Source organism: Mesoplodon densirostris, chromosome 1 (assembly GCF_025265405.1).
Source record: "Mesoplodon densirostris isolate mMesDen1 chromosome 1, mMesDen1 primary haplotype, whole genome shotgun sequence".
In the NCBI taxonomy this organism is placed as follows: domain Eukaryota; kingdom Metazoa; phylum Chordata; class Mammalia; order Artiodactyla; family Ziphiidae; genus Mesoplodon; species Mesoplodon densirostris.
Window position 1 is genome coordinate 65859480 of NC_082661.1, and position 144179 is coordinate 66003658.

Genomic DNA, 144179 nt, shown 5'->3' on the forward strand with positions numbered 1-144179 from the left:
CTTCCCTGATGATACATGATGACTGATCGTTCTTCCAGAATATAGCAGGAGTGCTGGCCACCTGGATGCCACCATGCATGGGAGCTTTGTGATGATGTTGCTTGACTTCCTCCTGAACACCAATTCCAGCCTTCCCCATACTCCAGTACTGGCTAGTTTCAACTTCTAAAGGCTAAAATGTAATGTTCCTTAATGACTCACTTAAAAGATAGAAGTACATGACACTAATTTTGGAAAGGAAAGGAGGGATGAGGGAAGAAAAACCTACGGAGTTTTGCATTGTCCACCAACAAGAACAGAAGAAAGGATATTCCCTGAATTTTTAAAAATCTTTCCTCCCGAAGTCTAGGGTACAATTCTGATCAAGTTTGTTTTTCTCTTCTCACTGGAGCTCGTAAACTCTCTGAGGCCATGGTCACCCCAAAAAGAGAAATTCCTTCAGGCCCTATCTTAAGGTTCTCTCATTTCTACTTTACTAACCAAGTAGCAATACATTATTAAATTCAGAGTGGAAATTCTTTAGTCACTGCCCCTGTGAGATGAAATTATCAGTAAAGCAAGACAAAAATGTGTCAAGTTTTCCCACTTTCAGCCAGATAAAGCTTGTAGCAGATACCTGCTGAGGTAATGGAAGTTCCAGTTACTACCATATCCTACCTCTGAGCAAGTTTGTGACCTGGGCAAGAAAGACATCCAGCCATTTTATTTGAAAATTCACATGGCTCTTATTATACCTTTAAAGACAGAACTTCCATGCATCTTTACTTATATCCTTATCCTATGCTCTGCTGGCCTGTTTCCCCTCTCAAGCCCTCTAATTTCCAATTTTTTAATACAAATTATGTCCCGACATAATAGGTTATACCCTTCATTTCAGCATATACCAATGTTGAATCCCATCCCAAGTCCTGGTGACTCTAAAATGTCACATCTACCACCTTTTGTCATTAGTTATTTTACTTTTCATAGTCTGCCCATTTGTATGGAGATCCTGAAACCATGATTTTCATCCTCCTTGAAAAGTGTTCCTTCCTATAAGTCCCCAGACACATTCTACACCTCCATTCTTCTCTCTGAGTCATAATTATTATCGCTCTAAGAAATTGTTTACCTGAGTGTTTCTCCCTTCCCATCTATATTAATTTCCTAAGGTTGCCTTAACAAAGTTCTACAAACCTGGTGGCTTTAAATGACAGAAATGTATTGTCTCACAGTTCTGGAGGCTAGAAGTACAAAGTCAAGATGTCCGCAAGATTGGTTCCTTCTGCAGGCTCTGAAGGACAGTCTGTCCCATGCCTCTCTCCTAGCTTCTGGCATTTGCCAGCAATCTTTGGTGTTCCTTGGCTTGCAGAAGCATGGCTCCTATTTCGGCCTCTGTGTACACATAGCTGTCTTTTCCTTCTGTATCTCTCTGTATCTTCATACAGCCTTCTTATGACACCAGTCATTGGATGTAGGGGTACCCTAACTCAGTATGGCCTCATCTTAACTAATTACATCTGCAACAATCCTATTTCCAAGTGAAGTCACATTCACAGGTGCCAGGGTTAAGACTTCAACATACCTTTTTAAGGAGACACAATTCAACCCAACACTACTGATATTTACTTCGCATCCCTGCATTTCAGTCAACTACACTTCGGAACAAATAACCTGTTCTTCATGCTCAGAATGGAGCTAGCCCAAGGAGCCATCCTCATCTCCTCCTTAGCTCAGGATGTCAAGCCCATTATTCAACCCAATCTATACAGTGGCCTTGCCTCTCCCAAATCTACCTCTCCATCCCAAGATCAAAATGTCTATCTGGAAACAATGAAAACTTACTTGCACTCTCAAGTTCTCCATCTTTCTTGAGACATTTTCCTGATGTCCTGACAATGCTGTTCTTCCACACATGATTAGGCAGAACAGATAATAAGGTGCAGCATGCTCTTGAACACACCCCAGATATACCCGTCATGGCAACAGCCCGCTTTCATGCGGCCAGACCCGGTGGTAAGAGTGAAGACGCTTCTGAGATAGACCTGGCTATGGATAAATCCTGGCTCTGCCATTTACCAGCTGTGTGACCATGAACAAGATGTTTGACATCTTTTTGCCTCAGAAACATGAAGTTACTAATAGTACTAGTCATGGGATGATTATGAACATTAAAAATAATTATGTAAAATGTTTAGCTTGATGTCTGTGATGGACTGAATCGTGTCTTTTGAAAATTCATATGTTGAAGTACTAACCTGCCCCCCAGTACTTCAGTACGTGACTGTATTTGGAAAAAGCATCTTTAAAGATTAAGTTAAAACAAGGCTGTTGGGTGGGACTTCATCCAATCTGACTAGTGTCCTTATAAAAAGAGGAAATTTGGAGGCACAGAGAGACACCAGGATGCAGGCACACAGAGAAAAGACCACATGAAAACACAGAGAGAAGACAGGCAGCTGCAAACCAGGACCAAACTGGACCACACCTTGATCTTGAATATCCAGCCTCCAGAACAGTAAGAAAATTAATTTCTATTGTTTAAGCCACTCAGTCTAAGGTATTTTGGGGCTTTTTTCCTTCCAGCTTTATTGAGGTAAAATTAACAAAAATTGTATATATTTAAAGTGTGTAATGTGATGTTTTTACATATGTATACTTTGTGAAATGATTATTACAATCAAGTTAATTAACCTCACATAGTTACCACTTTTTTGTGTGTGGTGAGAATACTTAAGATCTATTCTCTTAGCAAATTTCATGTATACAAAACAGTATCATTAATTTAATCACCATATTGTACATTAGGTTTCCAGAATTTATTCATCCTGTGTTACCAAAACTTTATACCCTTTGAGCAACATCTCCTTTTTTCCCCCATACCCCAGGCCCTGGCAACAAACCATTCTACTCTCTGCCTCTATAAATTTTACAATTTTAGACGACACGTATCTGTGAGATCGTGTGGTATGTCTTTCTGTGACTGGCTTATTTCACTTAGCATAATGCCCGCCAGGTTCATCCATATTATCACTAATGGCAAGATTTCTTTCTTTTTTAAGGCTGAATAATATTCCATTGTATATATGTACCACATTTTCTTTATCCATTCTTCCATGAATAAACACTTAGATTGCTTCCATATCTTGGCTATTGTAAATAACGTCGCGATGAACATGGAGGTACAGCTATTTCCTCAAGATCCTGATTTCATTTTCTTTGAGTATATATACCTGGAAATGATATTGCTGGATTATATATGGTGGTTCTATTTTTAATTTTTTGAGAAACCTCCATACTGTTTTCCATAGTGGCTGCACCAATATGCATCCCCACCAACATTGCATTAGGATTCCCTTTTCTCCACATCCTCACCAGCACTTGTTATCTCTTGTCTTTTTGATAATAACCATTGTAACAGGTGTGAGGTGATACCTCACTGTGGTTTTGATTTGCATTTCCCTGATGACTAGTGATGCTGATCACCTTTTCATATACATGTTGGCCATTCGTACATGTCGTCTTTGGAGAAATGTCTATTCAGATCCTTCATCCATTTATTAATCAGGTTATTTGCTTTTTTGCTATTGAATTATTGAGTTCCTTATATATTTTGGATATTAACCCCTTATCAGATGTATGCTTTGCTGCACTTGCCTTTCTCCTCCACCTATCAAAATCCAAATGTCTTTCAAAGCTTGGCTAAAATTCTACCTCTTGGATGAAAGGTTCCACTGAGAATCATTTGTCCTTTCTCTGCCACATCCCAGCAATGTGGAAACAGAACCCGAAATCCCTCTCAATTTGCTTTCTCTGTGTCACTGAGCCCAGGGCCCCACAGATAAATTATTTTTGGAATTAAACAAAGTGAATGTAAAGCTGCAGCCTGGAGCAGAGAGATTGGGGAGTGCCAAGACATTGTCTACTTAGGAAATAGCTTTATGTTTGAAAATTTGGCAAAGTATGAAACAGGAAACCCTTACAACTTGAATTCCAAGTCCAATTGCATTCATAGGGATGAGATTCTACCAACCTCTCCAAGAAATATGCATCCCTCAGGCACAATGAGGAAAAAACCTCCTCCTCCAGTACCTCGAATTCTCAGCCTCTCTTGAGTGAAGAGAAGGGCAAATGGGTTCTAGAGGGGAACCACAGAGCGGGCCACAGCCTCACTCATCTCTGCAGGGCTGAAGGCCCAAAGCCGAAATGGCTTTGAACGGTAATTCAAATGAAAAATTGAATAAACTGTAAATGTTGCCAGAGACAAGCTGCAGAAGTCTAAAATTCAGTTTGCACCGCCCACAACACACATTGAGGCACTGGGGATCCAACCGTGAGGCAGGTAGGCAGCCTGCCTCATGGATGAGAGATAAACCCCATGACCACAAGGCCTGCATTCAAACTGCAGCCCCATTGTTTACTGACAGATGGCTTGGGACAAATTACTTAATCTTTCTGGGCCTCAGTTTCCCTTTATTCAAAAATACAACCATATAAGTTAACATTAACTGAGTTCTTACCATGTGCCAGGCACTGTGCCAACTGCTCTCCGAGCAGTGTGCAACAGGATTCAAGGAGTTAATGTACACAATGCTCTTGGTTCAGAATCCAGCACAAGGTAGGCATTCCTAACAATAAATGTTGGTTATTTCTAAGCAAGGCATTATCCCTATAGCCTATAGTCAGATGGATTAACAGATTTTTCATTTATCAGAAAGTTCAAGCACTAGTTCTGTCCCCCACCAGCTGCATGACCTTGGCTAAAGTTCTGAAGTATATCAGCCTTCATTTTCTCTGATAACCCAAAAATGCATGACAATCTTTGTTCCACAAGGTTGTTGGGAGACCCAAGTGGAATCTTGGAATGAAAGGCTGTAGAACTTATTATACTATGCATGTAGATAATTTTATTCTGATTACTGCCCTGCCCCCCACCACTGGGTTATTTTCTACCCACACTCCCACAGTAAATGGCCATGACTCAATGTTTAAGGGAAGAGGAGAAATACACCCAGCCTCCCCATGAGTAAGTGCACGGTGGCAAGCTGTTACTCCCTGCTATGTCGCTTCAGAGATCTAAGCCTTATATTCTCAAATTCAGAGGACACCAATAAGCCACACCCTAGACAAGTCAACAGACCAATAAGAGGGTCAAATGTATTTAGTCCATCCGCCTGTCCCCTCCACTTGCTGTCACACCACTCTGGTTGCAAGGAGGGTAAGTCTAGTCAGTATGTAGTTGCAAGGACTACTTGAGTGACGTGGTAGGCTTTACCAAACAAATGTGGGGTGGGGCTGGGTGGCAATGAATAGAAAGGGAATCATAGATTTTAAAGATACATAGGCAATGTACACTCCTGGCCCTTGTTTAAATGTCACTTGCGAATGAGTTCTTCTTTTTTTAATTTTTATTTTATATTGGAGTATAGTTGATAAACAATGTTGTGTTAGTTTCAGGTGTACAGCAAAGTGATTCAGTTATACATATACATGTACTGCATCTATTCTTTTTCAAGTTCTTTCCCTGTTCAGGTTATTACAAAATATTGAACAGAGCTCCCTGTGCTATACAGTAGGTCCTTGTTGGTTATCTATTTTATTTTTTTTTATTAGTTTCTGCTTTATAACAAAGTGAATCAGTCATACATATACATCTATTCCCTCATCCCTTCCCTCCTGCGTCTCCCTCCCTCCCACCCTCCCCATCCCACCCCTCCAGGTGGTCACAAAGCACCGAGCTGATCTCCCTGTGCTCTGCGGCTGCTTCCCACTATCTACCTTACGTTTGGTAGTGTATATATGTCCATGCCTCTCTTTCGCTTTGTCACAGCTTACCCTTCCCCCTCCCCATATCCTCAAGTCCATTCTCAAGTAGGTCTGTGTCTTTATTCCCGTTTTACCCCTAAGTTCTTCATGACATTTTTTTTAATTCCATATATATGTGTTAGCATATGGTATTCGTCTTTCTCTTTCTGACTTACTTCACTCTGTATGACAGACTCTAGGTCTATCCACCTCATTACAAATAGCTCAGTTTTGTTTCTTTTTATGGCTGAGTAATATTCCATTGTATATATGTGCCACATCTTCTTTATCCATTCATCCGATGATGGACACTTAGGTTGTTTCCATCTCCGGGCTATTGTGAATAGAGCTGCAATGAACATTTTGGTACATGTCTCTTTTTGAATTATGGTTTTCTCAGGGTATATGCCTAGTAGTGGGATTCCTGGGTCATTTGGTAGTTCTATTTTTAGTTTTTTAAGGAACTTCCATACTGTTCTCCATAGTGGCTGTACCAATTCACATTCCCACCAGCAGTGCAAGAGTGTTCCCTTTTCTCCACACCCTCTCCAGCATTTGTTGTTTCTAGATTTCTTGATGATGGCCATTCTGACTGGTGTGAGATGATATCTCATTGTAGTTTTGATTTGCATTTATCTAATGATTAATGATGTTGAGCATTCTTTCATGTGTTTGTTGGCAGTCTGTATATCTTCTTTGGAGAAATGCCTATTTAAGTCTTCTGCCCATTTTTGGATTGGGTTGTTTGTTTTTTTGCTATTGAGCTGCATGAGCTGCTTATAAATTTTGGAGATTAATCCTTTGTCAGTTGCTTCATTTGCAAATATTTTCTCCCATTCTGAGGGTTGTCTTTTGGTCTTGTTTATGGTTTCTTTTGCTGTGCAAAAGCTTTGAAGTTTCATTAGGTCCCATTTGTTTATCTTTGTTTTTATTTCCATTTCTCTAGGAGGTGGGTCCAAAAGGATCTTGCTGTGATTTATGTTATAGAGTGTTCTGCCTATGTTTTCCTCTAAGAGTTTGATAGTTTCTGGCCTTACATTTAGGTCTTTAATCCATTTTGAGCTTATTTTTGTGTATGGTGTTAGGGAATGATCTAATCTCATACTTTTACATGTCCCTGTCCAGTTTTCCCAGCACCACTTATTGAAGAGGCTGTCCTTTCTCCACTGTACATTCCTGCCTCCTTTATCAAAGATAAGTTGACCATATGTGCGTGGGTTTATCTCTGGGCTTTCTATCCTGTTCCATTGATCTATCTTTCTGTTTTTGTGCCAGTACCATACTGTCTTGATTACTGTAGCTTTGTAGTATAGTCTGAAGTCAGGGAGCCTGATTCCTCCAGCTCCATTTTTTTGTTCTCAAGATTGCTTTGGCTATTTGGAGTCCTTTGTTTTTCCAAACAAATTTTGAAATTTTTTGTTCTAGTTCTGTGAAAAATGCCAGTGATAGTTTGATAGGGATTGCATTGAATCTGTAGATTGCTTTGGGTAGTAGAGTCATTTTCACAATATTGATTCTTCCAATCCAGGAGCATGGTATATCTCTCCGTCTATTTGTATCATCTTTAATTTCTTTCATCAGTGTCTTATAGTTTTCTGCGGTTATCTATTTTAAATATAGCCATGTGTACATGTCAGTCCCAAACTCCCAGTCTATCCCTCTGCCCACCCTTCTCCCCTGGTAACCGTAAGTTTGTTCTCTAAGTCTGTGAGAGTGTTTTTGTTTTGTAAATAATATCATATGATATTTGTCTTTCTCTGTCTGACTTACTCCAACGAAGTCTGCTGTCTAAAATATCCCACCTCTTCCCATTACTATCCAACTCTTTGCCTCAGCTTCCCTTAATAAATTGAAAGATAATCATTATACCTCTTTTAGTACAGTGGTAAGGATTAAGTGTATCATACAGGTAATTGTTTACAACAGGGGTGGCACATAGTAAGAATTTAATGTATTTAATACATTATCAATTTTATTACTATTACTCTTTAATCTAAGCACTATTTCATTCTAGCATATTTGATATTCTAGAAAACATTATTTTGGTACTCTTCTTATTTACAAAGTTGTTATCTGACTTCCTAACTAGATCTTAATCTATAAGGAGGGGCCTAGGTTATCTCCCCACTAAGTGCTTAATGAATAAATAATTTAATGAGTGAAAAGTAAACCACCACTTTCATTAGACTCATCCCTCATATCCCATCCACATACTTGTAGGACAGAGTTTTCTTATCGAAATATTAGTCATGAAATAAATAGTGACAGAGAAAAAAACTGAGTGATTTATTCACACAAGAATGTGAGTAAGCAGCGATCTGGCTCAATGCCAAACACCATGCAAAGCCTGTTGATTGATTTACCCGGCCTTCTGGTCATTCAATCTAGGAACATGTGCTAAATTCCTGCCCTGAACCATGCTGTGGGCTCCCCAGCCCCATCCACAAGGGGGAGCTGTCTTTAATCCTTGACTACATCCCACCGTTATGATCTCAGTGCCCCCAGAGGAAAGCAAGACTCACAGTGAAGAGGAGGCAGGGGACCACGACTCCCCCACCTCCCCACCCCCCAGCAGGTCCTGAGTGCCTGAGGCTCAGCTGAGTCTTCTCCCTGCGACATCTGATTTCCTCACAGATGACTGTCACAGCCAGAATTGAAGTGTCCCCAGAGCAACAAGGACATCTGGGTTCGGTTTCATCAGTCTGCAAGTGCAGCTTTGTTGGCTCGGGCGGGGTGAAGTGGGGGGAGGGTGTTGATAAGCATCTCCATAATAGGGACTTGCTATCCATGACTTACCATTCATTTCCTAATCAGTCATCACATTTTGTTCAAGCTTAGTGCTGACCTACTGCATTTAATGCCACATTCCGCAGCAAAGAGCTACTGCTGCATTTATTGGGGGGAAACCAGTCAGCTCCTGTCGCTGCTGCTGCAGCAAGCAGAAGAAACTGAGATTTTAAGGATTCTTCCCTGCTTTATCTAGGAGTTTTCATTTTGTTCAAAGATTGTCTCCCCCCTCCTCTTCCCTCTTTCCCTCCCTGGTGCCAAGATGACCTGAATTACTTCAGTCAGCCCTTTGTCTAGATTATCATCCTGCCCTGCTATCCTCACTCTGTCTCCGCAGTCAGTACACACTCCCCACGCAGATTATCAGCCAGCAGGATACTGTGTGACCTTGGGCCAGCCATGTCCCTCTAAGCCTCCTTTTCATTAACTATAAAACAAGAAGGTTGGGCTAGATTATCCCTTTCTGCTCTGAAATTGTACAATTCTAATTTTCCCATGATGCTCAAATGATGGAGTTAAAGTCACAAGTTGTCTGAGATAGAAGACACTTTAGAAATAATCTGCTACAGCAACTCCATATTTCATTTTGGAGCCATTTCATCACTTTTGCTACATGTATATACCACCTACCCTATTATTTGCTCAACTACTTTTAGGTTAACCTTTTTATCAAAATGCGTGTGTTGAAAATGACACTTTTCACTACCATGAGCAGAAAATCATAATCATTTGCCATAAATAGAATTATAACTAAAGGAAAACAACCTAAAAAAATTCTAGCTATGTGCTATTGTCCACCCAAAGATCCCGGTCTGCTGCTTGGCCCTCTCTGTTGAAATGGAAGCACAGCAAGTGTTAAAGCATGCAGTAGTCATGCTGGCCTCCAAGGAGACTTTCTCCTTGTCCTACTCAGCATTGGCAAGGGCCACAGCTCTCTCACCAGGGTGGTTGGTGTTATTCAATACAGAGGATGGACGCCACCCAAGATCACTCCCAAGGCCTTCACTTTGGGTAAAATGTCTTCACCACTGTTCTTTGTTCACTATTAAAATTAGTCCATCCAACACTCCAAATTGTCTATTTCTGCATATTCACTGTCACCTTCATATGCAGGCATTGCCATGAAGCTGGAATGAGAAAACAAGAACACTCAGAAACACAGACACACACACACACACACACACACACACACACACACACACACAAATACACAAGCAAAAAATACTCCAAAACAATTTGGAAATAGTGCAGTGCCTCCCCTGGCACTTCCCCAAGTCCACAGCTTGAGGAATGTCTGACCTTGGGCAGTTCAATGTTGCTGCCTTTTCTAAAGGAATCTCTGCCTGAGTATAACAAAGACCAGCTTCCATTGAACATTGGGGAGCTCTTGAGGCTGCTGCCTTGTCTCCATTTTCTCTCTTTACAGACACCATGTGGTGTAGGAAGGGGCTGGTGCACACTTGTGTTAGAGCAGGTACAGAGACCAGGGGAGGATGGGGGACAAGAGAGAGAGTCGAAAGGGAGACACTGCCTTCCATTTCTTTAGGATGGTGTAGGGGAAAAACACGTAAATGGTCCAGCTTTGGATGCAATCTGCCTCCCAATTCCAATTTTATCTATTTGCAGCAACATAAATTTAGGCGAGTTGTTCATTGCCTACGAGCTTCCATCTCCTCCTTCTCAAAATGGCTCTAATGACACATCCTTGTTGTAGTGAAGATGCAAAAGGAGTTATGGCAGGTGCGGTACCAGCCAGGCACGCAGATAAACACTCAGCCAAAGCTTATTCTCTTTCCCTTTTAGCTTCTTTTTTTCACATTAGCACTATTCACGGAGGTCCAAAATTCTCCCTTTTTATTTGTTTGTTTTGCCTCCCAAATCCTGAGTCTCATCTGCAAAGTAAAAGAGAGAGAGAATGAGAGAGGGGGCTGTGAATTTTCATAATTTAAGGGTCTTTTTCTTTGACTTGATCATGGAAAGTGATGTATGGGAGCTGAGTGGAATGACAAAAGGGGAGAGAGAGGAGAGAGAAGAAAGACTTCACAAGAGCAAACCCCAAAATCAGCCCCTTTTGAATAATCATTAAGCAGCCTGTTGGAAGCTTCAAGTCCTCAAAAGATTTTGGGGATGAGAGAGTAACAACATGAATCTAGAAAATGTGGTACATTTTATCAAAGATTTGAATTAGAGAAATCTTGGTTGGTTTTGCCTATTGGGTTGGGGAGATAGGGAAAGGCAAAAAGAAAAACAGAGAAACACTGCCCCCTGCTGTCTGTGTGGTAAATAGCAGCATCGATGTAAAAAATTTCCGTGATCAAATAAAAACACTCACTCCCTAAATGTTTGCAAAGGAATCACGATGTGCAGATACTTGATTTTGTGGAATGCATTTTCCCATCCAAAGCTACCTTCAAAAGTTGTAAAAATGATCAAAGAACAGAGGCATGCTCTCCAATGATTATGTTCTTCACTGGGCTTTCTTTTTTTTTTTTTTTTTTTAATTTTTGGCTGCGTTGGGTCTTCGTTGCTGCTCGCGGGCTTTCTCTAGTTGAAGCGAGTGAGGGTTACTCTTTGTTGAGGTGTGTGGGCTTCTCATTGCAGTGGCTTCTCTTGTTGCAGAGCACAGGCTCTAGGCGTGTGGGCTTCAGTAGTTGTGTCATGCAGGCTCAGTAGTTGTGGCTTGCTAACTCTAGAGCGCAGGCTCAGTAGTTGTGGCACACGGGCTTAGTTGCTCCGCGGCATGTGGGATCTTCCCAGACCAGGGCTCGAACCCGTGTCCCCTGCATTGGCAGGCGGATTCTTAACCACCGCGCCACCAGGGAAGTCCTGGTTATTTATTTCTTTATCTGAACAGGAAATACATTGATGTGATTTTAAAATCAAAATTATATAAAAGTTATAAATTGAAAAAAATCTCACCCCTTATTTTTGCCCTCCTAAACCATACCTAGATATTTTTATTAGATTTTCATGTAAATACAAGCAATCATGACTATATAATTTTTTTTCTTCTTTCTTGTACAATAGTTAGCTAGCTACTCAATATTGTTCTACATACTGCTTTTATCATGTAACACCATGTCTTGGAGCTCTTTCCATTTCAGGACAGAGTAAGCTTCCTTGCTCTCTCTTCACAGAATATTTTAAATGTGGAAAGAACACATTGCCAGTTGCAAAACGCTATAAATTGGTTACATTATTGCAAAATGTGAATGATTTAAATTTTTTAATATAAACATAACCTCCTTCAGCCCACACTTTCCCACAGACAAACACTGTCCATGGTCCTATGTAATCACCTTGTCTCCTGGCTGTATTTTTATTCTGGCACTCCTGGTGATGACAATCTCTCGCCTTGGTACTCATTGTGTTCCATGGCAGAACAGAGCTTTGTGTCACTGAACTTTAGAAGCTAATGCTCAGAATTAAAAGAGCTTAATTTCACCAAGATTTCTATTAAAACACCCAAGGTGAAGGAAAAAGGCCTCCGCTTCAGCTGAAATGTTCTTGTAAAGGGCAAAGTGGAAAATACAAACACCACTGCCTTTTTGCTGGTTGGATACCACAGCCATCGGCGCCTCCTGAAAATGGTAGGGCTGCCAGCTCTTGATGGAAACCAGGTTTGGCTTTTTGTATTCGCAATGGCTAGAAAACAGTGTCTTCTAGTACAGACAGCAAGCCAGTGAGACTGTCAAGGTCAAAGAAAAACCCAATTATCCATAGCAAACACTGACCATACAATTAAATTATACCAGTCAGGAAAACATTTGATCCTCTGCAACTGGGCTTTTCCAGAAAATTCACCCTGAATCAATCTGAGCCATTCATCAGCTTCTAGCTGACCAATTTCCTTCTGCCACCCAGCATCCTACAACATGTCTGTAGTAGATACTTCATGCTGACCCACATCCCCTTGATCCACCCTAGAGGTCACCTGCAGCATCACAGGAAATTCCCATGCACACAGATATCTTACCATCAAGGATTTGTTTCTACCTGAGTGCTTTTTCTTGCTACATCAGTATGCACTGGAAAGCCCAGGCATGCAGGGCAGGACAAAAGTACCAGGGAGTTAAAATTCCCAATCAACCCTCAATCAATGAGGGACAGGAGTTGGTAGATAAATAGCCAGCCCTCTTGCCTCTTGCTGGGGCAATGCTGAAGTGTGTGGCACCCAGACTCTCAAAGGGACACCAGTGTGATTGAGTCCCAGGTACTGACAATAGTGACCCACTCATTAGTACATTCCTTATTGGCTTTTGTCCCTTCCCACTCTTTCACCTTCTTCCTGTGATCACTTCCTATGACAGTCTGGATCCAATCAGGAGACAGAGCACACAGTAACTTAAACAGAGGAAGTGTAATACAAAGAACCACTAACTATGATAAAGAGTAACTGTAAGATACAAGTAAACTCTTTAAGGCACCCTATGGCTTAGGCTGAACACCCACGGAAGGACAAAGTTGGGAGGAATCCAGACATCTTTGGAGAAGGTGTGGCTCAGTCCACAGTGTAGTAGAGAAGTCTGCTGCTTTGGCTAGGCTAGAGCTGGTCTGGAGGTGCTGCAAGCAAGAAGCCACCCTCCAGACTGCACATGGGGGAGCAGTCAATCAGCACCTAATTATGGGGATGAGGAGCCTGGGAGTCACAGAGGATAGGAGTCCTTCAGAGCATGTAAGCTGTGCTCCTGGCTCTGGTTTCCATACCAAGGGGGTTGCATGAAGGTTATCACTACACCATGGCTCCATGACCTTCCCCCGAGTTCCAACAGGCAGGTTCAAACAGATGCTAATTAGGGAAGGAAGGGGATGCGGAGACAAGGGAGGAGCAGTCAAGAAAGGATAGTGCAGCCTTGGGGCAGGGTCGTGGTTCCCCCTCAAGGGATATAAAACAATATCTTTGAGCTGTTTTGCAGATACTGAAACCCCCACCAGGCAGAGAAATTAACGGTATGCTTTCCACAAGCACTTAGACCCCAGACAGGTTGGAACCAGAAGGTGGATGCCACTGACTCACACTTACCTCACCACCAATCAATAAGAAGAATGTACACAAGCTGATCAAGTCTTCTTTGAACCACTACTATAAAACTTCTCCCTACCCCCTCGGGGTGGGGAGGGGACACACAGTTTTGAGGGCATTAGCCCTCTGTGGCGCCCTTTGCCTGGCAAAATAAAAAAGCTATTTTTTTTCTACTTCACCCAAAACTCTGTCTCCGAGATTTAATTCAGTGTTGAGGTACAGAGCCTGGATTTGGCTTCAGGACCATATTTTGGCTTGTGAGCAGGTTCCACAGAATGTCCCCACACCCATAATTGAGCCTCATCTGGCACAGAAATGGCAGGAGACCCTCCTTCTCCAGCAATATCCCTCCAGCATCCTTTACTGAGAAAGCTTAGCATCATGCTCATGTTAAAGGAGAAATACTTAAAGGAATTCCTTTATCATACACCACATATTCAAGGGTGCATCAGGTCTAAGGGGCAATAAATTGATAACAAAAACACTCCCCAAATAAACTATTTGCACCCAAATCCTTTTCTCAGGGTCTGATTTTGAAAGAACTCCCATTAACAGAATGTCCATCAAACCTGATTTCAGTCTTGTTTCTGTGTGCCTTAAGATGAAGGGCCTTAACAGCTCAGAGTCCCCATTTTCTCATATGTAAAATGGAGGTGATAATAAACAATTCTACTTCAAAGGGTGTTGGTAGAATGAAAAATCTAGACCTTTCACCATGCATCTGGTACAAAATTTCATCCTCTTTCATCCTTATTTTCAAATCAGTTGCAGCCCCCAAATTTCTTCTTCCATCCTTTATGTAAGAGGCTAAGTGTCAGGGTGCTCTGAGCTACCTAGCTCAAGACATTTTGTCCTTGACTGTGGCTTAGGACAGCTTTGGTGGGGAGGAGGTTAGAAGGACACTTTGCCCTGGAAAGGGACTGTTTGAAACTTTGGAAACAACGGATAAAGACAAGTGCTTCTCTGTAGAGAAAACTTCAAATGGAGAAGTTCTCCCAGAAGAGGATACACCAACTTCTGTGGGCACTTAAATAAATGAGCTTTAAAGGGGTATAAGATAACAGCTACCTTGTGTTGAGATCTCACTATGTGTTAGGTATTCATAGTCATAATCCTGCTTAATTCTCAAAACAAGTCTCTAAGGGAAATGTTATTTTTAATTCCAATTTTGCAAATGACGAAACAGAGGCTCAGAAAACTGAAGCGATTTACCTAAGATCAGAGTCAGGATTTGAACCCAAATCTGACTCAAAGCCCCAGCTCCAACTGCTGTGGTGGATGGAGTCCTGATTTAGACTAAAGAGTCAGAAGATTGTAATCCATGATTAACCTCTAAGTCCCTGTGAGATCTGGGAGGAAGTTCTTCATTTTTCAAGGGAGAAATTCCCTCGTCAGTAAAATGAGGGAGTTGAGTTAGAACCGTGATTCTTGTGGGGGTGATACCATCCCAAAGGATATTTTGTAAATTTATAGGAATAGTTGGCACTATGATGAGAAGATGCTCAAAAGCATTTCATGGTTGAGTGCCAAGAAGGCTAGACACCCTATACAATGCTTAGAATAATCCTGTCCAATGAAGAATATGCTTCATGCCATGTATATCCCACAAAACATTCTTCTTGCTGAAAAGTTTATCTAAACCTAGACCCCAACATCATTTTACATAAAAAATAAAGCATTCTTATACAGTTTTAATATATAATGAATTTTTCATAGCCAAGTGGGGGAAGATTGTGCTTTTTTATTAAAAATTTTAGCAAGCATTGGTCACTATTTGGAAAATCATATCACTGACAACAATGCAACTCATGATAGGAGTTAGCAGAACACTGCCCCTCTCTCACTTTGCATTTGTACTGATCATATGTATAGTATCTGTTGCAAGTATTTGTGTATTTCCTTATGTCTTCCAATATAGAAGTCCCCAGACATTTGTATATTGAAATACTCATTACCTTACTAGAAATTACTTTCCTTTTATATTTCCTTCACAGAAGAGTTAGGACACCAAATTGATTACAAAGAAAATATATGTGTAGACAGGTTGTATTATCTGTGAACTTTGATTTGAGATATTTAAGGAGGCATTATAAAAGACTTGTTTTGAAAGGGGAACTCCGGGCACAGAGAGAGAGGTTATGACCTCTTTGTTCAGTGAAACATGGCAGCCCCCAATACAAAGCCAAGACTCAAGATGCACAATATGCATATATTTTCATTTACTCAAAAATAAATCATTAGCACCGACTCTGAGCCAGGAATTGCCGTGGGTTCTGGGATGTCGTAGAGATCAAAAAGACTCAAGCCCCTGATATTGTAGAACTCTCACTGGAAAAGGCAAAGGCTCATATCTACTAAAGCTAAATATTCTCCTAACTTATAGCCCAGTAATTCCACTACTAGGTATGTACTCAGGAGAGATAAGGGTACAAGCCCCCCCAAAGGCATTACAAGAATGTTTATAGCAGCTTTATTCATAACAACCAAAAACTGCAAACAACTCAAATGTCCCCCAAGAAGAGAATGGATAAATAAATCGTGGTGTGTTCATACAGTGGAGTAGTACACAGCGATTAAAAAAAAAGACAAACTACTAATACCACAACATAGATGAATCTCACAGACATTTTGTTGAAGAAGCAAGACACAAATGTGAAATTACTATATAATTTCATTTATATGAAGTTGAAGAACAGTCAAAATTAGTCAATGTTGATAAGTATCAGAATAGTGGTTGTCTCTTGGTGGAGAGGTTATTGACTAGGAAAGCACACAGGGAACTTTCCAGAAAGGTGAGAAAATTCTGTAACTTGATCTGCTTGATGGTTTTACAGGTGTATCTAAATTACCCAGGTGTAATCAAAAGTTCATCAAGCTGGACACTTAAGATTAGTGCACTTTGACAAACCTTAAAATATTCAAATTTCACCTCATTTTTAAAAAAAAGACTCTATTTGAACACCCCAATTAAAAAAGTTAGTAACTGCAAACAAAACGTCTCTGAGGTCAGACAGATTTGGGTTCAGATCTCATTGCCAGTACTTTCTACATTTTGAGACCTTGAGAAAATTACTTATCCTGTCTGAGCCTCCATTTCCTCATGTATAAAATGAGAATAATAATTCATCCCTTTCCAGTTGGCTGAGAGGATTCCAGACATAACATATGTAGAAGTGCTACCACTGTCCTTATGCTTCTCCAGGAATTTCACACTCCATTAGCTTTGACTTCCCAAAGCAGGGCTCATGTCAGTGATGGCAAATGTAGGACACTCGTGTCCCCCACTGCCCACTCCTGAGCCCTAGGACATGGCTGATCAACTATGACACTCTTCCCCGCTGACCCTTAAAATCCATCTCCACACAGTTCTCCCTGAAGCAGCACACTCCGTGAGAGCTGACATATGAAATAAAACCTATTTGCTATCCTGACCTACATCACATTCATCTTTGCCTTGTCAGCAGCATCTAGCACAAAGACCTGTCGAGCTTGTAAAAAAATGGAAAAAGAACTGATATTTACTTAGCATCAAAAACTCAACATACTCAAACCAGGTGTTTTTTTATGTTTTTAATGGTACCACTTAAATCCTCACAAAAATTCTATGAAAGAAGCATAATTCTTGTTGAGTAATCAGAGGAAGTAAGACCCAAGTTTATTTAAGTAACACCAGTCCACAGGTCAGAGGCGGCTAAACCAGGTTCAAATCCAGAGTCTAACGCCCAAAGTCTGTCCGCCATGGCATGCCATGCTTCATTAACTTGAACATGCAGTGCATGTCTAACATTAGAAAATAGACAATTGTGGATGAATCATCCAGAATCCAGAACAAGGAAATAGACATGCATTATACAATTAGGAGTGAGTTAAAAAGAGAATATAGAAAATGATTTAATGCCAAGAAGTAAATAAAAATAAGTGAGGTCTGATAATTTAAAGGAAGCAAGACATAATCAACAGTCTGCAAGATTAACAATTTATTGGCTGCTAATTCTGCAGATTGGCTTTTTCAAGCACGAGCCCATTGGGTATTCTGCTAATGGAGCAGAGAGCACCTTGGCTAATCCCGTGAAGTGCAGCTGCCCACACTCTGCAGAGCCCTGCATGTTTTTCTTGCTTTCAGTTTGGTCTGCTTCCCTGCCAGTTTCGTGTATCTCATCAGAGACCAGAGGTGGGAAAGCAGAGCTGCCCCCTGACAAAGCAGAAGTCTTTGCAGTGGAGGACGAAGAGGACCAGTGAGCCCAGACCCCAGGCATGTCAGGACCACTGTTTTGAGTCTGAAAATACACATTGCAATGCCTTCTCTCCTGGGGAGAGAGAGGGAACAAGAGAAAAGACTGGGAGGGAGAAGAATGCTAGAATGTCACAGCCAGGAGAGCCTGCAGAAGCCATTTTTCCTGTCTTCCCAAATGTCAACAGGTTTGCCATATGCCTATATGATCTGTACTATTATTGATGTATTCTCTTTCTTTAAATAAGTCCACTTAGTTGACTACATTTAGCCTCATCCTAAGCTATAGATCAATAAAATCATACACTTGATGTGCTGGTTATATTTCCCTTATAGATATTAAAATAAACGTAGTAACTATGATAATTTTAAATGTTTATCCAAAACCACAATGAGATACCACCTTACACCTGTCAGGATGGCTATTATCAAAAAGACAACAAATAACAAACATTGGCAAGGATGTGAAGAAATGGACCTCCCATGCACTGTTGGTAGCAATATAAACGGTGTGGCCACTATGGAAAAAAAGTATGGAGATTCCTCAAAAAATTAAAAATGGAACTACCATATGATCCAGGAACTCCACTTCTGGGTACTTATTCAAAGGAAACAAAAATACTAACTCGTAAGATATATGCACCTCCATGCTCATTGCAGCATTATTTAGGATGGCCAAGCCATGGATACGACCTAAGTGTCCCTCAATGGATGAATCGATAAAGAAAATGTGGTATATGTACACAATGGAATATTATTTAGAGAAAAAAAGAGTGAAATCCTGCCATTTGCAGGGCCTTGAGAGCATTATGCTAAGTGAAATAAGTCAGGCAAAGACAAATATCATATGATCTCACTTATAAGTGGAATCTTAAAAACAAAACAAAACAAGACACCAAGCTCATACAGAGAACAGATTAGTGGCTGCCAGAGGTAAGGTGGGGTGAGAAAAATGGGTCAAGGAAGTCAAAAGGTACAAACTTCCAGTCATAAAATAAATAAATCTTGGATATGTAATCTACAGCATGGTGACTAGAGTTAATAATACTGTATTGTATATTTGAAAGTTGCTAAGAGAGTAGATCTTAAATGTTCTCACCACAAGAAAAATTGTAACTATTTGTGGTGGTGAATGTTAACTAGACTTATTGTGGTGATCACTTTGAAATATATACATATATCAAATCATTATGTTGTAAACTTGAAACTAATATAATATTATGTCAAGCATATCTCAGTAAAAAAAAATGTTCATCCACATATCACATAAAACCAGCTTGAATCCCTCTAATGGGACAAGTACCACAGCATTGAGAAATACTGACAAAGTTCATCGGATTCTAGCCTTTTTTTTTCTTTAGCAGCAGAAATTTAGTGGTAATAGAGGATTTTGAGGAACCCCAATCTATCCAATAGAGAGCATAGAGAAGCTTTGATGAAAGCTGAGTAAGATGGCCAGGAAACCCAGCTCCTCAGCTTCCTCATTGCCTCCCATCCTGCCCCAAGGCCCCGAGTACCCTTGTAGAACACCCAAAGCTCAACAGCAGTATTTGAACACTGCCCTAGCTCCAGCCTTTTGTTGTACAGAGGAAGAAACTAAGGCACAAAAAAGAGAACTAATGACAAAATATTGCATACAAAATTATTGCAGAAATAGATCTTGAACACAGGGCCTCTGACATACCTCTGGAGATCTGTGCACTGTCCTGTGCCCTGGAAAACCTTCAACCCTGGGCCAAAGAGATGGCACATGGCCTCCCTCCACCTCTATCTCCTTCCACGCCTTCTGGTTTGAAGCAACCTTTGAGGTGAGAGAAGAGGAAATCTATGACTAGGAGCAAAGGCAGTGAGGTGGGATTTGGACCATTATGGCTATGGTGCTGCTTGGTCTGAAAGCTCTATGGACTGAGAATATAAGACTGATGCATGAGAACCTCAGGGAAACTGACACAGCTCAATATATCTGTACCATTTGGGCCCCCTTTTTCTCCCTTGAAGCACATTTCAACTCGTTGAAGCATCTAGAAGCATGCCACAAACTCAAATCCTATTCCAGAAGCACTGAAGAATAATTTGAGATAGTTTCCATACTTCTTTCTCCTTCCTCACCTGCAGCTCCTTTCTGACCCATCCCTGTCCAGCCATGTCTCTCCAGCCTCCCTTCTCTGGATCTTTCTCTCTAGAGGCATCCAGCATCTTTTCCCTTGAAGAGCACCCCAGCTTCCGCACATCTCCTCCCCAACCACTGTGCTGCTCCACACAAGACAGACAGCACAGCCCACCTTGATGACAATGGAGTCTTCCTCCTCCAAAGGCTGGAGATGGTATCATAAAATAATAAAACTTGAACAATTTTTTCTTTCTACCAGATTTAACTCAATATAAGGAATCATTTTTAACAGCCAGAACTTCCCAAAAAAGGTGAGTTGTCCCCTTCAGGCAATGGTGTGCCTTCACCTCCAGGGGATCACTTGAGAAGGCATCCTTGGAAGATTCTGGTCTCAGATGGGAAATTTCACTGGATATCCACTAATACTTCCTTCCAACTCTAGAGTCTTATGATTCAACAGGGGTCTGTGGCCTTTGGGTTGCAGCAAGGGGGAAATCTGAGGCAGTTTTGGGAAGCATATGTGAGAAGCATCTTTGATTCTAGCACAGAGATCATCAAAGTTTTTCTGCAAACAGCCAGATGGCACAGACTTTAGGCCTTGCACGTCATACATTGTTGTTCAGTGCAATTACTCAATTCTGCTATTGTATCATGAAAGCAGCCATAGGCAATCTGTAAACAAATAAGTGTGGTAATGTTCCATTAAAACTTTATTTACAAAATAGGTGGCAAATGAGTCTTAACTTATTTCAAAATAAAAAGGTAAAAACAAAAATTGGCAGCAGGCTAGATTTGACCTGCTGGTTATAGTTGGCCAATGCTTGCTCTAGAGGAAATGTATCCACCTGAATACCTCCCTCTCTCTTCCTGCTTCATCTACTCAACCACTGAGCGAAGTCAGCACTACCTCCAAAATATGTCTCATGGCCATCCATAAGAGAGACAAGCCGGCACCTTAAGTAATCAAACCCACATATTCCATAGTTAGCAACTGCAGGAAGACCCTCAAATTGACCTGCCTTTGAGAGACATGCATGCATTTCTTAAAATGTCAGTGGTCACTAAAACCCCAGGGTAGAAGTGTTTAGCCCTTCAACCAGGAGAACTGTTGTAGGTTTAGGGGTGCTAATTATAAGCTCCTCCCTTCTAGATTCCTGAGAAATAGACAGCAGACCCAAGGAACCACATGAGAATCAAGATCCAGCACTGCACTTTCCTAAAAGGCCAGGCAAGTACCAATAGCTTCAATATTTAGGGCCTTGGGTTTACCATGTTGGAGAACATAGCTCAAACCAGACCTTCCCCAATTTTACTCCTAACCCCTTGAAGACATTTGGGTCTATTCAGAGGAGAACCAACGTTCCAGAACCAACTCAAACCATCTGTCCAAAAGTTGCTTTCTCAAACTGTTATAACTAGAGCAGGAGGAAAGACAGCAAGTAATACTTGGGACCACAGCTCTGCATTTAAGTGAAGAGGTTCCATTACTCTAATTAATGTGACTACCCTTATTGGTGACAGGGTAAGAACCTGGGACCCCTGAGTTGTATTGGTCAGGGGTCTGTATCCCTATACTGACTACCGTACAGAGGCAGGAAGAGGAGGGGAGATAACTTGGTCCTGAGGTACCTACTTTTCAAGGGGACAACTCTGATTAGATGCTGATGAGCATTTATGATTAGTAACAGTGACAATAAGACATTACAAATTGCTCTTTCTGCATCTTTTCTCACTTATTTTCAGCCACTCTGTGAGGTTGCCATTCATATCAATCCCCTTTACATATAATGGGCTGCCCAGAGGAGTTTAAATCCTAGAATTAATTGAAACTAAGAACACTGCCATCTTGGCTATTTTATGTGATTTCTGTGCTCAGGGTAAAAACCTGAACTTACTTTTGGGGCAAGTTGTCTTTTATCTTGGAAACAATCATTTCAGCAGTCCCTTTGAGTTACAGGTGTGCAAAGTAAGTGCATTCCTACCCATTGATTTTGGGAAAGGGACTTCTTCGGTGGAGATGGGGCTTGGAAAGGGCTTGGGTTTAGAAGAGGCTGATATGTAAATTCAGAATGAATCCTCTCCCATACATCAGTTTACATATGTGAAACTACATGGTGGGTCAAGGAGCCTTCTGCGAGAAAATAGTTTGGTATTTATCTACTTATTATATTCTTTAGAACACATCTGACAGGGGTGGGCCTACTTGAGGCCAGATTATGGGAAGAAAAAGAAGGGTCTCCAAGAGGAAATTCATCAAGAGGGAGGAGTGTGGACTGGGCAACCCAGGCAAAGGCTGTTGAAGCAGCTGGTTCTGGGCAGTGAGTGCTTTAGCTCACGATACTGCTCTCTGGGTGATGGGCTGTGCCTTAGGGAATATGGTTGCTTCTGTGTGAAATGAAAGAGCTGACTTCCGATGGGCCACATCCCTGGCAACCCAGGCCAATTGGAGAGAAGAGTATCCTTGACCAAGGGTAACCCAGGAGAAGAAGCATTGTCCGCTGTTCTCTGTGGAACCGCAGCTAGAGCTGACATTTCTCCTGACCACAGGGACTGCCCAGCTTCAGCAAGGGCCAGGCTTCCCAGGTTTAGTTCTTCTCACCTGCAGAGCAACAATAGGGGTTCTTGGGCTTCCCAGGAAAGGTCTCTGAAGACAAGGTGTGGGTGTGGGAGAGACTGCACTGCCTGATAATCCAAACAGGTAAAGGATTGCAGTCACAAAGTGGCTGTTAGCAAAAGAGATTCATTTTGCATTTGTATGAGATGTTGAGGTCTAGGGACTTACAGCTTCTGAGCATGTGAGCCAACTGAGGCTTAGAGAGGCTCAATAATAGGATCTCAGCCATTCTTAACTCTCATTGCACACAGAATTACTGGGGAAGTCCTAAAACAGACTGATACTCGGGCTGAACCCAGCCGAATTGAATCAGTCTTTTGGACTAGAGCCAAGGAATCAACTATATTTGAAAAGTTCCATAGGTTAATCTAATGTGTAGGAGGTTGTGAAGTACAGGACTAACCTAAGGCAGATAGATAGATAGATAGATATAGATAGCCCCAGTTTATGGAAGCTGAAGGTTAGAAAGTCAAATAAGTAGCCCAAGGTAATTCAGCTGATAAGCTTCAGAATCATATGTCAAATCTAGGTCTGACTGATTGCTGACCCCATATTGATTTTACTCTATCATGTTGCCTTGAAGATTCTGGAGAATGAGGAAAAAGGAACCAAGATAGAAGAGAACAGAAAGAACCCCTCAAAGACTTCAGCTTCCTATCAGTTAAAAACATCCTTGCAGCGAATAAAAGGAAGATGTTGCACAGAGACACAAAAATCTTCCTTCTTCATGTCATGTCAGTGAAAAGTCATCCAGGCCAAATCAACATACTTCAAGAAAGGTTTCTTGGGCTTCCCTGGTGGTGCAGTGGTTGAGAGTCCGCCTGCCGATGCAGGGGACACGGGTTCATGCCCTGGTTCGGGAGGATCCCACATGCCGCGGAGCGGCTAGGCCCGTGAGCCATGGCCGCTGAGCCTGCGCGTCCGGAGCCTGTGCTCCGCAACGGGAGAGGCCACAACAGTGAGAGGCCCGCATACCGCAAAAAAAAAAAAAAAAAAAAAAAAAAAAAAAAAAGAAAGGTTTCTTTCTCCCACTTCTTTCTAGCCAAAAAAAGCTTGTCAAGCTTCATGCACTTGTAGTTACGTCACTGGGAGGCAGGCATTGAATGAAAGGGAGAAAGTGTGGTTGGTGTGGCTTGGATTACAAAGGAATCCCACCTGGGCCAGGGCTCCCAGCCTCACTGAGCACAGGCAGAAACAGAGCGCCATCTTGTGGGGAAATGGTGCAAGGCAGGCTGGTTCAGGGCTTTGTACCAGAAATGTGAGGCCTCTAGACACTAGCACATTACAAGTGCCTCAAGGGCAGGAGTCCTCTGAGGGTCTGTGAACACCTAGTAAATAATAATACCATTTTAATTAGAGCCATCGCTTATTGAAAGCTTACAATGCACCAAGTTCTAAGCAAAGCCTTTCCTGAGCACCCTCCGCATCCCATATACACTTGCAAACTCCGATGTTGGCAATATTATCCTCACTAGAGTGATACGGGTCTAGAGATGTGGATAACTGACCAGCTCAAGTCACAGAGCTAGTAATGGATCTGGGATTCAACTGAGGGGAAAATAATAGTGAACTTCATTTCCGCTAGGAATGTGGGGTCTGTTTGCCTACAGAAATCTTGGCAGTGTATGTGACACGGGAAAAATGCAGGCAGGAAACCAGATGCCAGCAAAAACCTGCCCTGGAAACCATCCCACTGTTTTTTTATGTCCTCTTGTTCTATAACTAGGCAAAAAAACATGAGCCAGAAGGGTACTTGCAGTTGTGTACTGCTGAGTGTTTAAAAACTGGCTCTATGGGGTATGAAAGCCCTGATTTGTGGCATTTGCCAATTTCTGTGGTATAAATACTCCCACGGTGGCCAGTTTCAAGCTACCAACTTGGCATCAACTACTTCACAAATTTCCTGAAAATTTAACATGAGCTTATTTAAACTGGTTCCAGTACATCCATGAAATCAATTTCATTCTAAGAGAATGATGCTTGTGTTAGAAGTAGGGACTTCCCCCATCCTCCAGTCCAAAATAACCCAGAGTATTTTGTTGTTGTTGTTGTTGTTGTTTGGTTGTGTTGGGTCTTCATTGCTGTACACTGGCTTTCTCTAGTTGCAATGAGCGGGGGTTACTCTTCGTTGCGGTACGTGGGCTTCTCACTGCAGTGGCTTCTCCTGTTGTGGAGCACAGGCTCTAGGCGCGGGCTTAGTTTCTCCGCGGCATGTGGGATCTTCTCGGACCAGGGATCGAACCTGTGTGCCCTGCACTGGCAGGCGGATTCTTAACCACTGTGCCACCAGGGAAGTCCCAATCCAGAGTGTTTTGCTTCTTCTTCTTTTTTTTTTTTTTTTTAATTTAAAAATATTTATTGATTCATGCTTTCCAGAACTTTTTTTTCAACCCAAAGGCCAATACTCCCCTCTGCTCTCAATCTAAGCAATTTCTTTCCACCCAAAATGATATTATGTATATTTTTATACCTAATCAGTTTGTGACAGCTGTGATTCTCAAACACTTTTGAAAAATAGAAGTAAGATCAAAGTTGCAAACAGACCATATGTAGTGATTTTAAAAACTGAATAGGCAAAGCCTGACTCTAACTGACCAAATGACCCATCAGCTGGATTCGGCCTTTTCAGGCTACACGAGGACTTTGCTCAAGAGACCTGCACGGGGCTTCCCTGGTGGCGCAGAGGCCGAGAGTCCGTCCGCCGATGCAGGGGACACGGGCCCGCGCCCCGGTCCGGGAAGACCCCACACGCCACGGAGCGGCTGGGCCCGCGAGCCACGGCCGCCGAGCCTGCGCGTCCGGAGCAAAAAGAGACCTGCACGTTATCAGACGGGTTCCCATGGATGTCCTTAACACCACAAGCGCGGCTTCTGATACCCAATGCTGCCAACAACATCAGGGGAACAGAGAGGAGACCCTGCCGACTGATTCAGTTTTATTCTTCAACACAATGATCTTATTCAGGACTTTTCTCACAAGGGCTAATACATTGTTTACTTCAGCTTGGTAGACTCATACAATCTGGTTGTATGTTTGGCATTAATCATAGACACTAATGATTTAAATCTCTGGGCTTGGATGCACAGAAGATTCAAGTAAGTGATGTCCTAGACCAGAAGAAAAGATTTTGTGAATCTTGACAAATAGGAGAAAAGGTCCATTCTAGTTAGGATTGGGTTCAATTAGTGAAAGAACAAATTAAAACCCTTAAAAATCAGAAAGCAGAGTAAAGTGGAGGTGAACTACACATACATCTTGGGTGGAATAAAGCGAGGTTACAATGAATTATATAATACCAGCCTTTAAACATCAATATAAAATAAAACAGATAGGGCTTCCCTGGTGGCACAGTGGTTGAGCGTCCGCCTGCCGATGCAGGGGACACAGGTTTGTGCCCCGCTGTGGGAAGATCCCACATGCCGCGAGTGGCTGGGCCCGTGAGCCATGGCCGCTGAGCCTGCGCATCTGAAGCCTGTGCTCCGCAACGGGAGAGACCACAACAGCGAGAGGTCCACGTACCGCAAAAACAAAAAACAAACAAACAAAAAAAAACAGATAACAATGGAATTGCAATAAAAGAACGTATGCTTACTGGGGACTGTGCCATCTCTCAGGTTCAGAATTGCTTTGCTTCTTCTTGGAAAACTAGCTTAAGTTGCGTTTGGTCTTCCCGGGGGGACCACAGTGGAGTGCTTAAATTCATAGGCTTTGGGTGGAAATCTGTGGCACTGACCAAGTTACTTAACATTTCTAAGGCTCAGTCTCCTTGTCTGTAGAATGGTGATATTAATGATTTATAAATATTTATCCACATTTCATTTCAAGCTTGTTGGCAAAGGGAAAGACTTTAAAAAAAAAAAAGCTAGTTCAAATATTTTCTTTGGGGAAGACACCAAAAGTGACTTAAACACCACTCAACTAAAGTTTTAAAAGAGAAATGTCTGGTTTGAAGGTTATTAGGAAAGCATGTGGCTTAAAGAGTGTTGTACCTTTGAATATCTGGTTAAGGGTTACTGGGCACATCTAAACAAGAGCAGAGTGAAGTCAATCTAACTTCCCAGAAGGAATCTAAATTGCTTTAAAGTCCATCAGAAAAATACTCCGGAGCTTTATTAGGAATACTAGATCCTTCCCAAAGAGGCTGAAAATCACATCAACCCACAAAGTTGTGCACCAGATCAGGTTTGGAATGATTTTCTTTCACAGTAACCATCACATAGGGCTGGTGTGAGGATTATATGAAATGGTAACAGCAGCTAACACATACAGAGTGTTTTTCCTGTGCCACAACCAGTGGTGAACACGTTCCATCCATTATGAAATCATGTCATTCGCCAGTTCACAATTCTCTAGGAGCTTTTCATTGCACTTAAGACAAAACATGTTTCCTATCCTTGTGGTCAAAGCCCTTCGTAATCTGATTCCACCTGCTACTATTCTACCCCAATATCCTCCAGCTGCAATGACCATATTTCTGCTCCTCAAACACATCAAGCTGATTCCTGCCCCAGGACCTTAGCATTAGCAGTTCTTCCTGCACCAGCTACTCCTCATTTCCTCATGGCTGACTTCACTGCGACATTCAGATCTGAGAATGACCTTCCCTAACCTGTGAGTTGCTGTCCAGTCAACCTCCGCTGTATCTCTCTACTTCATCTTAGGCAGAGTACTTATCTCTTCTTGATATTTTATTCATGCATTTGTTTGTTGACCAGCTAATTCCACTAGAATGGAAGCACTGGTAGGGCAAGCATTTGTCTGCCTAGATTACCTGCTTTCTCTCCCATGACTAGAATATTTCCTGGCACATAGAAGGACCCCAAACATATTTGCAGAATGAATGAATGATCTCAATCTTCCCCAAACTCTATGGTAGGTCCATTTGTGTATTTCACAAATAAGAAAACAAGACACGGAGAGGTTGAGTGATTTGCCCACAGTTGTAAAGCTAGAAAACAGCAAAGCAAACCCAGTTGTGGCTCCAAAGGCCTCAGGCTCCACCTCTTCCATCATCATGCTTGTAAAAAGAAGCTTCCTCACTCACCGTTCCTGTTTTATATATTACACATTTAGTCTAAGAAATGGAAGTAAATCTGCCTTTGCTTTAGACTTACTTTAAATTAGCTCCTCTGCCATTCGTTAGTCAAAATGCTATCTACTGTTTTATGTAAATCTAAATTAAGGAAAATGCCCACTTCAGGAGTGAATATGCCTTTAATTGTATGAATATATATTTTCTAGTACTGTCCTTGAAGATTAAGGTACTTAACTTGTTCAGGCCCTCCATCCCCTCTGCCCATCCAGCATCCATCATTTCTTTCAAAACCAAGTTACAGGCTGCCTTCCTGTAGATGGGTTCATTGATTAATTCAGTCCATTCCAGACACCCTCCTACAAATGTACACATTCATTTTCTTCCACTTTGCCCTCATTTTGTTACCAAATGCGAGTTCGTGTACCGGACGTACAGTGAGGCTGAACAAACAGAAACGTCGGAGTTTGGAGCAGAGAAAGGTTTATTCCAGGGCCAAGCAAGGAAAATGGGTGGACTGTGCTCAAAAACCTGAACTCCCCAGTAGTTTTCAGGGCAAGTTTTTATAGGCAAAAGTTGGGGTGAGGGCTTCAGGGTGTGTGACTTTCTTCTGATTGGTTGGTGGTGAGGTAAGTGGGGGATTCCAGGATTGTGAATCATCGGCCTCCTGATTTCAACCAGTCTGGGGTTTCAGCATGTAGTTACCATCTTCTGAAACATGAGGGGAGGGGGCAGGGCACAACTTTTAAAAGAATGACATAGCCATAGGACATAACAAAAACTGGTTAGAACTAACTAGATCCAAGATGGTGGAAGATTTGACTTCCAGTAGACCTTAAGCCTCATTATATGCTCATTGTAATACATTAGCTAAATGACACAACCATCAGCAGCATGACAGTTCAGAGCTAATCATAAAAGGCCAAAAAGTGGGTGGTGGCCCAATTCCTGGAAATCCCCACTCTTTCCCCTGAAGTAGTTGGAATAATCCTCCCACTCATTAGCCTATGAAATTACCCAGCCCATAAATAATAACCACGCCATATTTGGGGGCCTCTAGCCTTCCCAGATGGCCCACACTGTGTTTGTGAGTGTGTTTCTCTCTAAATAAATCTACTTCTTACCTATCACTTTGTCTCTCACTGAATTTTTTCTGCGATGAGACATCAAGAACCTGAGTTTCATTAAGTCCTGAGACCAGCTGTGTGATCTCAATTAAAAGACCGTGGGTTCAAGTCCCAATCTTACTTGCACGGTTTCACTTCTACCTGGGTGGGGGCCTTAGTTTCTGTAGAAGAACTCAAAGATATTGTTATATATCTCCCTTGAGGAGGAACCAGGATCCTGCTTCAACAGCCGCATTATCCTTTTTTGATTGCTCCTCCTTCGTTTCTTCATTCCCTTACTTCCCTGATTAACAACACTTTGAATCTGCTCTTTGGTATTCAGGAAAGTCTAGGAGGCTGAAGCCTTTTTATCCTGAGAAACTGGGGACATGAGAAGGCTTTTGTACCTGGGAGGGCCCTACGGGGTCCTGCTTAATTTCAACTTCTGCATTACCAACTCCTCTTATTTTATTTCATACATGTATTGTGTGTGCATAACAAGCATGTTTTGTCTTTATAATCAGCGTGTTAGCTCCCTGAGACTATGGCCCATGCCCATTAGGCTTTCTATTTTAGGGAAATCTACTTAGAACCAACAAGATGGTATAGAATTCCTATACAGTTGCCTAATAACAGAAAACATGAGCATATAAATGAAAATACACTTTCTTCCTTCTTCTTCCTTGTTCTGAAAGTTCTGAATTTTGGGAACAACACAAATGCTTTCTTTATTGCAAAACTCACTGTTTAACCACCATTGTAACTTGTTCAACATATTTACTACACCAAAGTATGTGTTTCTAATAACCTAAAATAGTAAAAATTCAAATTTATGTTTAATCTAAAAGAATCTTAGCATTACTCAGCCTTTTATTATGTTTTTAATGATTACCTGAATCTCACCTGTTAATTATGGTCTCTTCTTATCACAGAAAGAGTGGTGCAAAACATTTCAACACAAACTCCTTACTTATATCCAGAAGAGTACAATTGTCAGTTTAGTATTCATTGTCTAAAAGAATTACTTGATGAGTATATTTATTCAATTTTCTTTCAAGAAGTAAGCATAATTTCTCTTTTTCTAAGTAACTCATATCTCTTGAGACACATGATTTAACTCTATGAAAATCATTCCTGAGTCAAATCTTTCTAGCAAGAAAGTTCTTGCTTTTGAAATGAAGGAGGACCCTGCGAGGCTCTCCCAGTTACAAACGTCTTTCCATGACCCCTGTTTCTTGTTTGTAGGGAAAAGGTGTCAGCCTCCTAGACATTCCCTGAGTTCCAAAGGGCAGATTCAAACAGATACTAATAAGAGAAGGGAGGGAACGCAGAAACAAATGAGGAGCAGCCAAGAAACAATGGTGAAGCAATAAAGCAGCATTCTGGTTCCTCCCCAAGGAATATACAAAACAATATTATCTTTGACTTCTTTTGCAGGAACTAAGGCCCCCACCCAGGGGGAGGATGGTGACTTCAGGCTGAGCACAAGATTCCCAGAACACCACCCTGTTACCTCACCACCAACCAGTCAGAAGAAAGTCACACACTCTGCAGCCCTCACCCCAAATTTTGCCTATAAAAACTCTTCTGTCAAAACCATCAAGGAGTTTGTTTTTTTTGAGCACAAGCCACTCATTCTCCTTGCTTGGCCCTTGCAATAAACCTTTCTCAGCTCCAAACTCCAATGTTTCAGTTTGTTTGGCCTCACTGTGCATGGGGCACATGAACTTGCATTTGGCAACACTTTTAAAGAGTTGTCCCCACCCAATCCATGGCCTCACTGGAGTAACAGGCTCTAGTATTAAAAAATAAGCCATGTGGCTTAAAGAATATCAGATTTGTATTGATGTTTTGAAGTATGCCAGCATGGATTAGTAGGAAGTGTCAAGCCAAGGCTCAGTTTACAAAGGGGGCAAACCGTGACAAATGCTGATATTCACTAGGTTCCTGTGCACATGACACCATTTTTCAAAATCCCTTCCCTTTTGGGTCCCTCCCCATCACCTTAACAAGGCATCTTCCATATTAAGCAATAGAATCTTTATTAGTTTGAATGTTTTTCGGTATTTGTTTTACATAATCAAACGATGGGTAAGAACAAATATAACTAGGCCTCAGAAACAAGTGGAGGACAGGCAGGGCCTTCACTGTCCATCCCTTATCTGTGCTTCACTCTGCCGGTTGTCAGATGCTTTTTCTTCTGCAGGCTGGCTCTATCCATATGGCAAAGGACCTGGTGGTTGACTACTCCAGACATCTGCTTACAGTGTGGCCACCAGAGAGGGATATCAATTATCTTCAAAAACCCCAAGGATAGTTTTAATTGATATAGCTTGTATGGAGGCTTATCTCTAAATGATTAGCTGTTGTCAATAAACTTCTGTGTTTTCCTCATTTTCCACAAGGAACTTGTGGAATTTAAATTTAAATTTAAAACATGGCCAAGAAAATTTGATGTTACCTGAGATAGACTATCCGGAATGGTCCCACAGCAATATCTCAATTTGTTCACCACAGTGTGGGGCCCAGCCTTCCGTTTTGCAAGGTCAGAGGGTGAATATCAGTACACAAAGAATGGATCTGAATCCCACATGGTTTCACCATTAACCAAGTTCTTACAGCCTTATGCATAAAAATCATCCACGGGGAAAGATATAACCACCAAGTGGAGAGCTTCCTATATTTGCTGAACAGCACTTTTTCTTCCTAGATGCGAAGCCAAATGTGAAGCCAAATATGAACCAAAAGTTGTCCAATGATCACAGAGTCAGAAGAGGAATGAATTAGATGATCTTAATGGCTGGCACCTATTAGCAAATGCATGCTTTCTGTAGAAACAACACCAGTTCTGGACACTTTGGATCCCTGCCTTTCATAGATGCTATGCCAGCCATTTCCCCTCTGAAGAGATTCTTCATTCAGAGGTAGAATACTTTCATTACTTAGGTATAAAATTTCTTGGTTATAATCTACCTTCTCATCCCTTTCAGAATTTCTACACAGATGACCTGGATTAGATTTGGGTGATTCAGATAATATTACATCATTTCTACAAATCTTGCTTTCATTTCTGCTTTTCCTAATTTCATTCCTGGAGATGTGGCTTTCAGTTTGCAGGGAATGATCTATCATCTAGAATATTCAGGAAACACACACACACACACACACACACACATGCTATTTTTAAAATAAAAACAATCTTCTTAAAGACTAACTCTTCTAAATGCAAAATTCCTTTCCATTTTTATAGGCATATTAAAGAATATCTTTTATTTCAAGCCATCTGATATACTGCCATCCCAATTGTCAAAATAGCCAGCAACTCAGTAACATTGACACTGGCTGCTTAACTTCATAATAAATCTTACTTCTTTAAACCTTATTGTTATCACTACCAGAAGTTTAAATCTTAAAGGCAAAGAAATATGAAAAAAGTAATGTTACCTGCATAAAAGGAGTATCCTCTTCTGAAAACAAAAACATGTTGAAACTAGGAAGCGTGGAATAAAAACCTGACTAAAAGGCAACCAATCACTTAAGGGAACCACGAATGGCCATCAGAGTTCCCCAAACATTGATGAGAAAATTCATATTTTAGAATTCTGTCTCAGCATACCCACTATACCTCCCCCAATGCCAAAAGCAATTTCTTCACAAAGTAGCACATCTGCATGTGTATTAATGGACAGTTTAATTAACTGATGGACTACATCACAGAACATTTCTAACAGAAATGAAATAAATATATACTACTAAATGAGCATTTATTGAACATGTCGTGTGCATCCAGTACCCATACCAGAGACCCAGTGTCCTGCCTTGATTCTATTCTCATTCACGGTACCATTAGAAACTATAATAAAGGAAAACTTGGACCCTTTTCCTGTAATCTGCTCTTTCCTCTCTCTCTTTGTCCAAATTCCACCCATTCTTAATAATTCATTTCATATAACAAATTGTCATGTGACAAAATGATATATGTCACATTGTCATTTATGTGAGCTGGCTTGGTCGTTACAACAACCCTGTGAATTAGGCATTATCTTCACTGTTCAGAGAAGCAACTTCTTATCTAGTGAAATGCAGACATTCTTGAATACAGGCTTCTCACCTCCAAAGTCCCACAACCACACCTTTGCTGCCTCCTTTTAGTCCAGGCTTTATAAAGGCCCAAGTGGTAAATCTCAGTTCTGTAAGCCATGAAGTCTCTGTCTCAACTCTGGCCTTGCAGCAAGAGCAGCCTTAGACAATGCAAACAAAGCAAACCCAATGGATTTGGCTATCTTCCAATAAAACTTTATTTACAAATATACATCAACCAGATTAGGCCTGTGAGGCATAGTTAGTCTAGTCCAATGTTTTTCAAATGGTGAACCATCAGCGTTTGTTAAAAATTTCAACTCTCAGGCCCTGACCCAGGGCTACCAAAAGTGAGATTCTGAGGATGGGGCCAGCACTGTTTTAACAAGTCTTACAGGAGACTCTAATGCACACTAAAGTTTGAGAGCCACTGCTAATCTTCTTTATTACCCACACAGGACCCTCCCACATAAAGTATGAATAACTAAGGTGATGGCTATGCCCCACTTCACCAGAAAGCCTCTCTCCACCTCCTTCCTCTCACATCTTCTGCTCCAAATCGTGATTTTTCTCCTCCTCTGGAGTTCCTGCCCCAATATCCCAGGGGCTTATGCAATCCAATCCTAGTATTCTGTTGTCATTATTGCCATCTTGCTGTCCCAGACCCATCTTCCGTCTCTCACCTGCTAGAACTCAGCTGCCTTCTTTAATTCTGCAGCTTGTCCAGGGAGCATATGCTCACACAGCCACAATTCCCAAAACACCCCTACTCTTGGGCACTCCCAGCCTTGTAGGGAATGAGGAGGTTTCCCATCTCTGCCAGAACTGACCCTCCTCCTCTCCACCTGACCATCCCCTTGTGCCACCCTCACCTCCAAGTCCTGACAAGCCCTTCAACTTGTTTCAGGAGAAAAAGCAATTCCCCTTCTCACATTAACACTTTATAAAATGTTCTGCCCAACTACCATCTCCACCTTCATTGACTATTGTACACTGCAGCAGAAATATAGAAATTAGCTGTGACTACAGAGTTTGCTTTGGAAAGACAAATAATACATCTTATCCTCTTCCCCGCCTCTTACAAAAACTGTTAATGGGGGTGTTTTGAACCCCACCTTAAAATGTGTTCTGTTATCACTGAAAAAGTGAACGTTCAAGATTTCATCTGAACTTTGAGTTGATGGAGAGTCGTTTAGGAAATAACATTCATCAGCCTTTTGATTATGAAAGGCAAGGCCTGGGGCCTGGTTTGGAATGGGGCTGCCCTGCGGATATGAGGGAAAGGGAACAAATGACTCTGCCTAATAAGCAGATGGGCTTCCTGGGGTTAGGAGATCATCACTGTAAACTGATGTTTGACTTTCACAGGACTAGCCCCCAGAAACAAGGTTTGGAGGATTGGGTAGGTGTGGCGAGGGGGCAGGCTGGGCTGTAGAAAAGAGAGGAAATCACAGGGGTCAGATATTTGGCAGGTATCTGGTGCCCAAGGACACAAATGGCTACCAGTAATGGCTGCCATAATAACCCACCATTGTTTCCCTCCTTCCCAAAGTGTTTGTAAAGTTTGTTTAAAGTCACCGGAGCATCAAACTTGGGAAACCAAATGAAAGCTCGATCATATTCAAGGAGAAAGTATTTGATTCTTGTTGAGATGCTCTGAATTCAGACATACATACAGTGGGGTAGGGGAGCAATTGCAAATTTTTTGAAGACCTCACCAAGAGGTCCCCCACTATTATCAAAAATTATATTACTTATTCTAAAGGAACTGTAAGAGAACAAAGCAACAAGGCCATTGGTAAGAAATGATGACTGCTTAAAACAGCTTTTTTTCCCTCTTTTTTTAGATTTAAATGTACACCATTTTACCCCTAGGTATTCACGATACTCATCCCTAGGACCTGCCTTCAAGTGGAAAGAAAAGCACCTTGGAACAGACAAAGCAGTACAGATCAGTGACCCTGATTCTTTTCAATGTAACTAGAATGCTTTCCAAGGCTAAAAAATTGTTCAAAGTTACACTGTACCCAGTACGTGTGTAACCAGTGTAACAAACCCATGGATACAAATATTCTCGTTTCTTTTAGATTAACTGTGTGTTACTCAATAAGACAGTTAACATACATTTTATAAAATCAATTGTGAATTATCTATTTAAATTATAATTTTCTACTTTTTCTGCCAAAAGGAACAGAATTTAAAATGCCTTCTCCAATCCCTATAGACATCTAAATTAGAGCACTCAGAGCAAGTTTAAGGGAACCATGAAAGGTAAAACTTTTCTTTGTGTAACTACTAGAGACATTTTATAGAGCATATTGTAGAAGTACATTTTCTTAGAAATACTGTTTATAAAAACTCAATACTTCAAGTGAATTTGGAACATACACAGAGACTGATAATTCTTCAAAATAATAGGCAAAGAATAGGATTAATAGAAGTGGGACAAACTAAAAGAAAAATAAACCATATTGGACTAGAAAAGGGACCCATCATCTTAAACCAACCATGATTTATAATTTTCACCAATAAATACTATAAAGAGAAATTTAAAACATGTGTGTGTGTGTGTGTGTGTGTGTGTGTGTGTGTGTGTAACATCTCTGGAAGATTATACCAGACACTGGTAATAGAGGTTGCTTCTGGGTAAGGAAACTGGGGCACAGAGGAGAGACTTAACATTCTACTGTGTTCCATTTGAATGTATTACCTAGTTTTTTAAAAAATTAAATAATTGTATATGCATATATATCAATATAATATCCAAAAGGATTCATACCAACACGTTAATAGTGGTTATCTGAAAAAGAGACGATTGTCTTTCTTTTCTCTTTTGTATTTTATAGTTCTCAAATTTTCTACAATGAGTATTAACCTTATAACCACAAAAATATGTACTTGTAAATGCCTCTAAAAATATGGAATACTGGGGACTTCCCTGATGGCGCAGTGGTTAAGAATCTACCTGCCAATGCAGGGGACACGGGTTCAAGCCCTGGTCCGGGAAGATCCCACATGCCGCAGAGCAATTAAGCCCGTGCACCACAACTACTGAGCCTGTGCTCTAGAACCTGCAATGAACACCCAACGCAGCCAAAAAAAAAAAAAAAAAATTTCAATACTGAGTAACCAATGAATCAAAATAAATAAAATTAATAATATCAATAAAAAAGGAAAAGCAGAATATAGTTAATTCTCACCTTATGATGTTTTAGAAAATATTTAGGATTTTCCATATGTTGTTTACAAAACAAAAAATTATTTACTAGACACTGAACCAATTCATTTTTAGCAGCAAATATCTTATTGTTTCATTATTTTTTTAAGTTTGATCATTTGCCTAATTAAATTTATGGAATTTTGCTGAATTCTTATGGATGACTCTTTAGTTATTCCCAAATAGTTGAGTAAATTTGATACACACATCTATATACACCAAAGAAATACAATGCCTTTTACCCTACTACACACAATAAGTACTATATACATTTAACAGTATATTGTATTGCATTGTTGGTAATTAACTAAAGGGCAACATGTCATATTCTCATCTTGTTTTCATAACTAATTTTGAAAATAGATAAAACAATATCTTATACCATTTTGATCTTGATTTGCTTTTAGCGATAAAGCTTTTATTGGGGGCTTCCCTGGTGGCACAGTGGTTGAGAGTCCGCCTGCCGATGCAGGGGACACGGGTTCGTGCCCCGGTCCGGGAAGATCCCACATGCCGCGGAGCGGCTGGGCCCGTGAGCCATGGCTCCGGAGCCTGTGCTCCGCAATGGGAGAGGCCACAGCAGTGAGAGGCCCGCGTACCGCAAAAAAAAAAAAAAAAAAAAGCTTTTATTGCACGATTTCTGTTCTCTGCAGTCTTCATTATACTCCTCAAAATACAGGACACTTTATTTGAATTGAAACAATGAAGTCAAACTGTTTCTGATAGAAAGTAAATCCAATCAGGCTGATCTGGTTAGTCTGACAATGAAAATGGCTGTTAATTAGGTTATATGACAAATATTTCCTATATTTGACAGTTTTAACTTTAATGAGCTGTTTCATTAGCTGCAAAGTTTTGACAAAAACAAAACTGAATCACCTGTAACAAAAAAAAATGCATTTTATCCAAAACTATTTATGCAAATGAACAATGTTTTTCCCAAACTTTGAGTATATCGGGTTAAACAAGGTACATCTCATTTTTTAAAAAGTCTAAATCATATTCACTTGATGCCTTCTTTTTTTTTTTTTTCTTTTTTAACACCCTACTCTAATCATTTGATGTCTTGATAAAACCTATCTGGTATATTTTCTAGAAACCGAAAAAGTGGAAGAATAAGGACTAGGTAAACAAATCCTTTGGCAAGTCAGGTGGTTTTCAATTCTTTGCTTTCAAGAAAATTGAAGAGGACTAATTGAACAGCCAGCTCAAAGATCATCAAATCTAATTTTTTGAGATCAAGAATTGAGTATTGCTACAATAAAACTCCGTTCCCAGGTATAGTACTTGTTTATATGAACACAATTTCTCAGGTCATACAGTTATAAAAACTAGAAATACGAATAGAATTGTTGCTCAATCCTTCCCGTTCTAGCAATAAGACATATTCATCCACAGATCTATGAATTTTAAAAAGCAACAAAATCCATTTCACCCAGATGTATTTTCCCATAACTTTTACATTCTATTGAATAATTATGAAAATTTGTAATATTTATTTTGCTTTGATTGTGTACTAAGAATAATTTTAAAGATAACTCAGTCAAGAATCAGGCGGTTTGCTCTCTGTGTAACCTTGGACAATTAATCTCTCTCGGATCTCAGTTTCCTGATTTGCAAATTAGTGATAGTAAGACCTAGTTAAGCGCTGTTCCAAAGACTGGGTGAATTAATGCACATAGAAAGCTCTAAACGCCACGCCTGGCTCCTAGTGCGTGCTATATAAGTATTACCTATTGATCAAACTAATCAATAGCAACACCCTAAAAACTAAAAGCCTGGCGGTTTGTCTTCACGGGTAGGAAGGAGGTGCTGGAGGGATCGGATTCTAGACCACAGGCACACTCGGAGAGTAACGGGACGCTCAAGAGAAAACGGGATGGGGCGGGGAGGAGAGAGACAGGAGGCCCCTGGAGCTACCTGCCTGGAAGAAAAATGGGCAGGATCACAGACTGAGAACGAAGAGGGCTGGGAGAGTTTAGACTAAGCAGTTCTATCAACGGTTCGCATGTCTACGGATGCGAACGTCTATGGCTCTCGACTGCTCCGTGAATCAGGAGCAACAGCATCAGGCCTAAACGCCACCGCGGTTGGAACCAACCAACGGTCAACGTTTCGCTCCCCCGCCCCGGCCAGGTGCGAGCCGGCGCCCAGTCGGCCCTCAGGCCCTGGGGGTCGCGTGAGTCAAACGCCCGACTGCCCTGGACTCCAGACCCAAGACCCGCTCGCAGAGCCCACCGCCCGCCATCGCTTCCCACACAGCCCAGCCTTGTGAGGGCGCCCGCAGTTGGAGGCTGCTGGAACTGGCCCCTCGCGGCCCCCGTAGCCTGACCTTCGTTGCTATTGTCACCGCCTTTTCCTCCCTTCCCCTGGTTCCCTTTCACTTCCGGGGTTGCCCTGGATCCGCTGGTTCCGTAACAACATCCCGTTGGTTTACCTCAGGCGGCGGGACCGGTGCAGCCGCCGCCTCCCAGGAGCGCCGCCCACCCGGGCCCGCGCCCTCCCCGGCCCAGGCCGCCATGGCCACCAACCCGCAGCCTCAGCCGCCTCCTCCCGCGCCGCCGCCTCCCCCGCCGCAGCCGCAGCCGCCGCCGCCGCCGCCCGGCCCCGGGGCTGGCCCGGGCACGGTCGGGGCGGGCGGCGCGGGGGCCGGCGCCGGGGACCCGCAGCTCGTGGCCATGATCGTGAACCACCTCAAAAGTCAAGGGCTCTTCGACCAGTTCCGCAGGGACTGCCTGGCCGACGTGGACACCAAGGTTCGGGGCGCGAGGAGCTGCGGGAGTGCGGGGACAGGGGAGGACCCGCGGGCCACCTTGATGGGCAGTCTCCCACATCCGTCGATGGGCCGGCGGCGCCTTGGCTTCCCCTGCCTGGGCCCCTCTGAGGCGCGTCTCCCGCCGAGCTCCCTGTGCAGCCGCTTCCTCTCTGGGCTGCTGCTTCGTGCCCGGCACTGTGCAAGGCACGCTGTGTTCATTCATTCGCTTAGCCTTTCGTTCGTTTAACAGACTAGCGTTAAGCACCTCCAACGTGCCAGGCACTGCTTAGGTGCTGGGAATGTAGAGGTGAGCAAGACGGAGTCACTGTTCTTTTGGAGACTCTTTTGGAAACATTAACGTTAACTGTGCTTTCATCTCTGATTCCCCCCCACACACACACACGTTTACTTTGTATCCAAGTTATTTTTGCCTTCTCTCGAAGATTTCTGGCAAGGATCATATCTTTGTCCTTTGCAGAAATTATTAAGTGGTAATGAGTCAAATTATTTGCAGTGTGCTGGACTTTGTGAGGGGTGCAGGGGTGAAGAGGCCGAGCTGGGGAGATCAGGACTTTTGTTTCTACCGATGACTGATTTAGGTAGCTTAGGCCAAGTCACTTCTCTAAAATGAGAAGGGAGATGGGGTGAGGGGTGAGGAGCAGAGAAAACTGAGGAAAGGATGGAGGAGAGGGGGCAGCAGATACTGAAGTGGAAGAAGGACTGGACAAAAGAGTGAGTTCCGAAGAGTAAGTGGTAGAGGGGAAAGGTCAGCACGGTGGTTCCCTGTACAGAAAGAGTTAGGGGCTAGAAAGGGGAAGGGATTTTGTACCAAATGGCAAAGTGAAAGGAGCATTAGCAGGAACAGGTAAACTTAGCTGGTTCTGCAAGGGATGAGTAGAGGACACCAGGAAGGAGCACTCGGTGCGATGGATGGAAACCCAGTAGGGTCTGGAAGCAAGTGAAGCAGGAAGCTTCTGTTGGAAACAATTGTTTTCTTTCTTTCTTTTTTTTTTTTTTTTCCTTAGGTCTGGTTTGGTTCACTGGTTTTAGAGTTTTGATGGAGTGAGGGTTTTCTCACAGTGTGTTAAGCTGTTCTAAAGAACCTCGTTTCTTTGAGAAAAGTGCTTTGTGGTGAACTGCGCACAATTCCTTTATCTTCTCTGGGAAAACCTTCCTGACATGTGGGAACATCTTCCCTTTTTTTAAAAACTCTGGCCCACCTTGTAGACCAGAAATAGAATGTGCCTTTTTTGAGTTGTCAGAGTTTCGGCACCACAGAAAATTCAGTTTACTTGGGGATATTTATCTATGTGGGAAGTATTGATATATAGTTTTCTCACTTTTAGAGAATATGCACAACCACCTTTTTGAAAATAATGCCTATTGCCTCTTCCTCCCTCCCTCCCTCCCTTCTTCCCTTCCTTCCTTTCAAAGGACATGGCCAAGTAAATGTTACCCAACTAAATAAAGCTGGTTATTTGTATCCGGCAAGTAGAAATTTCACTTTGCTGTTCTCAGAAACCTACAAATCTGTGTGTTATTGTGTATGCAGATTGAAAATGTAATATGCTGATGGTGGGGGCGAGGGGGCTGCAATGTCTAAGGCTCAACGTTTTCTTCATCCCCATCCCCACTGAGTGTTATTGCTGTATCTGTAATATCCCTGCCAGATCCTCTCAAAGTGGAGTCTTAAAGCATATCTTGGGTGGGAAGGAGGGAAACTCAGGGCTTTGACAATCTAATGAAAACTAGGGAAAATGCACATATTCACATTAACATGCAGCCATAAGATCCAGCAGATGCTGAGGCTCCTCTGCTGTAGACCACCAGTTCCCAGACCCCTGGAGCAAGCTGAGAGGTTGCAAAGCCATTCTGACCCCTTTGCGCTGAGTAGAGTATGTGAGTAGGGTATGAGGAGGGAAAATCAAGAGAGGCCCATCTTTCTGTCCCAGGCAGGGAGCTCACTGACCAAGTAAATATGGCATCTTTCACCCCAGGTGGTAAAGGCCAATTTTTGGATATTTTCTCAGTTATAAATGGCTCCTGGTCACTATGATTATTGTCTGTTTCTTTTTAGGTTCAAAAGGAAAATAGAAGACAGAAGTATATAAGTTTATTCACCCAACAAATACTTATTATGTACCAGGCATTGTTTTAGGTGCCAGGGATATAGTAGTGAACACAAAGTCCCTGCTTACATGGAGCTTGAATCCCGGCAGAGAGAAACAGACAATAAATAATATGTGAGAGGTTCTATGGAAGAAAGAAAGCAGGATGAGGGTGGAAAGGATTGCTGATGCGTTTTGAGTAAGTTGTTCAGGGAAGATTTCAATGAGATGACATTTGAGCCATAACTGAAGGAGCTGTCCAGCTATCAGGGCTGAGGGTTCCAGGTGGAGACCACAGCAAGTGCGGAAGGCCTGAGGCAGAACCTACTGAGGGAGAAAGTGACGGGAGGTGAGGTAGAATTGCCCCTCCCTCCCTCGCTCCCTTCACAGATCTGTTGGGTCTTGGAAGCCTTTGTAAGAGTTTGGCTCTTACTGGAGCTGAGAAGCCACTGGCAGGAGTTGAGCAGAAGAAGGACGTGATCTGACTTTCATTTTAGATAGTGTGACCTCGTATAATTATTAACAGTGTCCCCTTTGCACCCAGTCATGATCTGGTTTGGACAATCAATTAATATGGTTACCCTCATTTTAGAAGATTGGCACTAGCTGCACTGTGGAAAACAGACTTCAGACGAGCAAGGGTAACGCAGGGAGGTCAGCAACAATAATCTAGAAAGGAGATGAGAATGCTCTGGACCAGAGTGGTAGCAGTGAAGCAGGAGGGAAGTGGCCAGGTTCTGGCTGTTTTTTGATGCTAATGCTGACAGGATTTGCTGATGGTTTTGGAAGAGGGGCGGAAGAGAAAGGGAGGAAGCAAGGAGGACATCAAGGCTTTTGACCCGGAGCGCTGGCGAAGGAAGAAGAGATAGATAGCTATTCCCAGAAGAGTAATGGAATCTAAAATATTTCTCTAGTCACTAGGCTTTTTACCTAAAGTAGAACTTAGAAACCAGGAGAATTACCTGTTGTAGTTCAGATTGAAGTTTGTTTTATGGGGCAACTAGAGTGCTAAATTTGTTGTGATATTTGAGCCTAACTGTTTCTGAGATTTGGGAATACTGCAAAGAAGAATTATGTTTTAGAATCATTGGGGAGAAAATTAATTTTCATTCACATTGGTTTTGGATAAATGGAGAAGAAGATGAAAAATGATCATGAGACCGTTTTTGGTAGGGTTGAACATAGGTATTAGCAAAAGTCTGGAAATTGGAAGAGATGAAGGGGTGTCACAAAGGGATAAAATCTTTATCATCTGTGTTACCTAGATAGTTACCCAGTCATCTCATCTGACAACTACTTTTTTCAGTTGCTTATCTGCCTAGCAGTGTGGAAAGGTGTGTGGAAACAAAGATGGAAAGAGTGGGAGGAGCAGGCTTACATTTCAGTAGGGAGATAAATAGTCCTCCTCTCCCCAAAATACAGTACAGCACAAGAATTACTTGAATGACAGTATGTATAGGAGATAGTTGGTACGTGGGAGAAGGGCCACAGAAGCCTACCTTGGATGTCAGGATGACTTCACAGATTTGGGTCAACTCCAAAAGTGAGAAGTTTGCCAAATGGACAGGGAGAAAGAATGGTAGGTGCACAAGATTGAAGGCATGAGAACTTATCACTAGAGAATTAGCTTTGAAGCGTAAGGGAGCAAATAGCAGAAGACGAGGCTGTACAGTTTTGCTTAAAATCATTCGGAACACTCAAACTCATCTATGTTAAGAGCTACATAAAAGAAAGATATAAACAGCATGACATGTGGGGGACAGCTTAGAGGAACGAAGCATGCAGTCCTGACTGGTCAGACATTCCTTCTAGGCAGCATCCTTTTAAGATGAGATGACATAGTATGTGTCCTCTCTCCTGCTTCCCTTATGTCAGGAGTACTCAGCTCTAGCACAGCTGATATTTTGGGCTGGATAGTTCTTTGTTGGGGGGGTCTGTCCTATGCACTGTAGGATATTCAGCAGCATTCCTGCCCTCGACACACTGGGTGCCAGAAGCAACTCTCCTCAGCTGTGAGAACCAAAAATGTCTCCAGACGTTTCCTGATGCCCCCCACCGACCCCGGTGGGGAGGGGGGCAACAATTGCTTCCAGTTACGAACTGGTGACCTACATCAAATTTAATGCCTAGCTCCAGTGGTTGCGACTTCATAATTTCTCTTGAATCCATGTCTTTCAGCCCGTTTTTGCCACCCCACTACAGACCTTTATTATTCTAGTCATTGCATCCTTTCCTGAGTATATTTTGTGTCTGTTTACTCTTTCACCATAGGAAGATTAAAAGCTTTATCAGAAAGCTTTTAATTTATCAGAAAGTTTTCATCAGAAAGCTCAGCTATCACATATCACTCTCCTTATATGTGTTGTGGGTTCCCGTTCTCTATCCCATAATTCCAGACTTCGTATACAGGTCCCCAGATCCTTCCAGGCCCTGGCCCCAAGCTCTGTCTCCAACTTTATTTCTCTGCTTTTTTATAGTCTCTTCTCCATCCAAATTGGATTTAACAATGTGGGGGTCTCCCTAATGCTCCTGACCCCACGTTTTCTCATCCACTTGCTCTTATATTGTTGGGTGTACCTGCAAGGCCTGCCTTTCCTAGTCCCAGCTGCGTTGTGAAACTCAGGTGCCACGTTCTCAGTGAAGGCTTACTTTCTCTGCTCCTCTCCCTTTCTTTGCTCCAAATCATCTAACAGTAACACTTATTGGTATCTTATTTTCTAGTCCCTTGTCTGTAAATAGGAGGTATGTCTGTCTGCTTTGTATTCCTCATCTCCAAACATATTGTCTTAGACAAAATAAATGGTATTTGAATGACTCTGAAATTATCCTGAAGCAGGATTGTCATAAACTGTGAAACTTTGTTGCCATATTGACACTGTAATCTAAGAAATGTTTAACACTGTTAAAGATACTCAAATTCCTGAGACTATCAATATTGTGTAACAGTGGAGATTTTTAACATTTATGTCTTTTTTCTTCTTTCTTTCTAGCCTGCCTATCAGAATCTGAGACAACGTGTTGACAACTTTGTTGCAAACCACTTAGCAACTCATACGTGGAGTCCGCACCTCAATAAGAACCAGCTAAGAAACAATATTCGACAGCAAGTGCTCAAGTAAGCCTCAGAATTGCAGAGTTTCTACAAGGGCTTGAGAATGTCACCATATACTTTGCCTGAAAGCAGAGACATTGTGCAGAAGTTGGTTCACCTGGTGATAATTTTGTCAAGTTTGGTGTGGCTACTTTATATTATGATACAGTGTGATTTTAGAGTAGGTTCTAATCACTTCACATTTCCCCCATAAATTTAACAGTCTGATTTCTCCTGTAGACCTTTGGAAATATTGAGGGAAGGGAATGACAACGTGACTTCAAAAAAAAAAAAAAAAAACCCTCTAGATATGATATGAATAGATGGTTAATGCCAGATAGGTAAATATATCCTATACAGTTACATTCACAATTATTCTCTTGGCCCTAAAAGAGCAGGCTTTATTATTCCTGATTTACAAATAAAGACATTAAAGGTCACTGAAATTAAAACATTTTTCCCTGATTTGTGGCTGTGTCTTCTGTGTTCTAATATTGCCCCTCGCTTTTTCTTTTCTCTTTTTTCTTGCATTTTACTGTGATTTTACCTGTGCTTTTTAACGATGACATATCCAAAAAAGGTGGGAGGAGTGCATTTAGACATGTTGGAGTCATTTTTTGGTAAAGATAAAGAGAGTGAAAAGCTGGAATGTTTAGAGGGACCTAAAAAAATCATATTTATTCCCCCAAAAGCAGATTAACAATATTATCTCGTTCTTGAATATAAGTATTTGCCAAGACAAGAAGACTTGGACCCTCTATCCCTGCTTCACACCCCAAAAAAGTGACGACATTGTTTAAAAACTGCCTTAGTCTCCCTGCCTTGACAAATATTTACGAAATGTGGCTTTTAAACAGTTAAACAAATGTTTTTACAGCTGTTGCCTCTTTTATTTATTTATTTATTTATTTAATTTTTTTTTTTGGCTGTGTTGGGTCTTCGTTGCTGCGCACGGGCTTTCTGTAGTTGTGGCGAGCGGGGGTTACTTGTCCTTGCGATGTGCGGGCTTCTCATTGCGATGGCTTCTCTTGCAGAGCACGGGCTCTAGGTGCATGGACTTCAGTAGTTGTGGCACACGTGCTCAGCTGCTTCACAGCATGTGAGATCCTCCCAGACCAGGGATCAAATCCATGTCCCCTGCATTGGCAGGTGGACTCTTAACCACTGCTCCACCAGGGAAGTCCCTACAGCTGTTACCTCTTAATTCCCTCTTGTCCCTCAGGAACCTTGCACACCTACCTAGTGTGCTACTCCATTGATAGTTCCACCCACATGAAGCCCCACAAATAAAACTTTACACTCTGACTCAAAGACCCATTTAGCCACAGGTAATACTAGATACTAGGAGCCTGAGGGCTCAGACTCTGTGTCCTAGTAAATAAGAGAAGAGGGAAATTTGACAATAGCTTTGTTGTCTGCATTTTAAAGGATGTTCAGGAACCTGTAAAAGAGTCCAGGTGAGATGAAAGATGCCATTAGAGGGCTGCATAATAATACCTTCTGGGAAAAAGTCAAAGCCTTTCCTGTTGGGTGGCAGGCCTGGGGGTGGGGGCGGTTACTCATTTCCAGACCTTCAGGAGAACAATAACCAAAATAGTGGGATGGGAGGCTAAGGGTGGGATGGGGAAGGGAAGCTTACTGACACTGTCCATACTTGCAGAGCACTGTCAGGCAACAATTTGCATATCTGCTTCCCTCTCACGATGGATAACATTGCTTTAAAAGCGGAAGGGGAGAGTCTTGGATTCTTTTTTTTTTTTTTTTTTCCATATATTGAGAGACTAAATGGAAGGCAAATTTCCTGGAATTTACTCCTTAGCATACAGAACCTATAAAGTAGGGAAACAGTCATTTATTCTGTTCTTCAAAGGGAACTAAACTCAATCGTGCCCATGTAAAATCAAGCACTTAACATTGTTCTTGTACCAATATAAGGCATTGTTTTCACAGAATCTTGTTTGGTGAGGGATTGCTGGACACCTCAGTAGAGGGTTCTTGTGACTGTCAACAATTAACACTAGAGCAGTCCACCTATGGGTGATGAGGACTCTCCTCTAGAGACGTTTCAGAACAGGGGAAATAGCTGTCTCTTGAGTAATATAGGCATTGCTCTTACTGGGATATCTGTATATTTTCTTCTAGCTCTGTTATTTATTTTTAATAGAACTGTTCTCTTATTTAAATTCCATTAATAAATTTATGTTTCTTAAATAACATGGTAAAGTTTCTTAAAAGACTGGTTGTGTCTAACTAATGGTATAGGGATGGACTATCAGCTATAAATACAATTTCAGACAGTTTTTCTTACATATACTTTGAGAAATACTCAGTTGACTCTGTTAGATTGAACCGTCTACAATTGCCATTTTTGTAGGACAAAATAGTCTAATATCAGCAGTTTTGGATGGTTCAGTTTAATAGCCACTCTGCCAACTCAATAGATGGAAAAAAGTTTTATTTTATTCTATTTATGCATTCGTTTATACAACAAAACCTAAAAATGCTAGGGAGCTCAGAAATAATGACCTTAACTGTACAGTGTTTAAAAGGAAAACAAGGAAGTAGCTTTAACCAAGACAGTGCCAGCTGCTGGCATTTTGGCTTTGCCCCTGAAGCTAGAAGTGTGGCTTCTCCTCCCTCTGGTGAGGCAGCTCTGGCCACACCTCAGTGAAGTGAGCCCACGAAGAGCAATGTGCTCTCTAGCACTGGCTTCCGTTTTTGTTTTTGTTTTTCCTTTAACATCTTCATGGGAGTACAATTGCTTTACAATGTTGTGTTAGTTTCTGCTTTATAACAAAGTGAATCAGCTATATGCGTACGTTTTTAAGATCAGAGCTGACCTTTCAGTGAGAGTAGACTAAAGTACACAAGGGCCCAGAACATAGGCATCAGGGAAAGAGACTAAAGCAGTAATTTGGAGGTGTTTGGCTTTTATTTTTTATTTTGTGCCTTTGTGCTTGTGCCTTAAATCAAAACATTTTTCAGATTGCTTGTCATTGCTTCTTTTCCACCTGCTACATTTTAAAGACACCTCTAAGATGTAACAACAATGTTTTCAGGATTTGCTTTTTTTGTTTGTTTTTTGTATTATATCTTAGAACTTTAGAAAGCAAGTTACCTACTTTGGGCAGTGTTGACTCATTTTTCGCTATGGCCCACATAAGTGGAATTATAGTATCCCAGGGCTGCGAGGTGCCTCAGGAAATGAAAATCACATCCATCCTGCACTCCAGACAGTGCTGCACTCAGAATTAGCATTGCAAAGTATAAGGAGAGACACCTCACCCACTATGCAGGGAGAGCCTGAGGCCTCGGAGCTGCAGAAGACCAGCACCCCACTCTCCCAACTCTATCCAGGGAACTGTGACTCCTCAAGTTCTTTGTTACAAAGGAACAAGGTGGAAGTGTGTTTCTTCAGATAAATTCAGGTCATCTTATTTTGCTCAGACACCTTTGTGATTTTCTTCACGTTTCAGACTTTACTGTCCCTTTTGCTCCTCTGTCTCATATGCATGATATTTCTTTGTGCGCTTTCTTCCCCTTCTCTTCTCTGAAAATCAAGCTTTCCTTAGGAAAGCTTTTGCAAATAATCTCAGACATAGCTAATAATAATAATATCCTACTCTTTTCCTACAGTGTATGGTGTGTTCTAGTGCCTATCGTGTTGTATTTTGTTTGTGTCTCTCTCTCCCACCAGAACAGGGACCAGGTCTGATTTGTAGTGGCCCAGTGGCTAACATGGTGCCTGTTGTGTAGATGACACTCGTAACATAATTGTTGAATGAATACATCATTTAGTTTTTAGAGCAAGAAGATAATAAAATGGCCAGAAGTCTTACGTTTTATTTTTGTTCTTCTAAAGTTTTCTTTCTTTTTCTTTTTTTTTAAATTTCCTTTTTGTAAGTTTGGTAAAATTATACTTTGTGTATATTCTTCAGTTTTCCTGGAGGCTCTAATACTTACAAGAGGCTTACACTTTTCTGGTAAAAAAAAAAAAAAAGAGGTTGCAGAATCCATAGATTTATTTTATACCCAGAGCTCAGCTTTAATGACCATTTATTCCTATCACTAAATGATCACTAAGGTCATTTAGTGGGATAAGCCATGGGCAGGATTGAGGTAAGATAAGAATCATCTACAAGCCTGGTCTTTAGGTAATGTGCTGTGTCTAGTTCTAAGGGTATTTTGTTTTGCTTTTGCTCTGTCTGCCTTAGTATTTCCACTGATGACACAGTGGTGGGAAGTTTACATATTTTTTTGTAGTATGGTGTGTTAAATGCCACTGTATTGTGAAACGTATTTTCTTTTGTGTATTCTTTCTGTATATTCCAAGTGAATGGATTGGAGGCAATTTAAGGTTGAACATATATGTAATAGATATGGCTTTACTTAAAAGTACTTAATGCAAATAATGTAGTATTATCTTTTTCACCTTTCTGTAAATTACCCTGTGTTTCAGATCAGGAATGTTGGAGTCTGGTATTGACAGAATTATTTCTCAGGTTGTGGATCCAAAGATTAACCACACGTTCAGACCTCAGGTGGAGAAAGCTGTGCATGAGTTTTTGGCCACGCTAAATCACAAAGAGGAAACAGGTGGCAGCACAGCCCCCGATGATGAGAAACCAGACTCTTCCATCATTACACAAGGTGCTTTGCTTTTACTCTTGGTCAGTTCCATTGCTTTCCTTCTTGAACTGAGTATCAAGTTAGGGGTATTTAGTTCTTTAAAACACTTATCTATTTGGCTACTCTAGTGAAATTATATTTATTTTAATTATCACCGAGATTCTTCAACTGGCATAACATTTTTTTTAATGATAAGCATTTTAGTAATTGTGTGTGTGTGTGTGTGTGTGTGTGTGTGTGTTTCAATAGAGGGTATAATTAAAATAATTAGAAAACACATCCTTTTCCTGAGAACTAGACTAGTCTCACATTTGCTGGTGCCTTTCCTAATATACTGTATTACAGAGGTAGAGAATTTAGAATGTGTTAAGTACTAGCACCAGTACCTGAAAGTCTAAAGGTTATGTGTCATATGAAGATGACAGTGGCAAGTGGCCTTGATTCAGCAGAGGGGTTTACCTTCTGCATAAATTTATTCTAAAACATGTCTTTCCCTGTAAGGTGTCCCTGCCCCTGGGGCCAGTGCGAATGTGGCCAGTGATGCCATGTCAATCTTGGAAACCATCACTTCTCTTAACCAAGAAGCTAGTGCTGCCAGGGCTTCGACAGAAACGTCAAATGCAAAGACCAGTGAGAAAATATCCAAAAAACTCCCGTCTCAGCCAAGCACTGAGGCTACTGCTGAGAAAGAGAGAACTTCAGAGGACACGGCTGATAAAGAAAAATCTACACCTGACTCTGCAGGGGAAGGACAGGAAACAATCCCTAAGTCTGAAGAATTTAGTGATCTCCCTTGTCCAGTTGAAGAAATTAAAAATCACATAAAAGAAAGTAATAGTTCAGTTCTGCTAAATAAGGATGTTCAACAAGAAAGCAGTGACCAAAAAAATAAATCAACAGACAAAGGTGAAAAGAAGCCAGATAGCAATGAAAAGGGAGAAAGAAAGAAAGAAAAGAAGGAAAAGACTGAAAAGAAATTTGATCACTCAAAAAGGAGTGAAGATGTCCAAAAAGTAAAAGATGAAAAACAAGCAAAGGATAAAGAAGTAGAGTGTTCAAAACTTCCCTCAGAAAAAAACAATAATAAAGCTAAAACCAGCGAAGGGACCAAAGAAGGTAAAAACTTGGAAAAATCAACAACAGTTTAAAGGACAATGAGTGTCCATTGGGGGCACATCAGATTTGCCTTCAAATTTTAATAAACTGTATTTGATACGTGTGTTTTAAAAGCCTGAAAACTCATATCCTCTTTGCTAAAAGATGAGCAATAAACATTTGTATATTTATTTTCTATACTAATGTACCAATTCACAAAGTAAATGAACAGAGAAGTTCTAAACCTTATTATGTAACTCTTATAATTTATTCATATACATTATTCCAAGCAACTTAATTCATAATCTTTAAAATATTAGATAGTAAATACTTCAGTTCCTTACTTAAAATTTCCTTTGTTTATATAATTCAAACCATGAATTATGAGTTTCTTTAATTTTACAGGATAATTTGCCTTTGTATTTTCTGCGAACAACTATACCTTATTTGATATTGGTTACTATTGGTGAGAGATTATTTCTGAAGTTGAAGTTCTTTGACAGTATTTAAACCAGAAAATTTTAAATGTAACTTAGGAATTGGGTGCTGTGTGTATTCTTATTTAACAAGATGATTTATTTTCTGTTATGTTTCCTTCTTCAAGATTTCTCTTTGATAGATTCTGATGTGGATGGACTTACAGACATCACAGTTAGCTCTGTCCACACCAGTGACCTTTCATCTTTTGAAGAAGACACTGAGGAGGAAGCTGTAATGTCTGATAGCATGGAAGAAGGAGAGATTACATCAGATGGTAAAGCATTTTACTTAATAATGCCTTTGTGAAGCTTCCCATTGAGCAGTATTTGTATATTCAGATGGCTGTATCATGAAAAGACAGTGTGGGGGCTTCCCTGGTGGCGCAGTGGTTGAGAGTCCGCCTGCCGATGCGGGGGACACGGGTTCGTGCCCCGATCCCGGAGGATCCCACATGCCGCGGAGCGGCTGGGCCCGCGAGCCATGGCCGCGGAGCCTGTGTGTCCGGAGCCTGTGCTCTGCAACGGGAGAGGCCACAGCAGTGAGAGGCCCGCATACAGCAAAAAAAAAAAAAAAAAAAAAAAAAAGAAAGACAGTGTGGTACAGTGGCAAGAGCACAGGACTTTATAGTTGGAAGATTTGTTCCTCAGTCCCAGCTCCAAGGTTGTCTGTCTGAGCAAGCTTGGTAAGTTACTAAACCTCAACAAGCCTAGGTTCTCTATCTCTTAACTCCATTCCCTAGGATTATTATAAAAGATGAGATCTTGTATGAATATGCCATGTGTCAGTGGCACAGTCCACAAGACTGCCCTCATGTTTGACACCAATTGCAAATTCGGAGTCCCCAAGACCACCTTTAGGTTTAGTAATTCACTAGAAGGACTCACAGAACTCATTGAAAGTTGTTAAACTCATAGTTATGGTTTATTACAGCTAAGGGACACATTAAAATCAGCCAAGGGAAGAGGCACATAAGCTATAGAGTCTGGCAAAGTTCAAACACAGAGCTTCTACTTGTCCTTTCTTTTTTTTTTTTAATTTATTTTATTGAACTATAGTTGATTTACAATGTTGTATTAATTTCTACTACACAGCAAAGTGATTCAGTTATACATTCTTTTTCATATTCCTTTCCATTATGGTTTATCACAGGATATATTTTTTTTAACATTTTATTTTATATTGGAGTATAGTTGATTAACAATGCTGTGTTAGTTTCAGGTATACAACAAAGTGATTCAGTTGTACATGTATCTATTATTTTTTGAATTCTTTTCCCAATTAGGTTGTTACAGAATATTGAACAGAGTTCCCTGTGCTATACAGTAGGTCCTTACTGGTTATCCATTTTAAATATAGCAGTGTGTACATGGAAATCCGAAACTCCCTAACTATCCCTCACCCCCATTCTTCCCCCCTTGGTAAGCATAAGTTCGTTCTCTAAGTCTGCAAGTCTGTTTCTGTTTTGTAAATAAGTTCATTTGTATCATTTTTTTTTAGATTCTGCATATAAGTGGTATCATACTATATTTCTCTTTCTCTGTCTGACTTACTTCACTCAGTGTGACAATATCTAGGTCCATCCATGTTGCTGCAAATGGCATTATTTCATTCTATTTAATGGCTGAGTAATAATCCATTGTATATATGTACCACATCTTCTGTATCCATTCTTCTGTCAATGGAAATTTAGTTTGCTTTCATGTCTCGGCTATTGTAAACAGCGCTGCAATGAACGTTGGGGTGGATATATCCTTCCAGACCATGTTTTTGTACAGGTATATGCCCAGGAGTGGGATTGCAGGATCATATGCTAGCTCTGCTTTTAGTTTCTTAGGGAACCTCCATACTGTTCTCCACAGTGGCTGCATCAGTTTATATTCCCACCAACAGTGTGGGAGGGTTTCCTTCTCTCCACACCCTCTCCAGCATTTATTGTTTGTAGATTTTTTGATGATGGCCTGGTGGTGTGAGGCAATATCTCATTGTAGTTTTGATTTGCATTTCTCTAATAATTAGTGAGGTTGAATATCTTTTCATGTACCTCTTGGCCATCTGTATGTCTTCTTTGGAGAAATATCTATTTAGGTCTTCCGCCCATTTGTCCATTGGGTTGTTTGTTTTGATGATACTAAGCCGCATGAGCTAATTGTAAATTTTGGAGACAGCTCCCTTGTCAGTCACATCATTTGCAAATATTTTCTCCCAATCTCTGATTGTCTTTTCATTTCGTTTGTGGTTTCCTTTGCTGTGCAAAAGCTCTTAAGTTTAATTAGGTCCCATTTATTTATTTTTGTTTTTATTTCCATTACTCTGGGAGACGGATTGAAAAAGATATTGCTTCGATTCATGTCAGAGAGTGTTCTGCCTGTGTTTTCCTCTAAGAGTTTTGCAGTGTCTGGTCTCACATTTAGGTCTTTAATCCATTCTGAGTTTATTTTTCTGTATGGTATTAAAAGACTTACAATTTCATTTTTTTACATGTAGCTGTCCAGTTTTCCCAGCACCACTTATTGAAGAGACTGTCTTTCCTCCATTGTGTAGTCTTGCCTCTTTTGTTGTAGATTAATTGACCATAGGTGCATGGGTTTATCTCTGGGCTTTCTATCCTGTTCCATTGATCTATAGTTCTATTTTTGTGTCAGTACCATACTGTTCCGATGACTAGAGCTTTGTAGTATAGTCTGAAGTCAGGGTGCCTGATTCTTCCAGCTCCAATTTTCCTTCTCAAGATTGCTTTGGCTATTCAGGGTCTCTTGTGTCTCCATACATATTTTAAGATTGTTTGTTTTAGTTCTGTGAAAAATGCTATTGGTAATTTGATAGGGATTGCTTTGCATCTGTAGATTGCCTTGGGGAGTATAGTCATTTTGACAGTATTGATTCTCCCGATCCAAGAATGTGGTATATCTTTCCATCTGTTTGTGTCGTCTTTGATTTCTTTCATCAGCGTCTTACAGTTTTCAGAGTACAGGTCTTTTGTCTCCTTAAGTAGGTTTTTTTCTGCATATATTATTCTTTTTGATGTGATGTTAAGTGGGATTGTTTCTTGAATTTCTCTTTCTGACCTTTTGTTGTTAGTGTATAGAAATGCAAGAGATTTCTGTGTATTAATTTTGTAGCCTGTGACTTTACCAAATTCATTGATGAGCTCTAGTAGTTTTCTGGTAGCGTCTTTAGGATTTTATACATATAGGATCATATCATCTGCAGACAGTGACAGTTTAACTTCTTCTTTACCAATTTGGACTCCTTTTATTTATTTATTTTCTGATTGCCATTGCTAGGACTTCCGAAACTATGTTGAATAAAAGTGGCGAAAGTGGACATCCTTGTCTTGTTCCTGATCTTAGAGGAAATGCTTTTAGCTTTTCACTGCTGAGTATGATGTTAACTGTAGGTTTATGTATATGGCTTTTATTATGTTGAGGTATGTTATGTCTGTGCCCACCTTCTGGAGAGTTTTTTATCATAAATGGGTGTTGAATTTTGTCAAAAGCTTTTTCTGCATCTATTAAGATGATCATATGGTTTTTACTCTTCAATTTGTTCTTGTATCACATTGATTGATTTGCAGATATTAAAAAAATCCTGGGGCTTCCCTGGTGGCTCAGTGGTTGAGAATCTGCCTGCTAGTGCAGGGGACTCGGGTTCGAGCCCTGGTCTGGGAGGATCCCACGTGCCGCAGAGCAACTAGGCCTGTGAGCCACAACTACTGAGCCTGCGCGTCTGGAGCCTGTGCTCCGCAACAAGAGAGGCCGCAATAGTGAGAGGCCCATGCACCGCAATGAAGAGTGGCCCCCGCTTGCCACAACTAGAGAAAGCCCTCACACAGAAACGAAGACCCAACCCAGCAAAAATAAATTTTAAAAAAATAATAAATTTAAAAAAAATTTTAAAAACATAAAAAAATCCTTGTATCCCTGGGAGGAATCCTACTTGATTATGGTGTATGATCCTTTTAATGTACTGTTAGATTCAGATTGCTAGTATTTTGAGGATTTTTGTGTCAATGTTCATCAGTGATATTGGCCTATAATTTTCTTTTTTTGTGATATCTTTGTCTGGTTTTGGTATCAGGGTGATGGTGGCCTCATACAATGAGTTTGGGTGTTTTCCTCCATCTGCAATTTTTTGGAACAATTTCAGAAAGATAGGTGTTAGCTCTTTTCTAAATGTTTCATAGAATTCACCTGTGAAGCCATCTGGTCTTGGACTTTTGTTTGTTGGAAGTTTTTTAATCACAGTTTCAATTTGAGTACTTGTGATCAGTCTGTTCATGTTTCCTATTTCTTCCTGGTCAGTCTTGGGAGATTGTACCTTTCTAGGAATTTGTCCATTTCTTCCAGATTGTCCATTTTATTGGCATACAGTTGCTTGTAGTAGTCTCTTAGGATGCATTGTATTTCTGCAGTGTCTGTTGTAACTTCTTTTTCATTTCTAATTTTATTGATTTGAGTCCTCTTCCTCTTTTTCTTGATGAGTCTGACTAATGGTTTATCAATTTTGTTTGTCTTCTCAAAGAACCAACTTTCAGTTTCATTGATCTTTGCTATTGTTTTCTTCACCTCTATTTCATTTATTTCTGCTCTGGTCTTTATAATTTCTTTCCTTCTACTGACTTTAAGTTTTGCTTGTTCTTTCTGTAGTTGCTTTAGGTGTAAGGTTAGGTTGTTTATTTGAGATTTTTCTTTTTTCCTGAGGTAATACTGTATTGCTATAAACTTCCCTCTTAGAACTGCCTTTGCTGCATCCCATAGGTTTTGGATCTTTGCTTTCATTTCCATTTGTCTCTAGGTATTTTTTGATTTCCTCTTTGATTTCTTCAGTGATCCATTGGTTGTTTAGTAGCATGTTTTGTAGCCTCCATATGTTTGTGTTTTTTACAGTTTTTTTTTCTTTTAGTTTATTTCTAATCTCATAACATTGTGGTTGGAAAAGATGCTTGATATGATTTCAGTTTTCTTAAATTTACCAAGGCTCACTTTAAGGCCCAGCATGTGGTCAATCCTGGAGAATGTTCCATGTGTGCATGAGAAGAATGTGAATTCTGCTGATTTTAGATGGAATGCTCTATAAATATCAATTAAATCCATCTGGTCTAATGTATCATTTAAGGCCTGTATTTCCTTATTAACTTTCTGTCTGGATGATCTGTGCATTGCTGAGAGCGGGGTGTTAAAGTCCCCAACTCTTACTGTGTTACTCTCGATTTCTCCCTTTATGGCTGTTAGTATTTGCCTTACATGTTGATGTGCTCCTATGTTGAGTGCGTATATATTTATAATTGTTATATCTTCTTCTAGGATTGATCCCTTTATCATTATGTAGTGTCCTTCTTTGTCTCTTATAACAGTCTTTATTTTAAAGTCTATTTTGTCTGATATGAGTATTGCTACTCCAGCATTCTTTTGATCTCTATTTGCATGGAATACCTTTTTCCATCCCCTCACTTTCAGTCTGTATGTGTCCCTAGGTCTGAAGTGGGTCTGTTATAGACAGCATATATATGGGTCTTGTTTTTGTATTTATTCAGCCAGTCTATGTCTTTCGGTTGGAGCATTTAATCCATTTACATTTAAGGTAATTATCAATGTGTAAGTTTCTGTTGCCGTTTTCTTAATTGTTTGGGGTTTGTTTTTGTAGGTCTTTTTTCTTCCCTTCCTCTCTGGTTCTCTTCTGTGGTTTGATGACCATCCTTAGTGTTGTGTTCAGGTTACTTTTTCTCTGTGTGTGTGTGTGTGTGTGTGTGTGTGTGTGTGTGTGTGTAGTAGTAGTAGTAGTAGTAGTAGTAGTAGTAGTAGTAGTAGTTTTTGGGTTTGCTATTCCCATGCAGTTTTGATATAGCAGTCTGTGTATGTACAAGATTGTTTTAAGTTGCTGGTGTCTTCCCCGCCTAGAGAAGTTCCTTTAGCATTTGTTGCAAAGCTGGTTTGGTGGTGCTGAACTCTCTTAGCTTTTGCTTGTCTGTGAAGCTTTTGATTTCTCTGTCAAATCTGAGTGAGACCCTTGCTGGGTAGGGTATTCTTAGTTGTAGTTTCTTCCCTTTTATCACTTTAAATGTATCGTGCCACTCCCTTCTGGCCTGCAGAGTTTCTGCTGAAAAATCAACTGATAACTTCATGGGGATTCCCTGGTATGTTGTTTGTCATTTTTTCCTTGTTGCTTTTAATATTTTTTCTTTGTCTTTAATTTTGTCAATTTGATTACTGTGTGTCTCAGCATGTTCCTCCTTGAGTTTATCCTGACTGGGACTCTCTGTACTTCCTGGACTTGGGTGACTGTTTCCTTTCCCATGTTAGGGAAGTTTTTAGGAATTATCTCTTCAAATATTTTCTCAGGTCCTTTCTCTCTCTCTTCTTCCTCTGGGACCCCTATAATGCGAATGTTGGTGCATTTAATGTTATCCCAGAGGTCTCTTAGACTGTCTTCATTTCTTTTCATTCTTTTTTCTTTATTTTGTTCTGCAGCAGTGATTTCCACCATTCTATCTTTGAGATCACTTATCCGTTCTTCTGCCTCACTTATTCTGCTGTTAATTCCTTCTGGTGTCTTTTTCATTTCAGTTATTATATTGTTCATCTGTTTGTTTTTTCTTTAGTTCTTCTAGGTCTTTATTAAACATTTCTTGCATCTTCTCGATCCTTGCCTCCATTGTTTTTCCAAGATCCTGGATCATCTTCACTATCACTATCCTGAATTCTTTTTCCGGAAGGTTGCCTATCTCCACTTTACTTAGTTGTTTTTCTGGGGTTTTATCTTTTTCCTTTACCTGGGACATAGATACCTTTACCATTTCATTTCATATAATTTTCTGTGATTGTGGATTCTGTTCCACAGGCTGCAGGATTGTACTTCTTCTTGCTTCTGCTGTCTCCCAATTGTCCTTTCCTTATGGTGTTGTGGACACAGTGCCCTTCCTGGCATTGACATCAGGCAGTGTATACAGATTGTTGCCAAGCAGGGAAACTCACTAGAGTCTTGATGTCTGAAGTTTTTATTGGGGCTTCATCATATACACCTAATTGACTGCCCATGTGTCTGTCCTCAGCCTCCAGCCCCTCTGGAGGCCAAACTGATACCCCATGACCCAATGCTCCCACCCTAAATCACACTGTTAGGCAATTTGGCTTGACCCATAACCCTAGGTAAATAAAAACACTCCTATCTGTCATGGCATTCCAAATGCTTAGAGATTACCTCCCAGAATGGAGGAGAAAGACCAGACGTCTCTTTTATTATATAGGTTGTTTTTCAGCCAACCCTTATTAAGTGCTTAGTGTGTTCCAGGCACTGTGCTCAGTTATTACACTATTGTATAGGTGCAGGTGAGGAAACAGAGTTGCCAAGACAAGGTGTCTCTCTCGTCCAGGGTGATATAACTAGTGAGCACAGAGCCATTTCAAACCTGTGTCTGGGCTTACAATCAATACCTTATGCTGCTCTTTACCACATGATTAAATATTGTTTATGACCTTTTGAAAAGTCAAAAATATTGAATATTATTTGCAATTGCCTGTAGTTAGCATCTTGTAACTTTGTTGCTGGCTCTTGGATAGAATACCTAGAGAGAAAACCATAAGGGGGAAAAAGTAGAAGGTTTTAATGCCACAAATGTATTTTTCTGAATCTCCCATTTTTCATTCTTTTCTTAGTATCCATTAAAAAACTGAATTAGCAGCAATCTCCACTCTTCATAATTATCATCATGAGATCATTTGAGTACCGATGTAGGAAGAATGCTCTCATCCTGTTAAAACTCCACTTTCTCTAGCCAAATGGAAATTTTAATTCTAGATCCTTTATTGGGTCTTTTCAAGGTTTTTCCTGGACAGAACTAGATTTTCTATATATGGGATCCAAAAAAATAAGAAAATGGCTCTTTTGAGAGTACTAAGCAGTACTTAGTACCACTTCTTTACTTCTTGCTGTGCCATGGGGAACTTATCCTCCTTCTTCAGATAGAGGAGTTTTAGTATATACTTGGTGTAGGGCCAATTATTGATTCTTCCCTCTTCCATAAAAGAAAGATCGCAGGTTGTCATTAACATCTCAAGTTTACTTTAAAGTGTTGCTTCAGGTGAATTTGTTCAATTAAATACTGGTAAAGCATTCATACCAAGTCTATTTTCATACAAATGAGGATTAACTATTTGTCAAAGAAACATAAATAACTATAAGGCCTAATTTTTCTTTGCCTTTTTGATATGTGAGAAGCTGAAAGAAAGGAAAAAAATAATAAGTCAAGAGGACTTACCTGGTGGTCCAGTGGTTAAGACTCCGCATTTCCAGTGCAGGGGGCATAGATTCAATCACTGGTTGGGGAAGTTCCACATGACATGTGGTGCAGCCAAAATAAATAATAAATAAATAAATTGATTATAGCCTTTAAAAATGTCAATATCTGGATGTTCAGATACTGGTATTTCTCCTGTCAGACCTACAAATACACTCGAACTACATTGATACTACTTTTGCCTCTTGATGCTGATCAAGCATAATGTTGATCTTATTGCTGATTGACAGAAGCACTGATCTTTCTATTGACTTTCTTCCAGACGAAGAAAAGAACAAGCAGAACAAAACAAAAACTCAAACCAATGATCCCAGTGAAGGAAAAGCAAAAAGTATACGGCATGCTTATGTTCACAAACCATATCTTTATTCAAAGTATTATAGTGATTCTGATGACGAGCTTACTGTAGAACAACGGCGGCAATCTATAGTAAGTCAGATTTGATCTCTTTATTATTTTAACCTATTAAGTCAGGTTGGCAAACTTGACTAGTCTGTTTACAAGATACTGGTGAGCATTTGAAACAGTGACATATAGGTTCTACTTTCAGGAACCTTGTCATTTAACTAGGCAGAATAGACATAAACATATGATGGAGGTGTTCATATCATGATTAATGGTAGTGAAAAACTGGTAACAACCTAGGTGTTTCATAGTGTCGAAATGTTTGACTCAAATATGGATCCAGCCATAAAGAGAGATGACGTCAGCCATTAACATAATATTAAGAGGGAAGCACAGTCCATCCACATATTTCCTGCATTTGAAAATACTTCTAAGATGTGCTATTATTAACAGGTTTTTAGAGAAAAAAATTGCTACCTTGTTGTATATGTACATCAATCTTAAGATGGCTTACGATTTCAGAAACATTAAAATATGAAAAATTGTGCATCATAGATTGAGGAAATATTACTACATGAAAAATGACTTGAAGGAAGTGCCCCAAAATGTTAATAGTGGCTTATCTCTTGAGGTTAGTTGATAAGGAGTTACGCTTATGCTTAGGATGTTTGGTGCTTTGAGGCTTTGAGTTCTGGGTGGGAAAGAGATGGTGGAGTAACACACAATGACTGGATTTTCCCTGGCTTTAAAGTATGACTGCAGAAAGTCCCATGTCTAAAACCTGGGTCCTGAGATTATGACCAGAAAGTCACATTTGTTGTAGGACTAGCCTGTCACTTGAATCTGTATTTCAACTTTCTTTTTTGAGAAAATCAAAAAATTATGGAGACCTACCTCTACACTTGATGCTCATAGATATTTTTATAGCTATCCTTTTAACTGAAATAGCAGTTTATTAAGCCACCACTTCCCAAAATGATACCTTTAAATTGACGGCATTCTTTAAGAGTAGTGGAAAAATTTAACTTCTCTCTCTTTTATTCTTCTGGTAGCGTCCAGATTGAAACACATGCACACGCACATACGCACATATGTATATAGTAGTAAATATGCACTTTTGCAGAGCCCATTAATTTGTAAGAACATCTGAAGGGCAAGTGTACTTTTTTCCCCAAAGTGTTTTTGCTTTAGCCTGAAAATCTGTCAGGATAATTATGAATATTTTGTGGTTTTAGGCTAAAGAAAAAGAAGAGAGGCTTTTAAGGAGGCAAATTAATAGGGAGAAACTTGAGGAAAAACGAAAACAGAAAGCAGAAAAGACAAAGTCTTCAAAAGCTAAGAATCAAGGTATGGGAGATGTTAACTTTTAATATTTTAAACTACCTTATATACTCCATTATTTTCTAGCTATTAATATAACTTATGAGATATAATTTTGATCATTTTATTTTATAATCATATCTCAATAAAACTTCACTTTTTTAAATTATGTATTTTAAGGTATGGAAGATTTCCTTTTTAATCTAATGTGTTTCATCACTTTTTAAATTATATTTCTGTATCTAAAGTAAACATTCTATCACATACCAGATAATACACCTCACATGTTAGCAATTTATTCTCCAGTGATGGTGGAATGAATTATCACTGGAAAATTTATTGTTAACCTGTGAGTCCTCAAGCCTTGCAGTGATAATAATGGAATTCATCTATACTTTATGTTAACCAAAATGTTAAACATTTATCTGAAATATTTCATTGAACAAAATTGAACTTCCTCTGGACACTGATCTTGTGTGATATAAAATACACAGATGTACATATATGAACATTTGAAATAAAAAATATGACTTCTCCATCTAAAAAATTATTTTTATTCTAACACAGCTTAGAGATATTAAAGCCATTCTGCATTTTTACAGTGATTAGAAAATCTTAATGAAAAATAAATATTACACTGTTTTTAAAACTCTGTTGTGAGATACAGTTTATTGATTGCTTCTTTCCCAGGCAAAAGTAGTGTGGACTTAGAAGAATCATCAACAAAGAGTTTGGAACCCAAAGCCCCCCGAAGTAAAGAAGTCCTTAAAGAACGGAAAGTTTTAGAGAAAAAGGTAGCCTTAAGCAAAAAGAGAAAAAAGGATTCCAGGTACATATTTTATCTGGCCACATTCCCACTGTAACATTCTCTTGGCATGCTACGAGAAGGGAGGCTTTGAACATGACAGTAACGAGTGAGACCTTTAATGTGTATGTTATTCCATGTTTATGAAAGACCTTAGGGTTTCCTTTTCAGTATCATAATTCATTGTATTAATATCTATAATATTTCAAAGTAGTGTATACTAATCTTTTGAGGCGGGCAGACTTTTTAGATAATCTGATGGAAGCTTTGGGCTCTTTGCCCAGAAAAATGCACATGCATAAGCACACAGTTGTCCCTAGAGTTTCAGAGAGTTTATAGACTCTCTAGAAGTACTCAGGAAGCATCCCTGTTCTGGACATTCAAGTTACCTCTTACTGACAGTGACTGTTTCCATTCTCCAGTCTTTCCAGGCAGTTCACCAGAATCTCATACTTCTCCCCATAAACCAGAGGTCCAAGCCAAATTTTTTTTAGCACTGCATTATCATGGTTAATTCTATAAGAATTACAAAGCTGAAGAGATTGAGAGTGGCTGTCTAGCCATGGGCTATAACTTTGCTGTTCCATCGTGATGCAGTTAACATAAATTTATCTTAAACTTGAAGATAGCTGAATCAGTCATTTGCAGAACTCAGTGGGAGGAGTTAGCTCTCATTTCTCTTATAGACCTCATTCCTGTCGATCTGAATAAATAAAACTACCCTGTTTATTCAGAAGATAAGACTTTCAAAATGAAATTGTAGCCCATATCATATTCATCTTCAAGCAACATTCAGGAAATTTTGTTTCAAGAATACTTTCCTATAGGGCCAAGAGTGTTCCATGTCACATTTGTGATTGAGTTCTTCACCGTTGACCAAGAATAGGATTTAAATTGAAATGCACAAGTCTCTATGTACAGATTAAATGTTACAGTAAAGAAAAGCTAAGGTTTTTTTTTAATCTTCCTGATAAATTCTGATATTTGATTCAAAGTTCATATTTCACTTTCTTTTTTTAACATCTTCATTGGAGTATAATTGCTTTACAATGGTGTGTTAGTTTCTGCTTTATAACAAAGTGAATCAGTTATACATATACATATGTTCCCATATCTCTTCTGTCTTTCATATTTCACTTTTTTCCCCACCTAGGAACGTTGACGAGAATTCTAAAAAGAAACAGCAATCTGAAGAAGATTCCAAAGAAACCCTCAAAATAAGTGAGGTGTGTCTTAATTAATAAAACCCCATTTTAACTGTTCTTTTGTTAGATATACACCATTCAGTCCTTTGTAGTAAAAGTTAGAATACAATCTGATTTTTTCCAAGTTGAAAAAATCCATCACATTCAGCATTCTAACACCCCCATCCTATTATGGCCTAAAGTCCTCATTTTGGCAAGTTGATTCTTATGATCTTTTATCTGGATAATAGCTACTTTTCTACTCCCTTCCCTTCCTCTAACTTCCCCACCTCTTATTTCCTATATTGGCAATAATAAAATTGCCAGGAATAATAATGAAAAACAAAAGGGAAAAAAGCAAAAAATCCCTCCACAAATAGATTATCTGTTTTATTCTCTTACATTCTCATCAACATATGTTCATAATTTTGTAGATAGATGTAATCTTGCAAAGTGTTTTTAATGTTGCCTCTTTACCCATTGTATGCTGTAACTTCCTAATTATAATATTTGATTGTATAATATTCTATTGAATACCATAATTTAAGCATTTCCTCTTAGTTGAACACTTAGATTGTTTCTAAGATGTGATCATTTTAAATAGTAAAAATATGTACATAAAACTACCCCCAAAATGTTCAGTAAACACATTTCTTCTCCTTTTTGCCTTACTTTCTTGAGATAAACTTGTTTTCACTGGGTTTAAATGTTTATGTATACTGCCATATTTATAACTCTGTAGCTGAACTATCTTAACACTTGTAAGGGAAACACTAATGGTTTAGTAATTATTTATTCATAGCCAGTAAATGTTCTTGATGTCTTTATCCAGAAATTAGAGGCATATTTATAAGTATATCCTGATATTCTAATGGCATATCTTTAAATATTTAACTTTATTTTATGAGAAATTTCTGTGAAAAATGATCTCATAAAATTTTATTCACATTGGTTAGAACTTACCGTAAAATTAGGTTGATGAAATCCCTGTTCTTTCTTTGAGGAGTTTAATTTTAAAGTATTTTTTTAAGATGTTGGTCCCAATATTAGTAGTTGTTAAAATGTAAAAAGATGCAGTGATAAATTGACCCAGAGACACAGAGGGCTTTCTGAATACTTCAGCCCATTATTTGAATAAGAATAATTATAGCTAGTCCATGAGTCTTTATTAGAGTGTGCTTAGTCATTAACATTAATCCCCTCAGTGCCGTACTGTGGGGTAGGGAGGAAAGTTTGGATGTTTTGGTCTATCAGTATCTTCCCTTGGATACATCAATGTATACATATGTCATATATAACATTATTATTACCGTGAATTATTGTGTGCATTTGAAGCTTCCTACATAGCTTGTCTTACAGGTAACCTAAATTCATGGAGTTCCCATAAATAATTTGGGTTTCTAAATTAAAATATAAGAAACCTTTATTTCATTGCAAAATTTTTAAATTGCCTTCATTAGGTTTTCAGCTTTTGGACTAAAAATAACATTGCTTTGTCTTCTTTCAGCTTATATTTATTAATGACCACTGGGCATTAGTGGGCTTTAGCAACTTAGAGTTTAAGAAGGCCTCCTAAATGCATGGACGCATCTCAGGAAAAAGAACTACTCTCTAAAAAGATGCTGCGATGTAGTGGGAAGGGTACTAGACTCAGAATGAAATCATCTGAACTCGTTGCTGGATGTCAAGTTATTGAATCATGCTGAGTTTCAGGTTCCCGATGCATAGAATGAAGTTAACAATATCTACTGGCTGCTGGCAAAGATTAAATAAGTAAGGTGTAACATGTGACAGCACTCAATGTACTATATGCACCCAAATGTTAGATGTGAATATAAAAATTAATGTTAGTATTTCTTATATTTTAACTTATTTTCTTACAGCATTGTGAAAAGGAAAAAGTATCTTCTTCAAAGGATTTGAAGCATGTTCATGCAAAGAGTGAACCAAGTAAACCTACTCGGAGACTTTCAGAGTCTTTGCATTCAGCTGATGAAAACAAAAATGAATCCAAAATAGAAAGGGAACATAAAAGACGGACCTCGACCCCTGTTGTGGTGGAAGGAGTGCAGGAAGAGACTGACATGAGAGATGGGAAGAGGCCAGTGGAACGGTCAGAAAGTGGCACAGAAGAACCCCAGAAACAGAAATGCACACTTAAAAATGAAAAGCATCTAAAGAAGGATGATTCTGAAACACCACACTTGAGAAACCTGCCTAAGAAAGAGACAAAATCCTCCAAGGACAAGCCTGAAAAAGAGAAAACTTTGTCAGAAGACAAACTGTCTACAAAACATAAGTATAAAGGTGACAGTACACATAAAACAGGTGATGAGACTGAGCTTCACTCTTCTGAGAAAGGCTTGAAAGTTGATGAAAATATTCAGAAGCCAAGTCAACAAACAAGGCTTTCTTCAGATGATAAAGCTGAAAGAAAAAGTAAACATAGGAATGAAAGGAAATTATCAATTTTGGGCAAAGATGGTAAACCAGTTTCTGAATACATTATAAAAACCGATGAGAATGTTCGTAAAGAAAACAACAGAAAAGAGAGACACGGGTCAGCCGACAAAACTAAGGCAGAGCACAAATCAAGAAGATCAAGTGATTCTAAAATTCAGAAAGATTCTCTGAGTTCCAAGCAACATGGAAGCACATTACAGAGAAGAAGTGAAAGTTACTCAGAGGATAAATGTGATATGGACTCGACTAATGTAGATAGTAATTTAAAAGCAGAAGAGGTTGTTCACAAGGAGAAGCGAAGAACCAAGAGCTTGTTAGAAGAGAAACTTGTGTTAAAGTCTAAATCCAAAAGCCAAGGCAAACAGTTAAAAGCAGTTGAAACAGAATCACAAGAAAATGTCACAAAACAGGTGACCACTTCAAAACCAGATAAGGAGAAGAACACAGAAGAAAGTGACCCAGATAGGCTGCGGAAGTCTAGAGTTGAAGACAGACCTTCTGAGGAAAGTGGTACAGAACCTGCATCAGAGAGCACTGCCTCTTCAACACACGGTGCACAGAGAGAGTCCAGTCACAGAGTGAAGTTACCACTAGCAAAGGAGAAGCACAAGGGTGATAAAGAGTCAAGCTCTGCCAGACTTGAGAGAAAGTTATCAGATGGGCACAAAAGCAGGAGCTTAAAGCATAGTAGTAAGGACGTGAAAAAGAAGGAAGAAAATAAATCAGAGGATAAGGATGGTAAGGAAGTTGACAGCAGTCATGAAAAGCCCAGAGGAAACAGTTCAGTCGTGGAAAAGAAATTAAGCAGAAGGTTGTGTGAAAATCGAAGAGGAAGCTTATCCCAAGAAATGACCAAAGGAGAAGAAAAACCAACAGCAAACCCTTTGGGCACTCCCAGTAGTTCCTCCCTTCAGAGACCCAAAAAAAGCGGTGATCCTGCCTTGATGCCCGAACAAGAGCCAATGGAAATTGATCTGGAGCCAGCCATGGAAAATGCATTGGAAGTACCCAAAACCCAAAATATCAGAAGCAGTAGTTCTCAGCAAGACACTGACTCAGAAAATATTACAAAACAAAAAACCACTACAGTTCTAAAGGATGAGGTACGAACTTCCATAGTAGATTCAAAAACAGCAGTGCCAGCCTGTAAATCAGGACGTGGAACAGGAACTGTTGGTAATTCTGAAAAGCATGCTGACCATAAAAGCACCCTGACCAAGAAAGTGCATCTCCAAAGTTCTGTGTCCAAACCGAATCCTGGAGAGAAAGAGCCTGCTCAACAAGGAACTCATGAAATGAATGTAGACTCTGAAACGAGTCATCGATTGTTACCTCGTGCTCTGTCAGAAAGCGACAGGGCACAAAAGAATTTGAAAAACACCACCAGACCCACTGAAGAACGTGTTGCTCAAGGAGATACTGCTCTTGAACATTCCACAAATGTAGACTCCTCCCTGTCGTTAAGTTCTGTGACTGCTGTGCCTCAGAAACAATCTCATGATTCAGGTGTAACTCCTTCAGTTGACAAAAGAACTGTTTCAGAAGGTGGCACAGCCAGCACCTTGCTTGTGGACCACTCTGAAATCCCTAACCAGAGCTTGACTGTTAGGGAATCAGAAGTCCCTAGGACAAGTGACAGCAAAGAAGGTGATGCAGGTTCCGCAGTAGACAAACTAGCAAAAGCAAGCATGGATAACAAAAGGCACATTCCAGAAGGTTCCCAGGCCACTATACTCCACAGCAAAGAAGGAAAAGTAAACATGCCTCTTGGTAGTGAGTTAACAGACATGACTATGGAAAATGAGAGTGTTATCGAAGAAGGTGGCTCAGTGGACGTGGCTGGGAAAGGAAGTAACTTGAGTTCAAAGCAGACAATTAAGGCTTCTGTAGAAAATGGCCAAAAGGATGGCATTGCTGTTGATCAGGTGGTAGGTGTGAGTACAGAGAAAGATGCTGAAACTGTTGGACTTAAGCATAGTAGAGGCCCAGGTGAAATAGAAAACATGCCAACTGTTGCTGACAGAAGGAATGAAAACAGTGAGGTGGACACCAGTGCTGAAAGCAACACTGCATCCTCTGTTTTACACCAAAGGAGCCGGAAAGCTGAGACTGCAACAGCCAGGTCTGGTAGAGCAGAAAAGACTTCCATTGCCACCAGTACTGAAGGGAAGGACAGAGGTGTTCCCCTAAACCCAGTGAAGGCGGGGGATGCCACAACCACGTCTGCAGAGACAGCAGAGGGCAGGGTGGCCGTGCCTTGCACAAGCATCGAGGCAGATGAAGGCCTCACGATGGGTGTGCACTCCAGAAAGCACTCTCTTCACGTCGGGCTGGAAGCCAGGGAAGGCACCATCTTTGCTGCAGCAGAGGAAGGTGGGGGTGTCGTCACAGAAGGATTTGCTGAAAGTGAAACTTTCCTCACAAGCACCAAGGAAGGAGAAAGTGGGGAGTGTGCTGTGGCCGAGCCAGAAGAAAGAGTGGCTGAGCCAGTGACGGCTCCCGCGGGGACCACCGAAGACGACATCAATAGCGCAGCACCTGAAGAGAAGGATGACGCCGTGACCAGTGCAGGCTCCGAGGGGAAGTGTGATGGTTCTTCAAGTGGGGACTCAGGACTCATGGAGGGAGCTGTTACTTTTATTAGCGAGGTTGAAAGTGATGGAGCAGTAACAAGTGCTGGCACAGACATCAGAGAGGGGTCCCTAAGCAGTGAAGAGGTGGATGGATTCCGGAGAAATATGATGAGAATGGGCCCCAAGAAGGAAACTGAGGGGACTGTGACGTGTACAGGAGCAGAACGGAGAAGTGATAGCTTCGTCATGTGCTCAGTAGCTGGTGCAGGGCCACAGGAGGAGCAGAGGGTTACAGGGGCCCCTGAGGTCCCAGTAGATAATGACACGCTAGCGGGAGCCAGTCCCACCCAGGAGGGAGACGGGTCTGTGAATGACGGCCCAGAAGGTGAAAGCGCGGTCACCAGCACAGGGATAACAGAGGAAGATGGGGAGGGGCCGGCAAGTTGCACAGGTTCAGAAGAGAGCAGCGAAGGCTTTGCTCTAAGTTCCGAATCAGAAGAAAACGGAGAGAGTGCAATGGACAGCACAGTTGCCAAAGACGTCACCAACATACCATTAGTTGCTGCTGGTCCGTGCGATGACGAAGACATCGTGACCAGCACAGGCGCGAAGGAGGAAGATGACGAAGGGGAGGGTGTCGTGACCAGTACTGGAAGAGGCAATGAGATCGGGCACGCATCAACATGCACAGGGATCGAAGAAGAAGGTGAAGGGGTGTCCGTTTGTGAAAGTGCAGAAGAAGGGGCTGGTCGGATTGGCACTGCAGTGGGGCATGTGGAAGCCGAGGCCGGGGCTGCCGTCCCGAATGCAAATGAGAGTAATGTTGATAGCATGAGCAGTGCCGAGAAGGACATTAAAGATGCAGAGATCTGCTCCAGTGCCAAAGGGATTGTGGAAAGCAGCGTGACCAGCGCAGCTGCAGGAAAGGGCGAAGTGGCTCCAGTTCGTGAAGGTTGCGAGGGTCCCATGACTAGTGCGGCTTCAGATCATAGTGACAGTCAGCTCACCAGAAAAGAAAAAGTCGATGATACCACTATTTCCACTGGCCTGGTGGGGGGCAGTTATGAGGCTCTTGTATCTGGTGCAGTCCCAGAATACAAGGCTCATCACGCGTCACCAGGTGAAAAAGCAGATGAAGGTATCATCACCTCTGTGGAAAATGAAGACTGTGATGGCCTTGTGGCTGCTAAAGCCAGTGTCAGTATTACCAACCCAGCTTGTTTAGCCAGTGGTAAAAGTCAAGGCAAAGGCTTGATGATTTCTACCAGTACAACAAATGATTTCACCTTGCAGCTAAACACGATGGTAGACATGGAAGAAGGTCGTTCAAGTGCCCAGAGAACTGAAGAAAGCGTGGAAGGCCCCAGAGTGAACGTGGAAGAATTCGAGGTCCCCATGCCCAGCGCGGGGTCAGGCGGTGAGAGCCAACTCCCGGCTGCTAGAAACGAGGAGAAAGACGAGTGTGCCATGATTTCCACAAGCATAGGGGAGGAGTTCGAGGTGCCCATTTCCAGTGCAACAACCATCCAAGGTGCCGAGAGTCAGCAGCCAGTTGTAGCAGTTGAAGAAAGAGCTAAAGGGCCAGTCTTGGTGAGTGCTGATGACTTCGATGTGCCTATGCCCAGCGCACCTGTGGAAGTCGAGAGCCCCCTCGCTTCAACCAGCAAGGAGGAGAAAGATGAGTGTGCCCTCATTTCCACCAGCATCGCAGAAGAGTGTGAGGCCTCCATTTGTGGTGTGGCTGTGGGAAGGGAACATGAGCGATCCATCCCAGGCATGGAAGAGAAAGATGGGAGTGCCATCATCTCAACAAGCTCAGTAGAAGACTGCGAGGGCCCAGTGTCCAGTGCTGTCCCTCAGGAGGAAGTCCATCCCTTGGTCACACCAGCAGAGGAGACGAGTGACACCGCCATGATTTCCACCAGCACCTCGGAAGGACGTGAGGCAGTCATGGTGGGTGCCGTCCCACAGGATGAAGATCAGCCCGCCATTGTGGGAACAGAGGACTTGAGTGATGCCGCCATCATCTCCACCAGCACAGCCGAATGTGTGCTGGCCGCCGCTGGCCTAGACAGGCACAAAGAGAATCAGCTGACTGCAGGCAGCCCTGAAGGAAAAGATGACCTGTCAGCCTCGAAGATGAGCAAGGCTGAGGCCCCTCTGCCCAGCCTAATTGCTGAGGACAACTGTCAGCATCCTGGGCCATCCACAGGAGAAAAAGAAGTGGGCCCCATGGTGGCAGTGGGCACCAGGGAAGGGCACGACAGGGTGTCGGTCGGCGTGCTCTCTGCAGGTGCTGGCTGTGCACCAGAGACAGAGAAGTCTGGCAAGGACTGTGTGGGCAAAGTTCAGAGAGAAGATGAAAGCCCTGAGGCAGGGACGTCGGGGGACAGCACTCCAGGCAGGTGTCCGGCAGGGGTTAGTGTGGACTTGCCTCTCGGCCCTCGAGGAGCAGAGCAGGCAGCCGAGGACTCCTCCATCAGGGTGCTCTGTTTGACAGCTGTAAATACTGGTGCTAAAAAAGCTGATGATCAGCAGGGGCCTGAGGGCGACTTGAAAACCACCACTGAATGTATTAATGGCCAAGAATCAGAAGTTGCTCCTTCTCACATGACAGTCCTTCCCGCTGCCTACGCTGTAGCTCTCGCAGCTCCTAAGTGCAAGCAGGACTTGACTATCAGGAGTGATCGCAGTGGCAAGTGGAGCACTCCAGCGCCTGCTGAGAAAACAGGAGATGGTAGCAGCATGACCGTGTCCTTCCAGGAAGAAGGAGGCCTTGAAGTCACTGTTTCTTCTGAAGAGAATTTGCGTAACATAGGTGAGAATCTCTTAAGTGCACATTGTTGCATTTTACAAAGGTAATTGTGTGTAGAGGACATTTAAGACAATATTCCAAAAGATAGTTTGGGTTCTAGAACGTCACAAAATAGCTGTCATCCAACTTGAAGGTCAGGCTTCTCTAAAATTGTGTTTAAAAGCTTAAAGCCTTAGACCTGCTTCTCACATGCGATGAGACCAGAGGCCAGAGGCTGAGAGCCAGGTCGTCAGCTGGCCAAGTTTTGTCTGCAGGATTGTTGCAAGTTACTAAACCTCTTGGACCTTCAGATTTCTTATCAATCAAAATGAAGATCCCTTACAACAGCATATGAAATGAGTATATTTTTTAATCACCCTAATTTTACAAATGAGGAAAAAGATTCAGAGAGTTTAAATAACTTGCATAGTACTCAGGTGCCTCTTAGAAAAAAATTACTTCAGAGCCTCAGTTTTCTGTTGTATAAAAAGGAGATAATAGTACAAAAACAAGCATCATTCCAACCCTTATCTGACTTACAGACTTGAACTATGTGTCAGTTCAGTCTGGCTGGCTACTTCTAATCAAGGGAGCACATTAGTTTATTTAATGGAGTTTATTGTTCATATAAATGAGTTAGTTTCTGGTTTAGAATTGTTTGAAAAGGAAAAGAAATGCATTCCTTCCTGGTAGATTTCAGAGAGTGCTGGTCTTGTTAGAAACAGTTGGTAACTTTCAAAGGTGTAAGCTTTAAGCTTGGTCATTCATACACTCCCACTTCAGACACATTACACCAGGTACCACTGTGGATTCAAAGATAAATAGTCAAGATGGGAAAACAGCTGTGAATCTAGCCATGTATTGTACATAGGCCATGACACTGCAGTGTGACAGGTGCTTAGAATAGGGTTAACCACATAATGCTGTGAGAACTCAGAGGGGGCACATGGGCTGGACTTGAAGGGATCAGGGATGTCGTCTTCCTTTCTACTCTGATTGTATAAATTGTAGCATCCTAGACTTCTCAACTGGAATAGACCTTAGATACCATCTAAATGCAGCCTCCAGAGGCTGAGGCCAGTAGGTTTAGTCCTGTTCATTATAGAGACTTAGATAGGAGACATTAAGAAATGTCCCAAGGGTTGAAATAAGTGACTTTAAAATTTTCCATTGATTTTAGCTTAGGGTAAATTGAACACTCTGGAAGTTTTTTTATGACTCAACCATTGCTACAGTCTATTATTCCTCCTGCCTCCCCCCTTTTCTTCCCTCTGAAGGAACAGAAATAGGAGGGCTTTTAGCAAAGGCAAGCTTGCAGCCTCTTGGAGAAAGGAAGGGTTTTCTTTGGAGGCTTACATGTGGGCAGGTAAGAGAAACTGGAAGTCACAGGACAGAAGAGAGAAGGAAAGAAACGACCAAGACAGGGATAGGTTTGAGTCTCTAGCAGAGAAAATTCTGTTCTCTTTTTATCCACTTCACAGTTTTTAACTTTATGTTCAACTTTGCTGTGTCAGCATGAAGCAAGTACAGTGAGTCTATTCTCAAATCCCCTTCTTTATTGGGAATATACCACAGTGGCCTAGAATATTTTCTTTTAGGGACAAACTTGATGTAGATCACTATAGAAAAATTCTCAGAAATAAGACGTCCTCACAAATAATATTGTATCATTCTTTGTGGGCAGCCATCTTAACAGCAAAAAAACATTTTCACACACCCCCTCCACCAAAAATGAGTAAATGACCCCTTGCCTTTCATCTGAGAATTTTCGTATATATTCCTTTTTACTGTTTTCTGTTGACAGCAGAGGAAGAGGGCATGGCATACTAGATAACAACATTCTGTTACCTTTTGATTCAGGCTGTATTTTGCAAGCAAATTCTTAAATTGATTTAGTGCTTTGAATTTCATTAGGCACTGAAGAGTCTCCATTGAATGATTTGGGAGGATTGGGACTGAAAGCCAACTTGAAAACTGAGGTATGGCTGGTAATTCAGTTATGCTGAACTGTCAGTGGTGTAAGTACCTTTTCACCATATATAAACATACGTACACTTGAGCAGAATATAGTTCCTGTATTCTATATAGCTATACAAGCAGAGTATAGCTTCTCATTGTACTTAAGACATTTAAGTTTTGTGATTGTCACATCCTATAGGGGAAAAGCTAAGAACCGCAATACCTTAGTTAATAGTGCCATCATCAATTCCATCCACTCAAACCAGAAACCCCAGTCACCCTCCGTCACCCCACATTCAGTCCATTTCCAAAATATAACTTGAATCCATCTATTTCTATTTCTACAGCTGCCATGTAATCTAAGCCACTACTTCAGTAGTGTCCCCATTGGACTTTCTTCCTCTCCGGTCCCTCCTCTAGTCTTCACACAGCCCTGAGAGCTATCTTGAAAAACATAAATTAGGTCATGTCATTGCTCTGCTTGAAATTTCCAGTGGCTTCCCATCATACTTAGTTTTGGGGGTGTTTTTTGGTTTTGTTTTTTTATCACAGCGGGCACTGCAGTGGTTCACGGTGAGCTGTGGTGAGACTTGAGCCTCTTGAGGAAGTGGGGCAGATCAAGAAAGGCCTTGTGTGTTGTACTCTTTTACTTTAAAGCAATAGGAGAGCCATTGATGGATGAAATTAGTTTTATCATATTTTATTTTATTTTATTGTTTCTGAAGGTTGACAGTATTCATTTTTAAATTTCACAAACTTGAAAGTAGACTATTATATTGTCACAGGATGCTGGGTGTTTTGTTTAATTCACTTGAGGTGAATTAAACTTCTTATTTCAAAAACCTCATTTAACTTATTTGTTATGGTGCTTTGGACTTTTTAGGTATTTGTGCCATCAGAGGAAGAGAAAAATCATGAAATTCCAGCACCATCAGAAAGTCCAAGTGGGAGAAAGCTGAGTGGAATCGGTAAATTCCTTTTAGCAGTTGTTCACATTACTTTTTCCTTGCATGTAGTTTTATCTTTTATACATAAAATTAGTAGTTAACTTGTAATAAAACATCGACAGACTATATGGATTTACCTCTCACTTTTTAACATAGGTTAGAGGGAACTTTTTACTATTTCATTTTTAACTTATACTTTTTCTCAGGAAGTATCAATATTATTTAAATCAATATTATGTAAGGTAATTGTTTAAATCCAATGTCTCCAAATAATTGTGGCCAAACAAGTTGCTTTGGAGCAAACCCTTGCTCAAGCTCACAAATGTGTCAATGTGGCCCTCCCTGTCCTTTCAGGTGCTATCACAGTTCACTTCCAAAAGGCTAGTCTCTGGCCCCTGTTCGCACTTCTTTTAACCTCACACTCATGGCTCCTGGGCTCTGGAAGTTGCCCAGTTACTGAAGCTACTCCCCGCTTGCATAGCCTCTTCTCAGTCTCTCTATGCAGTAGTATTCGGTGTCCACTAAGTATTTTTTAGGGGAGAGCCTCAGTGTCAGACAGGATTAGGACAGCGGCTCTCAAACACTTTGGTCTCAGGACCACTTTACACTTTACAAATGACTTCATCTAAATCTGATTACCTCCCAAATGCCCTAACTCCAATACCGTCACATTGGGGGTTAGGATTTCAGTATATGGGGTAGGTGGCAATATATTCCATGTAAGGGGGACAGAAACATCCAGTCCATAGCATTCAAAAAACTGAAAAGTTCAGGTAAAGCATGATCCAGGAGCAAAGACACAGCTTGCAAAGGCCCAATTTCTTATCTTCTCCTTTAGCCCCCAGCAGAAGTAATCACTTTCTCATTCTTGGTCTTTAGGAAGATATCTTTGTGCTGTCATTCATGGCTGAAATCCTGAGACTTATTCTGATTCAGTTTAGGCACCTGAATTATATTGTTCTATAATTTTTTTTAACTCAGCCATATATTGTGGGCAGCCTTCATTGTCATTGTATACAGATCAACTTCATTTGTTTTAATAGTGGTCTGTAACGCATTTTCCCATTTGTTATTAGATATTTTAGTGTTCTCCAGTTTTTGTAGTTTTTACTAGCTGCAGTGAGCTTCCATATGCATGTAACCATGCATTTCCCCAAGTGTTTTCATAAGCGTGAGTTGAGAGGTCAAAGAACATGTAAATTTTGCATTTTCATTTCAAGCACTTGATACCCTAACTTGGAGGCAACTATTGAAGGATGAGTAGGTGTATATTCGGTGGACAAGGCAAAGAGAAAGGCAGTGTGTATAAATCCTCACCCGGAAATATCTGGGGCAGTCAGGGTGGGGACCTTCCAAGGCACAACCATATGAAAGGGCAGCCTTCAAAGTATGTGACCTCAGAAGCCTTATAAGCAAAAGTACCAGGCAGTACTGAAAGACCACCCCAAGACCTGGTAAGCCATTCATGCTCACATGTTAAAACCCTAATGATGACTAATCTATCCAAAACTTGGACAGATGCATTAATTAAAATTTGTATGTATGTGTTATAATACAAATAATTAATATCCCATTTGTTAATTGTCAAGAAGGTAACATTTTTGGATTCTGAAGTCCTTTGTTCCCACAGTTATATTTCAGGTTACTGTACTGTGTTTAGGTACAGTTCAATAAGAGATCTACTTACGTAAAAGGAAGTTGTTTTTAAAAGAAAAATGTGTGTTCTGTCATTGTTGAGTAGAAACAGTAGACCTTGTACTTCAAGTTCCAAAGAATATAAATAGACCATTGCTGTTTGAAGGGATAGGATCTAACTTTTCATTTGATGGCATTATTTTTAAATGAACCAGTGTTACACTGTCGCTTAACAATTACAGCAAAGGCCTTCCTTCCACCGTCCTTCTAAGCTTCAGATCACCGACATGGCTACATCACTATAGTGATTTACTGGATTACTGCCATTACTGTAAAAATGCAGGCAACATTGTTTTTCTGATAGTACAACAGAATACGGATTGCAGAATATAATTGGTCAGAATTTTATATTTCACAAAAGCAGGTAGGCCACTTAGCAACATATTCCGACTTAACTAAAAAGCTCTAAATGTGTTTCTCTGTGGTTCAGAAACAACATTCAGTTTCCTTATTTCTCATTTTTTTTTTATTTTTGAACAGCTGAACTACAGAGGGAGCCTTTGTTGGTGATTGAATCACTAAATGTAAGTCACTGTAATGGTTAGAGTTTTGTTGTTATCAGTTGGGGGTGCTTTGATTCGGAGTTTTGAGAGTGATTACATTTAGGGGAGGGGCTGGCTGTGCATTTCTTTAGGAGACAGGACATGCTCTCCATTCAAGTTCAACCTACTGACACCTTCAGTTCCATGTTCAACTATATCCACTGATGTCAGGAAATTTAGTTGTTTTTCTCAGAAAAAAGGAGTCACTCAATTCAGCTGCACTATGTTCTAGTGGCTGTTTAGGCCAATGTCATGAAACAGCACTAAGAAAATAGAAGGCGGCCCAGATCCCTCAGACTAGGGAACTCCCCTGGTAATTCTAATGAAATCCTTCAAAGAGCTAGGAGCTTTCTATTTTTTTATTACTATAATGGGATTGCAGATTGGACTGTGATGTCTTAAATTATCCTGGTGCTGTAGACAAAACCGACTTTATTTTAAGAACTAAAGTTCACTTTATGTCTTTAGAAACCTTTTGTGAAGATACTAAACTATAATTGCTATATATACATATTTTTTCCCAGCTGTGGCTCTCATAATCCCTTTTGTGCTTGAAATAATTGGGTTTGTTTGTTTTTTTCTTTCTGAGTGCATAGAGAAGTGAACATTTTGTAAAATGCTTGCAAATCACAGACAGCTACATTCTTTCCAGTGCCCCTAGAGGACTTAGAAGAGCTTTGCTTCCTACCAGACAACTGTGGCATCAGAGGGCTTACCTCACCCTGTTGAGACATCCCAGTCTGTATCTAGAAGCTCACACACAGTCTACTGAGTAAAAGGAAGAGAAAAGCCCCACTTGGTTCTCTTCAGGTTTACCCTCCAGGAGTTAAAAGGATTCTAAATGTGGCTGAAACCTCCAGAGCTCCCCAGCATCCTACCTTGTTTCCCCGAATCCCCCAGCTGGCTTTTCCCCATCTAAGCACAACTGTCCTTTCCAAATGTGAAATTCTGTAGCTAGGATTTAGAATGTTGTAGGATATTCTAAGACTTCCTCTCTGTGTAAAAAAAAAAAAAAAAAAGTACAGTTGACAAGATTTGCCAGAGGGAAACCTTATGACAGAATGACAGAATCCCTCAACATTTTTTCTTTTTTTTTTTTTGCGGTACGCAGGCCTCTCACTGTTGTGGCCTCTCCCGTTGTGGAGCACAGGCTCCGGATGCGCAGGCTCAGCGGCCGTGGCTCACGGGCCCAGCCGCTCCGTGGCATGTGGGATCTTCCCGGACCGGGGCACAAACCCGTGTCCCCTGCATCGACAGGCGGACTCTCAACCACTGCGCCACCAGGGAAGCCCCCTCAACATTTTTTAGTAAAGAAAATCTTCAGGGATTGTTGGATGGGAAGAGAATTCATAGAATTCAGAAATTTTTTCTCTCTTATTTCTTACTCTTTTGCCATAACCATTTTAAAGACAAGGAGAATAAACACAGTGGGATGCTAATTTGTTAAACTGAAACTTCTTCAAAAGGAAAATGCCCTATGCTTGTGGGTGAAATTAAAAAAAATACAAAAAACCACGTACTCCAGTTCCTTTAAGCGTTCCCACAAACGGCCAGATTATTTTCTAAATATTCAAGATTTGTGTGAGATTATCCATAAGTAACTTTTTCTATTGCATGTTTAGGTCGAAAATTCAGGCTCAAAAACAAATGAAATTCATAGCAAATCTCAAAGCAAAGAAGGTAAGTTAGTGAATTTCATAGTAGTAATTTAAATATTATAATTATCAGTTGTTGAGTGCCTTCTGTGTGACATGCCCTGTGCTAATTATAATTAGTTTGCATTTTTTCACTCATCTAATTTATATGATCCATTGCAATGAGTGTTAACAGCATCACATCTGTAGTTGAGGAAACTGAGGCATGGAGTGGTCCAGTGTCTCATTCAAGGCCACATAGCTTGTAAGTGGTGCCTTGCCTTAAATAGCTACTAGAACTTTGCCAGAAACCTCACAGTAGATTTATCCAATGTGGATACAAAACGTATAGACCCCAGTGGTTTGTATCATAGGAGAGGCTCTGTGCTAAGTACTTAACTGTTGATTTCTGACAAGCAGTCTCAATCTGGTAGCAGATCAGGGACATCACATTTATAAGGCTCATCGCCCAGGAGTCAGACCTCATTGCACGCAACCTGCAGAGACTGCCGACCCCAGAGGAATAATTCTTTTCTCAAAACAAAATGTAGAATTTTGTTGATTCCTACTGATTTTGTTGATTCCCTATTCCAAGAATGGGGAAAGAGGTCTTAATCCCCTATACAGTTATTTTTATAACATGTTATACCATATTTCAAACCAAAGTAAAGTGGCAATAATTATAAACACCCATGTACCCATCAGCTAGTTTGGTCATATCTTAAAATGCAGTATATTTGCTTCATAACTTTTAAAAAAAATGTTACACATATAGTTGAATCCATATTATACACCCCCCTCCCCAATCCCAATCTCTTTTTTGTCATGTTGACATGTATAACTCTAGTTACTTTACTTCAGTTGCTCTTTAGTATTCCATGGTGTGAATATACCACAGTTACTATTTTGCTTCTTTTGTTAGTGGACCTTGAGGTTTTTTGCAACTTGTCCCAATTACAAAGAGAGCTACCATGCATGATCTATTGTTTTCCTTGGACACTTGTTTATACTGTGCTGCTACAGGAGCTGGGGGGAGAAATGGCTTTGAAATTTGCCATGTAAATTCCAGTGATTCTCTTCCCTCCTTCAACTCCATTTACTCAAGTCTAGAAATGGAAATCATGGAACTTACCTGACATAGTTTTTGTGAGGATCCCACCACAGTCATTTATAAAGTATTCTTTCTTCTTTTCCTTCCCCCTTCCACACACACCCCTAAAATAAGTCTTGGAGTGAATACTTAAGGTGGGGTTTTGTTTTTTCTTTTTTCTTTTGTATTTATTACTCAGAGATATCCAATAGTGGAAAAGACAACACAGAAGCCATAAGAAGTCATAGTGTTGAAACAAATCCTAAAGAGGTGGGTTTTCATAAGAAACTCAAGTATTTCATGTTTTTTGCATAGTGCTTTCTCCTGTGCACAAAGGCTTTTACCTCTTTGTGTATATAAGAAATTAAATGTATGTATTAAGAGTTCTCCATATCACTGTTACTTCTTTATGTTCTTGTAAGGTTTAGGTAATTTGACAGGTCCCAGGATTATTTGGACATGTCCCTATGATACAGTCAAGGATGTTTTTTCATATACTGCCATTCATCAGCCCTTTAATAGGCCACCAAGAGGGGAGAAAAATGTTGCCAGTTAATTTATGACATGCCATCAATTGTAAGACATAGTTTGACTTCAGAGATGGTAAAATGAGAATTTTTTAACGTATTTTAGAAATGTTGAAATACAGTATGTAACCAGAAATAGATATGGATATTTTGTATGGATTTATATTAAAATCTTTAAAAAAAAAAAAAAACCCTCAAGCTTACAAAATGAGTCTAATCCAAATCTAGATGCCAGAAGCATTATTCTAGGTTTTTTAAAAATTTATTCCAAGGGCTAGAAACTAATACAATGTGCCCCTCTTTAAGTAGATTTGGATCCAAATTCTCCTATCTTTAATATAGTCACTCTTAATTCTAGGTTGAAGAGGAAGAAAGGCACATGCCTAAAAGAAAAAGAAAGAAGCAGTACCTCTCTTCAGAAGATGAACTGGGTATCTAGAATATATATGTTCCTGTTTTAGACCTCTTTGAAAATCATTATTTTCATATCCAAAATAATGGGCCGGTAACATAGAAAATTCTTGAGGGTAGTAATTGTTTATAACTCCTAACTAGTGTGTTTCCAGACCAGCTTGACCCCTCCGGGGTCTTTTCTGGACTTGATCTAGAAACTAGATTATTCCCTGCAGAAGACCCAACCCCTGGAAATTACAAAAACCCAGGCTTCCTCTGTAACCTGGGCCTGGGCCCCAGCCAGGTGCCATCAAGTAAATCTGATTCCCAAGAGCATGGTCTTAATTGCTAATTCCTGTTCAGGAAGTTAAAAGTGTCTGTGGACGGAGATTCCCTGGAGGTCCAGTGGTTAGGACTTGGCACTTTCACTGCCATGGCCTGGGTTCAATCCCTGGTTGGGGAACCACAGCCACACAGCTGAGCCAAGAATAAAAGAATCTCTGAATATGCTATGTCCTAAGCCTTCTCCACAGAACCTCCTGCTTTGTTGGTGCCATTTGAGCATTTGTAGATTTTTTTATTTTTATTTTTTGGTTTTGCTAGGGCCAAGGCCAGTGTTCAGTGCTCATGACATCATAAATGCCTAAGAAAGAAGTCTCAAACTGTCATTTTTTAAAATAGAACTATGCATTTCATTTTTCATTTGGCTTTTATTCCTTTGTGATTCCGTGCAAACTGATTTACAGATGATAATCCAGATGTCCTGGATTCCAAAATAGAAACAGGACAGAGGCAATGTTCTGAAACTGAGCCACAAGATACAAAGGTACTTTTTCCACATATTAATTTTAACTTTTAGGGGTAACCTAATTACATCGCTGTGTATACTTATTTTGTATTATATATGTGTGTGTGTGTATATATTATATATATAGTTCTAATATCCCTTTTACTTTATGTATCTCTAATAATAAAAGGTGTATATTTTTTAGGCTCTCTCAAAGGAAAAAAACAAATGTGGCACTTTATAATCTTAAACTGTAAGATTGTATTAATATCACAGTTTAGATATAATCATTGCTTAGGTTTTTGTTCATATTATTGACTTCCTTAGGTTTCTAGGTCCTTTCTTCCCAAGTGTAATATGCTTTATTACAGATATACTTACATGAGAACAGTGAAATACAGTGATACATACTGTTTAAAAATTTTAATATTTGGCTTTCTCTTTACCATAACTCCAGCCCCTAAAATATAGGTAGTCCAAGGATGGGCCCTCCCTCATTGCCTCTTTTTTCCTATGATCTTATTTTCACCTTGTGACTCAGGGAAGTGGCTCACAAATTTTCATTTCTGCTCTTACCCTGTCTTTTGTTCTAGGCCCAGATTTTTCCATTTCCTGGTAGATAACCTCTTCTTGGGTGTTCTCCCATTTCCAAGACTCAGTACTTCTCAGTGTCTATTCCAGTCCACCTCCATCTTCTCGTTCTCTCTCTTTCCCTAATCTATTGTTTTTCCAACTTGTTCCAAAAGTATTTAAGTCACCTTATAAATATATGCAGCTGACTTCAGCTCACTAAAACCAGTTTATAGTCTCTTTTCCTCCCAATAACTGATAAACTAAATAAAAAGTAGTAAAAGAATTTTAACAACGGAAGAGGTAAAGTCACATATTGTCATGAATTTCAGTTGGTTGTGGCCAAGGAAAGATCCTGGGTTTTAAAAAGCCCATCACTCCCCCTGCCCTATCCAGAACAAAAATCTTGAGACAGTGCTCCTGAATTTGGAAAGAAACAGATTAAAGGGTATCCTTTTATTTTCCCTTCAACTTTGTGTAAGGTTTTTAATGTTAAATTTAAATATACTCTGACTTATTTATTTAAAAATCACATATACAGGTAATATTCTCAATATAAAACAGTACTCTGATTTTAAATTTAACTTGTATATTTTTATTTACACATTATATTAGTATCATAGTATAAACAATTTGGTATTTCATGCTCAAAACTTCTTTGCAACTAAGGGCAAATAATTTAACCACTGAGAGACCATTGCTCTAAATCAGCCCAGCTGGATACCCAGAAGTTCTCTTTGGCATCTTCGGCTTTATTCCTTTCCCCCAGTCCCTCCCCTCCACCAACAAAGAAGAAAAAAAAAAATCTGTTGTAAATTCCTTTCAGTTCTTTCTTTGGAGTTTCTCTTGAAAAGTGCAGGGTGAGGGAGGAGAGCAATTTCCATTTTGCAGGGGGAAAAAAATGGCCTTGTTGCTTTATAGCCTTATCTCATGCTTTTCTGCCTTCAGATTTTGTATCTTTTTGTGTAGTCTCCCAAGCAGCAAGATTGTTGCTTTTTTAAAAATTTCCCACAAATATCTAAAAGACTGCTAGGAAATTATTGTTGAAATAAGTAAGAAAAAGAAGCTTCTTGTCTTGTTCAACTTCTCCATAGGAAGAGAACTCTGGAGATTTGGAAGAGTTACCTAAAACAAGTTCTAAGACAAACAACACTGCTTCAAGGGCCATGGAAGAAAAAGGTGAGTAATACATCTACTTAGATAACTTGTTTTAAGAGGAGACTAATCCTTCAAAGCAGTCAGCATATCTCTCACCAGGCTTCGCCAACTGAAACTGCAGTTTGCTGATCTGCCTTCCCATTATAACACAGTACGTCGCGCTGAGTATCAGTAGCGCTTGGGAATCATTTTTAATCTGGCTCCTGTTTTACCCAAAGTGTGCTTCTTATCGGTTAACCAGACTCTGGTTTATTAACTTTGGTGTGTCCACCTGAGAATGGAGTCTGTGTGCATGTGTGACGGGGACGACATAGGTCACCTTGGTAGGTGTCCTGGCGCTGAGGCTGAGTGTAGTCCCCAGCAGTGAACGAGCTCTGCTCTTTCTGCAGATGAATACAGCAGCAGTGAAGCTGCTGGCGAAAAGACAGAGCAGAATGATGATGACAACATAAAATCTCAGGAGGTGAGAAATGTTTTTTATATTTATTTGTTCAGATTTTTTTAAGTACTACAAACAAATAAAATACATTCAATGGTCTTACCCAAAGTCCTTCTTAAATGCTTTTGAAGTAGCTCTTTTTTTTTTTAGTGCACTAGGACAGCATTTCATGCAGTGCACTTTATCAATGTCATTTTGATTCATTTTGTTCCCTATATCTTAATTTTCCAAACATTTGTATGAGACCTACTTCTGTCAGCCACATGGGATCAGCCCAGATCTGTACCTCAGTGTCCATGTCACTTCCTGACCCAGAGGCTTAGCACAGCCAAGCCAGGCACCAGCTCAGGTCAGAGAACAGGGAGCTGCTGAGCCCTGGAGTCCAGCAGAACGAAATGGGAGCAGCAGCAGCAGGATGTGCGGAAGGCCTGCAGCAAGTGCCAGACGGGACCCAGTTTAACAAGGTGAGGTCAGGGATTCCTGGGAGGCTGCAGGAGAGGCAGACCTCCATCCCTGCTCACTCCAGCCAGGCCCCTTCAGATTTGCAGAGAGCACAGTGGGACACAGAATCACAGTTACCTGAGACGGAGGCCCATAAATCAAGGGAAACAACTTGTACACCAGCCAGATCTTCTAGATAACCATTGCCAAGTTTGCCAGTCTTGATACAACTTCTTTTTTTTAACATTTTTATTGGAGTATAATTGCTTTACAATGTTGTGTTAGTTTCTGCTGTATAATAAAGTGAATCAGCTGTATGTTTACATATATCCCCTCCCTCTTGCGCCTCCCTCCCACCCTTGCTATCCCACCCCTCTAGGTGGTCACAAAGCACCGAACTCATCTCCCTGTGCTATGCGGCTGCTTCTCACGAGCTATCTATTTTATATTTGGTAGTGTATATGTGTCCGTGCCACTCTCTCACTTCGTCCCAGCTTACCCTTCCCCCTCCCTGTGTCCTCATGTCCATTCTCTACCTCTGCGTCTTTATTCCTGTCCTGCCCCTAGGGTCATCAGAACCTTTTTTTTTTTTTTTAGATTCCATATATATGTGTTCGCATACGGTATTTGTTTTTCTCTTTCTGACTTACTTCACTCTGTATGACAGACTCTAGGTCCATCCACCTCACCACAAATAACTCAATTTCGTTTATTTTTATGGCCGAGTAGTATTCCATTGTGTATATGTGCCACATCTTCTTTATCCATTCATCCGATGATGGACACTTAGGTTGCTTCCATGTCCTGACCATTGTAAATAGTGCTGCAATGAACATTGTGGTACATGACTGTTTTTGAATTATGGTTTTCTCAGGATATATGCCCAGTAGTGGGATTGCTGGGTCGTATGGTAGTTCTGTTTTTAGTTTTTTAAGGAACCTCCATACTGTTCTCCATAGTGGCTGTATGAATTTACATTCCCACCAACAGTGCAAGAGGGTTCCCTTTTCTCCACACCCTCTCCAGCATTTATTGTTGGTTGATACAGCTTTTTAATAGTTCTGTTTGTTTTCAGTGGCCTCCTTTATTTTTTATAAGGGATCCCATTTGGTCACAAGTGACTAGGACCAAATCCACGTTTAAGTGGACATACATATTTATTACAGAAGTAAAAGCTGACACTGAGCGCTTACTTCCATTATCTCATTATCTCATAATCTTCAAGACTCCGTGAATTCATACTCAGTTAGCATTGTTTATCAAGTGAGGGGACTGCACTGAGAGAAATGAAGCACTAAGCCTAAGGTCACGTATTTTTTAAGAGACAAAGCTGGGATTTGAGACCTCTTAGGAGGGAACTCTAAATCCCATTTTGAGAAAGCAAACTATTTGTATAATAGAGGATAAAACTTTTTATTGCTTTTTTTTCCTTTCCCCCTTAGGAAGATCAGCCAGTAATTATTAAAAGGAAAAGAGGAAGACCTCGTAAACACCCTGTAGAAACATCATTAAAAACAAGTAGGTACTTGGTGTGTTTTCAGTTCACACAAAAGAAATTTTCAAACTGATTTTCTAAGTGAGATTTTTATTTTTTAGAAGATGACTGCAAAATAGATGCTGGCATTGTCACTGTAAGTAATTGCAAAAGATGAGAATTCGTCAAATATCTGCTCTTGACCTGGAAAGAGTATACTGCAATATTAGCATTTTCAACTATCTTTTCTAAAAAGTATTTGAAAAGCTTTAAGAGATTTTCTTAAATAAAACATCAAATAACCATTCAGATCATATTATGATTACTAATAGCTTCATATAAATCTAATTATATTAATTGTAATTCACTCTGATTCTATCCTCACCTGTCAGTTCAGTTATATAAATTATCTAGGGACTTATCTTCTTGTCATCCTTGATTAAAATATAGAAAATAGCTGTTTTATATGATTTTTAGATAATGGCTTCTTTATGGAAACCTCCAAAGTGTCTATCTTACTACTTTTTATGGAGGCCCTTTTATAATAAAATGTACACCAATTTTGATGCAGGAAAATTGGCAGTAATACTTTATATTTTTTAATATTCTTTATCTTTGACCCTGAAGTGTATACCCAACAAAATCATTGTACCAAGACATCATTGCATGAGTTTCAATGATAGCATTATTAAGAGGACAGACATGTCCACTGACGTAACAAAAGCAAATGGGATTCAAGCCTCAGCTCTGCCACTTACTCCCAGATCTGTGATACTGGGCCAGTCATGTGACCCTCTTGAGACTCCCATTTCCTTGAATATAAAGTAGTATAACAATATCTGCATTAATTACCTCACTAGAATTCTTATAAGACAGCAGAACCAAAGAGCCACATGTAAGAGTGTGAATGCATTTACCAACACATAAGATGGTTTGCCGGGCTGGGTTGGGGAATATTAACAGTGGGCCATGCGTGTCCCTCCATTGCTCGCCCCCCAGCGTAGCAGCACAGTGGCTGAGAAAGAGGCTTGTGGCAGCCCTAATCCTCCTTGTGGAAAGACCTGTGTGTTCAGAATCATAGGCATCCATATTTGCTTGGTATGTTTAGTCAACTGTAGGAAGTAGGTTCCAGATATTCTGCCTACATAATAAACAGAGGTCCTGTACCTTCTTTACATTGTTGATTGACTTTCTATGTGATGGTAACAAACTGCTGACTTCGGTTTTTTTCTTTGTTTAAATTTAGGTAGAACAATCTCCACCTGGCAGCAAACAGAAAGTAATGCAAACAGGTATGTACCTAAAAGCATTGCTCTGTGTATGATCTAAGGAAGGGGTGGGGGACCTGGCTGTCGGGGAAGGTTTTAGAATTTCATTGTTTTCCAATGAAGTGGGTGGCTTCCTTGGTAAAAGCAGCTGTCCTTGTAGCCATGAGAGACTCTAGCTATTGGCTTTTCCTGTGATCTGAGTCATTCTCAGTTTTGTTAGTCTGGGAAGCCTTCAGAGAGGAGGGGGAGGGCAACACAGAGCAAAAGAGGGAAGGCACTGCTGTGTCCAAACCATACTTTTGAGGACATGTTTTAGGGAGAAATAGATCAACCTGGGACTAGGAACTCTTATCAGGAAGACAGGAATTCAGCCCAAGAGCCTATTGTTTTCAGAAGAAGAATTTTGAAAGCAGCCTGTGCAACTTCCAGAACTAGGATGCAAGAGATAAAATTGTTTCAATGAAGTGTTTTTGTCCTCATTCCAAGGAGAAAAAATATTCCAAAATGTTGATAATGATTAGCTCTGGCTGGTGAGATAGTAGGAACATTTCATGTTTTTACTGTTGCCTGCATTTTCCAGAATTTTTACTATGTGTATATATTAAGTTCATGGCTTAAATTTTTTGATACATAAAAGCAAAAAATAGCCATTGATGGGTTTGAAAGTGCTGACACAGGCAAAAAAAAAAAAAGAATATGACAAGTATTTTGGACCAAATAAATAGCATGGTCATATCAGGAAAGTACATATTTTGATTAGCAAGGTAAAAGCAAATGTGTAATTTAAAAATTTTTCCACATTTAACTATGTGTGGGATCTTATCCTATTTTACTTTTTCTTCCCTCTTTGAAAATTAAGGTTTGTTTATTTTTTTAACAAAAGGAGGTTTTGCTTATGTTTTGTTTTTAACCATCTTTTATTCATAATTTTATAATATTTTATATCCATACAACAAGAAATCTTTAGAACTCAAATGCCCTTTAAAGACTCTATTGTAAGCTATGCAATTATGTTTTAGTATTGTCGTTGGGCAGTAGTTTTCTGAATCTAGGTAATGATGACCAGTTAAAGACTGGATTCTTCTTTGTGAGCCTTTTTCTTGGTTTTTAACTCTTCTACCTACGTTAGTTTAGTGAACTTGCAGAAAAGGCAGCTACACAGTCTTCATCACTAATAAGTACACTTTTGGGTTGATGAGTGTCTAATCAGCATCCTCATAATCTTAGCTTCAAACAGTGCATTGAACTAAACTTCATTTTTCTTACCAAGATACATTCTCAGAAAATGATAACATCTACAGAAAGCAAATACATAAAGAATAGGTATTCACAACCTAAAATAGGCTTATAAAATGTACTTTTCCAGATACCATGATATAAGTATATGGAGTCATAAGAATTCCAACTCCCCCCCACACCTGCTAGTTATGTGACTCTGAACAAATTACTTAAGTTACTCAAGCCTCATTTTCCTACCTATCAAATGAGGGCTGTACTATTTATAGAGCTCCATTACAATTTGAGTAAAGTCTGGAATCCTGACCTGCAGTTCCTGCTGTTTCTTGGGGGCTCCCTAGATGTCCCCTTCCTCCTCCCTTTCCAGGTTCAGAGCATTTGAGCTGAAAGAGAGAAACCATGAAGGCAATCTAACCCAAATCCTCATCTCACAGATGAAAAAACTGAGGCTGAGGGAATTTAAGTAATTTGCCTAGACCACATAGCTTATTCATGACGGATCTGAAACACAAACTTTGGTATCCTGACTTTCATTCCGACGTGCTTTTTTGCTTAGGTATTCCACCTCAACGTTTGCTTGGCTGATACAAAAACAATGATAAATCGTGTAAGATTACCTTAATTAGCACTGGTACATTCACAGACAGCAAGCCAGACTGTTGAAGTTTAACTTGACACTAATTAAAATATTAATGCAGAGATCTTCCTTTTCTTAAAGATGAGTCCAATAAAGAAACACCTAACCTACAAGAACGAAGTGGAAGCAATGTAAGTGTTAACTTTCTTATCAAGACATGTCCTTTAGAAATAAACTTTGTAAATGCTCAAGTGACCACCATTTCAACTTTAATTTTATTGCTTCTAGGATGACAGTGAAGAAAAATCTGTAGCAAATGTGCGTCGGAGAGGAAGAAAGCCCAAGCGTTCGCTCACTCTATCAGATGATGCTGGTATGTTCCTGGCAGAGTCTTAATTACAGTCTTACCATTTCAGAATCACCTTTTTAAGAGTTTTTCTTTGGATGAGGAAAAATCCAGGGGGTGCAGCTAGTATTAATACTACATAAATATGTGTGAAATGGCTCTAATCCTGTGTCAGAAATGGTACATCCCAGATGCTTTTCTGAGTACATGTGAATTTTTTGCAAATGCTGGCTGTGAACTGCCTAAGTAAACTATCCCAGAGATTAAGTTAAACAGTTGTGAATTGCAAGTGCTGAAACAAAAAGGAAGTGGAAAACCACTTCTTCTGCCTCCAAGGCCCTAATATCCTTTGTTCTAAACTCTGTGACTCTGTCCTTTGGAAGTGTCTTTGGGAATTGTACAATCCAGGTGTTACCCTTTTATCTGAACAGAATCTTCAGAGCCAGAAAGAAAACGCCAGAAATCAGTTTCTGAAGCAACTGAGGACAAGAAAGACCAGGAGTCTGATGAAGAAGAGGAAGAAGAGGAAGAAGATGAGCCCACAGGAGCCACCACAAGGTCCAGCACCAGATCAGAGGCTCAGAGGTAACAGGGGACAAAGGAGAGCTTCCAGAACCTTCACCAGCTTCTCCATCAGAAAATAGCTGCGGGTTTCATGGGATTCTCTTGTCTTTGACTCACTTGTGCCATAGTGTGAGCTCTTTCCTTTCGTTTTATCCTCAGCAGAGAGCATGTGCTCCCAGCCCTGTGACATTTCAGTTCCTCTGGGAGAGGCTGTTTTCCCTCTTAAACCATTTTTGAGGATCACTTTGGAATCTTTTCCAGGCTTTAGATACCTGTTTGGTGGAACCTATTTAGTTCCTTCATAAATATTTATCAAGGATGAGTAGATGTCTCAGATGCAGTGCGAAGCACCGTGGGTGGAAACACAGATACGTACAACACAGTCTCTGTGTGCAGCGTGCTTAGCTGCAGTGAGAGAGAGAAATCACGAGCCCACACCCGTTGTGAGATGCACTTCGCAGTGCTATGTAACAGGTCCATCACGTGAAATCGCCAGGATGGCCACCATTTTCCACTTACATAACTGGCAATTTCATGTTTCCCATAGTACGTTCTCCCAAACCCTAGTATAGCCAGAGCCTCTGTAGAAAAGAGGACCGTGGTCAAGTGAGTTTGGGGAATGCCTCTGAATTTTCTCTCCTTCTTAAGCCATAATGTACATTACCATATTAAGGGCTTGTCATGGTCCTAAAGGAAAGAAACCTGTTTAACTTTGTCAGTTATACTTTGCCCCCCAGCCCCTGTTATTATACCTGTTAACATCAATCAGTATTCCTTTCCCCACAGCCCATTTTGAGAAGTGTTGCATCACCTTACAGTTCTATAACTTTTTCTGAAGCATGAATATTTTCCATTTTTAATGTGATTCACAAGCTGTTAATCTTGGTATTATCATCTATCATTTCATTATCCAAGATTTCAGGAATATTTATTTCAAGAGTATCACTTATTAACATCTGCCACTGTAGTATAATAGTAATAATGTGTTATGTTTACATAAAGACTTAAAATGAGCCTATTTCTAATTCCTCTAAACCTGTACATTATTAGCCATTCATGATGTGGTTTAGTTTCTCAAAGAATGAGATTTTAGAGCCAGAAGACTTTAGGAGCTCACAGGGCTGAAGGTGAGGTGTCTCATGATTGATTTTTAGGTGGGGCAGCTCAGATAAATAGGAATCACAGAATTAAGATATCTGCCGATTGAGAGGGTGCATTTGGGTACAGACACCCCTCCCTCTTTTACACTCGTGGAAAGATCATCCAATATAGTCGAGCCCAACTCAGAAAGTTCCACAGGCCTTCTAGGCATCTTCAAGTGAGTGTCTAAAAGTAGCTAACAGATTTGCCCTTTAAAATTTATTCTTCAAAAATAAATCGTATTTGATTTACGGTTCTATAATCACCCGGATTATCAGTGCCTCTCCTTAATGCACTTTAGGAGTTTGTGATTTACAAATGGATTCTTTTCACTTTAGATTCCTTGGCATTGGTTGATTGGTTCCAGGGCACTGGCATCTTTATAATCTCACAGATTCTCAGGGTCACATGGGGTCTCCGTGGGTCCATACCGCAAACCCATCAGTACCTCGATCATGCTGCCAGCAGCTCCTCTGAAAAGGTATTTCTGCTTCTGCGTGTTACCTCAGGGCAGGAAAGCCACCTCCTCGTGGCATTCTCTTGTGTTCAATGGATGCTGGCCTCCCCATAGCTTCTACCTTTGGAGGCTCCTGTACAACTTTCCCTTAAACACTGGAGGGCGGCTTCCAGGTCTTCTCTTGTTTTGAGCCCCCTCATCATCCTGTTTGCTCTCCTCAATTTATCTGTATTCTCTTTAAGAAGCAAATGTTTACACCAAGTGTGCGCTTATGAATCTAGAAGAGGCCTGTCCACCTTATTTTCTAGACTGTGCTTCAACATGCATCCAGCTCACTGGGCTCCCTCTGCCTCGGCTGCACACCAACTCAGCACGTTCTTTTTCCTCATGGGGCATTTCTTCTCTCACCTGATACTTGTGCAGGCGACTGCTTGGACCCGGTTCCAGGGCCTTAACATTCAGCTTTGTCAATTGTACTTTCATCGATCTTGGCCCCTTATTCTACTCTGGTGAGCACTTTGGGATCTTATATCATCAGCCAATATATTTTCTGTTTATCACAGATTTATCTTTCTCTAAATCACAATATACTGTCCCACACAGTGAAAGCAAAGCTAGAGTCATATAAGCAGAGTTAGTCTCAGGTGACATGAAGACCTGCTCACCAACAGTGGTCCAGAAAACCAGCTATTTTCCTACTTTTAGTCCCCATTCTCTGACTTGCCCGCGAGGAGCCTTGTCCTTTCTGGAGTCCCAGGGACTGGAGTGTTCAGTGCTGCCATTGTCCAGTGTTTCTATAATCTGTTTCAGAAAGCATCATATTGAGCCATTTACATGTGCAACATCCAAACTTGGCAGCCCAGAAACAGTTTCTCCTAGAAATCGCCAAAAATTAGCAAAAGAGAAATTATCTACCAGTGAAAAAGTTAGTAAATCTCCCCCATTAGGAAGGTAAGTCCCTGTTGACGTTCAAGTCACTTTTAAACCCCTGAGACTGGTTTTGTTGCAGTGATGCTTTCCCTCTAAGTTTAAGATTCTTGTCTTGCCAAATAACTGTCTTTGGGAATCATCTGTTTTCCAAATGAAGCCTACTCCAAACAGAGTAAGTAGGAAGGGCTGCCAAAAGCGGTCTCGGTGGCCTCACCAGTCTGCCCCACCTCACGGCCCTCCTGCACAGGCTTTATCCTTGACACTTGTGAGCCTTACCTGCCAACTCCTGCCCCCCAGAAACAAAGACAAGGCTTGTTTCTCCCCGAGTGGTCACAGACCTGAATGCTTGGTTAAAGCAGTGCAGCAGCGTCCAGCAGGTAACAGCCCAGGGTCATTTCTGTTTTGCCCAGAGCACTGGAGAGGTGATGAGGTGACAGGAAAGCCCCTGAGGCATGGCCACGAGCCGGCTTGCACCTTCAGCCTGGCCTGCTTCATCTTCCTGCTTCCCACAGGTTGTGCTGACCCCTGCTCCTTGCCCCTGCTTGTGCTGGCTCTTTCTTGAGGAGCGCCCTCACCACCAGCCCCCAGTCAGCCAGGTCCTTCCATCCTGTACACCCACCCCCTTCAGGATGCCGCCCTGCCTGTTCAGCTCATTCTCACCTCCTTCCTGCTGCCCTTGCAGTTGGGGCTGTGCAGTTGACAGTGTCATATACCATTGCTTTCAGTGTGTTAGTTTTGTTTTCCTCTCTGGTCCATAAGCTTCTTCCTTGAGGTCAGGGACTTGCCTTACCTTCTGTACATTATAGCATCAAAAAATAAAAGACTTGACATTGTATAAAAACTGTTTTGATGTCTCTTACCACATTTGATCTTCATAGCATACTTGTATGTATGCATTATTATCACCATGTTATAGAAAGTAAAGCAAACTGAAGTGCTGGGCACCTTTCACATAGATTCTCCCATTAATCCTCATTAAGTAAAATGTAGTATTTATCCTTATTTTATATATGAGAAGAATCTTAGAAAGGTCTGGTTCATTATTTCTCAATCGTGAATGTGCAGGCCAATCACAGAGGCTCTTGCTGAGATGCAGGCTCTGACTCTGCAGGTCTGGGGCAGGACCTGGCGGTCTGCATTTTTCACAGGCTCCCAGGTGCTGCCAGTGCTGCTGGTCATAGGCCACCCTCTGAGTGGAAAGAAAGGGTCTTTCAGGTGACCTAGCCAAGCTCACACAGCTAGACGGAAGCCCCTGCGCAAAGCTTCTGTGCTCTGCGGTATGGCATCCAGCACAGTGCTGGCACACGCCCACTCCTCGGTAAATAGATGCGCACTTAGTGGCTGATGGCTTTCCCTGGTCGTGGTTTGAAATGGGATATTGGCAAGCACTGGTTTTTAGCCGTTTTCAACACATGCATAGATAACATTATGCTGAAACTACATCATATACAACAATATTTGACTCGATTTGAGCTTATTTATTTTGCTGTTAAAGGAACAATAAGCAAAACATGTCTTCACATCAGCGGAGTCCCAGCTCCTGCAGTTTTATTTTCCAGGTGTCTTCACTGATATAACATTTACTGCTCGCTCACACATGTCGGGCTTTGTACTAGGCACTGGAGAGAGGAAAAGGAATAACCTCAGCAGCTGCCCTGGAGAAACATCCTGTCTAATGGAGGGACGTATATGTACCTGACTTTCAAACTTTTTTGACAGTAAGCAGCTCATGTTAAGAATGTATTCCGCAATATTGTCGCTGTCACTGAAACAAAATTTTCATGAGCCAAACTGAATAGAAGTGATATCAATGGTCTATTGTGTTCTATTAATACATTGTTTTAAAATAGTGGCTCTAGCCTGCAATTTGAAAAACTCCAGTGGATAAATTAACAACGGAAAGTGCTGTGAGGTTTCCGAAGGGCAGCTTGCTCTGTGATGAGGAAGCCTTCCCAGAAGGAGTTGCTTTTGAACTGGGGCTTCAAAATGAGGTTTGCCAGATAAGAGCTGCGGCGTTGTTCCAAAAAAAATCACATGCCAAAATATGAACATGTCAGAGAACACTTTGTGTTTGGGAATGGGGCTACTTTGGCAGGACTATAGTCCAGAATGGTGCAGCAGTTGAGGGCAAATGGTAAAGGACTTTGTGTATTGTGTTCTGGATGACTTTGTGCTGAAATCATCAGAGATCCTAGAGAAGAGATAAACAAGACGGTGATATTGACATGATTAACTGAAGTTTCCGACAAATCAGTCTAATGGCAGAATGGAGAGCAGGGCTAGGCTGCTGGCAGGGAGACTGGGTAGGAAACTCTTCTCAAGTTCCCATGCCTTTTCTAACACTGCCAGCTGTCCTCTGTGGTAACGTCCTATGAGACACGGTTGTGCGTGTGCTCAGACGGAGGCTGCCGTCCCACTGTGTTCTCACCAGTTGTTTCAACATGTGACTGGCCGTTGATTTCTTTATTGTATAGATAGAAGGACTAGGGCCTAGAGAAGAAAGTGGTCTTGACCAAGGTCCACACCCAGAGTAGGACAGAGCCAGAAGCAGAGGACAGGCTTCCTAACTCCTCCACCAGTGCCCTGTTAGGATGTGAGGCTGTCAGCAAATAACCAGTCAGCATAGGCTCTTCTAGAGTCTCCTTGTCCTGTGTAGACCTTAGCCAGGTTTTCTCTTCTTGGCTCTCAAGGTCAAAAATCTTCCAATTTTTGAAGAACTCCCAAATTATTTGAAGCAGCTCTTTTTAAGTCTTACCACGGCCTTGAATTTTGTTTACTGCAGATCAAAGGCACAGCTCTCCCCTTCTACCAAGCGCAAGAGAGAAGCCAGCCCTCCTGGGGCACGCACCAGAGGCCAGCAGAGGGTGGAGGAAACCCCGGTGAAGAAGGCAAAGCGGTAATCTGACTGCGGCCACCCCTGGCTGGTCCACAAGGAGACACGGTAGAGAGAAGAGGGACAAGCCTCAGGGCACAGGCTGTTGTTTTTAACCAGGGGAAGGCCGTGCATGTGCTCCAAGTTCCTAGGTGCAAGCTTTTTCTTGTTATGTTTTAAACAGCTTTATAAACTATTGTTCATAGAAGTATTATGTACATTTATTTCAGATAAAGGAAAATAAGTTTACTTTGTACCTGAACTCAAAACAAAGTAGTTGTATATTTTAACATTTGAAATTGGGATTTCCCGATGTGACACATCACTCACGCAAACCCTTCCAGCCCATCAGACACCAGGCTGCCAATTGGTAATCTGTGTACAGTATATAAACATGTAAAAACAGGTTGTATTTTACTGTATGTATGATGCTAATCAATGAACACTTTATTTATTTTACAGAGAAAACCTATCTGTGAACTTTACTATATATCTGTTTATTTTATTTTATTTTTTTTAATTAAAAAAAAAGGGTTTTAAATGCTATGCAGTCATTAGTAGAGATGTTTTAGGACTCTGCCTGCCCTGTAACTATCTGAATCTCATCTGGCAGGAAATACAGACTCTTCTCGCATGTATCCAAGTAAAGTAGTTTAGCTCAAGAAGGGGTCTCCATTGCTTTTCTGTTCACAGTTGTGATTCTGTTTTTTAAGAATGTAACTTGTTTCTAGATTATACTCGCATCTGTGACTTTACTACCAGCCCCACTGATGTAGGAAGTTCTGGTTCAAGTAAAATTACATCTGTCACCTGCAGCAGAAACCCCTGTGTCGGTGTCCATTCCTCTCTGTGCTGCCCCATGTTCTTTCCATAATGTCTTTTTCAGTGAAGAGAAATGCATTGAAGATTAAGTCACTCCTGTTTATCAAGCTTCAGGATTATATGTTATTTTATACACAGTTATTTCAAGATAGAAACTGGCTTTATTGCCAGATTCTTTTTTAAACATGTTTTAACTCTCATATGAGCAAACTGTCCAACTTAAGTTTTTCATAAGATTAAGCTTTTCTTAAGATCAAATTTGCCTCTAGCAATGATGTGATGAGTTGCCAAATAATTGAGATTGTTTTAAAATGTTTTGTTCATATTCTTATTTTATAATTAAAATTTACATTCAGTGTGTGTGATTTTTTTTTGAACTCTTAATGTAAGTTGGATATTTCTGTCATTTTACATTGTTTCTTACTGAGATTTTATATATAAATTATAAAATGTTTCCCAAAACTTGAGTGGTAAGAATTTTTTCCCCCTATTTTAAAATTTCTCCCTGTGAAAACTGTTTCATCTCTCTAAATAATTGGTCTTAGATATATTGTTCCATTTTCACATTCAAATTTGAGTCAGTGATGGCCTCTCTCTCTTGGTAGAATTGGATGTTAGATCTGGAAGGGGCTTGGGAGACAAGGAATGTGAAAACTCCATATTTCCATTTATATGGTTGAGTTTAACCAAAGCTCAAAGTTAGTTAAGGGTAAGAAGCCAGACTAGGTTCCAAGGCTCCAAACTCCTTGGCAAACCATCTTTGCACTAGATGGTTCTAGATTGGTTCACCAGAAGTGCTCACCCAAGAATGTATTCTCCATGTGAAACCAGTCTTATTCCGTTTAGTAATGCCCTCCCTGGGCACGACCTTACGGGACTGAGTAGCTGGGTTGTGAGGAAATGCAGCCTCTTAACAAAGTTGGAAGTAAACATTGCAACTGCGTAAGGAATCATCTCGTGGGGAACTCAACTGAGTCACTTAACCTCCAACGGTTCGGAAACCCATGTAGGGAGGAGCTGCCACCCCATGGGGCACTGGAACTACACAGGAGCGGTTCTTGGTCATCACAAGGATTTGGCATCACTGGTCCATATTTAGTAGAAGGGAGGAGGTTGGAAATGCTGAGTGTCCTACAATGCACAGAAGAGCCCCTGATTCCACAGCCCAAAATGCCAGGAGCTTCCCCCTGAGAACCCACTGGGAAACACTTCCACACCACCTCAAACTCTCCATTTCCCTCGTCTCAGCTTAGTGACCACTGCCATGCCTCGTTGCTCCTCCGTAGGCAACCTGAACAGTCACGCATCTGTGGAGCTGACACAAGCCTGGGCCAATGCAGCGGGACGTCCCAAAGGGGCAGCCTGTCCCCAGACTGAAAGTAATGCAGCCAGTTCCTCTGCAGCTGAAGTTGGTCCTTCCCTGCCTACTTCAGGCCTCTTTCTTCAGGGTGATGCTGCTGGACCGCCCCAACCCCCATCACCTAGACTTCTTCAAGATTAGAACCTACTAACTCCAGCTTGCCAAGGCCAGCCATTAGGAATGGCTGTCTGGTGATCTCACAGTGAGCCAAGTTGGGACTGAACTCCTGTCCTCTAACCCCCTGTCCAGGTTCTTTCTGTAAAGCCCCAACAGAGGGAGGATGGATCTTCCTACCTCAACAGCAGGCTCACTCACGGCAGGACTATGATATAGTGGAGGAATCCCCAAACATCTTCACAACTGAAAACCTAACTGATTTGAGATGAGGTGGGAATTTGAGATTCGAGCTCAATGATTTAATTTTCATTTGTTTTTTATTTATTGTTCATCCTGAGTGCAAGAGCACCTTACATTTCCTAAAATTACTGCTTAGCTCTCCTTCTGTAATTAAATCAAGAACAAGAAGTGTTTCCTGATACACTGAGTGAGACACTTTTCTCAGGGGAAGGAAATGGTTGTATAGCCAGCGTCTTCCCGCTGAGACTGCTGTGCTGGGATGCACATTTGTTGAGCTCCTAGCCCAAAACCAGGGACGCAAGTGTGAGCCCCAGTCCCAGGGGTGACAACACGTGCGGCAGACAGCTGTGCTGCCCTGGGACTGCGCCGCAGGACACAGCAGCGGGGAAGAAAGTTACCTTCCTGAGAGAAGCCGGCCAAAGGACGAACTTGGTGGACAAGAGAGTCTTTGTTTAAGTATAAAATGGAGTATGAAGCAAGGTTAGGACCTAAAGAATAGAGCATTTTGAAAGCTGAGGAGCAGGCTGGCAACGACAGGCCCCATTCTCACCGCCAAGACAACCTTCCAGAAACTTCCAGGAGGAGAAGCACACACATCATAATATCCACATAGCTCTAACCACACAAAACACATACTAGCTCCAAAGGCTGCTTCCTCACACTGCAAACCTTCTTGGAAATTCATTAGTCACACGAGCACAGATAGATTTCTAAGAAATCTGTTTAACTTCGTTTAACCCAGAATTTTCCAAGGTTGTCAAAACCTTAGAACCCCTGCTTCCTCTCCGTAACACACACCACATACACACACACAAACTCAACAATTTAACATCTATTTGACAACCCTGCTCCCACCCAGATTCTGGACATTTACATAAAAACCTGAATTGAGGATTCCTGCCCTAAGTTGCCGCTTTGCTTTTCCTGGGGCACCTTTTAAAATAACCACTTAGAGTTGAGTACTCAAAAAATAAGTGACCTCTGCCCCAAACACCTTATAAGTAACAGGTGCTTGGTACCCCACTCTCCATCTCCTGCTCTCTTGTGATCTGGGACAGAGGACTGCCCTTCCCCCAGCTCACAGCACCTCCCTCAACCCCACCTCCATATCTGTGATCTGTAAGCAACAAATCTTGGGACTTTACTTCCTTTGTATGAATGTATTGAACCTGCACATTTGACCAAAGTGACCCCAGGGTTTTCACTTCCCCAGAGTGGGAGCTCGGATGCCGGAAGAGCTACCTGCCAACGCCATGAAGGTGGTTTGTGCCTCCTTGTTCAGCAGATTATACTCTGTACATTCTTTATTTAATACACCAGCTCTGGGCCCCCCCAACACATTGAAACATAGAACGATACTCACACCTTGGAAGCTTCCTACGTGCCCCCAAGTTTACCACCATTCTAAATACAAGTTTATCATTTTACTGTATATGTATATACATCCCTAAAAGATATTTTAAGTTTTGAATATTTTTGAACTTTACATAAATAGAATCATATTTTAAGGATCATTTGAGACTTGCTTTTTTCTTCTACACTGTGCTTTGAAATTTGTCTATGGTAATGTGCACACCTTCTATGGTAATATGCATACCTCCAGTTAGTACATTTTTGCTGCCGTATCGTTTTCCGTTAAAAGAATACATCACAATATACTAAGCTGTTCATTTGCCTGTTACTGGTCTTTAGGTTGTTTCCAGGTGAAACAATGCTTCTATGAATATTCTATGGATATTTTATGGGCAGAGCCTCCCAAACTTATCATCATACATATAGAAGATGACATTTATAGGCACATTAAGGGAAGCCGAAGAAGCAGGCTGGTTGCTGCCTGAGGTGACCATTAGCCTGTGGACCAGAGGACCACTCAGCCACTTCAAAGGCTGAGGGATTAATATATATCCCCATTTCCCATGCCAAGACACACCCAGCTTTCTGCTTCAGTGTAGAACTGCTAAGTCCTAGAGTAAGCATATTTTCAGGTTCATAAGATAATGCCAAATTTTTTCCCAAATGCTTTTACCATGTTGTACTCCTACCAGCAATGTGTTTACCTCCCTGGACATTTGGTAATATAGGACTTCTTGATTTTTGCCTATCTAGTGGAGGTAAAATATCTCGTTGTGGTCTTTATTTGCATTGGTTATAAGGAGGTTGAATATGTTTTCATGTGTTTATTTTCCATCCTTATATCTTCTTTTGTGATATGCCTGTTCATGTCATTTTACCATTTGGTTCTTTGTGTTTTTCTTATTGACTTGTAGGAGTTCTTTATATATTTAATATAAAGATATAAATATATATCTTTATATATTGGATAATAAACCTTCATGTAAATGTGTTGTAAATACCACTCCCCCAAACAAACACACACAACACACACACACACACACACACAATTGGTGGTTTATCTTTCCACTTTCTTTATGGTACTTTTTCGTTAATTTTAATGTAATTGAATATAAATTTCACTTTGGAATTAGATCTTGTTTTGTCTTAAGAGTCAAGATCAAACAGATATCTCTAAGTTTTGATGTGTTGCCTCTAACATTTAGAGCATAGAGAAGAAAGCAAGAGGTGTATCAGTGCATGACCCAGGCAAGCCAAGTCTACTAAAGAATTCAGGCCAAACTCAAAGTCACCACTAGTTTTTAAAAGATGCTCCATGGCCGGAAGGATCTGGCTGAAAACAGGTTTCAGCCTATTAGTCGTTTGAGTCACACCCCTCCAGTCTGGGCTGGCTGGCTGCCGTCTCATCCTGAGTCTCCTCTCACCATCCTGGGGATGCCCTTCACCACTCTCATCTTTGGGAGCCTCTAAGATCTGCATCCCCCATCCTCCTCTTGCTTGTTTACTGCTGTATTTTGATGAAGCCCCAATAGCATTATGAGAAGTGGCCTCTGTAATACCATAAAGGACCAATTGTCAAATCAGACTTATCAGAGACCATGGCCAGCACAAATCTTTACTAATAATTTCAAGGATATAAGTAGTTGCTTGGTGTCGTCAAGCATGGAGATCCGGGGTAGCCAACTTACTTCCCTGGCCCTTTCTCATCAGGATGCACATGTGTCCAGATTAACACAAGAAGTCTCTAAAAAGATACCTGCAGCTACTCTACTTACATAGGAAAAAGTCTTTTCAGTCATTGAACATCTCTACTCAGAAGGTTACACAGCTTGCATGATGTTTTCCCAGGAGCCAAGCCCCATAAATCAAGATTACAAAGGGTTTTTTTCTTTGTGTGTTGTTGCTGTAAGCAATCCTGGACAGACCTGGTATGTCCTGTTGAAAGCATTTCCTAAGTATCAACTCTCCCACTAGCAAACACCATTCGTTGTTTGCCTAGAGTCCAATCATTAGCAAATTTACAAGAATTTTTAACTCCAGGTCACCTTATTTCTTTCTCAGGAGCATCTCCCAGTGCTGGATTGAAGGCCTGTTGAGAACCATATTCTTCCTACTACATTATAGGAAATCATTTCAGACCTATTTCAATCATGGTCCAGTCAGCTATTAGAAACTATATCAGTTATTTTAATAACTAATTTAATATTGGCAATTGGTTTCAGTAGCTATTAGAGGACTAAAGAGCAAAAGAGTAATCCTGACATGACATGGTACAGAGTAACTTCAGAAAGCAACCATCATCACTGCTTGGCTTGGGGAACAGAAAGAAAAGATTGAGTTTGGTAGGAAACTGAAGAAGAATCCAAACAGTGGTGATGAGCAGACCCCTGAGGCGTGTGGCCGGGTTGGCGGGACAGGGTGGCTTGTCCTAGAGTGGGGGAAAAATGGGAAACTGGAGTCAACTGTGACTGCAATCAGCTGCCACTGCTGGAGTGAAGAACCGTTGCTGGGGGGAGGCTAACAAGAGTGACCAAACAAGGAGAAGCAAGTCCCTTCTCCAACTTCAGCCTCCTAGTCTGTGCTTAGTGCCCCAAATTGGCAGAAAGAAACTGGAGAGCCATCTGGCTAAGGAGAAGTGGGGTTTGCCGAGTCCCAGCCCAGTCAACACAACATGGAATATAGAAGGTAGATGTGAAGCAAAGAGACGATAGCTTAATAATTGGCAAAGCCACACCTCTGACTACTCAACTCTATCCCACCCTACTACACATACTTAAACTTCAATACAAGAACAACTGGCTTGTGGATTTCCCTTATGCTGTAGCAAGCTCAGCACTGCACTTTAAGGATGCAATTCAAGTTTGTAATTAGTCTAGCATCTGGTTATTTTGCTACAGTGGAGCCTTGACAAATACCTAATATTCCATGCTTTCTAAAGTGCAAACTCCAAATACATTTTTCACATTCTCTGCAGAAATCATCTGTGTTCTCATTCACTCAGTTTTTATCTCCGGAAGGATCAGCCTCTCCATTAGCTTTTAATAAACGTGCCCCCTCTGATCACTGGCAGAATCTGTCCCATGCTTTTTTGCAAATGTCATTCTTTCAAAATAAATATATCATCAAAGCTCAAAGTTGTTTTTATTTGCAGAAAACAATTTGTCACTCTTCAACAAGTCTTACTTGAAAGAGTCAAATAACATTTTTTCATCCCTAAAGAAGTATTCATCAAGAATTTGCCTTTTCCTATTTTGGGCTCATGTGTCTCTGTTTACCCTCAAACATTGTTTTTCATTTCATCCCTGTCACTTGGGGGTCCTCTGATCCTTCAAAAAGATTCTTTCCCAAGTAAGCATTCTTGAAGTTTAAAAGGACGTATAATTGGTCATTTCAGACTTTTTTCATTTTTATTTTATATTGGAGTAGAGTGGATTTATAACATTGTGTTAGTTTCAAATAGACAACAAAGTGATTTAGTTATACATATACATATATCTATTATTTTTCAGATTCTCTTCCCATATAGGTTATTACAGAATACTGAGTAAAGTTCCCTGTGCTATACAGTAGGTCCTTGTTGATGATCTATTATATACTGTGTGTGTATGTTAATCCCAAACTCCTAATTTATCCCTCCCCCACCTCCACCTTTCCTCTTTCGTAACCATGTTTGTTTTCTAAGTCTGTGAGTCTATTTCTGTTTTATAAATAAGCTCATTTAAATTTTTTTAAAAAAAACAACCTTAAGTGAAATTCAAGTCTCAATAAATTCATACACCCTCAGCCCCCCAGACCCCTACTTCCTTCTGAGCTAAATATGGATTGATTCTAAAGAGAAGGCTTTTGATACCGCACTAAGAGCCCTTTTTGAACATACAGGAAGCACGTGTCTCCAGCCCTGGTTCACCTGCTTTTCTGCAGGGATCGCTCCTCAAGCTTCTTCCTTTGACAGTTGCCAGGACAGCTCAGTCCCATCTGTTCACTTGATGTTCCATTAAGCCCGTGTGCTACCACCATATCCTGTTCTCCCTTTCCTGTTTCTAGCCACACTTATCAGACAGAATGACAGAGTTTGCTGTAATTCCTAGACATAAATCTCTCCAGTAAGCTTACCCCCTATCCTAAACCCCTTTCTCTGAAAGCACAGTCTTCTGGCCATTTCCCTTTCAAAACCCAGTCCAAAATATCCTATAATGGAAATAAACATCTCCAAATTAGGCCTCAGAAGATGATTTAACAACAACAAAAGAAGCTGAAATATGTTATTTGTGCTAAAAGACTAAGGGAACAGCTGTGTAAGTGAGGAAGGTTAGAGAGCTAACACATTTTACTGAGCAGGCTGCCTTAGCAGGGATCCTGATGCAGCAGCTGTGCTCTGTGTGACCTTGAATAAATCACTTGGTCTCTCTAAGTCTCAGAGTCCTCATCTGTAAATAGAAATTCTGATACCTGTACCTCTGATCTCAGGTTGTGTGAGAATAAAGAGACCATTCATTTAATAAATATCTGTTAAGAGCCTATCATGTACCAGGCCCATTCTAGGCACTGGGGACACCCAGGTGAGTGTTCGTGAGGTTCGTCCATACAGCTGCCTTCAGCCTTGGAGTGGCTCATCCTCATGGCTGAGTAGTATCCTATGCTGTGAATGTACAACACTTGACTTATCCTCCTCTTGGAAACTGGGAAAAGAGGCTTTGAGCATTCTAGCATACATCTTTTGGGGAACTTTCCTACACATTTCTGTTGGATCAATTCCCTTTTAGTCTTTCTATTTACATCAGAGAGAAAGTCTCAGGTTGGTGCTGGCATGCTGTAATGTCTCTCTAGCTCTTGTCAATCTGTCCTTATGACAGAGAGCCAACATCAGGCCCAGAGCCTTCAGCATCCTATTACATTGAACTAGTGTGTCAACACAGTTCTATCAGCATTATATACATATATTTTTTAAATAATATATTTGGTAATAGGTTAATGATGCTTCATATATGTGTATATTTATATATGAACATATTCACATTATTTATGTTATTTATACAAGCATTCTTTTAAAAATGAGTTTTTTTCAAGTTTAAAAAGTAGTCATTTAGACACAAATGAACCTATCTGCAAAACAGAGACAGACTCACAGACATAGAGAACAGACTAGTGGTTTCCAAGGGGAGGGGGGTGTGGGAGGGATGGAGTGGGAGTTTGGGATTAGTAGATGCAAACTATTTATAGAATGGATAAACAACAAGCTCCTAATATATAGCACAGGGAACTATGTTCAATATCCTGTGATAAACCATAATGGAAAAGAATATAAAAATGAGAATGTATACATATGTATAACTGAATAATTTTGCTGTACAGAAGAAATTAACACAACTTTGTAAATCAACTATACTTCAATAAGAAAGAAAGGAGAGAAAGGAAGGAAGGAAAGTAGTCATTTAAATAAAGGTATTAAGTAAATAGAGATTATAGATGGATTCACACAGAGGGCAAAAATGTGAAAAGGGGTTGCAAAGGGTTGTAATTTAAGAAATGCTACTCTAAAAAGGCCACTCTTTTGAATCACACATCTTTGTTTATCATCACTGAGTGGCAACTTGCCCAGATGAGTCGGTTGAATGAAAGACAAGTGCTCAGGTTGGGGGCATGGGCAAATCATTCTAAAGTAGAGGGTTTCCTTGTTTCCAGAAGGAAAAGGTCACAACAGGTAGGGATGGGAGACTCCCAGAAGGACTTAGGACTGAAGTAACATGTGAGCCGAGCCAGGCAGGTGGAGAACAGTATCTTTTTAAAATAGTGCATTTTCCTGTTTCTATGTTCTTTGCCAGACCTGGTGGGTCAGTGGGGTCTCCACAGTGAGGAACAGGACAGACGGCCTGTAGGCAGGAGGAACAGGAGTGAAGGTTTTGAGGGGTTTCAGAGGAACATCAGGAGTCAGTCGGCTGTGTCAGGAGCTAGGGGAAGTCAGGCAGCATCCCAGGAGTCAATGCTCCACCCACCAGCATCACTCTTGACCTCTGTGTCACTGATAACCTGTGGACCTCTGGAACTTGACTAAGTATCCAAATCTATGACCACTCCTCTTTCCAACTCACATCCCTAATACTCACACTCAGACTCCAGCAAGTGTTTTACTCTTCCAGGACTTCTAATCCATTGATCCTAAATCGATCAATCACTTTCCTTGAGTCACTGTTTTTGCCCTGATCCAGCTTAGGTTCCATGATTCTAAGCCCTCCCTCACAAACAGCCTTAAATTCCTGGTTGCTTTTGTTAATGATCCAGCAATGGCCCCGCCTTGAGTAGCCCAACTATCTACCCAACCTATGCTGTGTGTGTGTGTGTGTGTGTGTGTGTGTGTGTGTGTATCTGTGTGTCTCTGTTTCCCTGAGCAAGGGAATGTTGCTGGAGAAAACACACACCTGTGCTAACTGGTCACACTTTAAGGTCATGGACATGAATCTCAAATATACCCTCACTCCTGCTCAGCTGTTCCACCTAACTACCCTGATTTCTTCCCTTCCCATTGTCCCAAACGGCTTTTCGCACCTTCTCCCTATCCCCCTAATCCTTCCTGCCCCACTCTCTGTGCTCAGCTTGCCTCATACTTGTTGAGAGAACTAAATAAAGTAATAAGCATTAAGCATTTGCTTACTTGGCTCATAGTATGTGCTCAGTAAATACCAGCCATGGTTATTATTATGTCATTGTCAGTCAATGCAATAACCAGCTTAAAAGCATCTATATCATTCTCTTTTACCAGAGACCAACTGCTCTCTTTCTCAAGGACTTGCAGTTTTCTCTTCTCTCCTGCATTATCAGTTATCCTTCTTGGGACTTCCCTGGGGGTCCAGTGGTTAAGATTCCGTGCTCCCAATGCAGGGGGCATGGGTTCGATCCCTGGTCAGGGAACTAAGATCCTGCATGCTGCATGGTGTGGCCAAAAATTAAATAAATAAAAATTTTTAAAAATTGGGTTACTGGAATAAAAAAATTATTTTTCTCTATTGGGTTATTTACACCGACATAAAAACATATCCTAGTATCTTCTATTTAAAGATAAATCTCTGGTAGTAAATGTGATTATCAGGGAATGAGAAGGGCAATAGGACAGATGCTTAAGGGGGATGCAATGAGAAGTAAATAATAGAGATCTAATGCACAGTATAGGGAACATAGATGACAATATTGCATTATAATCACCAAACTTGCTAGATTAGATCTTAGTTAGTCCAACCACTAAAAAGAAGTAATAGGGCTTCCCTGGTGGCGCAGTGGTTGGAAGTCGGCCTGCCAATGCAGGGGACGTGGGTTCGTGCCCCGGTCCGGGAAGATCCCACATGCTGCGGGGCGGCTGGGCCCGTGAGCCACGGCTGTTGAGCCTGTGCATCCGGAGCCTGTGCTCTGCAGCAGGAGAGGCCACAACAGTTAGAGGCCCGCATAACGCAAAAAAAAAGGAAAAAAAAAAAAAGAAAAAAAAAACAGAAGTAATAAATATGTGTAGGTGCTAATTATCCCTACAAGGGCAACCCTCTTACAATATATAAATGTATCAATTCAACATGCAGTACACCTTAAGTTTATACAATGTTATTTACTGTATAGCACAGGGAACTATATTCAGTATCTTGTAATAACCTATAATGGAAAGGAATCTGAAGCTGTACACCTGAAACTAACACAATATTGTAAATCAACTATAGTTAAATTTTAAAAAAATTTAAATTTATACAAAGTTATATGTCAAACATATCTCAATAAAAATAATTAATTAAAAATAAAAGTAGGGCTTCCCTGGTGGCGCAGTGGTTGAGAGTCCACCTGCCGATGCAGGGGACATTGGTTCGTGCCCTGGTCTGGGAGGATCCCACTTGCCGCGGAGCGGCTGGGCCCGTGAGCCACGGCCGCTGAGCCTGCGCGTCTGGAGCCTGTGCTCCGCAACGGGAGAGGCCACAACAGTGAGAGGCCCGTGTACCTCAAAAATTAATTAATTAATTAATTAATTAATTTTAAAAAATAAAAATAAATAAAAGTAAGTCTCAACACTCTACTAAATGGGAGAAAATATTTGCAAATGATATGACCGATAAGGGGTTAATATCCAAAATATATAAATAGCCCATAAAACTCAATATCAAAAAAACAAACAACTTGATTAAAAAATGGACAAAAAAAATGAACAAAAGACCTGAATAGACATTTTCCAAAGACATACAGATGGCCAGTAGGCACATGGAAAGATGCTAAACATCACTAATCATCAGAGAAATGCAAATCAAAACTATAATGAGATATCACCTAACACCTGTCAGAATGGCTATCAACAAAAAGAACAAAAATAAAAAACGTTGGCGAGGATGTGGAGAAAAGGGAACTCTTGTACACTGTCGGTAGAATGTAAATTGGTACAACCATTATGGAAAACAGTATGGAGGTTCCTCAAATAATTAAAATAGAGGAAGTTCCGTCATGGCTTAGTGGTTAGGATTCAGGGCTTTCACTGCTGTGGCCCAAGTTCAATCCCTGGGTGGGAAACTGAGATCCCATAAGGCACACGGTGCAGCCAATAAATAAATAAATAAAAATAAAATATAAAAGTTTTTTTAAAAAACAGAGCTACCATATCGTTCATATGGGTATATAAGTGAAGAAAATGAAAACTCTAATTCGAAAAGATACATGCACCCCAATGTTCATAGCAGCATTTTTACAATAGGTAAGATAAGGAAGCAATCTAAGTGTCCATCAACAGAAGAATGGATGAAGAAGATGTGGTGTGTGTACACACACACACACACACAGAGAGAGAGAGAGGAATATTACTCAGCCACAAAAAAGAATGAAATTTTGCCATTTGCAACAACATAGATGGATCTGGAGGGTATCCTGCTTAGTGAAGTAAGTCAGATAAAGACAAATATTGTATGTTTTCACTTATATGTGGAATCTAGAAAATAAAACAGGCAAATGAATATAACAACAGAAACAGACTCACAGATACATAAAACGAAGTAGTGCTTACCAGTGGGGAGAGGAGTGGGTGGAGGGATGGGGGAGGGGCAATATAGGGGAAGGGGATTAAGAAGTACAAACTATTAAGTGTAAAATAAATAAGACACAAGGATGTAATATACAGCACAGGGAATAGAACCAATATTTTATAATAACTTTAAATTGAGTATAATCTCTATAAATATCAAATCACTATGTCGTACACCCGAAACTAATATAACTATACTGAAATAAAAACATAAATTAAAAAATTTTTCTTTTTTTAAATAGCCCCAAATCACCCTCTGTCAGATCACTCTAATTTTCTTCAGAGCACTTACACCATCTGATGTTTCCTCTACTGCTTTATGCAGGCATTTGCTTCTTGATGATATTTCTCCACTTGAATGTTAGCCTATTGAGAGTAGTGTCTTACAGGGCCGTGAGCCTCAGAGCCTAGAACAGTAGCTGAGACACAGTAAGCACTCAAATATTTGTTGAACATTTTAAAATGAAAGATAGGAAGAGACTACAGAAAGGGTAGTCCCCCAGGATAGTTACTTAGAGACAGGAATACAGTAAATTCAGAAGACTTTCTTGTTATTTTACAAGCATCTCAAACTCAGTACAAGTAACAGCACATAGTGTCTTCCCCTTTATCCACTCAGATCTCCTTCTTCTCCTTAACTGCCCCGTCAAATAGCATCATCATCCGCCCACTGTCTTAACTGACAACCCAAATGAAAAAACAAAATCTGAGAGACAAGACGGACTTGTTTGCAATGCCTGAACTTATTGATGTTTAGGGTGAAATACCCCAATTAGTCTCATGAAAAAGTTAGCTTCTGAAAAAAAATGAAAAACTTGCCTATGGCTCCAGTAAATCTCACAGACTGCATGTACCTTATATCGCCATCCAGCGGGCTCCCAGGTCCAGTTTGCATGAGAGGCAGTCAGCGGAGCTAGCAGAGAGAAATCAAGGAGATGTTAGACCAGGAGATCTCTGGGCTCCCACTGCAACCGCCCCATCGTTTCCCCCTCCCCTTGAGGGAGGTGAGTCTTCAGTGGGGGTCCGGACTGTGTCTGGCTGAGTCTCTTCAATGGAACTCCTCGGTTATTTTATCCCTGACAACATGAGACTGTGGAAACATAAAACTAGGAGCAAAAATATTCCGTTTTATGAAACCAACATTCTCTTTTTGACTCTACTTATCACACTACTTCTCTACCTTGGTATCCTCACATCCCTCAGAGGTTCCCGCTAGGTGGCGCTCGTCCTCCACTGTACCCAGGCGAAAAGGGTACTTTTCTTTTTAAGCCTGAGAGGTGATTTCCAAATCTGGCTTTTTACAGGTAAGAAAACTAGCTCCAAAGGAAAAATGTCTTTCGTGAGGACGTATCGCAGCATCTCAGGAGCCTCGAGCAAAACCCATGTCCCCATATTTCTGAACTCAACGGAACTTCCATCACCTGCTGTCTCCCTCTACACATGGTTTAGTTTATTAATTAGAATAACAATGGCGTATTTCTTGCCTTCTACATAACAAGGTTTAGGTTCAGATCCACAGGCCTTAGCGTTCTTTATTTTCACAGGTACGAAACTGAAAAAATCGTTAGATTTTCCTGCCTAAATTCTTTCTTTGATTTCCTTAAGTTCGAAGTTCCTTTTCTGATGAATGAGTAGCATAAATAAGGAAGACGATGGGAAACATTTAATGAGAATAAACGTGAAGGTTTATGAGAAAAAGCGGTTAGAATAGAAAACCCAGCTGGGTTGGCATTACACAAAGTCAGATTTGAATCCTGAATTAGCTGCTTACTGATGGTGAAATCATTTAAACTCCATGAGTCTCAGTTTCCTCATCTGTAAAATAGGGATAATAATGTCTTCTATTCACTCCACCCTCAGGGTTATGTAGATTAAAGAAAACAATAAGCTGCGGTCCTGGCACATTGTTGGTGAGCAACATTTGTTTAAATATAAAACTACCTCGGCCTATAGTAATGGTCTGATATACCTGGACCACGTACGTGAAAAATCCTGGTGGGGTCTGAAAACGGATGACCTAGGAACCCAGGAGCCAGTGTCTGCTGGCGGGAAAGTGGCGTGTTGCTTGATGCTTGGGATTCTTCGGATGCTTGGAGTGCCCTCGGGAGCCTGTGGATAGGGACAGAGGGTAAGTGCCGAGCGCGGCCTGCCTGGATCAGGCTCCCACCAGGCGAGCCAGCACCGGCATGCTCTCCCCTCCCGTCAACTCGCGCAACTTAGCAACGGCATCGGAGAGCACCGGGTAAAAACCCTCGTTTTAAGGGACTGGAAACCGTGGCCAAAAGATAGCAGGTGACTTCGGTCACCGCCGTTGGCGTCTGAGAGACGCGCTTGGCCTCCCACTGCAAAACAGCCTCTGGCGCTCGCCCTCGGGCCCCTCTGGGCACAGGAGACGGTCTCCTCTCCGGATCTCCCTCCATCCTGCCCCGGGCGCAGGTGGAGGGCGGCAGGGACGCTGCGCGCGGTGGCCCCACAGGAAAATCCCCGCGGACGCGGGTCCCGGGAGCGCGAGAGCGTGCGTAGCAGCTTGCGGCGTGCGCCCGAGTAATGGGGTTTGCCTCCTCCCGGGGCCCTCGGCTCTCCCACCCTCATCCTGCGCTGCGCCGCGGCCCGCGGAAGCCCCACCATCCGGCAGCGCTTCTTCTCGAGGCTGCTCCCGGGGCTGGAGGGTACGGCATGTAGGGGGCGCGCAGGAACCAAACTGCCGAGGAGGAAGGGGAGGTCGAGGGTGGAAGTCGGAAAGGAGAAGGGGAAGATTAAGACAGAGCTGAGCGAGGGGCCGGAGAGGAAGGCACCGGCGCAGAGCAAGCCTAGCGCCCCCTCGAAGACTGGCCGGCCGAGGGGGGTCCGGAGCTCCGCAGATTCCCGGGGCCGGCCCATGCCGGAGCTCGGCGCCCACCGAACCTCAGGCGCCGTCAGGCAGCCGTGGTTCCCCGGAGCTCTCGGTCAAGCGCGGAGCAAATCGCCCTTTATGGACTGGAAGCGGGGCCCCGGCGCGCCCCTATCGCCGCGATCTCCAGCCCTGCGACATGCGCTGACCTGCTGAGTCCTCGCCACACACCCCCACTCGCCGGCCTTGACTCTGCACGTATCCGGGGAAGCCTCTGTGCATCCGTCCACCTCCGCTCACCAGCCCCCAAAGCCTTTTCATTCCCACCCAACCCCACCAACAGCTTCTAGTGGTAGTTCCAGACCCGTGTGTTTACTCTCTGCCAACACCCAACTCCCGGCCCTGCCTGCAGCCATTCCCCAGACCTAAAGATTGACTAACCGCCGCAGTTGCCCGAGATGACACGAGCCTCCCTCTCTGTGAGCCTCCGGAAGACTCGGACTGCGGCCACTTTCTTATACCCCGGGCACACACCAAAAAACGGACAACTCAAAGTCACCGAATTGCATCTTTCTAAGCTTTGAAAACCTCTACCCAAGCTTGTGGCAAGGGGTATATTCTACTTTGATTTGGGGTTCTTCAAAAAAATTGGCGGGGGGGACAACTAAGTGGTGGTTATATATTCAAGTAAGTCTTTGTATAGCCCCCAAATTCACTCTAATACTCAGTCACTCAACCCGCAAACATCTCTGCCTGCCTGTGTGTCCGGACTCATTCTATATTTGTCCACATCAAGTCCTAACCCCACAAAGGGATGGCTGTTTGTGACAGGCAGTTCACACCTGCCCGTTTCTCTCCTTCTGGGTGACCTGTGTCAATCAATCTCCTCCTCAACTCGCCCCCAGAGAGTAACAACAAATTGTCTAGGGTGGTGGGAGAGGGGTGTAACTTAATAAATGAAGGTCCGCGGGAGGAAGGAAAGGACAGCTTTCTTTTGAAACCTCTTAAGCGTCTGTTCTGTTCCCCCTCTGGGCCTGAAGAGCATCCCGTTCCTTACACTTGCCACCTACTGAAACCAAATTTAAACACCTTTCCCTCAAAACTGAAGTAGTAGTAAAGAGCTATAAATGGGCAATGACCTCTTCAAGGATGAGGCTCTCCCCCGCCCAAATACACTACAGGATGTGCACTGCAGTGTATTTGGGATGCAAAAGAGCATCACGTGGCTGAAATGCTGGAAAGTATAGATGCTGCGAAGCCCCCCCACTGATCCTGAAAACTACTAATGTATTTCATCCTGAGGTGTAGAAAAGGAACCGCCAAAAAGAAAGCTACAAGGGCGAACATTATTTGTTTTAGTGGCACCAAAAACACCAATCTCAGCAATTTACTAAATTAAAATCACAGTTCTTTAAACGTATTTAATGGTTCAAATTGTGTATTTGGTTTTAATTTAAATCTCTGGTAAAATTTACGGAAGACAGTGAAGTATGTTCCTTAAGCAACTTCTTCATTTAAAAATAAATAATATAAATAGGCAACAAATGTTTTGAGATATCCACAATATTTGTGTTTCTTATCCTGGCTTCTTCTACTATATAAAATAATGCACTACTCATTTTTTTTAAAGCGCATTAATGTCATCAGTTCAGAATCTTTACTATGGTAGTTCCAAGATATTCTTTTAAACAAAAACATATTTTTTCAACTCACAAGTAACAGAGTATTTAAAGAACAAAGTTTCAATTTTCTTCCTCGTGTAAAATTTAGCAAACTCCAAGTGCCTTCAGTTTTGACAGCCCAGGGAAATGACCCCGCAATTTCCAGAAACTCTCCCAAAGATGCCCTCTAATTTCTCTCCTGACTTTAGCTCTATCTCTACCATCTTTTCCTTTTTAATTCTTCTATAGAAATTGAAACAAAATCCGGTGAGGAAAGAAATCTATTTCTACAGTGATTTTAATTCACTTATTATTTCAGAGAAAAGAATTAATATTCCAGTGAGGAATCCGCCAAAGTATAAGGGGAGAAGAAGAAGCATTTCGTTCTTCGAATCTATAAACCTCCCTAGAGAACAGAAACTACGCGCGCGTTTTATGGGACTGCGTTAACTTTGGGTTTCCCTCCCAGATCTGAGTCAACTAAATATCGTGTTCCATAAAAGTGCTAGAATAGGTGGCTACATCTGTAGAGGTAAGAATCGTGTTTTTTTAGCGTGTCTAAGTGGGTGAGACTCTCTGTTGCTGGAGGATGCTTCGAGGACCAGGCTTGGGAGGAAAGGGGTTAAGTCAGACCCTGACTTTCTCCGCGCAGCGTGCCCCGTTTTGTCTGTTCAAGTCGACGTCGTCCAGCCGGAGCCAACCAATGGGCGGCCGGGAGCTCCCGGTACAGCCCAGTGAAGGGGCGTGGCCTGAGGCTGTCCCTCAGCAGTGAGGAATGACACCCGGGCAGGGGGTGGGGGGGGAGGGTGGGCTACGGTGGAACTCTGAGGAAGGAAAGAGAGAAGAAACAGATAAAACCAAGACAGGGGGTAAAAGGGTGCCCCGCGCCTCTCGGAATCCAGCGGCCGTCGTCGCCGCCGCCGCCGCCGCTGGGGGTGGGCTCCGGAAGAGCCGGCCCAGCAGGGAAAGGAGACGACGATCCAGAAGCGAAATCCTGCAGGCGGGGAAGAGACAGAGGCGCAAAGAAAAAGTGACTCGGGCCGTGCACCCCGGAGGCGCTCAGGAGGGGACTGCAGCCGCAGAGGGGCCTCACTGATCCTCCCCCTACGTCCTCCGAGGGCCAGACCCCGGCCCGCCCCTAAGGGCGCGAGGCGATGAGATAATCCAGCTGAGCTGCGAAAGGAGAGCTTCTGGCGCTGGATTGGGGGGGAGGGGGTCTCTGGGCGGGGTGGGCCTCGGAAGTGGGGGTGAGGGTCGGCGCTGATCCGGGGCCAGAGGGGGGCGGAGGCTGCTGGGCAGCCCAGGAGTGGGCTGCAGGGGCCTCGCTCGCGGGGCTCACTCGCGCTGCGGCGGCCCGCGCGCTCCATTCAGCTCGGAGCTGCCCCGCGCCCCAGCCGCCCGCCCGGCCGGCCGCTCCGGCCCGCGGCGCAGATGGCTGTGCGCGGCGCCAACACCTTGACGCCCTTCTCCATCCAGGCGATCCTCAACAAGAAAGAGGAGCGCGGCGGGCTGCCCGCGACGGAGGGGCGCCCCGTACCCGGCGGTACAGCGGTGGCAGCGGCGCCCGCTGTCTGTTGCTGGCGGCTCTTTGGGGAGACAGACGCGGGCGCACTGGGGGGCGCCGAGGACTCTCTGCTGGCGTCGCCTCCTGGGACCAGAACGGCTGCGGGGCGGACCACGGAGAGCCCGGGCGGCTGGGATTCGGACTCGGCACTGAGCGAGGAGAACGAGGGCGGGCGGCGCTGCGCGGACCCGCCGGGGGCCAGCGGGGCCTGCCGTGCAGGGGCGACCCTGGGCCTCGGCCAGCCGGTCTGTGAGCTTCCCGCAGCCAAGGACCTGGAGGAGGAAGCCGCGGGCCGGAGCGACAGTGAGATGTCGGCCAGCGTCTCAGGTCGGCTGAGGCTTCGCGGGGAAGGGGGACGGGCTGAGGGGTTGGGCAAGGAGAGCAACCACGCCGAGTGGGGTGGGCCTGCTGTTAGCACCTTGTTCCCTGGGCCCCCCGGGTTAGCCAAGACCCTAAGCTCTGCGCACCGGCGCGGGCTGCTCTAAGCCTCTGGCAACTGAGCCCGAGAGAGGACCAAGAAACTCCTCAGAACGCTGCGTCCTGGGGTAAAGCCTCAGACGACGTCGTGGGGCAGTGTGCTTTAGACCAGACTGGGAGAGAACCACTGCACCTTGGCTTTCAGTCCATTGCCAGTGACTTCGGCTGAGTCTGTCTCCAAATCTCCAAAATCGAGGAAAGGGAAGAGCGAGGGTCCCAGAAACCTCGGGTAGCCAGTATCCGGGACCTGGCCCAGGGATCAGAGATGCTCCCAGCTCAAGGTCTCAGAGCCCGCCCCGCAGCTCAAAGATAGGTAACGAGGGATAATTTCAAGTGGGCTGAAGGCCAACCGAGCCCGAGCTTCGGGAGGAGTGTTTCTTTAGCTTTCCCAGACCCCAGGCCCAGGAGACCTGTGCCGGGCTGAGGACCCAGGAGCTGGAGGCAAACCCTGCAACCAGCTGAAGGCAGAGGGGCTTGATTTAGGTCATCCCAGACTCAGCAGGGGGAGGAACCTCCTCAACCACGAGCTGGCACGTCATTTGGTCAGAAAGACCCCCGTGCCTGCCCCGTCGGCTGGATGGTGCTGTAGGCCTCACGATGGCCCCAAGCAAATATTATCTGCTGCAGGCCAGAGTGCTGGACCTCCCTGCTAGGGTTCTGCGGGGAGAGTGCGGAAGAGGCAGAGGAGCTGGCTTCAGATTAGTGTCCAAGGATTCGAAGCAGGGACACCCCTCTACCCCCAACCCCAGCCCTCCTTTCATTGCCTTTGTAAGAGAGAGGGAGAAGCCTACCCGTGGCCTTGGCTCAGCCTATTGCCATAGTCCTCCCACAATTCCAGCTGGATGGGGGCGTAAGACTCAGAATACTTCTGTCTCCAGGATCCGTCTCCCCACTTTCTCTTTACGCGCAGCCAACACGTGTGTGCTGTGACGATGCGTGTGTGAGCGTGAGTGTGGGGAGACGGGTGAACCCAAGGAGGGTATCAGAAACGCCATCTAGAACCCCAGGGCTGAGGGCTGAGGGCTGAGGGCGGAGAAGGCTTGCGAGGATGCTCAGGCCCAATGCCCACATTGCTGAGAGGATCCTGGAGCCCAGAGAGGGCAAGGAGCTGGATCTTGGCTGCACAGCATTGATACAGCGGCTGAGTTCGTTGCCGGCTCACAACAAGCTTAGCTGCAGGAAGCGAGTGGGACAGGGTTCTAAGACTTGCCTCCGGGACCCGCGGCTTCCAGGCCCTCCCCACCACTCCGACGGCATGAAAGGGTATTTCCGCCCCCCACCCCGACCACAGTGGTTGAGGCCGGACCTCACTCCTCTGCGGCACTGACAGTGTCTCGTTTCTGTTCCCACTGGGTCCACAGGCGACCGCAGCCCGAGGGTCGAGGACGACGGCGTCGGCACAGGAGGCGCACGCGTGCCCACGTTGTGCAGCGGCGGCGGCGGCGGGCCCGCGGGCGGCGCAGAGGAGGAGGAGGAGCCCGTGGCGCCCAAGCCGCGCAAGAAGCGCTCGCGCGCCGCCTTCTCCCACGCACAGGTCTTCGAGCTGGAGCGCCGCTTCAACCACCAGCGCTACCTGTCCGGGCCCGAGCGCGCTGACCTGGCCGCGTCGCTGAAGCTCACCGAGACGCAGGTGAAGATCTGGTTCCAGAACCGTCGCTACAAGACCAAGCGCCGACAGATGGCCGCCGACCTACTGGCCTCGGCGCCCGCCGCCAAGAAGGTGGCAGTGAAGGTGCTGGTGCGCGACGACCAGAGACAGTACCTGCCCGGAGAGGTGCTGCGGCCTCCCTCGCTGCTGCCACTGCAGCCCTCCTACTATTACCCTTATTACTGCCTCCCCGGCTGGGCACTCTCCACGTGTGCGGCCGCCGCGGGCACCCAGTGAGCCGGCCTGGGGTGAGGCAGCGAATGATCCCCGCGCCCCAGCTCCAGACGGGCGCTGATGGCTGTGCAGGTTGTGCCCTGTACTGGGGCGCCCCGCGGAGGGGGCAGGTGGTGGATGAAATCCAGCCCTGGCTCTGCTCTCCAGGACTTGCGCCCTGGCAGCGGGACTGGGTCTACCCAGAGGGGGGCGCCTTTTTCTAGTTTGAACAGAGGCATCCTATGGCCTAGGGACCCTGTTCCTACCCCCCGCCCCACTTGCTGGAAGCCCTTGGACATTATTTATTACCACCATAATGTTGGGTTTGGATTGTGTCTGCCTGGGGATGGCGTTTCCCAGAGAGGAGAGAACTCCTGGAGACCACACAAGCCTGAATCCCAGAATTTCAGGCCTGCCGGGAGCTTCGTGCGCTAGGCCACACTAGTTCATGGTATCCATGCTACCAATCTATGTGTATCTACATATCTATTATTTTTGGAAATTGCAATTGTTACAAAGGGGTTTAGAGCCCTGGCAGCCCCAAGGAGCCCCAGGCTAGGGGTTCACTGAACCATGAAATGTTTGATTTGCGGGCCCTCCTCCCCACCCCTCCCCGGTGTCAGAGCTCGGGTGGGGGCGCCTGATTGGGTGCTGAATGTATGGAAGGGAGCCTCTGAACACAGGGCAGGGCAAGGGCCCCGCATCTTCCCTCTCGGAGGTCCAGGCTGCGACCAACTGGGGGAGCTCCTGGGAGCCCCCGAACCAGGAGAGAGGAAACCCAGGAGTCCTTCGCAGAACCTTTCTTTCTCCCTTCCTTTCTTTTTCTTTTTCTTTCTTTCTTTCTTTCTTTCTTTCTTTCTTTCTTTCTTTCTTTCTTTCCTTCTTTCTTTCTTCCTTCCTTCCTTCATTTCTTTCTTTCTTTCTCTCCTTTCTTTCTTTCGGAGGTTAAAACTTGTAGCACTTTTCAGTTGCTTGTATTCAAATGATGGTTATTTTTGTATTCAATGTGAATATCCTTGACCGGCCTTTCCTCGGCGTCCTCTGCAGTTCGGCCGCTGGGCCCAGTCTCTACCGTTTAGCCTCGGCGACTCCTGCGTCCTGACCCAGGATTCTCCCATCCCTGTCCCTGCAACCTAAGACAGGTGATCCTGTCAACCTCGTGTCAACCTCGCCGCTTGTCGCCTCCTTAAGGGCACTGTGCACTCAACTAGAGTATTAACTTTAAAAAGATTTGTGAAATTTGGAAGTTCTATTCGTTGTATTTTTTTTCCTTTAATTTATAAACTTTTAGTTTAACATGCCCTCCTGGACGCCGTGTTTTCTCTGAGCCTCTCTCTGTCCGGCTTTGGGGGAACCGGTAACGTGGGCTCATTTTCCCAACTTGTTTTCAGTCCAGGACAGGACACTTCGCTCCTCCCGGAAGTCGCCTTGCTGCTCACCCTCAGGAAGCATTTTAAATCCGCGCAGCTCAGGGAATCGTCATTTCTGGGACTTTGCAGGAGTCACAGAGGAATCCCACTGAATCCGGAGTAAATACCTAGGATTCACGTTTTTACTCGTGGGCACTAGTGTCAGAGTCTAGGAAGCATTCATAGCTGAACCCGCTCCCAATTTCCATCCCCCACCCTAACCTTTTCACTCTTCCACCTGCCGGCATCCTCTTTGCTTTCGATTTTCTGAGCGTTTTCTCTAAGCGTTCCTGTCATTATTTCATTTCCAGAATAGGCAAAAACTCGCTGGAATTCTGAAGCGGTTAGGGGAGACCGAGGAGCTAATAAGGTGTCTCCCGGGGAGGGTCACCTGTGCTTTGACCCCTGCCGGGTGCAAATGACGCTGCACCTTGTTCCAAAGCACTTCCACTCACTCCCTCAGTGACACGTCGTCACTTGATCCGCACAGAAGCCCACCGTGGGAGCAGAGGATGGGCAGGGAGATGGTTACTTATTACTCCATTTTAAAGATGAACGCGCCCCGCCGGCGTTCCCCAGAATGACTCCCCAGATGCCAAGGATTCACCGGAGCAAGGAGCTCACCGCTACACGCCCCTCACATCGGGTCCGGGGAGAGCAAGGAAGAGTTAATGCCACACGGCAGGCGCCAAGGCGCCCGGTCCGTGGCCTCAGTCGGGAAAACACTGAAACCCAGGCCCGGGCTACTTTCAATTTCACCGCAGCAGATAGGCCGCCGCGCCCTACTCCTCCGCCTGCGATCTTTCCCAGCCTTGGACCCTCCGGCCTTGGCACCCCAAAGGCCTTGGCCGGGCTTCTACTACCCCTCAGCCCGGAGGGGGCAGAGAGTCGCGACAAAGGCTTTACGAAATGATTCGCGCTTCTGGAAACAGTGAGACGCCAAGGGAAAAGCAAACGCCCTCGGGAGATGCACACCCTAGCCCCCAAGTCCAACTACCTTCCAAAGGATTCCTGCAATTATTTTGTTTCTTTTTGGCATGTTTTAAAATTCCACTTTAATTTCATCATTAATCATGAATGCATTTTCCTTAAAGAAAGTTAGAAGTTTTCCAATAATGCTAGAATCCCTTCTCTTCTCTCCAGAGATCGCCATTACTGCGGATTTTTTTTTGGGGGGGTGGGGGCAGGGTTTTCTTCCCATTCTGAAAACGTCAATTGTTTGTGGCTGCGTCCTAAGACGGTAGTTTGCTCTCCATCCTTGCGGATTTGGAATCCAGAGGACTGGGGAGTTTCTTCCGTAGGCCAGGCGGCGCCCCTTCCCTTCCTCGTCCCCTCTCCGGCTCCCTGCCTGGGTCAGTTCTACTGGGCTGGCTCGAGTCGCTCGGGAAAAACGACTCAAACGAATTCAGTTTGACCCGGATTGTTGCAGTTTCACTCTGAGCTGCTCCGCGGCTGGCGTGGGCGCGAACGCCGTTAACATCTGATTCCAGGAGCTGGAGGCAGCCTTCGGGTCCAGCCCACCCCCCGAGGATTTCCCACCGCGTTTCATGACCCAAGATGTATGTCTTTACCTGGACCCCAGGCCACACATGCGGCTCCTGTTGGAAAGTTTCAGTATTACTTTCTTCGTTTCCTTTTCCTTCTCTACTCCCACCCCCACCCTTTCTTTGAAGATGAGAAAGTTCTGCTTTCTGCCCGCCCTGCTTCCTGTCCAAGGGGATCTTCCTTCATCCACTCCCTGCGACCCTGGGCCCCGCTGAGCCCTCTGGGCCTTCTCAGGACCTGGTTGCCAGGAACAGTTGTCACCTGAGTCAGGTAGACTTTTGGCTTCATCCTTCGCAATCCCTTTCAGCCCTCAGTGAATCTCAGACCTGGCCTGAAAGATCACTGGGTTCGACCCACACACTTAGATGGGGGAGCAATGGCTGGGAAAGGGGACAGAACACGCTGTGACCCGTGCAGAAATCAGTTCCAAGAAATCAGGCTTAGACTAAAAATCTTGCTCTGGGCAGCAAATTTGGGATGATAGGCTACCAAATGTCACTGGTGTTTTGTGTGTGTGTGTGTGTGTGTGTGTGTGTGTGTGTATAACTGAAACTCCCGACCTGTTCACCATGGCGATCCCAAGCTGCGTCTCACTCAAAGTGACTTGATTTGAGAGGTATATGGACCCCAGGAGAGTATCTCTAAAGAGCTGGGTCAAGCAGGAAGAGTTTGGGGATAGATCCCATTTAAGAAAATAAAGGGCTTCCGGGCCACAGTGAATCCCACTCCTCCACTCTAGCAAGGGAAAGAGGGTGACAGCGAATATGACTTCATTTGAGAAGTTCGGAAGAGAGCTCAATACACATATCCCCGCGCCTCTGAGAGGCAGCTTAGTGGTAGCGGTGCCCCGAACCCTGAGAGGCTGGGCCCCAGGAAGAGCGGCATCTAAGGGAGCGGGAAACTGGCAGAGTGTGTCAGAGCCACCGAGCATCCCACAGAGGCAGGACCTCATCCAAGGCCTGCAGACGTCCGCGGGGAGGGCACCCCAACTGGTGACCGGAGCTCGGTCCGTCCAGGCCGATACTTCACCCGCGTTTCATCACCAGGAGAAAGGTAGAAACCGCCCTCTCTCAAGTCCACGGAATTAACCTAGCCTTATAGAAAGGCTCCTGCCTCGGGGAAAGCTGAGCAGTGGGGAGAATCACACATTCCTGGGAACCAGAACACTGGGGGAGCAGCTTCTGGGCCCGAAGGAATGGAGGGGAGCGAGGCAGACCCGTGCTGGGGCTCAGGCTTATGCCGAGGAGCTGCAGGGCTTCAGTCTTGCAGGCCACCAACCTCCCCCCGCTAACAGTCTTCTTTGGGAACCACATCGAGCTCCGTGGGGCATGCTGGACCCCGCATATGCTTGAAAGAGCTGAGGGCAGGCGGGGCGGATTGATTCGTCGCAGGTGTAGCCGCGCTACTGCAGAAGTCAGGCCACCAGTGAAAGTGTGAAGGCTGCACCGCCAGCGGCCAAGGAAACAGGAGCAGAGGCCGGAAGGAGCAGCCAAGCAATACATACCACCACCACCAACAATGATAACAATAGCTGTAACTCTATTCCTTTGTCTGGGACATTACAAGTGAAAAAGTGCTTCCTGCATCCTGTCCCTCGGTAGTTCCTTGAGGCCGCCTTTTAGCTGGGTGGACATGACCTCCATTTTGCAGGTGGGGAAACTGAGGCTCAAAGACGCAATGTGACTTGCCCAAAGTCACAGGCCATTAAGAGGCCAAGTCAGAGTCATTCAAAGATTAGAAGCATATTTTAGGATTTGAGGCAGCAGGCTGAATCGTCCTTCAGCTTCAGAGCTCGCATTCCCCACGTTTGGTTTCAGGGTGGTTGGATCACAAGAGGGTGGGTGTGCTTTGAAAACCATTAAGCACTGTGCAGCTGGTGTGGACTTACTATTATTGTTGCCATGATTATTATGATTATGAACTTCTGGGCAATGCTGAGTTGGCTGATCTTAAACAATCTTCCTTGAACTCCTGCATCCTTCAGAGGTTTCTAAGTGCTCTGTGGTGTGCTCCACGAAGGGGCCCTCAGAGGGATAGATAACCTGGGCCTCCTCCAGTTTTCGAGTCTCCTGATAAATATGTTTTTGAAATGAAGAAACGCCAAAACAGGGTTGCAAAAAAGTGTATTATATTGTAAATGGTTACATCATGTAATAAATTCTTTACCCCCTGTAGTCATGCATAGAAGTTATTCAACATAAACTGGGTCGTTAAAAATCATTAAAGCATTTATTAAAAAAAAAAAAAAGATTACAAGCGGGGTGGTCCAGTGCGGGATCCAGGTTAAGTTGAACAATGAACTTATTTCAAACCTGTTGTGTGTATGAAGGAAGGGTCGAAAGTCCAAATTTAGGGCAATTCTCGAATGTGAGAACTGCGGCAAACGGCCCTGCAGCCCCGCACCCCTCCCGAAGCGCTGTCGTTACTGTTGAAGTTTTTGGCTTTGAATCGGGCAGGGAAAGGCAGGAGCGTGGCTTCTGACGCACCCGGAGCTGACCCGGAACCCGCGGCGTGGGCGAACAGCCCCTCTCTATTCCTATTGGAATGTCAAGTTCAAAGGGGATATTCGGTAGCCGCGGGGGCGTCACCCCGGAGCCTCCAGCGAGGTAAGCTCGGTGCTGGGCTCCAAGTTACCCCCACACTTGCGTGACTGTGCGTGACACACTCACCCGCGGAAGGCCCGCTCTCTCTCACACTCTTCCACCTACAAGCGTCCGTGTTTTCTCCTTCCGCGCCCCCGCCCACAATCCCGGGTGCGGCCCGCAGCCGGGCGGTTAGTGCGCCAGCGAAGCCAAGAGCCCCGTGGTCTCTGCACAGGCCTCACGGTCTCCAACGAGCGCCTGCATCCCTCCCTGCTGTTTTTGCAATTGCAACTTTAGTTTTTGGCGTGAGGATCAGCGTAGGGGTTGCTCAAGGCCTCGGGGCTTCTTGGTGAGTCCTTTCCGGCTCGGCCCCCTCCCATCGCCACATTCAGGCCTCCTGGCTGAGCAGCGCTCCCTATGACTTGGACGTGCGCTCCGGCACTTAGGGAAATCCCGGCCCTGGAAATCTGGGATGCACAAGGTGAGAGCTTCTCTCTCCAGCCTGTATATTCGAGGGTGAGAAGGGCTCAATGGCCCCACAGATCCATAAAGTGATTCTGCTTTGGACCTGGAGTCCACAGGCGAGAAGCAGCTCTGCCACTCACTTCAATCTTAGGAAATTCATTTCTTTTATCAGAATCTCTGTTTTAAAAATTAAATAAAGAAGAAGAAGAAGGAAAGAAAAGAGAGTTGTGAGATGCTCCTTCAGGCTTCTGGGTAGTGTTTGAGGTGTACACTCACCCCCGGCTTGAAGTAGAAGTAAGGACAAAGCCTTTCTATATTTTACTTTAAATAATGCCATCCCCTTTATAAGCAGATTTTTTTGGGGGTGGAGTTGTTTTATTTTTAAAAAGAATTTGGGTTCCCCAAGATGCTGTCTACAGGCCTCCCCAAGGTCCTTATCTTTGGGCCTCCTTTATCTGCTTCCCTGGCCTGGGTGGTCAGCTGTTTTGAAAAGTCCAGCTTTTTCGATGCGAGGACTTCTCCCCACCCAGCAAGCTTGGGAGGGAGACCTGAGGCTATTCTGCTTCTGTGGCCGCGCTGAGCTCCAGCGAGTCCCCTGTCCTTGGATGGAAACCGCGACGCGTTAAGAAAAAAAAAAAAAATTAATGCCACCAGTGTTTTCTCTCCCGTGGTCTACCAGAAAGCGAGGGTGAGCGGCACGCTGTAAAACAAGAGCCAGTAAAGCTGCTTATTTTAATAAGCTTATTAACATTTTTGAATGGCTTCCCTTGTGCTCTCCGAGGCCCCCTCGGTGGCGTGGCAGGGCTGTGCGGCCGGGATTTTTACGCACGGAGCAGCATACCCGCGCGCGGTACCGCCGCTCTTGGCACCGGGGGCTGACAGGGCGGGGGTGGCCGGGCGGCACCCACAGTGCCAACTCTGGACCTGGGCGTCCCCGGCTTGTCCACGCCTTGCTGAGCGCCCTTAGCAGGACTGCGACCTTCAGAGGATACAGGGCTGCGTGGGTTCTGAGCTTGCAAGGGAGCTTTCGAGACCCTAGATGTGACCCCGAATTGTACCCACAGCTTCGAAGGAGCTGGAAGATCTGAGGGTTTGTCCCGCTTTATCACATTTGTGCTTTGTTTTTGCAAAGGGTGCTGATGGAATTGATATTCCTCCCTGCACAGGTGTCGAGCGTATTCCTGCTGGCGTAGGCCGGCGTCTGGGCTTGGTCCAGCACATCCTGGACCCGGTGTAGGGATGTCACCAGAGTGACTGACTTCCAGGAATTCTTCCTCCTTAAGGAGGCCCGGGACGCTGCCCCTCTTCTTTCCGGGAGAAGTTGAGCGACGCGTCCTTGGCGCGTCCCTTCCCTGGGACGTGGGAAACGAAACTAGAGACACACAGAGACAGGTGGTGAGAAAGAGTAGAGAAGAGACGTTCGTGGACACCGGGCAGGTGAGAGAAAAAGTGGGTTCAACGGAAGCCCTCACCAGGTGGCGAAGCTCTCAGTGTCTTTCTGGTCTCAGCTTACAGGTCTCAGGCCTTCCCCAGAAACCCTCCCCGCAAGTTTCGATTAAAAATCCCTTCTAAGTCCGTCCCACCGTCCCGGTCCTTATTACTTGCTACAGTGATAGGTGATATTGGGCCCAGTGTCGTGCTCCGGCATAGTCTGGCCTGGCCTAGCAACCCTTGGGAAGTTGGAGCCGGGAGGGCTTTGCGCCCGCAGTGTACCTAAGTGCCTAGTGCAGAGCCTGTCGCTCTGTGACATTCAATACGTACTTACTGGCTGGACTCATGAATAAGGACCAAGATCCTCAGCTTTGTCCTTGTCTGTCCCCGCCACACCCCACCTGCACCTCGGGATCTGAGCGCCTGGCCACAGGCGCCCGCGTGAAGCTAGCGGAGGACAGGAGGGCCAGCGGAGCTTTCCTGAGCTTTGCTAAGTTCTTTTCTCCAGGCTGGCTGAGTGCACGTCCTGGGGAAAGGCCAAGAGTGAGAGCCCGCGTGCCTTGGGGTCAAGTTATGCCGCCTCAGGCTCAAGATTCTTCCTGGAGCCTGGGCAGCCCGCTTAGCTGCCAGCAAACTCCAGAACGCGTCTCAACCTCAGATTTGATCGTATTAAAATGTGCGTAAAATCTGACCAGCTAAGGGCTGACAAATCCAGGGCCGTGAATAAACGTTCTGTTTCCGGTTTATATGGGTGGGTGGGTGGGTGGGGAATGGTCCAGTTTCGGAATTGGACAGACGTTGTGGTTGGAAAGGGCCAGCTGGCCGGCAGAGCGCAGAGAACCGGGCTGGGGCGCGGGAAGGGGGAATGCGGAGAACACCCTTGGAGAAGTACAGGCGGTGGATCAGGTGGCGGAACTGAGCCCTCAGCGGCCCTCGGCAGAGGGGCTTCTCGAGACGCTTAGGGGTGAGCCCGGGCTAAGGCCCCGGGGCGCGGTTGACAGTGCTCCTAGTTGGGATAGCAGCTTTCCAGCGACTGTCCTAGCTCTTTGGACTCCCAGCTCAGGGCCTGGCACATAGTAAGCACTCAAAAGTTTTTAGATTCCTACTGTATTGAACCTTATGCTTCAAGAGCGGATTCTCTGGGCCACTTCCGTTGAATCTCAAGGCAGGTAGTTCTGGTTCCATGAGAAGGCACAGGGGTGGGAGAAGGTGGTGAGTCCAGGAGCACTCAGCTGGAAAGGCCAAACCCAGGCCGAGATCTTTTTGATTCTTCAGAAGGGAAGGCAGTGAGAGCTTCCTCTTGAAAAACCCGGTAGGAACAGAGTATGGATTTGGAACCAGGCCCTTCACGAAGATCGGGCTTAAGCTTCACTGCCAAAAATATGGATAATTACCCCCCCATACACCCTACCCCTGGCAGTGATCATCTAAGAGCCCCGTGCTTCCTGGGCAGTAGGTGCCAGGAAAAGCTCATAGCCTAACTGATAGTAAGTTTTGCAAAGTTAAACAAGGACATTTACCATTTAAAAAATTATCTACAGAGATGGTAAGGGGTGGACAGGGAGTGTTGAGAGATAGTAAAAATCACCAAATGAGTAATAACAGTCACAACCCCTAATGGAAACTTTTGAGACAACAGGTTCTGTGCATCCTTTGCAACTGCAGTTATGGTTTTTAAATAAATTCAATACATAGACTTTTAAGGTTTAGAAAAGAAATACATTAATCTGCTTTCCAGATTCCTGGATTCCTTCTGTCCACAAGAAGAATTTCTTTAAAATAATTCTTTCCTAAGGTGTGCATTATTTATTTGATTAACAATAATTGTTTTCCATGCCATGCTGGTACTCATGTTTGTGGGAGGCTGGTGTCCTGCCTTCTGGTGGTTCAGTCCTGAGGAGAATGCACCCCCAGAACATGCCTGGGAAGACCCCCACAGGATACATACAGAGGCCAACGGGGATCCTATCCTTACCAGGTGCTGGGCCAGGAAGGACCTCGAAAGAAAGCTCCCAGGAAATTCCTAAACATAGAGTTTGGGGTGGGGGGCGGTGAAGAGAAAAATCTTTGTTGTGGAATGGCTGTCTGACCTTCTCTTCTTCCTTTTTGCTGTCCTCATTCATTCATTTGTTCAAATATTCAGCATTATTTGTTAGGTGCCTACTTTGTGCCAGGGATACAGAGGAGAAAGTCCCCGCCTTGGTGGAGTTTACCGTCCAGTGGGAGACTGGGATAGAAGTGCCAAAAGGAAAATTAAGCAGGCTGTGTGTTAGCGCGGGAGAGTGCAGGGTATTATTTGGGAGGCTAGTCAAGGAAGGTCACTGAAATGTCAAATATTTTCAGGAGCGCTCACGGTGCGCGCCGATCGCTAGGGCTGGGTCGCTGCCTTTCAGACTCCATGACAGGGTCCCTATTCCGGGCTAAGTCTCTGTCCCTTCTTTTCAGGTCCTTTCGGAGTCTTCCCTACTTTGCGTGTGCGTGGGGGCGGAGACCAGGCCGAGAGCTCTGAGTGCCCTTTTAAACACCCGCTCCATTCCGGGAGGCCTGCGGGAGGGTCTGGGAGGAGCAGCCTCGAGATCCGGGCGCCCTCGGGAGTCAGTGTCTGAGGTCCCCGATCACTAGCGCGCTGAGCCGCTGGAAACTCCGAGAAGTTTCAGAAGGAGCTGGGGGGCAGCTTCTCCTTCTTCCCAGACAGAAGCCCTCCAAGCCTGCGCGGGCCAATCACCGTCCTGGTAACCGGCGCTTTATTTAACGCTTAATCTGTTTGCGCTTAAACCGTTTCCTTAAGTACTTTACGTGAATTATTTCATTCATTCTTCCAGGCAGCTCGATTACAGTTACCCGACGTTGGGGATCGACCCTACGCTGCGGCTCTCGCTGGAGGAGCTGGGGTTCGAACTAGACTGTCTGGCTCCAAACTACTCAGCGCTGGCCACATTTCCGCTCTGTTCCCCACCGCAGAGTCGCGGTGATGAGGATCCCATTTACAGAGAAGGAAAATGAGGCCCGGAGAGAGTAAGCTCAGTCAGGAGCCGAGCTGAATGGTTGACATTCCTTAGCTCATTTCATTTTCACAACGTCTCTGAGAAGCGGAATTCGCGCGCCGGTAGCAAAGGAAGAAAGAGAACTCTATAAGGGACGGTTGGTTGGCCTTGGCTGTGCAGGTCGAAATGGCAGCGTGGTGTTAAGGCTTTGGAGGCAGGGCTAGCCTTGGCTCCCGCTTCTGCTTTTTCTCAGCTTCCAGGCCTTTGGACGTGTTCCCTAACCTCTGGCCCTCAGTTTCCCCATCAGAACAATGGAGACATAGGTTTGCTGGGAGATAAAAGGAGGTAATGTAGGCAAAGCCCTTGGAGTTGGTTCTGGCAGAACAGCAAATTCTCAGCAGTGATAAGGGTACGAGGCTGAACAGGACCCTGCCTTCCTAGACTCTCACCCTGGTCTTTCCCCCCTTCTTTTCCATTTGCAAAAGGGGGAGAATTTCCCCCAAACTCATTATTACAGAAGCATCAGGAGGTAGTAAATTGCCTTTTTGTCTTCAGGGGATCTGAGACACAGACTGTAGAGGAAGGCTTCTTAATCCAGGCTCCATTTACTATGTTCCTCTCCTTGGTGACAGTGTGATTCCTGGCGACAGGACGGATCCTTGTGGGCTGGTGGCTGGCACAGGCCCTGGGAAGGGTGGAGGACTCCACACCCCTTTTCCTACGCATTGTGATAGGGAGTGTTGTGTAAGATCTACTGAAGGCACATCAGTTGCTGTGCGCTCACCCCTCCCCATTTTTTGAAGATTCTGGCTTCCTTTCTCAGGGCCTGATTGGAAAGAGCTTCTCAGCTTTGTTCACTCAACCCCAATCTCCAACCCCTCCCAACAAACACTGCAGCCCCCATCACCAAGGTCCCCAGCAGCAGAGACAGGGAGCTCCAGGAAGGGTAAAGAGGTCTCACAGGTTCAAAGCACCTCTACTGCTCTGCTCTGACCATAGTAGATATTGTTTCATCCTCAGGAGAATCCCATGAAGTGGGTGGGATTATCTCTCCTTTACAGAGCAAAGTTCAGGAGGGTCAAGTGACTAGGGCAGGGTCACACAGCTTGCAAGGGTTGAGCAGGGAACTGGCCCATGGGGCCTATAGGACTTCAGAGGTTCCAGCTACTGCCTGCGACACCTACATGCCCCACTCCCACTCCTAGGGTGGCGTCTGGCACTGGGCAAAGGAGGAAGAATCCCATGGGGAGCGAAGAAAGGGGTATTAATTCTCTGGGCGGTTTCCTATTAAGCAAACACCTCGCTCTGGCCTGCTTCTTCCCAGGGGCCGCTGCTCGGCCTCCTGAAGGCGAGGCCTGTATATTTGTAGTTTGATTCCGCCCGTCAAGGCTAATTTCTCCCCACAACTTAATGGACTCGGCTTGACATGCGTAATGATTCCTAATCACGAACATTATTTTCGCTAGCGCGGAGACATGTTCCAGTTGTTGTGACAGATCGCGTTTCAGCCATAATGACGGAAAATTACCATTTCTAATTCTCCGGTTTTTGACACCTAAATCCACAGACCATATGTGGCAGCGGGAACTCTGGGCCCCTCGGTCCTCCCTCCCCGCCATGGCAGAGATCTTGCGGTGTGGTGCTTCCACCCACCCCCCTGAGCCGCACCCAAAGGGGTGGAGCGGCAGAGGCCCTTGGGATGGACCCGTCTTTTCTGGCCCCTCAGCCTTCCGGCCCCTCCCTCCAACATGAGATGCCCAAACACTGATGACAAAAACTGGAACTTGGAAGGGGCCTCAGAGACTCATGCATTTTCAGGGACCCGTTTTACAGATGGGGACACAGAGGGGAATGCAGCTAGTCCAATATCTCATGGCTGGTAATTGGAGGCTAAGCTTTTCTCAGAACCATTCCTGGAGTTCCCTAGCAGTGAATATCCCTCAGCTGTCCAGAGGGAGACCTGGCTTGTTCCTTTATTTGCAAGCCTCAAAACCATCAGAGAGGCAAAGCTTTCTAGGGAAAATTGATGAGAGCTATTGCAGAGGAAAAAGTTGAGGCACAGAGAGGTTAAGTAAATTGCCCCAGATCACAGCCCTGGTAGAGATGGAGTTGGGCCCAGCGCCACTGATCTTAACTTCTTTCTAAGGTGCCACAATTCACCTTGACCTCTCACCCACCGTAGGTGTGAGGAAATTGAGGCCAGCAGGCAGAAAGCTGAAGCCAAGATGCCCATGTCCATGCCCAGGTCTTGCTCACTTTAGAGGCCCCCGGGAGGGATGCAGCGAACCCCACCATTGGCCAGCACTCTCCAGCCTGCCTCAGGAGTCACTTCTGCATGCCTCCCAAACCCCCACTTCAGGCATGAGTCAGAGCGAGGCCCTGAGGATAGAAAAGGGAAGAGATAGAACCTCCACCAGGGGTTCACAGTGAAAACTGCTCATCACACAGGCCTGCGGGACCTAATAGTGACCGATGCGCTTTGTTCTAGGGAAGCAGGAAGGTTCATGGGGCACGAGGAGTGTCTGCTCAGTATTTACTAATCCTGCCTTGGGAATATGTCACAGAACCTCAGATTTATCATCCCCTGTAAGACCATGGTGAAAATGCCCACCTCCGAAAATGGTTGCGAAGTTGGTAGAGGCCTCCTGTCTAGGCACTGGGGACCTTCGCAGCGGCTCCATCCCACTCGGTCCCTAGAAGCCCCTGTGCCACACCCACGGTAATGGGTTGGGGAATGCTGCCAGTGCTAAGGGGCAGACACCAATCAGGCAAGGAAGTCGCAAGCTTTCTTAAAGGGTTCGCTGAATCCCTGAAGGTTATCTGTCGTCCGTGGGAGGCCCTGAGCTGAGGGTGACGCGAGTGCGGAGAGGAGGTCGCGGGCGAGTCCTGGGTTCTCTGCGAAGTCCGCTCTGCGAGTAACCGTGTGAGTTTGCGGTTCTAAGCGCGCTCCTCCTCGCGCAGAAGCAGTGATGACCCAGCAGAGTCAACCAGAACAGGAACCCGTCCTGGAAACGGAGAGCTGGAGAAGAGAAATAACACGCCACGGTCTGAAAGCTGGGCGCGGGTCTCCACCTCCACGTCCCCCCATTCCCGCTATGCATGTGCCAGCTGGCCCTGGCGTGGTGCCTCCCCCTGGCGTCTGCCCCACGGTCCCACGCAGATGGCACCACGCAGGGAGCCTTTTCCTGCACCCAAGGTGTGCTGGGACCACGCTCCGTCACTACTGCAGCCTCGATTGTTGTTTCCAACTCAACGTCTTCGGAGTGCCCTTGGAGGCGGTGGGGTATAAATGCTAAAGTAGCTGGCTTCTCTGTAACACCTACCCCACCCTACCCCCAAAGTCCGCCTTTGTTGGTTAAAAAGAAATGTCTTGGGAATACATTTTTTAGATACAAATAAGTTGGAGGCTTCCACGGAAGGAGGCTGAAGATAATTAGCTATCAGGATAAACTAGGAGCCTTGCTCATGCCCTGGGTTGGCTGGAAGCCAAAGGGGTCACGTCCAGGGAGATTCTGGGTTTCAGTTCCTTACTAAAAGTGAAAGAATAACAGATTCCCCCCCAACACACACACCTTCCACAACAGAGAGTGCAAAGGAAAGGATGTTCATGAAAGGATTTTGTAACCAGAGGGTATGCAAAGAGCCTGTGGATGTAGTTATCTACAGGGGCTGCCCAGAGGCTGTGGAGAGCCCTCTTGGCCTTCCTGTCATTCAGGCTCCAGGCACAGTCTGCATGGGTCAAACCTACAAGAGTTGCATAGCCTGTTAATTTTACCAACTTGGAGACTGAGGCCAAGCCTGAAGGGATTGTCTCTCCTCTTTTCTTTAGGCTGCATGAAGCTTTAGTTCAGCAGAGAAACTCCCTCAGAGAGGCCATCACTCTAATTGGGAAGAAAAAAGATGGCAGATAGTGGTGCAAAGACCTCTGAGCAAAGGGATCTTCCATTTTCGAATCCAGTACAGAATCATTTACAGGCCAGAGTACCTGGGAGCCAAACTCAACTCTTCATTTTACTGGCTGTATGACACAGACTTCAGTATGGTCAGTAATTGGGGGTAGCAATAGAACCTACCTCATAGAGTTTTGCTGAGCATTAAATGAGGTAAAACTTGGAAATGGCTTAGAATAGTGCCTGGTATATATAAGTGCTCAATTACTGGTGTCTGGCAAATAGTAACCAATCAATACATGTTAGCTATTTTCAAAGACACCAGGGCTCATGTGGTAAGGAATCTCAGGTCTTTGACTGGATTTAAACAAACAAATATAGAAGCCATCACATACCAATGGAACCTAAAGACATCTGCAAAGAGATGCTTCAAGTGTTGCCTAGAATGGCAATTTGGATGGTGGTGTCTCCAGTCATGGGCCTGGATGTCAATTTCAGCTCTGCCACTTAATAGCCAGGTGACTTTAAACTAATAGATACTTAGTCTATTTGTGCCTCGGTTTCTTCTTTGTAAAATAAGTTTTAAAAGATAGATGTAAAACATTTATCTCACTGCCTGACACTCAGTAAGAGTTCAATATTGTTATCTCTTATTCCTTGTTGGTATATAAACTGCCCTTACCGACACTGCTAGTGTAGAGGGAGATGATGTAATTGGTTAATGCTCTGGTAACTGGGTGCGACTGCTCAGGGCCAAAGAGTTTAGAGATGATCTGAACTCAACACTGGGTGGCCTTGCCCCAGTCACAGCCTCTTTTGAGCCGGCTGTCACCTCTGCAAGGAGGATAATGGTTTTCACTTAGCAGCAGAGGCTCCAGAATTTCCTAGTAGGAAGGGCTCTGGGGTCTGGGGGCTTTGGAAGATTGCCTTAAAGCTGTTCTGGCAGAACAAGCAGGCTCTTGACTTCGATTGGATGTATGCTTGTGATCCAGTGGAAGAGAGATTGAAGGCTTACTCTGCCCTTTTCTGCTCAGTTCATTCAAAGAGAACAAAATGCTATGCTAATGTTCCCATCTCAGGTCTGTGGGTGGGGCAGACAGGGTGGATTAAAGTCTGATTGAGTGGGGAGCTTGCTGCTTAGTCCTTCATAAAATGCCAGCAGAAGGGCAGAATTCATCTGGGGTTCACAAACTCTTCTTCTAGAGGACAATCTTGATCAGGAATCCTGATCTAGGATTACAAGATCTTATGACCCACTTTTGACTTGCCTGCAAGGTACTAAAAGGTCCACAGGCTTCAGCAGCTATTTTGTAGATTTAGAATTAGAGCATGTAAAATGCTTGGCAATGTGCCTAGCATGCAGTACTGGAAAAATGGGAACCCTCTTTATCCAGTCAGATCATAAATGCTTGAAACAGCTTAAGCAGGACCTTCTGGGATATATTCACAAGAAGGCTCACGGTGCATTTTTAAGCGTTCCAGGAAGAAGCTTTGCAAGGCCTGTGGTGCAACTTCTGTCCATTTCACTAAGGATATCCTGAGGCTTAGAGACCTTTCCTACTGGAATCTCCCTCAGATAGGAGGCTATCCTAGGGGTTCACTTCGGAAGAAGCTCGGCTCGGCCCGAGTCTCTGGGCGCTTGCTCCTTGGCTCCCCGGTGCCCAGCGCCGATGCTCAAGAAGGCTGGGGAGAACTGTGCGGTAGCCCCACCTGTGGCTTCAGTCGGGCGCTCTGCCTCTGCGCCAGCGGTTAGTTCTGGGGCATCTCGTACACGTCAGGTGCCCGGCGCACTGCTGGATCGCCTTGGCTCATAGCCAGGACTCCGAGGCCTGGGAGAGCCAGCAGGATCTCTGTGGTTTTGTCTTTCTGGTCCTGTAGGCAGGGGCCAAGGGTTGGCAACCGTCCGAGCGCCTAGCTTGCGGGCTTCTCCATGCGTTCTTCACGTCTGTATCTCTTTGCTTTGATCCTTACTGAAAGGTTGTTGGCAAGTCGCGTGGACATCACGCTGCACTTTGAAACAGGATAATGAGAGTGACAGCTCACGATTTGTTGAGCTTTCAGTAGGGGCCAGCCACCATGACAAGCTCTCTATCTCTGCCCATTAAAACATTTGTCACACCTATTCTATGAGGGATGCATCGTTATCATCCCTATTTTACAGTTAAGAGAACTGAGGTACGAATAACTGCATTTCTTTGTGGTCCTACAGTTAACCACGTGATGGAACCCGGATTTAAACCTTGGCAGCTCATGTCCGTAACCACGCCCCTATGCTTTTTGCTGTGTTGCTGGGGGCCAGAACAGTGCCTGACATTTGGTAGGCTTCTTTGAATATTTGTGGAAAGAGGAGGCATTGTTATCCTCATGTTACCGATGATGCAAGCGGACATAATTTCTGGGCCAACCCTGGCCAGGAAGGGGGTCAAGGCCGCTTTGGCGTGGTCTTCTCCCCTGCATCCCAGGTGGACTCGGGGATGGTAAAAGGCCACTAGCCTGATACATCCTGCCTTCAATACCCGGGTCCTTCCTTCCCAAGAGGAACATGAGGGTCTGTGAGTTAGGTCTCTCCGCCTGGCGGGCACAGGATGCTGATTTAGTTTTATTTCTTGAGCGCTCCAATAGGAAGGCTACCCCAGTACTCACCACCGACTCAGTGGTTCCCCACCCCCTGGCCCCCAAACACTGAGCCAGTCCAGGGTGCTGGAGGCCCAGGCCCGCTTAAGCTGGGAGAGTGTGGGTGGGACGAATGGCGGGGTGGGAGGGGGGAAAGGGATGATCCCAGGGTTCCCCTGGCACCGCGGACAGAAAGGATTAGGCCGAGAATCCGTCTCGGGCTTGTGGCTGGAGCAAACGGCACGGGTAGGGTGGGTGGGTGAGTGACGCAGGGAGGGCGTGAGTGGAGTGGAACCGGGCCGGGGGCGGAGGCCCCGCCCGGGTGGGATGGAAAGTGGGTAGGGCCGCGGGCGCGGCGTGGTTTGGTAGGGATTGGGTTGAGGGGTGCAGCCGGGGCCCTCGCGGAGGTCACCTGGCCCGGATGCGCAGGCACCAGCCAGGCCAGTGCCCCCTCTCCCCCTGCTACTTCCCTTTTGTCAGGGGTCGCCGCAGGTGAAGCTGGCTGCAATCAGCCTCTGCCCTCTACGCTGGGCGCTCCTTCTCGGCCCCTGCAACAGCAGCCGCGTTTCCAGGATCGCCGGCAGTAAAGGCCAGGGAAGGGGGCAGGTGGAGGGGAAGTCGGTTCAAGCACTCGGGAGCCTCAGCGGTCGATCTCCCAGATCCTAGGAGTGCAGATCCCTGCCTGACGCTGCGCTGGTGCGGAGAGAGAGCCCCAGCCGCGCAGGGCCGCTTCCGCGTGGGGCCTTGGGTACCAGCAACCCGCTTTGTGCTGCAGGTCCTCCTGTAAGACAAGGCTGATGATGTCTCCCTCTTTGAGAAGCTGAAACGGTACAAAGGCGCAAAAAAGCTGCGGTTGGCGTTAGGGCCCAGCCAGCCTACAACTTCAGCACGAGTAAAAATTCAGTGGGGAGTGTACTTGGTTTCAGTGGGTGAGGGTGAGGCCCAGGATCTGCATTTGTACCCCTCCGGTGGGCCTGGTGCACGCAGTTCAGGGACATCACAGGGAGACGCCGAGGCGGAGGCTGCGGGGCGAGGAGGCAAGGGGAGTGGAGTCTGGCCTCGGCTCCATCAGCTTGCCCTGAGACCCACTGTGCCAGGGGCGCTGGGGACACAGGGACGGTCAAAGGCCTGCCCTCGAGAAAGTGACAGTTTAGCAGTGGAGAATCAGGCCTGGGACCAGAACTCTGCGTTTAAGCCACTTACTCCAGCGGGGCCGCCATGCCGCGGTGTCTGCAGCGCCGTTGCCCCGCCACGCGCGCCTGTTCCCCGGATCCCTCTCTGCCGCCAAGTCGCCTTGGAGCGGTCGAGTCTCCGGGCGCACGCCGTGCGGGGCTGAAGACAGTACTGAGGCTTTGCGGGGGTCTCTGAGCGCTTTGGCGAGCACCTTTGCAGACCCACTCCGGCGAAGAGGCCTTTTCCAGCTTGGAGAGTGGGACGGAGGAGGTCGAGCCGCTGGGGAGCTTGGGAGCGTCGAGTTTTCCCTAACTCGGGTCTTGCGGAGGTTTGCCCCGGGGAACAGGAGCAAACTGGGCCCCGCTGAAGCCGACTCGCGGAGGACAGGAGCGCCGCTTCCTGCCAGCCTCGGGGAGAGTCACGTCAGGCTTCCCAAGCAGGCGGGTCTGCGCCCGGTCTTGCTGCCAGGAGAGCCACCTGTGGAGGCCGTGGGCGAGAGTTGAGCTGAATCCACACCTGGAACGTACCCTTCCCCAGTTCCCTTCTCAAAGTCCTTTCCTTGCCTGTCTGAAATGAAGCGAGAGGCTCTGCCCCTCCCTTGGGTAGAAGGCAATGAAGTTGTCAGGGATTCACAAGCGAACAGTGTTTGCTCGCCTTTACCTATCCAGGTGAATTATTTGCGGTGACTTCTAATTTCCTTCCCCCAAAGAAAACCATGTCTTCCCACCTTTCCACCTTTTTTATTTTTCCCTTTAAGCTTAAATGCTTATGAAAAATTGATGGAAAAACATCTTCAGTGGCCTTTGGGTTCTCCTAGAAAAACAACCCAAACCCAGACCTCACTAGTAATAGTGAAAACTTTAAAATTCAGCTCTTTATCCCAGGCTTCCCCAGTTTTCAAACTGACAACTCAAACATGTTTGGACTTCAAAATGTCAAACTTGATATCTGGCTCTTTTACAAAGATGGCTTGGCTGAGAAATGACTGAAAAGGTAAAATGCTACTTCCGACAGATTTGGAAGTTTCCTTTATGTTTTGCTAATCTCACTATCGGCTTGCTGAGTGACCATACTAGAACTGAAAGTTTTGTGTCAATATATTGGCAGTTTATAGAAAATAAAAAAGGTAGAGTATCGAGCTAATGAAATTTAGCAAGAATACTATTAGACTTTTCCCTTATTCGTCATTCTCCCTTAGTTCTTTTACGTGGAATTCCATATAACATATAAACTGTTTATATAAAAGTTTGCAGAGTGTTACATTAACCAAAAATACAGGGAATGCAACAGTTAAGGAGCACATATAGGCATATTAATTACCCCACCTCGCACATGAAGCTACATGTTCTACATGGTGTTTTTCATTACTACATGAGCTGTTAAATGTATAAAGTAGGTACATTTGTGGGCATATTAACACACTATGAGAACTTGAACTTGTTCATTTCCTGTTTTTTATGGGCCTGGTTAGGCTGTATGGGCTTGCTTTGCACATGCTCCCGTGCCCTGAACTCACATTGACTTCTAGAGTACCCCCTTCATGGTTGGAGGGAAACAAGTAGAAAATGGCATAAACTGTATGGTTGAGTGTAAGCTGGCCAAATCTGTGGTGTATATGCCTAACATTAACTGCATCCCACAGTGACCCTGGCCCCAGGACAGAAGGAAGCCCTTGACTCATGAAACTGAGTCTGGGTGCTTTTCTTCAACCAGTTGTCTTTTCAGAGACCACATGGTAAGTCCATCATTACATTGGAGGGTTTTTTTTTTTTTTTTTTTTTTTTGCCATTGGTTTGCCTGGGCTGTCCTCCCAACTTTACCTGACAAATATGAAACCTAAAATGAAGCTGCCCTGCTCCCTAAGCAGATTGCCCAATTCCCTTCCTTAGTGCAAATGAGTTTGAAATAATTCTCACCTCTTCCCCACACAAAATGAGCCACCTGTGGTGCTTACCTCTGAGTTTCTATACTCCTTTATTCTCAGTCATAAAATTGAAAATAACATTAATAGGATAATTAGATACCTAGAAATGGGTTACTCAGTAAAGAACAGGTAGATTGATGCAGAAATAAATAATCTTGGGTCCTGATGGGTGTTGCAATAAATGAAATTAGTTTTCATTATCTCTATTGAAAAGCACTGCTTACGTATTGAAGAGAACTGGGAAAAAAAAAAAAACTGTACATACCCCTACCTTCCATATATATTTTTTTATTGGTTTTTTAAAAAATAAAAATCTAACAAAAATGTAGCTTGCTTGAATCTGGAATTAGAATAAAGGACAAGACTAGGTTCTATTTTACAGTGGTCTTATGTGAAGAAAATTTAAAATCAGCTTCAAGATAACTCTTGAAATAAATATTTAAAGTATGATTTGGTTTACATGCAAAAGCCACAAGAAGGAAAATACCGCAACTGTTTTTAAGATGGCAAAGTCTTTGAAGAAAAGTGAAAAATGTCATTTGTCATTTTTATGTCCTATTTACAGGAACAGATAACCAGATATTTTGAAGGGGAAAATATGGCATTTGTGTGTGTGTGAGAAAGTGTTTTATGAATGGTCCAGGTTTTCACATTTTGTCTGCTGAGTGCAGGCAGTTTATAATGGACGACTGAAGTCTGAACTGATAAAATTTTTAAACACAGCACTGGTCATTTTGGTCTAAAATGATTCCATATAATTTTTTAAAATAGGTCAAATCAAACATGGCGATAACAGCTACTATTTGAAAGTTTCTCGTGCTAGGCACCATGCTTGATGTCCTATAAATATTATTTCATTTCCTCCTTATGAAAGTCTATGATATTATCCCCACTTAACAGATGAGAAGATTGAGCCTTTGCAAGTATAAGCAACTTCTTTACAGTCATATAGATAGTAAATGGTGGAACTGGGATCAATTGACTGTAAGATCCAAATTTTAGTCACTACTTTAACCTGCATCCCTCCATTGACGTGAATAACCATGTTTCACTGAACAGTCTTGAATTCACGGAACCTTGTATTTTAAAAAAATGTTTACTAAATTAAATGGTTCAAGTTGAAATGGTAGAATTGGCTATGAACTTAGACTTTGAGAAAAATTACCTGGCTTTCAAGAAGATGGTCTTATTTGCTAGGCCTAAAATGTTTTACTTTACTGTTCTGTTTTGAAATGTTATGTTTTGGAACAAAACCAGTGGTAAGATTCAGAAATGGAGATGCCAATATAAAGGATGAAATACTGGAACTTTTTCAAGCTATAAACTGGAGGGAGCTGAATTGGGGGAGTTAATATTTATATCAATTTTCATATCAGACAATTTCATATGTGTGATAGATTTCATGTGGCCTCTTTCTGTTGAAAACATTTTTTTTTTAACATTTGTTTGCTAAAAAGTGTAACTCCAAGGGCCAAATTCCCTGGCTTGTGTACTGAAGATATTCAGCGTTTTGAGTGTTAAGAAGAGCTGCGAATTAATCCCCGGGAAAAATTCCTTCCATTTCCAAGTCTGCCAATGCAGGATTTTCAGAAAGGATAGTTGACCAAGGAAATTAAACTCCCTTTTACTATGCAGATGTCAAGAACGAGCATGCTCTTCAAAGAAAAGTTATGAAACACAAGAATTTTTTCTTCACTTTGAAACGTATTTTCTTCTTGGTGTTGGTATCTACATTAGTTTGAGTTTCCTATGAGAGTTTTAGTTTCTTTATCCTTTCATTTCTGTGTGGTACCGATTTTTTATAGCCCAGGAGCAACATTATACAAAGAAAAATTAAAATTTCCATTACAATCTCTAATTCTCTAAAATTGAAAAAAAAGTAAACTGGAATTAACATACATGCCATTGAAGGTTGGAATTTTAAATTTGGTCTTAATAGTCCCAATACTTATAAATAGCAGAATTATTTTGCGGTTGAAGATTCTTTATTTAATAGTATTTATAGAATGTGGTGAACGCTGGTTGAGCAGGTTAATATGCTGCCTTTTTAATAGGGAGCTATTGCTACTGGCTTCCCTTCCATAAGGCATGCACTTGGTGTTGTTTTTCAGTGCTGTGAGTGCTAATGAAGGCCAATTTAAAGCAATTTTCTTGAAGATTGCTGTTCAGCCCCGTCTGACTTACAATTCCAAAACTTATGCCAGGCAGGAGGGTGTAGCAAGAGGTTAGTAAATACAATTATATTAATACTGGTGTTATTTTAGTTACTTAGAGCTTGGTTATCTTGAAGGCAACCAGTCAATTAATACAGAGTTGATATTGTCAATGTATTCATTACACTAATAAGTCTCTCATTTAAGCAGACGTTGAAGCGCAGTGTTTGAGAAAGGGTGTGTAAGTACGTTCAGCTGAGCTGGCTCTGAGCTGATGAGTGAAGGCAAAAGATCCTCTTTTAAAACTCTAAACTGCAGTAGATGAGTCATTGGCATGTGTTATCTTAGATATGTCACTGCTATGCTTACCACAAAATTATTCTATTGTCAGTGAAATTATTTTACTCTGTTATAGATATTATTTTTGCCCGTCTTTCCTGAGCAGGGTGTACTCTTTCAGAATGGACTTATTAACATGGGATCAACTTGAGCTGAATATCGTGAACGAACAGAATTCAGAATGAGGCTAGTTCAGTGATCTTTGCACAGCGAAAACTCAGTAGGGTCCCCTCTGGCTCAGTGACTTCATTATAAGGAAAATAAAAAAGAGAAAAGATGACTTTTCTAGTTTTCTCTCAATTTTGTAGCCTCTCAGCCGTTTTCAGGTTTCACTTTTCATTTTAAAAACAAAATTTCATAGGCTCCCTTCCAAACTATTTAATTCACTTCTGGCAACTAAAAAGAAAATGAGGCACAAATTGCTTTTGAAAACTTAGAAAGGTACCTACGTTATTGAACGTAATATCACATAGGACTTAATTGAGTATAATAAAATATTTTATACCTTCAATTCCCTTGAGACCAAAATGAAAAGTTTTCTCTAGGGGCAAAAGATAAAGATGATTTCAAATACAATGACTAAAAGGTAATTATATAAATAAGGTATTTTTGTTCTCTCTTATTTTTGAATTATGTCACCTTGTCTAAGACAAGATAAAAATTTCCAAGGAGGAAAATTTCAGGATATCTAATTTGCTGTCAGAACTAGTAGGCTGATATTTGTAAATTCTTTTGCAATTTTTGAGCTGTAAAATGGAGATCATTTGATTTATCAAAGACATTTTGTGGGACTTAAATTGAAAAGAAAATGAATGATGAATGCTACATAAATTTTTGCATTTGAAGAAAATTACTTAACCTCTTTCTTCTGCAAGTCTCCATTTATATCAATGTTACAATGTGCTCTTTTATATGAATGTCACAATTATAGAGATAAATGAAATTTAAAATGAGGTAATTTAATATTCAAGTTTAAGTCAGTAATTTTCATTTTGTTCAATAATTTAATTTTTATATTTGAATAATGATGAATTTTCCACATTGGGCCTTTTTTTTTCCCAGTTTGGTATTTTGACTTGCCTATAAAACAAATGCATTCTAAAAATTAAGACATTGAGGTTGGCATTCAAACCTTCTTTGTTAAGTGAGATATTTTTACAAGTGTAATGAACATTTTTCTGATGCTCATTTGAAAAGAATATTGGATTCATATTGATAGCAAACACTTTGAAGAGATTTTGTTAGTGTTGTCCTTCTCTCTCTCAGAGTTGCCCTTTGTCTTTCCATTTACGTGGAGAATAAGGAAGTGTGCATAATTTATTACTATTAAGGAACTTTATGAATGGCCTTTCTCATATTTCCCCCTTGGAAGCCATTAGATAATCTGTTTTTGTAATACTGAGTCAAACATTTGACTTAATATTTTTTTTCAGAACAGACTACATAATCATAAGATTATTAGACATCTCATAATTTTTAGAGGTGTCTTAAACCCATGCACGTTTACTCCTACACTGTTTCCTAAAGCTACAATCTTTAATTCTTGTTCTCAAAAGCAAACAAACAAACAAACAAAAATATTACCCAAGATGCACATAAAACATGCATTAGAGGCATTTCCTACTCTATGTTTTTTTATTATCCCTCTACCTTACCACCCACCAGCGTTGTGGATTTAAGAGTCGACATAATTGAGTAAGTAAATTACCAAAAACCCAGGCAGCTGCTGCAGACACCTCGCAATTGGCTGTTCCGTGGTTGTAATGTTCTCGTATTAGCACATTAAAACCAGCAGAAAGGGAGCTCTTAATTACGCTTGCTTTATGGGAGCACAATAAATTCTTTTTGTTGACCTTACTGCACACTCAATGGTGTTTCTGTGCAGTGTTGCATTAAGAGATATCAAAAGTCATAGATTGAAGGATTATTCTGAGTATTTAAGGAACGAGTTAAGTAGGTAGTAATGAACCCCCATTACAACCAAATCTGCTCGTCTCAATGCTGAAGTACCAGTTATTCAACATTTCAAACTGACAGCTTGTAAATGTAAATTTTATTAAATGCACAGCAATAAAAATTTGTAGGTTTCTGTCACTTTGAATTTCAGTGGCTCAAAATGAGGCCTCTAGCCTTTTAAATCACAGCAGGTAAAAGCAGAGCTCTCAAGCATTCAGCATTTTAAACTGGAACTTTTTTAGGTTTCACTGTGCGCATTTTCTCACATAATATCCTTTGCAGGATTCAAGAATGGATGTGTTATGTCACTTAACAGGCCTGCATTTTCCATCGCCTTTATATCACAGTTCACAAAATGTTTCTATTACATCCAGAGAGGGGAGAGAGAGAGAGTGGGAGAGAGAGATTTTAAAAGAAATAAATTACAGAGATAAAAAGAAAAATAAATTAAGAAAAATAAGAAAGTGTATCAAATAATATGTATTGATGCTTTTGTTTTTAAACTGGTCAAGCTCATTCTCATGGAGATAATGGAAAATATAAACTGTCATGTAAAATAAGGATGTAATGAGAAAAAATTATGGGAAATAAAATCTTGGTTAAGATTTCCTGAAGATTTCTAAAACCTAGAAGGAAAATTAGAAACATGCATATTTCAAGGCTCAGTTTATTGGGCAAAATGATAACTGGTGTTTCATTTAAGGAAAGCCCAAATCTAGATTTAAATGACAACTGTTTTCTATGTTCTAACCTTACTTAATAACAGAAGCATTTCATTTCTCTATTTATTGTCCTACAGAGAAGCAGTCTCAATTGATACCTGACAAATATCAGAGTTTAAACACAGTAATTGAATATGCAGTTTGTCAAGTAATATTATTTTACCTTGGTGAACATTGTTGCTATAAATGACTTTTCTGATGAGACTTAGGAGAAAGCATCTGGCCACCTGTGGTTGTTAAATATCCCCCTGGCACTTTTTGTAAGAGTTGAAGTATTACCCCGTGTTTTGGCCACATTCCAGTTTGGGCTAATGGCATTCGTCCTTTCAAAGTTTCCTTTGCAGTTTTAATTGGGTCTGACCCTTTTCTTCACTTTAAGGAGCACCCCCCTCCAAAAAAAAATTCCCATTCTGGCAGAAAGAGAGGAGAGAGTCATCCTTCTTTGACTAAATTTCTGGAGAGTATTACAATATTCTGTACATTATCAAAGTAGTTAAGGGTGAATTTCAACACTGTGCATATATAAGTACTAGAGGGCTTTAGCATTTATAAAGTAAAAATATTATTTTCTGCATGCATAGAATCTTTCTTCAAAAGATTTTACTTTTAGGGTACTTTGGGGGATGATGTAAAGCAGTTAACTTCAGAGTTTCAACAGCTTATTTTTTAAATGGTGGAAATCAAGGATGTTTTATCATAATTCATATGTATTTAAAAATTATGATTACCAAGATAGTAATCACATTTTGGGGGGCTAATTTTCCTTTCTATATTAAAAGCTAAAGTCCTTTCTCAAACATGTGTGTGGATCAGCTAACATGTACTTGAAGCTGTTTTAATTTTAATACCTCTTGCTGTTGCTGTATCTACTGAATCAAAACTAGAGTTAAGTATACACGACATATCAGTCGAATGGTTCTTAAGGTTTCCTTAGCTAATATGTTTAAATTTGAGAGGCAGTCACTTTTGAGAATAGTTCTATTTCTGGTTTCTCATCTTCCCCTATCACTTCTGGTTAGTTCTGCTGCCAAGGTCAACTCCTTCTCTTGTTAGAATTACCAACATTTTGGTGCAGATAGCTATCCAAGGGAGGGAGGTGGAATAAAAATAGAGTGGCCTTAAAATCATGGAATTTCAGAGTTGAAATTTTGGAGCTCACATTTAGTCACTTTATTTTAATCTACTTCATGTTTTTTTTCTTTTTCTTTTAAATTACATATGTGGCATGTGACTGTTAAAAATACATAAATTATATACAGTAAAAGAATTTACTCTCTCCTCCCCTATCTTGCTCCCCCTCAATCCTAGAACCTCCCCAGTGGTAATTACTGATATTACTTTGGTGTTGGTCCTTCCAAACACAAATGCATCTTTGTACATAATTTTGTTTTGTATGATTTATTTCAAACAAATGGAATCACACCATACTGCGATATGTTTTTTTCACTTTGTAATATTATCTAAAGAGCTTTCTATATTTGTACATATAGATATACCTAATTCTTTTTGCTGAGGCTTGTAAATCCATACTATGAAGCACCTCCCAACTGTTGATTATTTCATTTTATAACTAGGTCCCTTGCCTCTCTTTATATATATGGGGAATTATTGCTCTAGAGTAAGTACCTATGGACGGTGCTGCAATTCTCTTATTTTATAATTGAGGTACAAAGGTCCTTGGAGATCAAGTGATTCATCTAAGGACACACAGTTTTGGCAAAGCCAGGACCAAAGCCCAGGTCTTCTCAATTTTAGTCTACTGACCTTTCTGTGATACCATATATGGTGGCTATTCTGGTTCTCTGCCCAGATCCTTTCTTCATGGTAAATGCTCTCTTCCTCAGAGGCTGGGGCATCAGCTCTGACAGCTCACAGCTGCATCCAACACAAAGAATTGTCCTTGGCTGCAGGAAACTGCTTTGGCCAAGGTTATGCCCCCCCTCCCAGCGAGTGTCTCATGGTTATTGATTGACTGATTCAGAAATACTAAGATTTGGCTCCCTTGTTTCAATTTGAGACAACTCTGAGGAGCTACCACAGCTCCAGAGCACTTTGTAGGATGGGCTGAGGCCTCAGCTGCATTCAGGGTCAGTTGCATTCAGGGTCAGCTTCTCACTCCACCCAATCCAGACTTTATTACAGAAGTGGGCTTAGAGGACTCACCAATAAACCTTCTGCATGCAGTTCTGTGTTTCAAAATCTATTTCCAGGGAACCCAATCCAAGACACCATATGGCTTCATATATACCTTCCCCAAATGTGAATTTGGAAGTTCAGAGGCAGAACAAGAAATGATCCAAAACTAGAGATTCAATTCTGAGATGATTCAGTTCAGAACTGGGGAGTGTCAATGGAATCACTAATTCCTATAGGCTCCAGGACTAAGTCTAAACATTTAAGGCTAAGCATTGCGCATAAGCAGTACTAGAAGAAAAGGTATAGAAAGGGAAGAAGGAATGAAGGGGAAGATGTATAGATGAGGAAAGCTGCTTCGAATACTTTTTGAGAAGAGAGAGGATAAACATTGATAAATAGATTAATAAGGATGGAGAAGTTTTGTTCACCAGAGTTCTTTTTAGGTATAGGACTATCTTTTAGGGATAATACAATGATTACTGTGATGCTCTTATTTCCCAACTCCCCCCTCCACCCCACCCCACACTCAACCCCAATATGCAGATGTAGGCTGGCACCAAGAACACAGGATAAAGGAGGAGAAATCTAAAGTTCTAAGGGAAATTAGGAAGAAGGGAAAAAAAGCTGAGTGATGTCTAGAAGACAGAGACAAAAGGAGAGACCCAGGTAGAAAGAAGGCTGAAACATAAGTTTTGAAGGACAAGAATGTCTAAAGGGAGATCTGTCAACTTGTTCCCTATGAACTATACAGTTTAAGCCATCTTCCCCTCACCCTTTCTCAGATGAGCATCCTCCCTGACCAAGGACCCTGTCTGTGACCCTGCAGCCCAGTTCTAGTTGGCTAGACCTGGAATGGACCCCCGAACTGAACCAAACCAGTCAGGTTCTCTCCAGTAATTTGGAATAGAGATTCAGAGACAGAGAATTCACTTTTGTATGTGATTAGAATTACAGTCATGTAAGCCTGAGGGCTGAGGCATGGCTGTCTTCCAAGGTGGGGCAAGAAAGCAAAGAATACCAGGCTAAATAGAGTGGGATAGATAATATACAAAGAGAGAAATAAATAAATACAAGAGATAGAGTTTCTCTCTTCCTTAAGGATTTCTAGGTCTTGCTTAAAGTCCTCCTTTGAAACTTAGTTCCATTCTCGTCCTTTGGTTCTATAGAACACTCCTGTATCCCAGTAACAAATTACTAAGTCTAATTCAAGTTACTGTCTACTACTTTAATCAAAAGAGTTTTCCATTTCTGGGGATTTATCCAAAGGAAACAAAAACACTAACTTGAAAAGATATATGCACCCCCGCGTTCATTGCAGCATTATTTATCGTAGCAAGACATGGAAACAACCTAAGAGCCTATCAAAGGATGAATGGATAAAAAGATGTGACGTGTATATATGATATATATATGATATATAAAATGGAATATTATTCAGCCATAAAAAAGAAGGAGAGCTTGCCACTTGCGACAACATGGATGGACCTGGAAGGCATTATACTAAGTGAAATAAGTCAGACAGAGTGAGACATATAGTACTGTATGATCTCACTTATATGTGGAATCTTTAAAAATAAATCAATATAAAAGAACAGAGCTCATAGATACAGATTGGTGGTTGCCAAAGTTGGCAGGTGGATGGGTGAAGGATGTCCAAAGGTACACACTTCCAGTTATAAAATAAATAATCCTAGGGATGTAATACACAGCATGGTGACTATAGTTAATAATACGGTGTTGTATATTTGAAAGTTGCTAAGAGAGTAGATCGTAAAAGTTTTCATCACAAGAAAAAAATGGTAACTATAGTGATGGAAGTAACTAGATTTACCTTGGTTATCATTTCATAATATATACAATATAGAATCACTATGTTATACACCTAAACTAATATGATGTTTTATGTCAATTATATCTCAAGTAAAAGAGTTTTAACTAAGAATATTCGTATCAGAAGTTGGACTGCAAACAATAGCCCTTTGGAGAAGAGAATTGCAGAATTGGCTCAGTTGAAGTGATATAAAAGGGGGTGAATAATAAAGATTTCTCCAGAGTGGGATAGGACTGTAGCTTGATTTTGTTATTTGCAGTGCTACAAATATGATAAATCATGTTTAGAGTGGGGAGAATTAAAATGCCAAGGGAAAGCCATTTAACAAAATCCCATAGAGATCAATAGAGAAAAGAACTGGACATGGAAAGAAAAATCCAGTGTTTATCAGGTAAAAGTGTTCAGGAAATGAACTGACAACAATCTTCATGTCTTCAGATGAAGAAAATATTAGGAAGAAGTAAAGCAAATTTTCCATTTAAATATGATTAAATATGAGCACTTATAAATGAAAAAGTAAAATGTAACATGGTGTATATAGTATTTGTGTTAAAAAAAAAAAAAAGGAGAGAGTGATTGTGTATTCATTTCCCAGGGCTGCATAACAAAGTACCACAGACTGAGTGGCTTAAGATAATAGAAATTTATTCTCTTATGGTTCTGAAGGTGAGAAGTCCAAAATCAGGGTGTCCCCGGGGCCATGCTCCCTCTGCAGGCTCTAAAGGTGAATCTATCCTTGCCT

General features: G+C 42.8%; 2 protein-coding genes across 5 annotated transcripts; both read left to right on the top strand.

The window, feature by feature from the left end:
• Window positions 1-38385: 38385 nt before the first annotated feature.
• On the top strand, window positions 38386-94071 carry BOD1L1 (biorientation of chromosomes in cell division 1 like 1). 4 transcript variants are annotated; one of them, XR_009532991.1, is made up of 27 exons: window positions 38386-38740; window positions 43838-43962; window positions 48398-48588; window positions 49069-49683; window positions 50267-50416; window positions 58698-58864; window positions 60016-60127; window positions 60791-60929; window positions 62059-62131; window positions 63973-69943; window positions 71834-71898; window positions 72762-72846; window positions 75001-75044; window positions 76685-76742; window positions 77986-78056; window positions 78672-78744; window positions 79453-79532; window positions 81158-81242; window positions 81611-81684; window positions 83544-83619; window positions 83698-83732; window positions 84822-84867; window positions 86798-86847; window positions 86945-87029; window positions 87434-87587; window positions 89045-89187; window positions 92876-92957. XR_009532991.1 is itself a non-coding variant. In XM_060104082.1 (26 exons), the coding sequence occupies exons 1-26, from the start codon at window positions 38504-38506 to the stop codon at window positions 92991-92993; spliced, it is 8979 nt and encodes a 2992-aa protein (XP_059960065.1). In that variant the 5' UTR covers window positions 38386-38503; the 3' UTR covers window positions 92994-94071. The 4 variants fall into 4 exon arrangements, 3 of the variants coding, with proteins under 3 accessions (XP_059960065.1, XP_059960076.1, XP_059960090.1); XM_060104082.1 differs by lacking the exon at window positions 89045-89187 and having other exon boundaries at window positions 92876-94071; XM_060104093.1 differs by lacking the exon at window positions 89045-89187 and having other exon boundaries at window positions 83701-83732; window positions 92876-94071.
• A 17742-nt stretch (window positions 94072-111813) lies between these two features.
• Window positions 111814-114655, top strand: NKX3-2 (NK3 homeobox 2). Its single transcript, XM_060086178.1, has 2 exons — window positions 111814-112273; window positions 113785-114655. Exons 1-2 carry the CDS (start codon window positions 111814-111816, stop codon window positions 114306-114308), a joined length of 984 nt encoding a protein of 327 aa, XP_059942161.1. The 3' UTR covers window positions 114309-114655.
• The last annotated feature ends 29524 nt before the right edge of the window (window positions 114656-144179 follow it).

Excerpts from the sequence above, each read along its gene's own strand:
- BOD1L1 (XM_060104082.1), top strand. The coding sequence starts at position 38,504 with ATGGCCACCAACCCGCAGCCTCAGCCGCCTCCTCCCGCGCCGCCGCCT. Across the intron at positions 48,589-49,068 it reads CTCTTCCATCATTACACAAG|GTGTCCCTGCCCCTGGGGCC; the intron begins GTGCTTTGCTTT and ends TTTCCCTGTAAG. Across the intron at positions 49,684-50,266 it reads CAGCGAAGGGACCAAAGAAG|ATTTCTCTTTGATAGATTCT; the intron begins GTAAAAACTTGG and ends TCCTTCTTCAAG.
- NKX3-2 (XM_060086178.1), top strand. The coding sequence starts at position 111,814 with ATGGCTGTGCGCGGCGCCAACACCTTGACGCCCTTCTCCATCCAGGCG. Across the intron at positions 112,274-113,784 it reads GATGTCGGCCAGCGTCTCAG|GCGACCGCAGCCCGAGGGTC; the intron begins GTCGGCTGAGGC and ends CTGGGTCCACAG.